Consider the following 144179-nt stretch of genomic DNA (forward strand, 5'->3'; position numbering starts at 1 on the left):
CTTCCTCTTTCCTCCTGTCCTTCCTTTCATTTTTTTCCCTTCATCTGACTTCTCTCCTTTCTCTTTCCTTGTTTTTCTCTCTTTTTCTTGCTCCCCTCTCAAATTTTAGCTTTCTTAACATTCACAATCAAAATCATCACCAAATTTCGAATTGATCATGGTAGATAAGCTTTTTGATGTGTTGCTGCATTCGGTTTGCCAGTATTTTATTGAGGATTTTTGCATCGATGTTCACCAGGGATATTGGCCTAAATTTTTCTTTTTTTGTTGTGTCTCTTCCCGATCTTGGTCTCAGGATGATGTTGGCTTCATAAAATGAGTTAGGGAGGAGTCCCTCCTTTTCAATCGTTTGGAATAGTTTCAGAAAGAATGTTACTAGCTCCTCTTTGTACTTCTGGTAAAATTCAGCTGTGAATCCATTAATCCATCTAGTCCTGGGCTTTTTTTGTTTGGTAGGCTATTAATTACTGCCTCAATTTCAGAACTTGTTATTGGTCTATTTAGAGATTTGACTTCTTCCTGGTTTAGTCCTTGGGAGGAATTTTTCCATTTCTTCTAGATTTTCTAGTTGACTTGCATAGAGGTGTTTATATATTCTCTGATGGTAGGTTTTATTTTTGTGGGCTCAGGGGTGATATCCCCTTTACCATTTTTTATTTTGTCTATTTGATTATTCTCTCTTTTCTTCTTTAATAGTTTAGCTAGCATTCTACCTATTTTGTTACTTTTTTCAAAACACCAGCTCCTGAATTTCTTGATTTTTTGAAGGATTTTTAGTGTCTCTATGTCCTTCATTTCTGTCCTTATTTTAGTTATTTCTTGTCTTCTGCTAGCTTTTGGATTTGTTTGCTCTTGCTTCTCTAGTCATTTTAATTGTGATGTCAGGGTGTCGATTTGAGATCATTCCAGTTTTCTGATGTGGGCATTTAGTGCTACAAATTTGCCTCTTAACACTGCTTTTGATGTATCCCAGAGATTCTGGTACGTTGTCTCTTTGTTCTCATTTGTTCCAAAGGACTTCTTTATTTCTGCCTTAATTTAATTATTTACCCAGGAGTCATTCAGGAGCCAGTTGTTCAATTTCCATATAGTTGTGTGGTTTTGAGTGAGTTTCTTAATCTTGAGTTCTAATTTGATTGCACTGCAGTCTGAGAGACTGTTTGTTATGATTTCAGTTCTTTTGCATTTGCTGAGGAGTGTTTTACTTCCCATTAAGAATGGATCATGTCCTTTGCAGGGGCATGAATGAAGCTGGAAAGTCATCATCTTCAGCAAACTGACACAGGAGCAGAAAACCAAACACTGCATGTTCTCACTCATAAATGGGAGTTGAACAATGAGAACACATGGACACGGGGAGTGGAACAATACACAAGGGCCTGCCGGGGGATGTGGGGCAAAAAGAGGGAGGGCATTAGGACAAATACGGAATGCATGGGGGGTTTAAAACCTAAATGACGGTCGATACATGCAGCAAACCACCATGGTATATGTATACCTATATAACAAGCCTGCATGTTCTGCACATGTATCCTGAAACTTAAAGTGAAACAAAACAAAGAAATCAGCACCAACTTTATTCTCACCATTATCATGTTAATTTAAAGTTCCTTTAATGTAATTTTCCCTTTTGAAGGATTATGCTTTTTATTATTAATAACTTCACAATATATAGTTTTATATATATGATGTACAGATAGATTTGTAATTAATGTCATAAACACCATGGTAGATTGGGGAAACATCTTAAACTATTACATAATGTGGCTTCTTTCATGTGTAAATCTAGGAATGCCTATTGGTAGATTACTAATCTCTACTTGTGGTTAATCGTGGTATCCTTAAATGTCACATTTTCTCACCTTGCCATTTCCCAGACTTTTTCCCCTCTTCTCTTACAATCTGAAAGTATATTAAAATGACTTTAATAGCAGTAATAAGATGGGCATGGTAGTTCACGTCTGTAATCCCCACACTTTGGGAGGCTGAGGCAGATGGATCATTTGAGATCAGGAGTTCAAAACGACCATGCTGGCCAACATGGTGAGACCCCATCTCTACTAAAGTTACAAAAATTAGCTGGGTGTGGTGTCACACAACTGTAATCCCAGCTAATTGGGAGGCTGAAGTAGGAGAATTGCTTGAACCTGGGAGGCGGAGGTTGCAGTGAGTTGAGATCCTGCCACTGCACTCCAGCTTGGGAGGCAAAGTGAGACTCCATCTCAAATAATAATAATAATAATAATAATAATAATAATAGCAAAAACAGTTTTAAGTGCTTTATTGTGTACCATAGCAATGTGATAAGTACTTTGCATATTTAGTCTCTTTTACTTTTCAGATATTCACATAGTGTAAGTACTACATATGACCCTATATTATGCAGGAAAATTATTAAGGTGTATTTATCACATACTTTTCTAATTAGTTGTTTTATTGATTAAATAAGCTGAGAAGCATAGAGTACTTAGAGCAACATTTGAAATACAGCAAACTTTCAATATTGGTAGAACAACATTTTAAGTGAAAGCTCCATATTTGGAGACATGCAATAATCAGAAAAACTGTACAAGTACATTTTTAATACATGAAATCCAATTTTCAGATCATTGAATGCCACCAAAAAAACCCCATATGGTCCAGGTCATAATCCTACATTGTGGTGGTGACATATATCTATAGTCATATCTTTATTATCTGTCTATTTACCTATCTTCCTACACATCAATTAAATAATTAAAATAAAAGACAAACAGATGTCTATATCTGTTTATATACATCTATAACACATGTATGTTTTATAGTATAAATGTATATAACATTTAATATACATTAATGATAATGGTATATGCCATTTCATATAATTTATTATAGCATTTATATTATCATACATATGTAATATTGTTAATATGTAGCATATGACATTTAATGATATAGTTAATATAATTGTATGTTTATATATACACAGATACCAGGTGTGTGTATATATAAACAGATTAATATGTAGATAGATCTAATTTTTGAGTCAAAAATACTATAACAAGCTTCATTATTAATGTTCTTTATGTTATTTAAAGAAATTTCAACAGATTTAAGATTATTTTCTAGTAAAATAATATGTACATTGGAGAGATAATGTTAACAGAAAAATGAGACTAGAATGAACTAAATATTAAAATATTTTTTTAAAGTCTCCAACTGAAGTAACTTGTAAGTACTGGTAAATGAGACTCAAAGCAGAAAATTGGAAAAAAGACACTTTGGAAACAAATCTCAGTTCTGTCCCTAATAAGATCACATCAGACAAATAACTTTAAAAAGGGGACATTAGATTAGATTAACTTTAACATCAATCCTCTTTCATAACGTTTTCCAAAAGATTTTATAACATAGGCAGGAAAGGATGGATGGTTCAGTCCAAGGAGAGAGAGAAAGAAGTTGCCCTTCCTCCATTTTTCTGTTCTATCTCAACAGATTTAATGAGGGCTCACATACTGATACCCATATTGATAAGAGGGCATCTTCAGATGTTTACATTTTCCAGAGATATCCTCACAGACACTGTCAAAATAATGTTTTGCCATCTTTTATCCTTGTCAAAGTGACATATAAAATTAACTATCACACATTTTATTAATATCATCTTCCAATCTAGGAACGTAAAATATTGTTCCATTTATTTAGAACTGACAATTTCTTTCAGCAATGATAGTAGTTTTCATCGTGTCTTTCACTTCCTTGGTTAAATTTATTAGTAAGTATTTTGTTCTTTTGTATGCTATTATAAATGGGATGCTTTGTTAATTTCTCTTTTGGCTTGTATATTGTTGCTATTTAGAAGCATGGCTGATTTTCGTGTGTTAATCTTGAACCATGCCAATTTTCTCAATTTGACTATTAGCTCTAGTATTTTTTTGTGTATTCTATTAGTTATGTCATCTTTAATTAGAGATAATTTTTCCAACTTGTTTCCAGTCTGGGTGACTTTTATTTCTTTCTTTTGTCTAATTTCTCTGCTAGTACTTCGATTACAATGCTGAATAGCAGTAAGTAAAATGTGCCTAATTTTAAAGGAAACGTTTCAAATTATTATGGTTAACTACAACGTTAACTGTGAATTTTTTGTAATTTTAAAATTTTTTTATCATGTTAAGGAGGTTTCCATCCATTCCTAGTTTGCAGACTATTTTATTAAGTGGAGTTGAATTTTGTCAAATGCTTTTTCTATATTGACTGGGATTATCATTTGTTTAAGTTTTCTTCTTTTCTATTAATATAAAAGTGTATTAGTCTGTTTTCATGCTGCTGATAAAGACATACCCAAGACTAGGCAGTTTATTAAACAAGAGATTTATTGGACTTACAGTTCCACATGACTGGGGAGGCCTCACAATCATGGCGGAAGCTGAAAGGCACATCTCACATGGCAGCAGACACAAGAAGATATCTTGTGCAGGGAAACTCCCCTTTTTAAAACCATCAGATCTTATGAGACTTATTCACTATCACAAGAAACGTACGGGAGAAACTGGCCCCATGATTTTCCTACTGAGTCCTTTCCACAACTCATGGAAATTATGGGAATACAATTCAAGATGAGATTTGGGAGGGGACACAGAGCCAAACCAGACCATTTCACCCCTGGACCCCCCCAAATCTCATGTCCTCACATTTCTAAACCAATCACAACTTCCCAACAGTCTCTCAAAGTCTTAATTCATTTCAATATTAACTCAGAAGTCCACAGTCCAAAGTTTCATTTGAGACAAGGCAAGTCTCTTCTGCCTATGAGTTTGCAAAATCAAAAACAACTTAGCTACTTCCTAGATACAATGGGGGTACAGGCACTGGGTAAATACAGCCATTCCAAATAAGAGAAATTGGCCTAAACAGAAAGTCTTCAGGCCCCATGCAAGTCTGAAATCCAGCAGGACAGTCAGATCTTTTTTTTTTTTTTTTTTAATTTTAATGTTTATCTTTTTAAATTATTATTATTATACTTTAAGTTCTAGGGTACATGTGCACAACCTGCAGGTTTGTTACATATGTATATATGTGCCATGTTGGTGTGCTGCACCCATTAACTCATCATTTACATTAGGTATATCTCCTAATGCTATCCCTTCCCCCTACCCCCTTCCCACAATAGGCCATGGTGTGTGATGATCCCCTCACTGTGTCCAGGTGATCTCATTGTTCAGTTCCAACCTATGAGTGAGAACATGCGGTGTTTGGTTTTCTGTTCTTGCAATAGTTTGCTGAGAATGATGGTTTCCAGCTACATCCATGTCCCTACAAAGGACATGAACTCATCCTTTTTTATGGCTGCATAGTATTCCATGATGTATGTGTGCCACATTTTCTTAATCCAGTCTGTCACTGATGGACATTTGGGTTGATTCCAAGTCTTTGCTATTGTGAATAGTGCCGCAATAAACATATGTGTGCATGTGTATTTATAGCAGCATGATTTATAATCCTTTGGGTATATACCCAGTAATAGGATGGCTGGGTCAAATGGTATTTTTAGTTCTAGATGCTTGAGGAATCGCCACACTGTTTTCCACAATGGTTGAACTAGTTTATGGTCCCACCAACAGTGTAAAAGTGTTCCCATTTCTCCACATCCTCTCCAGCACCTGTTGTTTCCTGACATTTTAATGATTGCCATTCTAACTCGTGTGAGATGGTATCTCATTGTGGTTTTGATTTACATTTCTCTGATGGTGAGTGATGATGAGCATTTTTTCACGTGTCTGTTGGCTGTATAAATGTCTTCTTTTGAGAAGTGTCTGTTCATATCCTTTGCCCACTTTTTTGATGGGGTTGTTTGTTTTTTTCTTGTAAATTTGTTTGAGTTCTTTGTAGATTCTGGATATTAGCCATTTGTCAGATGAGTAGACTGCAAAAATTTTCACCCATTCTTTAGGTTGCCTGTTCACTCTGATGGTAGCTTCTTTTGCTGTGCAGAAGCTCTTTAGTTTAATTAGACTCCATTTGTCAATTTTGGCTTTTGTTGCTGTTGCTCTCAGGACTAAGAAACACAATGAAAACCGTTCAACTACATGGAAACTGAACAACCTGCTCCTGAATGACTACTGGGTACATAACGAAATGAAGGCAGAAATAAAGATGTTCCTTGAGACCAATGAGAACAAAGATACAACATACCAGAATCTCTGGGACACATTTAAAGCAGTGTATAGAGGGAAGTTGATAGCACTAAATGCCCACAAGAGAAAGCAGGAAAGATCTAAAATTGACATCCTAACATCACAATTAGAAGAACTAGAGAAGCAAGAGCAAACACATTCAAAAGCTAGCAGAAGGCAAGAAATAACTAAGATCAGAGCAGAACTGAAGGAGATAGAGACACAAAAAAAATCCTTCAAAAAAATCAATGATTCCAGGAGCTGGTTTTTTTAAAAAATCAACAAAATTTATAGACTGCTAGCAAGACTAATAAAGAAAAGAAAGAAGAATCAAATAGACGCAATAAAAAATGATAAAGGGGATATCACCACCGACACCACAGAAATTCAAACTAACATCAGCGAATACTATAAACACTTCTATGCAAATAAACTAGAAAACCTAGAAGAAATAGATAAATTCCTGGACACATACACTCTCCCAAGACTAAACCAGGAAGAAGTTGAACCCCTGAATATACCAATAGCAGGCTCTCAAATTGAGGAAATAATTAATAGCCTACCAACCCAAAAAAGTCCAGGACCAGATGGATTCACAGGTGAATTCTACCAGAGGTACAAGGAGGAGTTGGTACCATTCCTGCTGAAACTATTCCAATCAATAGAAAAAGAGGGAATCCTCCCTAACTCATTTTATGAGGCCAACATCATCCTGATACCAAAGTCTGGCAGAGACACAACAACAAAAAAAAGAGAATTTTAGACCAATATCCCTGATGAACATCGATTCAAAAACCTTCAATAAAATAAGGGCAGTCAGATCTTAAAGCTCCAAAATGATCTCCTTTGACTCTATGTTTCACCTCCAGGTCACAGTGATGCAAGGGGTGGTCTCCTAAGGCCTTGGATAACTCTACACCTGTAGAGCTGGATTTGCTGGTTGCTCTCACTGGCTGGTATTGAGTGGCTGTGGCTCTTTCAGTTGCACAGTGCCACCTGACAGTGGATCTACCATTCTGGGGTCTGGAGGATGGAGGCCCTCTTCTCATAGCTCCACTAGGCAGTGCCCCAGTAGAGACTCTGTGTGGGGGCTCCGACCCCACATCTCCCTTCTGAACTGCCCTTGCAGAGGTTCTCCATGAGGGCCCTGTTCCTGTAGCTAAATTCTGTCTGGGCATCCAGGCTTTTCCATAAATCCTCTGAAATCTAGATGGATATTCCCAAACTTTAGTTATTGACTTCTGTGCCCCCACAGACTCAATACCATGTGGAAGCTGCCAAGCCTTTGGGCTTCCATCCTCTAAAGCAACAGCTCTAAATCTGAGCTGTACCTTGGCCGCTTTTAATCATGGCTAGAGTGGCTGGGATGCAGAGTACCCAGTCTCTAGGCTGTACACAGCAGAGAGAACCGGGGGCTGGCCTATGAAACCATTTGGAGACATTTTCCCCATTGTCTTGAAGATTAACATTTGAATCGTCATTACTTATGCAAATTTCTACAGCTGGCTTGAATTTCTCCTCAGAAAATGGGATTTTCTTTCCATCACATTGTGAGTCTGCAAATTTTCTGAACTTTTATGCTTTCCTTCCCTTGTAAAACTGAATGTCTTTAACAACATCCACGTCACCTCTTGGATGCTTTGCTGCTTAGAAATTTCTTCTGCCAGATACCCTAAATCATCTCTCTCAAGTTTGAAGTTCCATAGATCTCTAGGTCAGGGGCAAAATGCTGCCAGTCTCTTTGCTAAAACATAACAAGAGTCACCTTTGCTCCAGTTCCCAACAAGTTCCTCATCTCCATCTGAGATGACCTCAGCCTGGATTTCATTGTCCGTATGATTATCAACATTTTGACCAAAGCCATTCAACAAGTCTCTAAGGAGTTCCAAACTTTTCCACATTTTTGTGTTTTCTTCTGAGCCTTCCAAACTGTTTCAACCTCTGCTTGTTACCCAGTTCCAAAGTTGCTTCCACACTTTGGGGTATCTTTTCAGCAGTGTCCCACTCCTGGTACCAATTTGCTGTATTAGTCCATTTTCATGCTGCTGATAAAGATACACCCAAGACTGGGAAGTTTACAAAAGAAGAGACTTATTGGACATACAGTTCCACATGACTGGGAAGCCTCACAATTATGGCAGAAGGCGAAAAGCACCTCTCATATGGCAGCAGACAAGAGAAGATAGCTTATGCAGGGAAATTCCCCTTTTTAAAACCATCAGATCTTGTGAACCTTATTCACTATCACGAGAACAGTATGAGAAGAACTGCTCCCATGATTCAATTATCTCCCACCAGGTCCCTTCCAAAACACATGGGAATTATGGGCGTACAATTCACGATGAGATTTGGGAGGGGACACAGAGCCAAATCATATCAAAAGGATTTTATTTTTGTTTTTTGAAATAGCATTACATTTTTTGATAAATCCCCTTTGGTCATAGTGTGTAATCAATGTAATATTTTGTTTGTTTCAGTTTGCTTATATTTTGTTGTTTTTTTTTTGGTCTATATTTATAAGGGATTTGGATCTTATGGAGCTTTCTTATAATGTTTTTGTCTTTATTTATAAGGGATATTGACCTTCTGTAGTTTTCTTAAGATGCTTTTTTCTGGCGCTGCTATCTGGATAATTCTGGCCTTAGAGAATGTAGTAGAAAGTGTTTCTTCCTCTTTAATTATTGAGAGAGTTTGAGTAGAACTGTTGTTAATACTTTTAAAAATGGTTGGGAAAATTCACCTACAAAGTTATTTGGTCCTGGATTTTTCATTGTTGGGAGGTTTGATAACTGATCCAATCTCCTTGCAGATGGGCCTAGTGTACATTTGATCACATTGGTTTATGGGGTTGTTTAAATCTTTTATTTCCTTATTGATCTTCTGTCCAGATTCTCTGTAAATAATTAACAGTGAGGGTATTGAAGGCCCCAACCATTACTAAAGAGCTTTCTATTTCTTCCCTCAATTCTGTCTGAATCTTTATTGGGCTCCCATTCTAAATGTTTCCTTCATATTTCTGTAGTTTGGTATGTAGATATATGCAATTGTCATATCTTATTGATGAATTGAACTTTTTATAAATAAAAATGTCATTTTTAGTTAAAAACATTACAATTTTTTATTTAAAAACTTTTTTTTGATATTGATATAGCCCTCTCTTTTAGTTATCATTTGCATAAATATATCTTTCCATTCATTCACCTTCAGCCTATTTGTGTTTCTGGATCTAAAGTGAATCTCTTGTAAGCTACACATTGTTGAATTGTATTCTTTGCCCTTTCTGTTAATTTCTGTCTTTTAACTCATGAGTTTAATACAATTAGATTTAAAGTGAATAATAATAATGAGGAACTTACTTCTGTCATATTAGTATTTGTCTTTTATATTTATTATATATTTTCTGGTTCCTCAATTTTCTCTAATATTATCTTTTTTATTTGATTGATGTTTTCTACTGTACCATTTTGAGTCCGTCTTTATTTCCTTTCTATATAATTTTAGTTATTTTTATAGAGGTTACCATGGGAGTTACTGTTAATATTCCATATACATAACAATCTAGTTTGAATTATACTAATTTAACTTTAATAATATACATTAACTTCCCTTCTATCCAACATCATTCCTCCCTTTAGCACTGTTATTGTCACAAATTACATCTTTATACATTTTGTGCCCATTAATATAGATTGGCCATTGTCATTTCATCAGTATGTCTATTGAAACATATAGCAAAAAAAATAAAGTTGTTACAAAAATACAATAAAGCTAGTTTTATATTTACATGTGCAGTTATCTATACCCATAATATTAATTTCTTCATATTGGTTTGAGTACTCTCTTTTCAGCCTGAAGCATGCTCTGTAGGGCATTTCTAATTTTCTTATCTTCTACTTGGAGTATATTAATTTCTCTTTTACTTCTCAAGGACCATTTTATCAGATATATAGTTCTTGTTTGACAGTTTTTTTTTTTTTTTAATTATGACTTTAAGTGTATTGTCCCACTGCCCTCTGTCTTCCATTGTTTCTGAGGATATATTAGCTGTTAATCTAATTGAGAGTCCCTTGCCTATGAAGCATTTCTTCTGTCTCATTGCTTTCAAAATTCTCTTTGTGTTTAAATTTTGACAGTGTGTCTTGGTGTGGATCTCTTTGAGTTTATCCTAGGAATTTTTTGAACTTCTTGCATGTGCAGATTGGCATCTATCATACAATTTGTGAATTTCCCATCCATTATTTCTTCAAATATTCTTTCCTACACTTTCTATTCCTAATCTCATTCTGGAAATTCCATAATACATATATTGGTACGCTTGGTAGTGTCCCATAAGTTCCTTAGGCTAAGCTTTTTTTTTTTTTTTTTTTTTAATTCTTTTTTTCTTTTATTCTTCTTTTTTGAATTCTTCTTATACTGGTCATTTCATTTGTCTTACATGTAAATCCTCTGCTTCTGTCTTCTGCCTGCTTACAACTGTTTTTGAACAAATCCAGTGAAAATTTATCTAGATATTGTACTCTTCAGTTCTAGAACTATTACTTTGCTCCTTTTTATAATATCATCTATCTATTAATATTCCCTAGATGTCTATTTATTTTTCTCTTCATTTCCTTTGCTTCTGTCTGTGGTTTCTTTCATACCTTTCAGCATACTTAAGACAGATAATTTAAAGTTTTTGTCTAGTAGATTCAATGTCTGAGCTTCTCATTGGTGATTTATTTGTTTTTCTACTAGAAGGAGTCATAATTTCATAATTTCACGATTTCTGTATGCATTATAATTTTTTTATTGAGAACTGAACATTTTGAATATTGTATTGTAGTAACACTGGACATCAGAATTTTTCCACTCTCCTAGGATCACTGTTGTTAACTGATGAATGCTCAGATTGTCTATTTGTTTAGTGACTTTTCCAAACCACTTTTGGAAAGGCTACGCTTCTTGTTGTGTGTGGTCCACTGAAGCCTCAGTTGTGCTGTGTCCTCAGTCAGCAAATAACCTGATTTCTTTAAATACTTGTCAAGTAAGAAAAACAACAAATTAAATAAGAGTGTCTGTCTCTTTAAATTCCCTCCTGCCAATGACTCCTTCAACCCATATGATAAATGAGTGATCTGCATCTGTATCAGTATCTCCACAATCAATAGCAGCAATCAAAATTCAAAACCTTGACTCTTGGAGGAGAAATTCCTTTTGCTCACCCTGACACTAGTGTGTCACACTGTAGTGTGGCCTGACATCCCCATAGGGCCGGAGATGGCGTATGGTAGCCAGAAAAGGAAGCTCAAAATTCACTGATATTTCTGAGTGTTCCTCATCAAGCAATCCCCGACATCCTGCAAGTATTCAATTACAATCTAGAATTCCAGAATGCTTACTTTACAGTTCTTGCCAGCTCAATAGTCGTCTCAGTAGAGGGAACAACTTCTTGAGCTTCCAAACTGCCATTTTCTGTGGTGTTCAGGTGTTATGTGATGTTGATATTGTACTCTTCCCATTTAATAACAATTTACAAAATATTTTTTAAGGGCAGCCTTCATTTTCATTTTCTTTTAAAATGGAAATTAAAGGTCTTAAGTATTGGAATGAAAACTCTCAGAGGAAATGCTGTCTTAGTTACATAAAACTGATAGACAACAGGCCTATAAGAAAATGATTTTTTTCTCTACATATTTAGTTGTAGCCAATTTAGTGGGGGTAAATATAATTGTATTTAAGGCAAGATTGTTGAATCATAGAGTGGTAAGCTGGGGCAGCATGAAGCAGAATGGAGCAATGTCAACTTCTTAATTTACTGTAACAGAAAATGATATTAATCATAAGACACTTGAGATTTCAAAGTATCTGGGTGGTATTTAAAGTAAGATTTAGCAATCTGGGCAGCCAGGGATTTGTATCCTTTTTATCATTAATAATATAAAACTTAAAAGAAAATCCCTGCAGAATAGGATAAGAGACTTGGCTAATGCAGAACTCCTCTTACATCATTGTTAGACATGCATTCATTTCTCCTGACAAGAGATCTATCATTAATGTCTTCACTTCTACAATAGAATTCTCATATGTTTCTGCCAAAAAAGTTACAAAAGCCTAATAAATTTTCTTTTATGTTTATTTGATTTTGGGTACTGTGATTTTTGTTATTTGTTATTGAAAGAATTGACTCAAATATTTTGTAAATGTTTGATGTTCTGACATATTCTGTAAGAAGAAATAGTTTATTAGGAGACAAACTATGTTAGTTTATGTTGATATTCTCCCGTAATCGTACGTGTGTTTGGGTACACACACAGACACAAACAAACACACATACAAACACACACACACTCTGGATTATCTTATAATTATCAAGTACGTAAAAAAGGAAGGCTTTTAGCAGGGCTGTGCTACAGTCAGGTGAGTGAGGTAGATGAAAAACTTACCTCTGGGGCAAAATTTAAAGGAGTACCTCAAAAACTCAGCCTTCAAGATAAATTATATTTAATGCAATATTTTAAACATTAAAATTAATTTGCAATAAGTCATAATGAACACAATATTAAAAATTTAGATCCTGATTAGATCAACAACAGAAACTTGATTAACTATGTTTGAGCCTCTGGCAAATGCAACATTCAGTGTTATTAAATTAAAATATTATTTACATCAATTACTGAGTATATTTTTCCTTTTTCAAATCTCATGACTGAGGCAAGTGCCTCACTCACCTCACGTTCCTCTTGCTGTATCTGAATTTCTATTCTCCTGACAAACTTTGAGTGTCTAGGCCATGAAGCAACAAAACTAATCTTTTATTTGCTCAGCCAGCATTTTACATTCAAAACTTTGTCTTTGCTAGCAACTGCACTTATTGAATGTTGCCATTTATATTCAGGAAGAAAAAATGTATTTTATTATGTCAGTAGGAAGTTTAATATGGAGAACTAAGCCAGGAACCTAGCAACAGTCAACTCTGTCTCAGAGCTTGACCCTTTCCAAAAGGACAAATGAATTGGTATGCCATGTGAAAAATACTTTAATGTTCTCAAGAAACAGGCAATAAAAAACAGCCTAGGTGAAATTGGCCAGAGGATACAATATAAAAGTAAAACACCAGAATCTGAAGTATTCTACTCTCTCCATCTCCTGCATTCTCCTCTCTCTCACTCCCCTCTCACCCATCTCCGTCTCTCACACAAACACAAGCGTGCGTGCGCACACACACACACACTACTGAGAGATCATTTATGCACAAAAAACTTTATACTTTAAGTTCTAGGGTACATGTGCACAACGTGCAGGTTTGTTACATATGTACACTTGTGCCATGTTGGTGTGCTGCACCCATCAACTCGTCAGCACCCATCAACTCGTCATTTACATCAGGTATAACTCCCAACGCCATCCCTCTCCCCTCCCCGCTCCCCATAATAGGCCCCGGTGTGTGATGTTCCCCTTCCTGAGTCCAAGTGATCTCATTGTTCAATTCCCACCTATGAGTGAGAACATGCGGTGTTTGGTTTTCTGTTCTTGCGATAGTTGGCTGAGAATGATGGTTTCCAACTGCATCCATGTCCCTACAAAGGACATGAACTCATCCTTTTTCATGGCTGCATAGTATTCCATGGTGTATATGTGTCACATTTTCTTAATCCAGTCTGTCACTGATGGACATTTGGGTTGATTCCAAGTCTTTGCTATTGTGAATAGTATGCACGATAATCTTTAAAGTCTGTGTTAAAACATATCTGTTAATCACCAAAATAAACATATGATCCAAGAGACATGATAGAGAAGCTTTTTTGAAAATATTTTTACATCCATCCTTCCTTCCTTTCTTCCTTCCTTCCTTCCTTCCTTCCTTCCTTCCTTCCTTCCTTCCTTCCTTCCTTCCTTCCTTCCTTCCATCCATTGGCTCTACAAACATAAATTGGCATTTGTATGAACTGCACTATCTCAGGATGAAAACCCAAGCAGTGTTTGAGAGGAAGCTAAAATGTCACATATGAAAGCACCTGGGCTACATATGAATAATGTAACCCTATTGAAGAGTGTGGGGAAGTATAGAATTAACCAAATTACTTTGAGGAAGGGCTTTCAACTTTTTCTCATTCAATATGATACTAACTGTCAGTTTGTCATATATGGCCTTTATGGTATATGTTGTTTATATGCCTAGTTTGTTGAGTTTTTATTATGAAGGGTTACTTATCAAATACTTTTCCTGCCTCGATTGAAATGATTATATAGTTTTTGTTTTTAATTATCTTTATGTGATTTATCATATTTATTGTTTTGCATATGTTAAATTATCCTTGTATCCCTACTAAAAGTGTTGTTTGATCTTGCTGTACTGTCTTTTGAGGTGCTATTGAATTCAGTTTGCTAGCACTTTGTTGAAGATTTTTGCTTCCATGTCTCTCAAGGATATAGGCTGCTAGTTTTCTTTGAGGTGCATGATTAGATTATTTATTTGAAACTTTCCACTTTTTTGGTGTAGGCATTTATTGCTATGCACTTCTTTCTTACTGCTGCTTCTCCTGTATCCCACAGGTTTTGATATGTTTTGTTTCCATTTCATTTAAGAATTTTTTAAATTTAATTTCTTAATTACTTTTTTTTGAAGGTGGCATCACCCCCTACCCAGCGTTAGAATGGCAGCAAGGTTACTGCCGTTCCCATTAACTCTATGACATTAACTCTAAAATGTCATTAACTCTAGACATCTTTATTACAATGTGCCATGGGAAGACCTTTTTGCATTTTATTTATTTGCTGTTGACTGGGCCTCCTTTACCTGGATATTTAAATTTCTTCTAGATTTAGATAAATTTTTATCCATTATTTTGTTAAATTGGTTTTCAAAGCCTTTCATTGTCTTTTTGCTTTCTTGTATACTGATAATTTATATATTGTTCACTTTATGGTGTTCCATATATGACACAGACTTTGTTCATTCATTTTTATGTGACTGGCTTATTTCAAAAGACCTATCTTCAGGTTCTGAGATTCTTTCTTTTGCTTGATTTGGACTGTTGTTCATGTTTTTTAATGTATTTTTGCAGTTTATTTAATAAATTCTTCAGTTCCAGATTTTGTGTTGATTCTTTATTTTAATAATATCTATATCTCTGGTAAATTTGTCATTCATATCCTGAAGTTTTTCCGATTTAATTGTATTGTTTTTAAAAATTCTCTCGTATCACACTGACCTTTTTAAGAATCATAATTTATATTCTTTTTCTGGGTTTTTACTAATTTTTAATATTGGGATCAGTTTCTGGAGAATTATTGTGTTCCTATTTGTAATAATTTTTTTCATGTTTATTGTATCCTTAGATTGATATCTGCACATCTGATGTATCAGTATCAAAACTTTTGAATTTGCAGGGAAGGGATTTTTCCTGAGAATGAATGTATGATGTTGGTTGAGTAGAACACTTTGGTCTTGATTCTAGGAGCATTCCATAGTGTAGTGTCTGATCATTTATTTGTGTGTAAACAGCCTCATTGATTCCTGAGATTTTCTCAGTGGTTTAAGGTGCAGTTATTAGTAAAGGCTGTGGTGCAGTTTTATTGGGGACTGGGACACCAGGTAGGCAAACTCCAGTGTTGACAGCTGTAGGCTGTGTGCCTGTCCTTAGGCCCCAGGTGTCATACACTGTCACCAGTGTTAGTAGTTTCAGGAAAGCTGATTCTTGGAGCTCTGGATGGCTCAGATAGTGGTATCTATGGGGAGAGTAGGTGGGCAGGTCCTTTGTCTCCTGAGCAATCAATGTAGCATAGACAATCACAGTGGCAGTGGCAGGATGACCTTTTCAGTCCTGAGTGGTGCATGCTTGTGTTGGCAGTGGCTGTAATGGGCTAGGCAGGTCAGTCTCCAGGCATGCAGGTAGTGCATGCAGGCAGACACCAGCTATGGAAGTAACAGCAAAACCTCAGGTCCCCAGGAGAAGTGTTCAGGTACCAATGGTGGTGATGTGGGCTGGGCAATCCCTGGGTGCCTGGATTATGTGCCCTGGCATGTTGGGGAAGGGTGAAGCCAGGCTTGTCCTCATCCACGCCAATGGTACGTACAGCTACTAGCCATCTTAGTCAGTGGCAAGGTGATCTTCAGGCCACCAGCAGAATGCTCAGGCTGGGGATGGCAGTGGTCTTGCTGCCATTCTAACACTGGGTAGGGGGTGATGCCACCTTCAGGGACAGCAGCCTAAACTGATGGGTAGGCAACACACACACTACTCATGCCTCAGACCCAGTGGTGCTTGTGCCTCAGTCCTGGGTGTAGTAGCCTGATTTTACTTATGCGTAAGCCCTGGAGTAAGCAGCCAGCTCTTCTCTTGTGCCTCAGACCCAGTGAGGCAGGGCTGCAGGATAGTACACTATCTGTTGGGGCAGAGCTCTAGAATGGTACCTTACTCATTCCTCAGTCCTAAAGGTGGTGCAAAGGCCTATGGTGTACTTCCATCCCTGGTGTGGTAGCTTGTGGCTGTTTATATCTAAACCTTGGTGGCAGCAGCTCATGCTTCTTTTGTACCTCAGTCCTGGTACCACTGGAATCTATAATAATGCACAGGATTTTTGTTGCAGAGTTTAAAAATGGTCTTTTTCTATAGCTGCTACGGTCTCAGAGAATGTGAGGGTCTCAGCCTGAGTTTTCTCCCTGGGAGAGTGCCATCATAGAATCTTCCAGTAGCTTCCTATGTCAGTTGCAAGGCCCAGGCTTTTCAGTGGCTAAGATTCCAGGAGTGAGAATGAAGCTCATTGAAGGTCTCTCACCCTTTCCCGGGATTGAGGTTTCTCTTGGCTCCCAGACAATCTTGATCAAGTGGTGATTTTTGAATCCGGATTGTAATTTTCCCATGGGTCCCAATGTTTTATTTGTACTTTTAAAAGTTAGAATCATTTCTGCTCAGCAAAATGGACCATGTATACTTCCCATTTGGGAAGTTTTTCAGAACAAAGAAGAAACATGTAAGCTCTCCTGGAGATTGTAACTTGACTTTGATATTTTATTCACTCTTCACAAATTTTTCAGTTGGAAGAAATATTAATAATTAAATGATATTTATTAGACTGCCTTCTTCTATCAATCTATCAAGAATTAGCAATTCACCCACCTATGATTAACTGCTACCTTGATGAACTACTTAGGTTATTGAAGATTTGGCTAATAAACTCAAAAACAAATTTAAATTTCTGTAACTAATTGTTGATGAACTAACTAGTGGCTATCTTAGTACAGTAAAATTCCTTGTTGGCTACAAAGCTATTAACACAAAATATAATAAATTTCATAACTACGAAAATATTACTATTGTGAAATATTGAGTGAATCCTTAAGTCATCAATCCTTTATCTGGAAGTCTTACAGCAATGTCTCTGGAATGCCAAAATGGTGAATAGGTGTTTTATAATTAGTAGCAATAACAAAAATCTTTAACTTATGAAATGCTTACTAGTGTCAAGACATATGTCAAACACTTAATATATGCTGTCTTTAATCTCTACAATATGAAATGAACTAGATATTATTTGCATTCCATTTCAGAAAATAAGACAGATTAAGCAGTTGATACTAACCACATGATGAGCATGCAACGGAATCCAATTTCATCTCTAATATGTCTAATCCCAAATCCTATGCTTGTGGCATTTATGCTGAAGTGCTGAAATAATGAAGGGAAATATCATATTTATGCAAACAATCAAATGTTTTATATCGATTACTTTAATAATTTATAGAAATAAAGTGTATTATTGTATAGCATTTTTGAATTTTGTTTATTTAAGAATTAATGGAATATCTTCTATATGTAGATGATTGTGCCATAATAAAGAAATAAAATTACAGTTGACCATTGAACAATGCAGAAGCTAGGGGCACTGACCTCTTGCACAGTGAAAAATCTGTATATAAGTTTAGATTCCTCAAAAACTCAAATAGCCTACTGTTGATCAGAAGCCTTACTGATAACATAAGATGTGTTAAAACATTTTTTGTGCTATATATATTATATAACGTATTCTTACAATAAAGTAAGCTAAAGAAAAATATTAAAATAATAAGGAAGAGAAGGTATATTTTCTCTTAATTATGTGTTAATGGATCATCATAAAGGTTTTCATCCTCATTGCCTTGAGTAGGCTAAAGAGAAGGAAGAAGAGGAGGAGCTGGTCTTGCTATCTCGGGGGAAGCAGAGGTATAAAGTGGAGGGGGAGGCAGGAAAGGCAGTCACAATTGATGTAACTTTATGGAAATACATCATAATTTCTATTTGGAATTTTGGCTTTTTATTTCTCTAAAAGTGTTTCCATATGATACCAATTCTTCCTCCACTATTTGCTTTAGATTCAGTGCTTGTATCATAGAAGAGTCCATGTCGTAAAACAAGTCTAAGACAGGCTTGGCTAACCAGAACCCTTCTGGCATGTTGTCTAATATCAATTCTTTTTCTAACTCTGCTTCTTGTATGTCTTCTTCTTCATTGTTTGGCACTGGTTAGGAAACACTCATTTCCCTCAAGTCATCTTTTACTAATTCCACTAGTGTGGTATGTAATTGATTTTGAATTTCTCCAGGATTAATATCTCTAAAGATTAATATCTACCCTTAACCTTTTTGTCATATCCACAGTCTCTTTCCTAATTTCTTTGATTGGCTCTATTTTAAACTAGTGAATACATGCAGAACATTTGGACCCAGTTTTCTCTAGCAGGAATTTACTGTTTCAGGCCTGATGGCTTTCACATCTTTTTGTATCACTTATTGCATCTTCAATGGTGTAATTCTTCCAGACTTTTATGATGAACTATCAGAGTTCTCTTCCTTATGGTCGGCAATTCTTTCCATGGAATACTGTATATAATGATCCATAAAACCTTTATGAGCTCCTCTTCTATAAGCTGAGTTTGAGATGTTGTATTTGGGGGCAAGTAGACCACCTTGACATTTTGGTGTTGAAGTCATGGAGTTCTGAGTTGCCAGGGGCATTGTTCAATACCAAAAGAGCTTTAAAAGGCAAGTCCCTTACTGGCAAGATACTTCCTGACTTCAAGGACAAAGCATTCATGTAACCAATCCAGAAAAACCTTTCTCATTGTCCAGGCCTTCTTGTTGTACCACCAAAAGACTATTAGCTCAAGGGTAAGCAGCTTTATTGATAAGAGAAATCCTGATCATAAACTGGACTGTATTTGCACAAAACAGTAATGTTAGCCTATGGCTTCCTGCCTTAAATCCTGGTTCTTGTTTCTCTTCCTTACTAGTAAATGTTCTTTGTGGTATTTTTTCAAAAAATAGGGTATTTCCATCTGCTTTAAAAAAAAATAGATTCAGGTAGCTATCCTTTCTCTTCGATGAATTCTTAACATCATCTGAACCATCATCTGCTGCCTCTTGGTTGCCAGAAACAGCTTCTCCTGTTATCTTGATATTTTTAAAACCTCTTTCTAAAATTATCAAACCATCCTTTGCTGGCATTGGAGTTATCCAGCTTCAGAGCCTTCACTTTACTCTTTGCTTTAAGTTGTCATATAATAGTTCTATTTTTCTTGAAACATATTAAAATCTATAGGTATTTGTTTCTTATAGCAATCTTTCACTCATATAAAAACTGCTTTTCAATACACGATAAAAAGGTATATCACATAAAGTACAAGATTTTTACACCTGCTGATATAGCTGCAATGATGGCTTCACAAATATTTTTGTACTTTTTTATAATGATTCTTATGCTGGATTCATTTATCTTGCAATGGCAGGCAATTGCAACTGCAGATTTCAATCTATGGTATGTAACAAGCAATTCAACTTTTTCTTGTGAAGTTAAGACCTTTCTCTGCTTCTTGCCACAACTTCCACCATCAGTAGTGGTGCTTCATATGGGTCTCATTGTATTATTCAAGGTTTATGTTATTGCACTAAATATGATTTTAAAATATGTGAGAATTGTGAGAGATCACTTTTTACTGCAATATGCAATTTACTGGAGAGACGAACTGCTCATATGAAGATGATTAGCGAATACTTGAAATACTGGGGCTCACAGCAATAGCAACAGGAGGTGACTATGAAATTATGACAGTAGCATAATATGTACTGTAGTTATTTTTAAGCAGTTATTATTTAATACTCTATCTTTATATTTGTTTACATTTCTCTCTACTAGTAAATGGCACCATGTAGAGTCTGCATTTATGTGTCTAAGTTTTGATCAATGTTAACTTTTTATAATGAATTTGTGTATGGTAATAAATAATAAAATATGCTACTATGCATACATATTTCATGCCTTCATAGCATACCCTTTTCTTAATTTTCAAAAATATTTCTAGGCTATGTGGTTTGCCTTCACATATTTTCAAATTATTACCAATCTCCAAAAAGTTTCTAACATGTTTATTAGAAAGCTGCATTTAAGTGTTCTATACATTTTAAACCCATATTACTCAAGAATTAACTGTATATTAATTTTACAGGAATGTAGATTGAGGTTTAGAGACGTTAAATGATTTGCCTGAGATCTTATAGCCAGTAAGTTCTGGAAATATGACTCAGTCATGCCTGTATTTCAAAATGTGCTGATACTTGCTGCTAAAAGTACTTTTTTAGTTGGCTGGAAAAATAAAGGCAATGAGTGGATGTGGTAAATGGATTTCTTTTCTATCTATGCGAGCAGTTCACTTGAAAAGCTATTAACAAATACTTCCTTAGGCAAGAAATCTATTTATTAAAATTGACAGAGTAGGGATTAATGACAACAATACTCACAAACAATCCTTTCTGACTAGCACTTTTTACCTATCATCCCATCTACCTTGGGCCTCAGACAAGAGGCCCAAATCCAAAGTTGTTTGAACTTTCTCTTTAAAATAAATGAGTTCAACTTTTTATTCATTTATTTTTCTTTTTTTTTTAGTAACTTAGTTTAATAGTTTCTTTCGGAGGAATGGCTGGGCCTTTGACTAATTTCTGTCTATTCATCTATCTTGATTCCGAGAAACTTAAGAATCAAGTTGCCTCTGAAAGCATATTCATTTGAACAACATTGAGATTAGATATAATTTTGTAATTTTTTGTTCATCAGAAATCAATCTTCCTTTACAGTAGTTCATTATACCCCAAATTGGCACATCAGAAGTGAATAAGCTGTTCTCATACTGATGCAGCAAAACTAGAAAAAACTGAGATATTTGTTGTAGTTAGCAATTGTAGCTTGGAGTAATGCTACATTTAGTTATGTTATATAAAAATGCTTAAACCTTAATTTGTTTCCTTATTTTCTAAGACCATGGAAACCTGAATGCTATGTTAGCAAAATTTCGTCTTGTTACCTCCTCTAATAATTTAGGGGAAATAATAAAGTTACTCTAATTGGTAACTTTCCAAATGGAAAACATAGTTCCATTGTTGGGGACGCACAAGAAGGATTTTCTTCTTGTCTCTAGATACTATGCACATTTCAATTTCTCTTAAGTTGAACATTACATTAACTACATATTACATTAACATTTTAAAAACTTTATTTTCAACAAAAATAATACTCTCCCAAAGTGACTACACATGACTCAAATTTATTTGACTGAGCAAAGTAGAATCAGGCAGATATTTGAGTCCTGTGATAGTTCAAATAAACACAAAGGGTTATAGTTTTTTTTTTTTTTTTTTTTTTTTCCCAAACTACTTAGTGTTATTAAATTGGACAGAGTGGGGATTAATGACAAGAATATTAACACAGAATACTTTTTTTTTTTTTTTTTTTTTGAGATGGAATCTTGCTCTGTCGCCCAGGCTGGAGTGCAGTGGCGCGATCTCGGCTCACTGCAAGCTCCACCTCCCGGGTTCACGCCATTCTCCTGCCTCAGCCTCATGAGTTGCTGGGACTACAGGCGCCCGCCACCTCGCCCGGCTAATTTTTTGTATTTTTTAGTAGAGACAGGATTTCACCGTGTTAGTCAGGATGGTCTCGATTTCCTGACCTCGTGATCTGCCCGTTTCGGCCTCCCAAAGTGCTAGGAGTGCTAGGATTACAGGCTTGAGCCACCGTGCCCGGCCCAGAATACTTCTAAATCAGCAATTTTTTTTTTCTTTTCTTTTTTTTTTTTTTTGAGATGAAGTCTCGCTCTGTCGCCCAGGGTGGAGTGCAGTGGCGCGATCTCCGCTCACTGCAAGCTCCACCGCCTCCCGGGTCCCCGCCATTCTCCTGCCTCAGCCTCCTGAGAAGCTGGGACTACAGGCGCCCGCCACCTCGCCCGGCCAATTTTGTTTTGTATGTTTAGTAGAGACGAGGTTTCACCGTGTCAGCCAGGATGGTCCCGATCTCCCGAACTCGTGATCAGCCCCCCTCGGCCTCCCAAAGTGCTGGGATTACAGGCATGAGCCACCGCGCCCGGCCTAAACCAGCATTTTTTAAATCAAGTGTTCCACACACCCTGGGCTTTGAGATGTGTAATTTTTCAGTTGACTAGGTACATTTTATACCTACATTACTCTGTTAAGTTTATTATTTGCCTCATAGGAGAATAAGATTCCTTCTTTATTAATCATAATGATCATACAGGAGATCTTATTTATTCATTTAATTTTAGCTACAAACCCGCAGGTCTGTTCTGTATGGTTGTGCGGTTTGTGTACCACACAAAAGAGCTCAGATAAAGGAGTCTCCGGAAGCTCAGATAAATGAGTCAACTGCTAGAATTTTCAGTTCTGGTGTGAGGACTAAATATTTATAGAAGATGTCCGGTGTTGCTGTTTGTAATTCACACAAAGGAGCCTATGAAATCAGTGTTTGAAAGATGATAACTTATCCTTCTGTTTCCTTAATTTTGATTCATTTTTTCAAAATGTGTTATTCTTCTAGTCTTCACCATTATAATGAGGTTACATTATATCTAGCTGTTCAGACCACAACCTGGAATCACATTAAACTACAAAATTTGTTCATGCTCCTCATCCAATCTACCAATAAATATTATTGTTTCTGCATTTAAAAAATCTTGACTTTGACCTTGTTTACCCACCTCAGTGCTACTTCTCTAGTTCATGTCACTGTCCTTTCTTGCCTAGAGTATTTCAGTAACTGTCTGAGTAGAGCTCTCCCTTTCAAACTACTCTTTCTCTAAAAAAAAAAAAAAAAAATGACCCATTTTACATACTCATAGGGGACATATGATAATTAGTTACATGCATAGAATGCGTGATGATCACGGATATTTGAGGTGTTCATCACTTTGAGTATTTATCGTTTCTACGTGTTAGGAACAATTCAAGTTCTCTCTTCTAGCTACCTTGAAATATACATTTGTGTTAACCATGGTCACTCTACTCTTCAGTAGAAGGTAGAAAGTACTCCATTTTTTTATCTCTTGGTCTCACTCAAATCGTCTACCACAAATGAGCCAGCGTAGCATACTGAATATCTAGGTTTCATCAAGCCAACACTAATACCAATAGTTTCACAAAGCATGTAGACTGAAGTTCAAAGTCCTCCCTTTACCCTGGAAGACCTTGTAATAAGAGAGGTAAACAGAAGCAAAATTTGTAGAAAAAGAGAGCTATTGAAAGACATCTGTTTTAAATATAAATGAATTGGAGACCTAACTATTACTTAAGGTTGCTGTGGGGCTGGTGGGGACAGTGTGTAGGACGATATTAAAGGAAAAATATTCAAACACTTGTTAAAATGGTAAAGAAGGCTTTAGTAAAAATGATCACAATAAGGGTCAACTCTACTGCTATAAACAGGAGATTGGATTCAACTCTGAAAAAAGCAAGGACAAATAGGGACGTATGTAGCCAAAGACTGAGAGAATGGTCAGTGGATAAAAAATTATAGAGAAGAGACCTTAAGGGTAGGGTAATTTTTGCTAAACTTGTCTAACAAGATTCTTGCTAAAATCAGGCCAAAGACTTAGACATCAAAGGTAGGGGTCGAAGAACATGATTAGATATCAAGGGTGATTCAGGGTATGAATAATTGGGATTCTTTGTTAAAACTGAGCTGGTCAAGCCAAAGACAGGATGAGGGTCAAGGTTGAGGGCTAGTGAAAGAGGGTTCAGAGAGCTAATATTTAATCAAGGAGAGAGTCTATGTCCATAGTTAGGTTAATTAGGCAATCTGATAACAGTCCTATTTGTGACTAGTTACTCTGAGTACAGCTCAGGATAATACAAGCTGAACATTGACACTCCATTTTCAACCTGTGAAATGTATGTAGGTAGATGTGTGTCAGGCAAAGCTCAGAGTCTCATATATCTCTATGGGGTAAGAAGGAGTAAATGAAAAGTTGCTGTGAGCTGGTGGGTCCAGAAGGTATCATCTGAGACAAGGATTCAGAGTGTATGGCTGACTTTGAAGCTGATGGCCACTGATGGATCCATGGACACAAACCACAGTTGTCATACTGCCTAATAAATCAGAGCTGATAAAACAAAAATGCAGTATGAGAGAGGTCAGTGGATAAGACTCAGTTGTGGTACAACTGTGCCACTCTTTAATGCCAAAATAATACATATGTACCACCCTTGGCCACAGACTTAGAAAATCCCAAGGAAGCCAGGAGAAATTAAAAATGAACAAACTTGAGTTGAATCAATTTGATATCTGAATTGATCATACTTAAAATTGGAATTGCTTGCATGACCTTGAATTGGCAAGATAAAGTTTTAGAGATTTTTCTGTATAGGAAGAAATGAAGGCTTATATGTTCGGTTCATTTGAATAAAGTTCTAGAAAAAATAGTTTTATTTGCAACACCTGAGTACTGTATCGTAATTGTAAAATACGAGAAATGCATTTGTAAATGCAAGAAGAAATGTTATTGGAAATAAGAAATTAAGATTTTATTTTAGCAATATTAAAGCCAAGCATCTTAAAACGTACAATATAAAATGTGGCAAGGTTTACCCAGATTTTTCCTTAAAGCAATGTAAACACACCCATGACTAAAATTTGCCCAAGAATAATATTTAGGACTCAAATTTGTTTTTATTTAAAGTAGATGTCTTTCAATAACTGTCTTTTCCCTCAACATTTAGCATCATATCTGAAAGAAGTCTCTGACTAGTTTTTAAAACCACTGGCAAATTTTATTAATATAAGTAAGCTAATCTGTAGCAATCATCCATTATTTCTGATTTTCAGTATTTTTTTTTAGTACTTATCAAAGATCATTATGTCAGTGGCACTTTGTGAAATCATAAAATGTATGTGTAAAGAAAGAATGTATTTTATTTTAAAATATGTTGTTTCTCTTGGCAATATTACCACTCATTTCCTAAACAGGGATGAAGCTATACCAATCCAAAGACAGTATAAATGCTCTTATAAAATTAATAATATCTGAGAATCTGTTTTTGTTAATGGTTTGCCTGTAAATATGAATGTTGCTAGGACTTAACTTTGGTTACTAAGGAAGACTCTTTTATTTAAGTAATTTGTGAGCACTGTAGTTAACAGCTAAATTTCTCTTGGGAGTGGTGAAAAGCCTGTATCCTTTGGGATAATAAAATATCTTCTTTATGCTTGAAAACTTAATGTATTCAGGCTGTGTCTTCAGGGACACTACACAATTATAATCTTAACCATCATTCTACCTTGGGAGAATAAGCCTGTAAAACTAAGGGCAGCTTTGATGGATGGTTGCTTAGGATGAAATGCTATGTCGTTTCTGCTTACTTCTCCTTCTAAGAGGCCTCTCTTTCAAGTGAGTAAGGAAAATACTGAGACAACAATCATAGTTTCTATGTAGAAGGAAGCTTTCAAAATCACTTTTGAACTTAAAAAGGAAAAGCAAGAAAACTACCCAATAATATGAGAAATATCTCAATCCAGTTATGACTTAATAATTTTAAATTTGAAAGACAAGAGTCAATGATCTTCTTGGGGATTTACAGGAGCCTAATGAATAACAGAGCTCTATTTTCCTGTTCCAGTTTTAAATCAAGAAGACAGAATGAACGTGGACAGAACTCAAAATACCACCTTTCTTTTGATAACTTTACTTGTAGTGTGAAGCTACAAATGGAATTCTGCTGTTACTCTTGAGTCTGAGAATCTGTATTTAAAGGACCATGCTTTACCCAGAGCTCCTTTTAACCAGAAAAAAAAAACAAAAAAAAAAAACCAAAAAAAAACATATCCTTGTCCTCGACAGCATGTATTGGTTAAAGTGTTCCAGAATCACTTGCAGGTGTGATTGAAATTAGTTAGCAACTATTCTTTTTAGATGTCAAAAGTATATCTCAGGGTCCTTTTAGTCCCAATTTATTCCCTTCTGTTAAAATGCCAATATTTGATGCACTGGTATGCCATGTTAATTCCATGAAAGTTCTTACGACTAGTCTTTATTGGACAACAAGATATAGTTGAGAAACATTTTACGTTTGTGTCAGGACAGAATCACCACACTTCTTCATGTGATTTTCCTAAGGTTGCTGGTCAAATTTTCTTTGGCTAGGGTATTAAATGTGACACAGGTCTGAAAAATGATGGTATCTTTGAGCCCTGGGAACCCTGATGAATCTGCAGATTGACCTGTGATCTAAGCCAGGAATTACAGAGAAAGACAAAGGAGGAGGAGAAAGAAAAAGGGGTTGGGGGGCAGCAGTGGGGAGGGGCATAAGCCTGGAAATAATATTGATTTGAAATTGTCATAATTGCTGCCAGGTAAGAAGCATTTGTCAGAAATAATAAAGAATGAGGCCAACATATGGAGACAAACAGGGAAAGGAGGAAGTGCTAGTAAACAAGTATGATGAGTGAGGAAGAGATTGCATAACCAATTGCTTATTGTTTGAATTTCTGGTTCCAGCAATACCAGAAGTCACTTCTACTTCCTGATTACATAAAATCAGTCAATCTCCTATTTACCTACTATTTGGACACAGGGACTACCTTTGTTTAAATTGACACTTTGATCATTTGTGAGTGAATTATGAAAGATTTCTTATGGTTTAGTGGAAGGAAAGAGCAATAAATTAATAATAAAAACATCTGGGTACTAGTCTTGGCTCTGATATTTATTATTTATATGATTATTAGCAAGCCACATATTCATTCTGAATATGAGTTTCCTTATCTCATGTGAGAAAGACACTTTACCTTTACACTTTATAACATTTGTTTAGAGTCAAATAAAATAAAATTGGTTACAATGTGAGAACTGGCTCTGTCAGACTCAAAGCCTATGGTTTTTTTCCCCACTTCTCTGCAGTGTGTATGTGTCTATCTGAGTACAAGCCCATTACTAATGAGACTATCTAGTGTCATATCCATAATCCTTGTATATAAAAACCTTTTTGGCTTGGAAACTGTCTTTCTGCCCTCCCATATTCAAAAGTACTATTTCATGTCAACAGTCTTTGCCCAAAGAGAATTAGTAACCTGAATCATTAACACCATAAGCTATTTGCCTGCTTCCAATGGAGAAAGGTAAAAACAAACAAACAAAAAAAAAAGATGAAAGAAAGAAAGGAAAGAAAGAAAGAAAGAGAAAGAAAGAAAAAAAGAAAGAAGAAATAAAATAAATTAAATAAATAAATAAAAGAAAAGAAAAGAAGAAAGGAAGGAAGAGAGAAAGAAAGAGAAAGAAAAAGAAAGAAAGAAAGAGAGAGAGAGAAAGAAAGAAAACCAACTCGGATTCTCTGTAAGTACTTATTTGCTTTGACAATGCATTTATGCATTAAGAGTCTTCTATAATCCTGATGCCTCCAGCTTATTTCATTGTCGGGTGTACTATCTCTCAGAGCAGAGAAGGTCAGAGAGCTCCCAGGGCATAAACAAAATAATGGAACTAATGAATTACATGACAGTTAAACTGCACATATTTCACATTAAATGGATAGCTTCGTTGGTTAGTTTAGTCACACAGCTGGTCAATTCACTGCATTAATCAGCTATATTTGATGTTCGAACTGACCAGTATGATAAGGCAAATGGCCAAACTGATTGTCTAATGTAAACACTGTTAAAAGAACTATTTTTTCTCAAATTCTGGAGACTTAGAAATACATTTTAATTTATTAGAACTTTTCTGATAATTGAAAAATGTGTGTATAACCCAACCCATGGAAAATGCTGCACATAACCCATTGGTGATGCATTTTACCATTCACTGTACCATGCGCTTGAGAGAACCAATTTATAATATTAAACGGATTTTGGTAATTGAACTAATTTGTAAATTTTATTTTTTAATTTTAATTTTATTTTATATTTGGAAACAGAGTCTTGCTCTATCCCCCAGACGGGAGTGCAGTGGCATGATCACAGCTCACTGCAACTTCCATCTCGTGGGTTCAAGGGATTCTCTTGCCTCAGCCTCTGGAGTAGCTGGGATTATAGGCACGTGCCACCACACTCGACTAATTTTTGTATTTTTAGTAGAGATGAGGTTTTGCTATGTTGGCTAGGCTGCTCTCGAACCCCTGACCACAGGTGACCCGCCCACCTTGGCCTCCCAAAGTGCTGAGATTACAGCCATGAGCCACTGTGCCTGCCATAATTTGTAAATTTTATATTAAATTCTGCACTCTAAAGCTTTTTTCAGAGGCCTTTATCTTTTTTATGTAGGCAATAAACTCTAGAAAAGTACTTTAGATAGACTCATGATAAATTCCAAAATGTTGCTGCCACTGCTATCTCCTCCTAATATCTAAACAATTTCAGCCCTAAAGATATTAAGAAACTGAAGCCACAGGTCTTAATAAAAGTAAATGTCCTGGGTAAATTACTGTCACATCATACGTTTTGAACAGCCATAATTTCCTCACTATTGTGCTTCTCTAATAATCACCTTCAAAATAATGACTTCAAGATATTTTCATCTTTTTTCTTTTAAGACAGAAAAACAAGTGCACATAACTTTGCAGACAAGTATATTTTAAATGTTTATAGAGATAGACACCAGCATTTCTCCTACAGGATTGTTGCAAGAAATGTCCAAGTTTAAAAAGCACTATGAAGAGAGTTTCAAAATATTTATTGATAACTTGTGATATTATTTTAATAAAAATCTGCATTAGTATATGGATTTTCTTTTGGAAAATGTCTTATTTCCTCCCTTATTTCTGTGCATGTTTAATTAATGAGTTCTAATTTAGCATTTTCTTTCCATAAGCTAATAGGTATTTCAAATACTCTCTTTAAATATTCCTTCCTAGTACAGTGTAGCCAGAAGACAAGCCTGGGATTTTAGAACTAGAAGCACTTGAAGAGATCATTTAGGTCATCTCTGATTTTTAATTGTAGTGGAACTTAAGTCCCAGAAGAATTTAATGAAGTGCCCTTTTCTAGTTAATGGCTGCACAAACATAGGCATTCATGCTTTTACCTATCCTTGTAAAATATCTTTTCAATTAAAATAATTTTAAAAAATTCTGTTTAAAGGCTTCCTTCAGGTTTAACAAATAAATATTCTTAGGGCAATGAAAGAACAGTTTTGTACCTCAATGCAGTTTTAGTCTCTGAACTAGGAGGGAAAGTGATTGAATTGAAGAAGAGACTGAAAAAATAATGTAACTTTTTTTTCCTTTCATAAACGTTTTCTGTTGTCACTGGTGCTGGGAAGATTAGGTTTAATACCTTTTGTGTATGTGTATACATATGTTGTGTTGCAAATTTGTGACTAAATGACAGTGAAACCAGGGATATCTCTTTGTTGATCTGATCATCAATTAAGTAAATATATGTCACATATGAGGGGTAGAATAAGAACTTATCTGTAGATTAAGGGAAAAAAAACTCTATGTGTGAAATTAGAGTCATATTCATGTCTGCTGAAGAGTTATATTTACTCATGTATATATTTGGAGATATAATGGGTTATACTTGTTTGCATTTTATATTAAATAAAAGCCAGAATATATATAATACATTGTTTTTCCACAAGCCAATTTAATTCATTTTATACAGAAAATTGAAATTTACTTCTTGGTTTCTCTTAAACTCAGACATTACACTAAATACTATGAGCAGTAGGAGATTCAAAACAAAGAATTATTGGAAAAAATAGGCTTTGAACTACACTTTAGAATACTATATGTCAAATTGACCAGCCAAAAGAGCTGTAGCCTCTGACCCAATAAAGAAAGTGGAAAATCATCTGGGGGCTACCACTGGACCTCTGAGTTTGGCATACTGATCTTAATGGAATCAGAAGGTGGCTGACACCCCAGAACTATACACAAATACCAGTGAAGCTGGAAACTGAACTCTCCAACATATCTACACGCACAATAATTGTATTTTCATAACTTGCTTGCCATCAAATAGCCAAAAATCAGTAAAATTTAAAAAGGGCTGACTCCCAAATTTTCCCTTCAAAACTCTCGTATGAACCTATCTAATTGAAAGAAACTCCGTCACATCCAGTACTGCAAGAGACTCTATGAAATGAAGTCTTTAATTTTCTGCCCTCACCATACAGAAAAGTGCTTTGAGGAGGTGGTAGAAATGAATCAGATCAATGGACTATATCCAACACAGCTTCTTGAAATTCCTCCAGTGCATGTGTAGTTCTAAAATCCTGTTCTGATTTGTTTGTCTAAACTACTAATAGCCTGCTTAGCTGCTTACATTTTCAAAGACCAGATATATTCTTTATATACAATCAGCCATTTTCCTAATAGGAGTGGATATATATCAAACTACCCATGATTTTAAGTTTTCTTGCATTCTACTTTCAAACCCTGACAGTGTATAGAAATCCATGGTTGCCCAAGATTTCCTATATCTTATTGTGCTTTATTTTTAAACAAGAAACTAAAACATCTGGCTTTCCTGTCTTAGGCAGTCATTTGTCTGAGATTGAAACTTAATACCTTTTTGGTTTCAGGTATATATGTGTTTTGAATTTTTAAGCAAAAGTAACAAATCATAGATTTCTATATGTAGCATTTTCCTTGTCCTAAAAAAAAAATGTTACCAACTTAGGTTTAGGATTTTGTATTAGTTTGCTAAGGATGCCATAAGAAAATACCGAAGATTGAGTGGCTTAAACAACATAAATGTATTTTCTCACAATTCTGGCGACTGTAAGTTTAAGATCAAGATGTTGGCAGATTTGATTTATTGTGAGACCTTTCTCTTCAGCTTGCATATAGCTTCCTTCTCACTGTATCCTCTTGTGGCCTTTCCTCTGTATATGCCCATGCCAGTATTTATCTCTTCCTCTTCTTATAAGTACACCATTCATACTGGAATAGGGCCCAACCCTTCTGACCTATTTAACATGTATAAAGACCCTTAATCAGTCACATTGGGGTTTAGGGTTTCAGTATATACATTTGGGGAGAATACAGTTCAGTCTGTAAAAAACTTACGCAGGGTATTGCAAATAAAGTAAAAACACAAATAATTATTAATATCAAATTTCAAATGTAAAACTTTTAATTATAAATAAAACCTACTAAATCCATGATTTACTATGAAACAGGATTGCACTGGATAGATGTGGCAATATAAACTATAATTATAATATTATTTAAACTTCTGCCACTATGTCTAATTATTTTTACGATTACAGTCTTTCAAATAAAGTATTCAACCCAACTGACAAATTTTATTTGGAATGTGATAAATAGAGCATATTTAACATCTTAGTTAAAAATAAATGGAAAGTTCATATTTTAACTTTTATCACTACATCTAGTCCAATCAAAGTCTAATTCAAAATGACTTCTAGTTTGTTTATATTTCTGGTGTGTTCAGAAAAACCTTAGATGAAATCTACCTTTTGTAACTATTGATCTAAGAAAATATATCCTATTGGATTATTTAATAAATATAATTTTAAATCAAATATTTATTTAGATTCCTTTATACAAACTAATTTTAATTATTTTCTCGGATGTTTCCCTCTCATCCACATAATAGTAATAGTAATTTTTAGTAAACGATTAAGATGTAATCATATTGAAAATACAGATTTCTTTGTTCTCACTTTTCTTAGATAAATGTAAGTTGTAGAAATATTAGAGAAGAGATTGAAGGTATTTAAAATAAAGCATTTGTATGATATTTTGCTCTCTTGCTAACAGTTCTGTTTTCAATTATATTTTCTAATTAGAAGAGTGTTATATATACCTTCGCCTCATCACAACCTTTGTTTAGGCGTGGGAATTAGCAGTTATATAGAGCGTGGTAATTAAAGCAAGTAATGTAAAGTAAGACAATTATTCAGGTTATCGCCTCTCTTCCACAGGAGTAAACGTATGTCACATTTCCACAAGACAACTAGAGATGTGTTAATTGCTCTTTGTGACTGAATCCATCTAGTTCTTACCCTTACTCTTCTATTCCTCTTACCATATCTACAACACATCCTTTTAACATTTTTTTTTTCAGTTATTGTATTTCAGGGTAATCTTCAACAAACTTGTACACATTTACGTTCAGTAAACTAGATAGACACTTGATATTCACTAAAGATATTTCAAGATCATAATTCCATGTAAAAACATATATTTTTTAATTTTAGCATTACCATTCTTCAAATAGAATGACATTTTCAGACAATTTAGATGTGCAATGACAGAACTACATTATGAGAAGAAAACTCAACAACACCTAGAAATATTGATGCTGGGAAATTAGCTAAATGAATTCAGTAGTGAACGTACTTTCTCCCGAATGTTTTCTTTGTAGTCCACGTATTTAAAAAGATAAAATGATTTGTTAAAAAATAAAGTAAGTCAAATACCTTCAGCATTTGAGATAGATAAAAGTTGAGATAGATAAAAGCAAGAGAAAAGTAACTTCGTTAGATTAATTTGGAGAGTTTAATAATAACGAAGGATCTCTCTAAAGATTTTTACAAGATTATGCTTGTAAAAATCTTTCTGGCGGTTGGTTAGAAAATATTTTAATTAAGACTTTTCTATAACAGTTGATATTTGTGCACAATCATATCAAAGTATGTGTATGGCTTGTCATCTTGGTATTTATGATGGTGTAGTTAACCTAGTTTAATATGGTCTGGGTTCCATTTCAGAAAATAATCAGTTGAAGTGAAAGAGGCATTTTACAACTCAAGGTTTCTTTTACATGATTTAAATCACTGTTTCAAGAGAAGTACATTAGTAGTGATAAGAATGGGCAACTATAAGAAAAAGACAGTAAAAAATGGCTGGCAGAAAAATGTCACTTAAGAGCTTTATCCAGTGAAGGGATGTTGTCAGGTACATTTGCTAATTAATAACTGATTCTGAGAGGTAAAAGTCAGCTTCCCGAGTTTTGGTTCCTGATGGTCTTTGTAGTCTTGAATCTTATTCATGGACTTTTGACAGCTCTGCTCCATGAAAAATTTTCCATTACAAGCAGTATTTCATCAGAGAGAGTACTAGTGGAGTGTTTTGACTAGGAGACTGTGAGACTTCTAATATGGAGATTCTTTTTTATATTTCTGATGAAACTTGTTAATTCTACTATTTGCTTTCACATGTGACATCAATTTTTTCTTCTATAAGCTCCGTACAAAATAATTTTAAGCCTTTTGCACATAATTATGTGTTTTATTGCTCCCCTTTTATATTATGATATATTGGTAAATTAAAAAAATTGAAAATTTCAGTTATCAGAATTAATATTTTAAAGAATATCAATGGTTCTACAATTTAAATAGGAATAGAAATTGTTTAAAATTTTTTTGAAAATCTCAATATTTTCAGAATTAATGTTTTAAAAAATATCAATGATTCTAAAATTTAAATAAGAATAGGAATTGTTTAATAATATTTTTTGAAAATTCCAATATTATCAGAATTAATATTTTAAAGAATATCAATGGTTCTACAATTTAAATAGGAATAGGAATTGAAACATGTTTCTTTTAAATTAGTGAAAAAAATATTTACACACTTTCAAAGAATTTACACATTTGTAAGAACAAATAAATCAACAAAATTATATGACAGAAACTTAAACTCACTTTTATGCCTTTCTATATTTTTTCCTAAAAATTCACCACTTTAGATAACACACTCATAAGAAATATGAGAAGATTGAGGACAAATTACATAAAGCAGTAAGCAACATAAATGATTAAGAATTTCAAATAACAGCTTAATTAGGGAAAATTAAAATTTAATGCATATATGAAAATATTAGTGAAAAACAAGGTAGAAATCAGAGAAGCTTCTGTGAATTTGAATAATATACTCTAAGAAAAAGTAACTATAATTTATCATTGAAATATTTTTAAACTAATAAAACGAACGAAAGAATAGTATTTATCTTGAATATCATACCTCAAACACTATACTATTTCATTCTTTTTTTATATAAGAAAAAGGGTAAACACGAATTCATAATCACATAAAACAAGAATCAAAATTTTAAACAATATAATGTAGGAGCATGTATTATCCTTCCAAAGTATAAATAAGATATTCAAATATATCTTCTCCTAAGTTGTAATGTACTTCAATATTTGTTTTATTAAATTTTAATTGCCCCAAAATGAGAGCTATGATATTTAAATGTATGAAACACTTTACTGTTAATAAATAAGATATATGATAGCTGGTAGGGAAATAAATAGCAAAACCCATTTTAAGAGCCTAACCTTGCCCCAAAACAATGAATATGTAAACCATGCCAAGAGAGAGATAAAAAAAGTAAATGTGTTCAATAAACACCAAAAGATAAAGTGGTATGTACAGAATATAGGCAAAGTAAATACTAGGTACAAATATTTGTAGTTTTTGGAGAGGTAAAGCAAAAAGTCATGGAAGATAACATATCATAATTCAATACAACTCAAGAAATAAAAGAAGGTTTGAACTTATAATTCTAAAGACACTGCAATAGGCCTGTGAAGCTATTCTTGAAGGGACAACACAAATGTCTAATCTAGGAAAAGTTTTGAGAGCATTGCTCATCCACTTTGCCATTCATCTTTCTTTTCCTTATGTTAGCATAGTCAGGTTATATCTATGTACCCAACATACTTTGGCTGATTGACATTTATACCTGAATATTGTGTGGGTAAGCTTACTTATCCTGGAGGCAGACTGGCTGGATTCAAATGCTAATTTCATCAACTACCACATACGTTGGGGCAAATATATAAAGCTTCATGCCTCAATTTCTACTTCCTCAAAATGTGAAAAATAATAATACGTATCTCATCAGTTGGCATCAATAGTATCTGTTTGTTAAATAAATAAATAATAAATATAACTAAAATGTGTGCTTGTGAATATTGAAAACATGAGATGATATATCTGGAAGAGTTTGAATATTGTTAAGCTAGACAAACCTAAACTGGAAATACATTTCCTATTAAGAATATTAACTAAAAGTACTTAGTAAAAAAGAATCCCGCCTTCTTTAGCTAAATACTTTTGTGGAAATAAATGGGGAAAAGAATACTAGCTTTGACTTAAAGGACTTTTACTTATTACCAGATGAATATGACATAAGCAGCTCAAATGTTCTGAGTCTTTACTCTTATCTGTAAAAATATTAAAATTAAAAGCTAGATTAAATTGCAATTTTCCTTTAGCATATGTCTTAAGAATGACAAACATGTTTCACTTAATTTTAGCACAGTATGTAGAATTTTAAATATTATATTAATTTGGAAGAGTATACATCACAATCAGAAATCTTTCAAGTTAATCATCACAAAATTATGTAAGAATAAAAATATGAATATTAAAATATCTAAGGCTAATTCATATTTTATTCCCCAAATTAAGTTGGAGTAAGATAATTTGACGTTATTGTTTTGAACATGTACATGAAAAATTATTGATTAATCCATTAACATCTTTTAAAGGAACCATGAAGAAAAACCACCGTAAACATTTTGGAAAGTTTCGAATAGATAACTCTGTTAATGTTCTCTGCAACTTACTTTTCTCTTATCTTTGTCTATCACTGACCTACAAACCTTAAACTGAGCTCTTATATTAAGTTAAATAAACATATCTTAAAGCATGCACATTTGCAATAATTATTGGGATTGAAATAGCGTATTATTTTATAAATCATCATTGCTTATTTTTTAAAAATGAGTTAGTGAATAATTACCTCCTACTTTCATCTATGTTAAATAAAAATAGGTTATTTCTGTAGGCTAGGTATTCAATAAAATAATTAAAGGCATATCTTTATAGATCCATGCATTTTTAACAAGATTATAGAATCACCTGTAGTCCCAGCTACACAGGAGACTGGGGTAGGAGAATTGCTTGGGCTCGGAGGTTGAGGCTGGAGTGAACTGAGATTGTGTCACTGCATTCCAGGCTGGGAGGCAGAGTAAGACCCTGTCTTTAAAAAAAAAAAAAAAAAATTATAGCGAACATATTGTCATAATTATGCAGGACTCCCACGTGAAAAGTCTTCTTCAATGGCACTGTAAAAGCTGCAGAAACATTGAGCATTTAAAGAAAGGACTCACAAATGTATTACCTATTGTTATGGATAGAATCGTCTCCTTCCCAAAATTTGTATGTTGATTGAAGTCCTAACCACCACAGTTTGTGACTATATTTGGAGATAAGGTTTTTCAAGAAGTAAATGAGTTAAAAAGAGGTCATAACTCTGGGTCCTAATACAATACGACTGATGTCCTTAAAAAAGAAATGATTAGGACACAAATATATACAGAGGGAAGACCATGTGAAGACACAGGGAGAAGATGGCCGCCTGCAATCCGAGACTAGAGAGTTCAAAAGAAATCAACCCGGCCGGGCGCGGCGGCTCATGCCTGTAATCCCAGCACTTTGGGAGGCCGAAGGGGCCAGATCATGAGGCCAGAAGATAGAGACCATCCTGGCCAACATGGTGAAACCCCATCTTTACTAAAATTACAAAATTAGCCAGGCATGGTGATGCGCGCCTCTAATCCCAGCTACTCAGGAGACTGAGACAGGAGATCACTAGAACCCGGGAGGAGGAGGTTGCAGTGAGCCAAGATCGCACCACTGCACTCCAGCCTGGTGACAGAGTGAGACTCAGTCTCAAAAAGAAAAAAAAAGAAAAAAGAAAAGGAAACCAACCCTACTGAAACCTTCATTTCAGACTTGTTGGTCCAAAATAGTAAGAAAATAAATTTATCTTGTTCAAACTATCCAGTATTTTGTTATGCCAGCCTTAGCAAACTAATGTACAGTCACGAATTACTTAATGATGGGGACACATTCTGAGAAGCATTCATTGTTAGGCAATTTCATCCTTGTGCAAAGGTCATGAGTGTAGTTACCCAAACCTAGACAGTATAGACTACTACACACCTAAACATGTGGTATAGCCTCTCATGCTCCTGGGCTGCAAACCTGTACAGTATTCTACTGTAGTGAATACTATAAGTAATTGGAACGTAATTATGTTTTTGTATCTAAACTTAGAAAAAGTACCGTAGAAATGTGGCATAAAAGATTAAAAAAATGATTTGCCTGTATAGGTCACTTACTATGAATGGAGTTTGCAGGACTGGAAGTTGCTCTGGATGAGTCAGTGAGTGAGTGGGCAGTGAGCGTGAAGGCTTAGGACATTACACTACCGTAGACTTTATAAACGCTGTATACTCAGACCACACTAAAATTTATTTTTAAAAATTTCTTTCTTCAATAATAAATTAACATTCGCTTACTGTAATTCTTATAAGCTTTTAAATTTTTTTTAACTTTTTGATTCTGTTGTAATAACCTTAAAATACACATTTTACAGCTGTACAAACATATATATGTATATATTTATGTTATGAGATTTTTTTTCTATTCTTTTAATGTTTTATTTACTTTTTAAGCTTTTTGTTTGTTTGTTAAAAAAGAAGACACAAACACAAACATTAGCCTAGGCTTACACAGGGTCAGGAATATAAATATCACTTGTTTTCCGCCTCCGCATCTTGTCCCACTGGAAGTTCTAACATGTTACTAGGTGAGAGGAATTTCTGACCTCCATTATAATCCTATGAAACACTGTCATATATATAGTTACTCATTGTCCAAAACAATATATGTGGTACATGACTTTACCTGCTTGAAGTACCCGCTTTATGTGCCATTGACAGTCACTTCCTTTTCCTCTTATGCACTCTCATCTTTTTTTCTGCTCCTATTTCTCCTTTTCCTGTAGTTCCTCTTTTTTATCTGATTTAAGTAAACAAGAGAATATTCTCTTACTTATGTCTTGTTATTATGGTAATTCTTCCACTTTATGAATTTATACATACTGCAATGAAATATATGTTCAAAGTGATTTTCAGAATAATTGCATTATTTATTTTTTTTGATGGCATGGATCACATTGTCCTTTATGTTGGTTGTTGCTCTTGTTATTAAGTGCAATTGGAATATCACTTTTTCTATCAATTTCTTCACTATTTTTACAAACATAGCTATCTCGCCTATCCCTTCCTGTAACAGTATTGCTGGTTTGCATGGCTCCATTTGAAAGGTTTAGTTATGTGAATATCCTTTATACTAATAACTTAGTAATAATACCATACTGTGTGGTGACCCATATTATAATTCCCACCAAAATTATAGCAACAAAGTTTTCCTTCCAAACTGTCCAACCAATGCAGTTATTTGAGGCTTTATATTTAAATAAAACGTTTACTTTACTTTTAGTCATAAAATCTAAGTTTCTGCCTCCTGTCATGACTAGATAACTGCTACCAGCAATTCTTTCCATTGTCAACAACTAGTAGACTGGAGAAAAGAATAAAACAACTTTTTTCATATTTGGACAACTGGCTACGAAGAAGTGATTCCTGAAAGAGGGAAACAAATGAGATGAGCCCCCGCAATTGTACAGGGTTTTTACTTGGAGGTATTAACCATGTCATAGCATCAGGAGGGGAGTAAAAACCCAAAATTACTTTCCGGAACGAAGCAAAGATATATAAGATTGAGAGGGTGACATGAGCCAGAATTTGTGGAGTAGCACTCTAGAGAACATAAATCTATTCAGAAAAAAAATCAGGAATCTGTTTAAGTCTTGCTTTGTGTCCTTGACTGAATGCCAAGATGTGCTGTAGAGAATCAGATTCTACAGGCTCAGAAAAAATATGACTACCAGGGAAATAACATCTACTGAGGAGCTGGTACAAGATTTAGAGACATTTTGTTTCTGATTAACGAGAATTGAAGTCTTTAAGTATCAGCTAATGTATTCAGTAGATATACCAATAAAACTAAGAGAAGGACTGAAGTTTAACTAGACCTAACCTGTATATTAGAAGCTATTTTAGATCTACAAAAACATGTCTTCAAAAGATCAATCTGATCTGCCAAGAAATAAGCTACCTGGTTTTTTTAAATAGCCTAACATTCTTTAAACAAAAATTTAAACATTCAAGGCATAATTTGCAATGTTTAGCATATGATCTAATATTACTAAACATGACAAAAAGAAGAAATACATCCCCTGTAACCAAGAGAAAAATCAGTCAATAGAAATATTTAGGACTGATAAAGATGAAGACAAAAATCAACAAAAAAATTTTAAAATGGCCGGGCACGGTGGCTCACGCCTGTAATCCCAGCACTTTGGGAGGCCGAGACAGTCAGATCACGAGGTCAAGAGATCAAGACCATCCTGGCTAACATGGTGAAACCCCGTCTCTACTAAAAATACAAAAAAAATTAGCCAGGTGCAGTGGCGGGCGCCTGTAGCCCCAGCTACTCGGGAGGCTGAGGCAGGAGAATAGCATGAACCCAGGAGGCAGAGCTTGCACTGCACTGCACTCCGGCCTGGGCGACTGAGCAAGACTCCGTCTCAAAAAAAAAAAAAAAAAAAAAAAAAAAAAAAAAAAAAATTCAAATATCAATTGTAGATAACTTTTAGGTCATTAAATAGATATTATCAACAGAATGAATAGAAAAATGGAAGCTCTATAAAAACTAAAATGCAACTTTCAGAGGGAAAATAGCTCTCCTATTGAGCTTAAGAGAATATCAGACACTTGGTTGAATTTGACAACAGTGAAATCGAGAACATAGCAATACAAACTGTCCAAACTTTTGAGGAATGGAGAGAAAAATATGAGTCGGAAAAATTATGAGACATGTAAGAATATATCAATCTTTCCAATATATGAATAAATCAAGTTTAAGTATTTCAAAAGAATTGGAGAGAAAAAAATATTTAAAGAAATGATACCCAAGATTTTTCTAAATTTCATGGAACCTGCATAAATAACATTATAACTAAATCCCCAAAAAACAATAATGAAAGCAGTCATACAAGTAGTATTGGGAAAGTGAAGGATTAAATAAAGGGAAACAAAAATAAAGATAATTGTGGACTCCTCATCCTCTAAAGTGTATTTTGGAAGACAATGGGATGACGTATTTAGATTGATGGGAAACACTGTCAATGATAATTCAATATCTTCTCAAAATATCCTTAAAAAATGAGTGGAAAGTAGAATACAATAAAAGATGAGAAAGTTTGAAGCACTCACTGGAAGGGCTGTTTAAATATGTATTTCAGGCAGAGGGCAAATTATTTCAGGTGGAAATTCATCTATAAAAAGAAATAGCACCAACACATAAATGTATAGGTTCATTTAATATTTTCCCAGTCATTTTTAAAATTCGTTTACAGAATACCTGACTACTCAATAAGAAGTGGCAACTCTTACTGTGGATCTCAATGTCAATTCATAGACGCATAATGATTGCAATAATAAAATGATTTGCAAGTAAATTTCCCAGTAAATGGCTGGGGATGAGAACATGTTTGTGAGGTTCTTATACATGAAATGGTATAACATTAAAACATTATTTCAAGCATTTTGACTCACCCTTGAAATTCCATAAAATTCAATATTTTCTGCATTTCTGATTCTTTTTTTTTTTTTTTTCCTTTGGAAGATCTTCCTGCCTAAGATTCCTTTTAGCTGATTTTTTGAATTTTCAAAATGTTTCCTTCATTCAATTCTGAGATTAATGGGAAGAAAATAAAGAATTCTTAACAATTTGTGAAAGGATAATCCCAGCACTTTGGGAGGCAGATGCAGGTGCATCACGAGGTCAGGAGATTGAGGCTACCCTGGCTAACATGTTGAAATCCCGTCTCTACTAAAAAAAATTACAAAAAAATTAGCCAGGCACGGTGGCAGGAGCCTGTAGTCCCAGCTACTCGGGAGGCTGAGGCAGGAGAATGGCGTGAACCCAGGAGGCAGAGCTGGCAGTGATCTGAGATTGCGCCACTGCACTCCAACCAAGGCGACAGAGCTGTTTTTTTTTTTTTTTTTCAAAAAAAAAAAAAAAATGGAAAAGAATTATGTTTTAGTAGTTATACTTTGTTAAGATTAATTTTATTGTAATGTTTATTATGAATTTATTTAGGGATTGCCTTCAGTTTCCATGTCCCACTACAGAAAAAAAAAAAAAAAAATGAAAGAAAGAAAGAAAATGAAAAGTCTACTTTGATCCACCAGAGACCATTTCATTCTACCTGCCTTGATTATAGATATTTGTGTTTCTTCAGATCATCATTCAATAATATTTAATGTCTTGGCCATCAGGCCTTCAATTTATCCATATTTGGTATTCTTGCAAAAACAGATATAAATGTGTTTGAGAGATAGTCATGGGTTTCATTTTGCTTCTTATTCCATGTAGGAAAGAAGAAAATATGCTTCCTTTCTTATTAAAGCAGTCTTGGTAGATTAAATAAACAAAATAGCATTTGAGTAGGAAATGTATTTAGATCTGAATTGCTTTAATTGGACATTTATGTTGATCAAGTCGAATGTCTAATGGCTCTATTTTATAGATTGAGAAAATAAATTTAATGACTCAGTCCCAAGAGAGGATTTTGCTTAATACAATTAACAAGAAAAAGAGCCATGTTCATTTTATTAGAGGGAGCTTTTATCATTCATTTTAATCTACTTAATGATATTCAAGCATAGTTGGGTGCATTGATATGTTAATTATTTCATGACACAGATGCATATGAACACAGATTTTTACAAGGAAGAAAAAGAAAGGAAAAGTCTGCACATAAGTACCCAGTGTCAAAAAGTCTGCTTAATATCTGCAATAAGTGAGAATAAATTGTATGTTCATAAAGAAAGAGTTTTTCCTCCCTCCAGTAGTAACATTTTCCAAATATTTATTTTCTTTTAATGCTATTTCACATTTATGCATTTCCATACTTTACTAAGTGCTTTGTATTGTCAGAAATATGTATTGGATCCTTATGCATTAATGAAATCTCATATATTTGTTGTGTGCCTCTCTCCAAGTGAATTTGTTGACTAAATCACAATTGCTCCTTGAAATGCAAGACCTGTGAAATTAAAGCAGACACACATTTTTAAAAAATGTAATGGATGCAGTAAACAAAGTCTCTTTTACAAGTCATTCCAGATCAAGTATGAACTATATTCAGTCATTAATTTGTTATATTTACTCTTACTCTCATCTTTAAATTCTAAATATGTGTCTTACATGAGTTACTTTTTGATCTTTCAGTGGTCATCTGTTTCTCCAAAGTCTCCTTATGCCTATGCAGTGCTTTCGTAGCAATATTTTCAGACATTTGTTATAGAACTTTCATATTACATTATAGTTTGTAGTGCAAGTGCATGTTTATTCTTGGTTATCACTTTGATTTGTTCTTTTACTCTAGTGGCATTTCTTGTATGAATTATTTGTTAGGTACTCTGCTGGAAAGTTCTTAAGAAAAGAAAAAGAGAAACATGTTTGTCTTTCTAATACTTGTAAAGTTGTAATAATATTTTTTAATGAATGACTGGAAAGATGGATGGATGAATCAATAAATGCCCACCCCCGCAGTATCTTTCTGCATCAATAAGGAGTTATTAAAAATTAAAAAAAAAAGAATTATGTTTTCTTTAACAAAATACCATGTGTGAAGAGTCATAAATGAGTAATGACAGGAAAGCTCAAATTAAACATGAAACAATTACCTCATAACTCATTATTTAGTCCTCACAAAATTTAGTGTCAGAGATTTTTGAAATCTTCTTGGAGTTATAGATACATTCATAATTGTACTATCTGATTTGCAATGATCACTATCTTTTCATTTATATTTATCTTTCTAATTTTATGTATTTTACAGACAAATTAGTGAAAATAAAATTATCTAACTCCTGAATTTATTACATTTTTCAGCTGAGAAAAAAAAAAAAGAATACTGAAATCAGAAATAAAAAGCCAGAAAATATTTTCCACAATTAAAACTATTTATATTAAGAAATGTGATTGGTAAAATCAGTAACATGTGCAAAATAAAAGAAACAGAAAGAAGAGAAGTGATCCCCAAGTTTGGGAGGAATGGAAGTAGGAATTACTGTTAAAAGTGTATGTAGTTTCAGTGTTGCAAAATGAAAAAGTTGTACGATAATCTGAATATAATTAACACTACTTAAAATGGCTATGGTGGTAATTTTAAATTATGTGTTTCTTACTATAACAAAACTATAATAAAAATTGTTGACTCATAAATTTTTCCAAAACATATTCCTAGCATTCATTAAAGAATACATTTCTCAAACTATCAGTTTTGTACACTTGTCAAGTAATGAATGAAACAAAAAAACACCAAAACATAGTTAAAAATCCCCAATTAGTTTTTTTTTTTTTTTTTTTTTTTTTAAGATGGGGTCTCGCTCTGTCGCCCAGGCTGGAGTGCAGTGGCTGGATCTCAGCTCACTGCAAGCTCCGCCTCCCGGGTTCACGCCATTCTCCTGCCTCAGCCTCCCAAGTAGCTGGGACTACAGGCGCCCGCCACCTCGCCCGGCTAGTTTTTTTTGTTTTTTTTTTTTTTTTTTTTTTTTTGTATTTTTTTAGTAGAGACGGGGTTTCACCGTATTCGCCAGGATGGTCTCGATCTCCTGAACTTGTGATCTGCCCGTCTCGGCCTCCCAAAGTGCTGGGATTACAGGCTTGAGCCACCGCGCCCGGCAATTAGTTTTTTATGTGAACTACTTCTGATAGTAAAAATTTATATATAGTCTGCAAAGTCTTCATTAACTATACCCATTCCTCCATGTTGGTGTTATTTGAAATTCTAAATTTGATCTCTCTGGAATAATAACTTATCTTTGCCCAATGTCTTCAAATATTACATGTTTTTATAAATAACTTCCAACTATTCTCTTCTGGTTTTTCAAGATGACTGTTTCGAGACCTCAGAAGCCTGTTATCAAAAAGAAACAAAGTTACAGCTGGCTCTCACTTGTAAGCACCAGCTAGTGGCCTAGAGGTTGAACTGCACAATCCAATGCAAAACCCGCTAACAAGTGCAGCGTTAGGGAATGAAACAACCTTCCTGATATCTGCCATCCCAGTTCTGCAGAAGGCAGTGAGCCTGATCACACATCCCATACATCGCTATTACAGTCAGCATTTAAGAAAGCCTCTGCCCAAAGACCATTTATAACCAAGGAACAAATGTGGAGTCATTGCCACTGAAAGCACCCGGGACTGAAACCAAACAACGATACACAACATACATTATAGTCACATCTTCAAAGGAAAAAAAAAAAAAAAAAAACGAAAACAAAAACTCATCCACATGAAAGTAAATTCAAAAATAATAAGAAGAGATAGTTTAGCCAGATGAGAAGGAACTAGAGAAACAGTTCTGGTAGCACAAAAAACAAACAAAATAAGTGTTATTACACCCCCAAAGGATGGTATTAACTTCAGCAATAAATCCTAACTGAAATGAAATATTTGAAATATCTGATAGAGTTTAAAATATTGATGTTAAAGATGTTTAATGAGATCCAAGAGAAAGTTGAAAACAAACACAAAAAATCAGAAAAACAGTCTAGAATATGAATGAATATTCACTAAAGAGATAAGTATTAAACAAAACTTTAGGAATTAAAAAAAATCATTGAAGAAATTACAGAATATAGACAAAAACTTTAGCAACTAGACTAAGAAGAAGGAAGAATATTAGCGCTCGAAGACAGGTCTTTCAAATTAACCACGTCAGACAAAAATAACAAAATAAATAAATAAATAAAACAGTAAACTAAGCTTTGAGAAATATGGGATTGGGTCAGGCGCGGTGGCTCACGCCTGTAATCTCAGCATTTTGGGAGGCCGAGGCAGGTTGATCACGAGGTCAGGAGATTGAGACCATCCTGGCTAACAAGGTGAAACCCCATCTCTATTGAAAATACAAAAAATTAGCTGGGCGTTGTGGGAGGCGCCTGTAGTCCCAGCTACTCGGGAGGTTGAGGCAGGAGAATGGCTGAACCTGGGAGATGGAGCTTGCAGTGAGCTGAGATCGCACCACTGCACTCCACCCTGGGTGACAGAGTGAGACTCCATCTAAAAAAAATTATATATATATATATACACACACACACACACACACACACACACACATATTTATTTATGATTATATAAAACCTCCAAAACTATGAGTCCTAGGTATTCCCATAGAAATGCCCTAACTGAAAACCTGTGATTTACTGAATCCTTTCTGCAAAACTTTAATTAATCTATAAAGAAACTGACTTCAAACAAAATACAGTAATATCACAGACAGGAATCACAAAACGAGTCACAAACAAAAATCTTTTATTTCAATATCCACCCCAATTCTATTTTCACTAAGCAGTTATGCTGATACAAATTATATTTGTCCTCTTCTATCTTTCAAAATTGTTCATAAAGAGTTTGGGAACATGATAAACATAATATATTATTTCACTTCTAAACCCTCTCACCTTCATCCTTAGTAGAGAATCTGACTTGCTTTTTAGGTTCCAAATAGTCCTGTGCTTTAATGGAATCTGTGTCTCTCCTTTGCCTCATGTAGTGTCAAGCTAATTATTGACAGCCAAATGGTTCCATTCTTCATCTTAGTAGTTTGGAAATGAGAATAGAATACAATTTTGATTACTGGTTGATTTTTAACAGGAGATTTGAAGAAGAAATTATTGCACTTAAAAAGGATCACAAATATATCATATTCTGGTTTGTGGCTTCTAACATTATTAGGGTGAAGTAGATGATGTTTGGAGATCATGCTCAATCTTATAATAATGAGGGGAAGCATGATGACCAAGGCCAAATTGTCATGAGTCAGATCTATACGTGGGAATTTCCTTGATTTCTGACCATTTCAAGTTGCCGAATGACCAGACTTAAACTGACAAACTTTCAGATTGTGAGAAGGTTTGAGCTTAGGAATCCATTTACTGTTTAAGCCACTTTCAGTTACATTTTCTAACATTTTGAGACAGGCGACTGAAACATGACATAATACGGTGAGCTTTTGGGGGAGAAGAAAAATATACCTTTTGTTTATTCTGGTGTGCCTCATTGCTTTGGTTTAATGTTTAAATTCAACACAGATACCTCACACAAATTGTTTCTGTTTTGTTTTGCTGGTGATTTGTGTGGTATCTACACACATTTCTTACAAGAAAAAGTAAAGTAAGTTTATAAAGGGACACTAATTATCACAAAAGAAATAAAGCTAAATATGCTCTATTTGACAGTAACAAAAGCGATACACATTCTGCAGATATCTCTGAACCTTATCCAGAGCCTAAACCCAGTGCCAGTTATCCATTAATCCCGATTGTCATTTCCTAGTTTTTGTGCACCTGAATTTGGTGGGTGGACAGAATAAAAGGCAGAAAATCCAATCCCCCAGGAGAAAAAGCTCCGACTACCATCTCAGAACAATAAGAGAAAATAAATAGTCCTCACTTTTTCATGCCAAGTATTCCACCAAGTGCACAAAACAGTTATTTTTCAATTGTTATCTTTTCTTATGACCCATAATTATTAAAGCGCCTCCACTGTATAATGAACTACACATTATTAAAAGAAAAAAATAAAACCAAATTCTCTATTAATGATTCACACAAAGCAACTAAAAGATGAAATTACAGGAGTCTTCAGAACTGATTATAGTTGCTATTGCAGCTAAAATGAGGAAAAGAGGAATGGTCTGAATAGTTGTAGAAGACTGTAAGAAAGAAAAGAATTATATTGGATCTTGAGGTTAAAAATAGGTTTAATTAGGGAAGTAGAGGAAAAACTTATGAAGAAGAAGCTTTTGTAGTGTGCTAACCTATTTGAAGCAAAACACATAAAGGTGGGATAGCAGAGATGAAAAACTAAAATATTAAGTCGCAGAGAATGAGGAAATAATCAACTAGATAGTTAAAAGTATCAGCATCAAAAAAGTTTACGGAAAGGAGGGAAAACAGCCATATCCTGGTACTATCTCCATCCATTCAAGTTGATGCAATAAGATCTAGTGCTTTAAGTGACACTAACAATGTGATGAAATAATGATAGAAATGAAACTTGGAACCAAATCTCCAGACGACTATGCCATGGTTCTTTATATTTAGCAAAGAGCACGGTGACACATACTGAATAAGATGAGGGAGAAAAGAAGAAAAAGTAGATTGGGAAGCTCTATCAGAAAGCCATTTAATACAGTTTCGGGCCATGTAATTTAGAATGTTGATTACAATAGTGGGGGTGGGGATAGAATACAAAGGGTAAATTTCTAACACTTGCTAATGATGAAAAGACAAGCATTGTTAAGAGAGTGAATATATGGTTTAATTGGAAGAGTCCAAGATGAGAATATAAGGCAATATTACTGAGAAAAATGGCTTACAAACAAGGATAATAGTATTTAATACTTTTTGGCATACATGTAATATCCACTTATCCAAAAATAGACACGTATAAAGAAAATTTTGAAAAAAATCTCTATTTTAGTCCCATTTACTCATTGTCAATCAGAGATACTCAGAGGAGTGCCTGGAAAATACTGTATCTCAAATATCTAAACAAATATTTATTTGTTGAATAAAAACATTGTATTATTGGTAGTAATATTGTAACTATGACTAAATGGTAGCAAGGATTCTTTGACCAAACTCTAGCCAAGTTCCCCTAAAATCTTTTGCAGGTTGGTCCTGACTTTTAGACTTTTGTGTTCATTTCTGCATTATCCACTATTAGTAAGAATCCTGCTAAATCAGTTTAGCCATCCTTGATATCACAATACCCTCATTATCTGATAAGGCTCCTCATACTCCACCATTCCCCTGGTGATACCTGATCATCCTTGCCTGCCTTCAGCAAGAATCATGGTTGGTTGGTTTAGCCAGAATTCCCTTTTACCCTTAATGTTTGTTGTTAGTAGTTTTTCACCCACTGATCTCCACCCTGTTTCTTGGCTGTAAATCCCCACTTTTACTTGCTATATTTGAAGCTGAACCCAATTTCTCTTCTGCACTGCAACAGTCCAGGGCAGTAGTACCTAAACCTAATTTAATTTTTCTCCCATAGAATAAAATCTTCTCTACCGACCACAACGAGTGCCATGAATGAATAATTGTTTTTAAACAGTGTCATAGCAGGTATGAAAGGTTTGTGTACTCTGTGAGGACATTTTTTAGGTAAATATGATCTATGATGGTGAAACAAAAATCTATGGAAAAATAAGTAGTAATGTTCTAGGGCCTAATGTATTTTGTATAAGAAGAATTTTACATGTGGATAGCTTGTACATGTGGAAGCTTAATCTCACTTTTCTAACTTGCTTTTTAAACCTTTTTTGGTTATTCTAAAATAATGTGTAATTGTAATTATAATCAAATTTATAGAAAAAACTTAATAGTTTTAATCTCTTAATCATTTTTCAAAAGTTAATTTTCCAAAAGTAACTTTTTCCTATGACTATTAATTTTCATATGGGGTGACCTGAACTATTACTCTGGAATCTGAGAATGACAACATGAGCGGCTGAACACCTGGTAAGAAAAATAGTTGGGGGATGTCTATTTCTCTTGGAATCTCTTCCTACTGGCCAGGCACAGTGGCTCACACCTGTAATCCCAGCGCTTTAGGAGGCCAAGGCGGGCGGATCACCAGAGGTCGGGAGTTCAAGACTAGCCTGACCAACATGGAGAACCCCCATCTCTATTTAAAATACAAAAGTAGCTGGGTGTGGTGGCACATCCCTGTAATCCCAGGTACTTGCAGGCTGAGGCAGGAGAATCACTTGAACCTGGGAGGCTGAGGTTGCAGTGAGCCGAGATCGCGCCATTGCACTCCAGCCTGGGCAACAAGAGGGAAACGCCAAAAAAAAAAAAAAAAAGAAAAAAAAAAAAAAGAAGAAGAAGAAAAGAAAAGATAGGAAACTAGTGACCTTACATCATGGGAATATATTTTTCCTTATACCTCTGAGATGGTCTGGCTCTTCTGGTTGCTCTCCTCAGGTGCTTCACTTTCAGAAAATGTTCTCAGAAACCACTTTCCTCAGAGCTCAATCTAAAGTAAATTGAGAAAATGTGAATAGAAATTTATCAGAGAATGAATGCAAATGCTCTGAGCTTTGATGCAAGAAGGCATTAAATTGAGCGTTTCTTAAAGCTTTTTACAAACATTAGTTTGTATAATTAATTCTCCCAATTTCCCCATAAATCATATTTCATTATCCTTGATTTACGAGCATAAAACTAAAATATAGAGGAAATGCATAGCATGCATCGGCAATTTTTTTTTTCTAGGCACTACTTTGATTATGCTATTTCTGTTCACTGGAGCCTTCATGTTTTCTCCTCTACTACTTCTAAATCTTTCTACTTCTGTCTCCGTAATCTAACCTCTAACTATCTAACCAAAAGGTTCAAATGCTATCCAACATGTGGTTTTCAGTCTAGGAAGTCAAGCCTCTTGATTGTTCCCGAGACTTAACAATATCCTTCCCTTTATAACTGACTATTTTTATGAAGCATGTTGCTTTGTCATACATTCAGATTCTGGTATTATCCCCCCTCCAGTCCATTTTTCTAGGCTGTTGTATAGTGAATGCACTAATGAGAAATTCTAATGATAATATTTGCCTCTTTTTTCATTTATTGGGTAAGAAGGACACCGCTTATATTTGATTAAGATCTGCTCTAATGACCACATTTTAACTCAATTACCTCTTTAAAGTATCTGTCTCCAGATTCTAAGACACTGGAGGTTCGGACTTTAATATATGAATTTCGGGAAGACCCAATTCAACCCACAACAACAGACAATTAAGTAGTTAAATATAGATGTAACTTTCTTCCAAAGAATAATTTATATACTGAGGGAACTTGTTTAAATGTTTTTTCTGAGCAAGTTGCTAATATATTAATTCTATGAAATGGGGATATGCCAGAGAAGATAAAATTCAGCGAGAAAATTGACATAGGAAGAGTTAAATTTGTGCCAGAATTTTTTTTTCGGTTTTCTACAGAATTATAGTTTCATTTGGCAGAAGACCCAGCAGGAAGAAGAAGAAGAAAACTTAGGATGTTATTTTGCTTTTGTTCATTTATCCATCTGTCTGCATGAAGCCTATGACATTGTTTTCCAAATGGAGGACTCCTAATGCCAGAAACATGGTACTTGGCCTGAAATATTCCGTGCTTAGCCAGTTTCAGTTTAAGAGAAGATGATATTACCGACAAATTCCTTCCTTAAATATGGTTAAACTTGCCAAACACAAAAAAATTCAGTAACATTGCTCAGGATATAGTTTTTAGCCTTTGAGTCTATTGTGTTTTATAAAAGGACAGATATTCTATTTCCTTTGGTTCATGCATATTTTCAATGTTACTGAGGCTATTAATGGCAAAGCAAAATATTAGTTTTCAAGATAGTTTAGTAGAGAAAAAAATTAAGGATTTCTTAAAGATATCCTGCTTTCTCTCATATATGTTTAAACAACTACATTGAAAAGGAAATATATATAACTTGCTTAATAAAAATAATTTGCAATTTAATTTTTACTTTTAATTTTTTCCAGCTTTACAGATGCATCGACAAAAATTGCTTACAGTTAAGGTACACAACATTATGTTTTATTATATGTATACATTGTGACATGATTAGCATAATCAAGCTAAGTGACATATCCATCACCTCACATAGTTACCATTTTTTAATGTGTTTGTGGAGAGAATATTTAAAATCTATTGTCATAGCAAATTTCAAGTATATAATACAGTATTATCAACTACAGTCACCATGCTGTATGTTAGATCTCCAGAACTTATTCATCCTGTATAACTGGAACTTTATACACTTTGATCAGCATTTTTCCATTTCTTCCCCTCACAACTACCAGTCTACCATCTGCTTCTTTGAATTTCACTTTGTTAGATTCCTTAAATAAGTGAGATCCTTCAATATTTTTATCTGACTAATTTCACTTAGCATAATGTCCTCAAGATTCATCCACGTTGTCACAAATGATTGGATTTTTAAATTTATTTAATGCTGAATAATATTCCATTTTGTGTGTGCATCTATCTACTCATCTATCTATCTATCTATCTATCTATCTATCTATCTATCTATCTATCTATCTAGCATCTATCAATCTGTCTAATTTATCTGGTTATCCATCCATCTATGTATGTATATCACAGTTTCATTATCCATTCCTCCAACAACAGACACTTAGATTGATTTCATATCTTATCTATTTTGAATAATGCTACAATAAACATAGGGATAAAGATCTCTCTTTGAGATACTAATTTCATTTCCTTTGGATATATACCTACTAGTGGGATTGCTAGATCATGTGGTAGTTCTATTTTCAACTCTATGTGGAATCTTCACAGTGTTTGTCATAATGGCTGTGCAAATTTACATTCCTATCATTGGTGAACAAGGGCTCCCTTTTCTCCACATCATTGCCAACAATGATTATCTTTTGGCTTTAAGATAACACTGGTTTTGTAAAATGAGTTTGGAAGAGTTTCCTTGCTTTTATTTATTTATTTTTTTCTTTTGGAAGATTTTGAAAAGGATTTGTACGACTTCTTTAAATGTTTGGTAGAATTCACCAGTGAAGCCATTTGATCCTGGGATTGGTATTTGCTGGAAGGTTTTTGATTACTGTTATTGGTCTGTTCAGATTTTCTATTTCTTCATAATTCAGTCTTGGTGAGGGTTTTTATTTTAGAAATTTATCAATTTTTTCTGGATTATCCAATCAGTTGGTATATAGTTATTCATAAAAATCTCTTATAATCCTTTGTATTTCTGTGGTATCAGTTTTAATGTCTCTTCTTTGATTTACAATTTTATTTGTGTCTTCTCCCTTTTTTTCAGGTAGTTTTTCTAAGTGTTTGCTAATTTTATTTATCTTTTTAGAAAATAAACTCTTAGTTTCATGTATCCTCTCTATTTTTTAAAAAAGCTCTGCTTCACTTATTTCTATTTTGATCTTTATTATTTCTTTCCTTCTGCTAACTTTGGGCTTACTTTGTTGCTCTTTTGCTAGTTCCTTGAGATGTAAAGTTAGGATTTTTCTTTGTTCTAGATACAGGTAGTTATCACTATACAATTCTCTGTTAGAACTACTTTTGCTGCACTCCAGACCATCAAAAAACACAGACTATTTGAATGGATTTTCAAAAACAAGACCCAACTCTATGCTGCCTATAGGATATTCACTTTAGCTTTAAGGATACACATTGGCTGTGAAAGTGAAGGGATAGTTAAAGATATTCCATGCCAATAGTAAACAATGGAGAGCAGGGATGGCTATACTTATAGGAGATAAAATAAATTCAAAGTCAAAAACTGTCACAGAGACCAAAAAAAATCATTATATAATGATAAAGGGTTAATTCATCAAGAAGATATACTAATTATAAACATATATGCACCAACATTGGAGCAGCTAAATCTACAAATATTAAAAGAACTGAAGGAAGAAATAGATAGCAAAACAATAATAGTAGAAAACTTCAATAGCCCAGTTTCAATAATCTATAAACCACGCAGACAGAAAATCAATAAGAAAACAGCAAACCTGAACAGCAATATAGATCAAATAGATGGGCCTAACAGTCCTATACAGAACATTCCATCTGATAGTGACAGAATACACATTCTTCTCAAGTACACATGAGTCTTTCTCCAGGATAAATCACATATGTTAGGCCAAAACACAAGACTTAATAAATCTAAAAAGATTAAAATCATATCAAACATATTTTCTAACTACGATGATATAAAACTAGAAGTCTATCACAGGAGGAAAACTGGGCAATTTACAAATATGTGGAAATGAATCAACCCTCTCCTGAATAACCAATGGGTCAAAGAAGAAAGTAGAAAGAAAATTTAAAACAATCTTAAGCCAAATATGAAAACACAAAAAAATAAAAAACTAAGCATTTGGCTTGATATTTCTGAGAAATATATTCATTTGAAATGTCAGGCTCTTATTCTATTTATTATTGTATTATCATATGGGCAATGGATATTTTTATTTGATTCTCTTTGTAGCAGTCAAATGTCTTCCCAGTAGTATGATTGAATGATTTGTTCAAGCAAAAACGCCTGTTAATAAATTATTATATTTTAATGTCTACATATGTATCATTTATCCACACATACATTTTTTTCCTAAAATAAATGTATTATGTGTTTCCTATTATTTTTATTTTTTAATTATTAAAGGAGTAAATATATATGTGATAACATTCATTTCTATCATAGTATTTAATATATATATTTGATGTATTGAAATAATCCTATTTACCTTCCTAGTTTAAATAGAGTTTTTAAAAATCTACACATTTATTTGTTTATGTATTTATTTATATTTTGAGACAGAGTAGTTTTGTCTCCCAGGCCCAAGTACAGTGGCATGATCTCAGTTCACTGCAACCTCTGCTTCCCGAGTTCAGGCGATTCTCATGCCTCAGTCTCCTGAGTAACTGAGATTATAGGTGTACGTCACCACGCCCAGCTAATTTTTGTATTTTTAGTAGAGATGGGGTTTCACCATGTTGGCTAGGCTTGCCTCAAACTCCTGACCTCAAGTGATCTGCCTGCCTCGGCCTTCCCAAATGCTGTGATTACAGGTGTGACACACCCCTCTACCCAAAGATCTACAATATTTAACAACTTTATGAAGTAAAAAAGCTCACTACTCAGAAATTAGACGCCAATTTTTGTGTGCTACTTATTTCTATCCATATACTTATAGTCGTATTCAGCTGGAATTGAGACGGGAGAATTCCCGCGACCCCTTCGCAGGACTTGTAACAGGGGTCTGACTCGCTTACTGGGCCGCCACCAAGCTCAAATCCTTTGCGGGAGAGGGAGCAGACAGGTGGGCGGGTGCCCTGGCTGGCCCGAGTGCTTCTGGGCTCCGGTCCCGTGGCAAGGTCTACAAGTGTGTTACAAGCAATGCTCTTTTAGCAATTGCCTTTCGTGTATCGCTAAATGTTAAACAGATCAGTGGGGAGTCAGGATGACAACCTTTTACACCTTGCCCTCTTGGTATCCGGGTTTTTGTTTGGCATCCAGGAAGAATCAGGTCAAATGACCAGTATGAAAGGTGATGAATACAGAAGATTTTATTAAGCGGTGGAAGTGGCTCTCAGCGGAAGGAGAGCTGGAAAAGGGATGGTGCCGGGAGAAGATGATCTTTGCCTGAATTTTGGCCATGTGTGGCCGGGCTCCTCCCAGAAGTGGTGCCATCTGAAGTTAAGGCACGCCCATCCATAGTCTCTTGACGCTCAATTGCTTCTTCTCTTCTGGACGTTCAGCTGCTTTTCTCTCTGCCAGCTGAGGTCTGGGGTCTACACGGGCACAGGATAAGGGAGCAGGGTGGGCCAAAAAAGTAACATTTGGGAGGGAAAACAGGCATAACTGTTCTCATTTAGGGCCATAGTTTCCAAGCTTGAGGGTGGGACCTTGGCCAGAGAACCGCCCTCTTCTGCCCAGTATTTCCCTGCTTCTGTTCCTATCAGAATCATTCTGAATGTATCTTTTTTCGCAATTGGTATTGTTCTCATTTCCCAGTTAAACTGTTGGATCGATGCCTGTTGGTATAATATAACCAGAATTTAACAGTGCATCATTTTCCTCTCTTTCATCTTTATTATTTATACATTGATTAAAGCCTCCAAACTCTCTAAAATCAAATAAGGATGGGTACATAACTTCTGGAACAGTTGATAATTCAATACATATTTGAAATAAATGACACTTTCTTTGCTTTTCTTTAAGTGTATAAAAAATACTTCAAGTCTGGGCACTGTAGCCTCATGACTGTAATCCCAGAACTTGGGAGGCCCCAAGCAACTAGTTAGCCGGATTTCAAGAGTTTGAGACCAGCCTGGGCAACATGGCAAAACCCTGTCTCTATTAAAAAACAAAAACAAAAACAAAACAATTTCTTCATGATTTTTTCAATTGATACTAATATTAGAAGATATTTTCTGCTTTGGAGATGAGCTGTCTGAGGCATCTCTTTCTTTATGTGTCTTTATGTGTTATGGCTAATTTTTAACAAGATAATAATTTTTAACCTCTAAAATTTATTTTTGTTTATAATGCCAAATGGCCATGTAATTTCATTGTTTTCAATTAGAAAATCAATTTTTCCAGCATTGCTAATTGACTTCCTTGTTAATCTAAAATGTCATAACAGTGTATATTAATGTCTTCATTATAGAAATATTCCATAATGGACTGCCAGTTCTCTATAATTAATTTACTTATTGATTTTTCCACAACGTTTTGGTAATAACGAATGTGTTGTTTTAATAAGGCTGTTATATATCACTTATAATGACTACCATGATTTTGTATTGTAATCTGAAGTTAAATTTTCTTTTAAGTTTTTCCATCTAGAGAAATTTAGAATCAACTTAAAAATTTTGACAAATATTTGTATATTTTTGTTGGGGTAATACCAAAAACATGTACTATTGTTGAAATAAATGATATCTTTGCAATAGATTTTTCATTTAAAAACATCAAAAACATGATTAATTTCTAATTTTACTTAATTTTCTTAATCCTAAAGTTTATACTTTTCAGATACCTCTAATTCAAACATCTAATCAATATTACTTGAGTGAAATTATGTTTTTTGTTACTGTTTCTCTAAGTGTTTTTAAATTATGCTTTTATTTTATTTTAATAGTTGTAGCGACACTCTGTCACCCAGGCTGGAATGCAGGGGCACAATCATAGCTCACTGCATCCTCAAACTCCCGGGCTCAAGGGATCCTCTTGCCTCAGCCTGCCTAGTAGCTGGACCTACAAGAGCAAGCCACTGTGCCTGGCTCAAGTTATACTTTCTTATGAATTATTTCTGATACAGCGCTAAACCACAGGTATTTATGTATCATTTATATTTCATTGTGTCTTTTTATTAGACACTTGCATTGGATCTTTTAAGTGCCTTACTAAATAAGCACCTAATTTTACTTATTAACAACCCTGAAACTTTATTTCATATATTGATCATCCATCCACTAATGGCACATTCACATAATCTATGTGACCCTGACTACAACTCCAAAGATGTCCCCTTATTGGTGTCATCAGTTTACAAATTCCACTTTGCATGAAACTGGTATTAGTTTATGAATGTGCACAGCACCAGTGATGAGTTCTATCCCAGATTCTACCAACTGCAAATTGAAAATATATTTTTTAAAATACAGTAATAAAAATTAATAAATATAAAACTGTAGCAGAATCACTAAATAACATTTACATTGTATTAGGTATTACAGTAATCTAGAGATGATTTAAAGTATACATGAGGATGTAAGTTATATGCAAATGCTAAACCATTTAATACAAAGAATGTAAGTATCCCCAGATTCCGTTATCCATGGGAGAGTCCAGGAACTAACACCCTGCAATACTGAGGAAAAATCATGTATAGATATGGATGTGTGTATGTGTGTACTGGCATACATATGCATGCTAATAATATTGATTTCCCTCTTTTCCAATAGTTATGTCTGAAATATTTTGAATAAAAAATTATGTCCTAAAATGGTAATAATAGATATTAGTTCCTCTTTTTTTTTTCTAACTTTTTATAATACATCTTTAGAACTCTATTATTAAGTATAATAATTATCGTTAGTCTAAAGTAAGTGTCTTTCATGATAGGAAACCATAATAGAAAAGTTTTCTTGGAGTAGTTTTAAGGTTATATTATTGTTATTGTTTTATAAGTAATGAAGTGATTTTGTTGAACTCATTTGAGCCCAGTTGAGGCCACAGATAGAGAGATACACTAGTTTCCAAAACATTCATTTTCCTCATGGTAATAAAATAAATAAATATATATATATATATAAAAGTATGGTTAAAAAAAAAACTTTCTTAAAACTAACATGCTGCTGTTTTACTTAGGGATTTTGCGTGTATATTCTTAAGTATGACAGAACAAAAGTATACATTTCTAGCTATTACTGTAATCTTTAGGTGTGTTATTTTAACTTTGCTTTAAAATTCATTTATTTTGTAATGTTTTACATAAACCAAAGAATATATGTAATATAAATGATTGATATGGATGCAGTAGCATGAGATGCAAAAAAAAAAAAAATCTATTTAAAAATAGAAAATTACTAATTATGAATCGAAGCAAGTGTACATCTCTTGAAATATCTCATTATCCACCCAGCTTGCAAAGAAAATGACTAGTCTGAATATTGTGCTTATCATTTTTAAAAAAATTATTTAATTTTATCTTGTTTTAGTCTGTGATAGGCATTACTATTTTATAGGTATTATTTACTTTTGCTTGGGACAGAACTTTACAAAAGTGATATTGCACAGAACCTTCTTCAGTGTAACTTTTTCACTGAAAAAAAATATTTCTGAGCTTCATATCAGTGCATATAGTGGCAATTCATCCCCTTTCATCATATGATTTATCCCAAAAGTGTTATATTTTCCCTTTTATATTTATTAACCTAGATAGAATATTTCTGTGTAATATGTGGTAGAAAGGATTCAATTAGTTTTTATTTGTTTGATGTGGATAATCAATTGCTCCAGCATTATGTATTAAATAATGTCTTATTTCTCAGTTACTTACGACACAACTCCACTATGTATGGAATTTACTGTTTTGTTTCTTTTTACACATAAGCCTGTTTCTAGCCTCCATGTTCTATTTCATTGGCCAGTTTGATTATCTCTGTACCATTTTTTTCTTGGCTTAAAGTAAGATTTTAGGCATGACATGAATTATACTAGGGAGTTGTAGATATGTAATGATTAGTAACTAAGCTATTGATGGGAATGATTGCGAATGTTCTGGAATAGAGTGGGGATAGGAAAGAAAAGAGGACTAAGGAAAAAGCTCTTGGATTATTTAAGATCTGCTGATGAATGAGAAATCAGCAAAAGACAATGAATAGAAGTGATTATTTAATTCAATATAAAATTCATATGAGTGTGATGTTACAAAAGGCCAGATAGTAGATCTGTGAGCTTGCAGTGCAAGGACCAGACAAAACAATAAATAGCTGTGAGATTTTAATAGATAAGAAAGGCTTGTGAGGAACAACAGAATGATCAAATACTCCTGCTGACATGAGAATTGACCCTGAGAATGTTGCACCTTGACAATTCTAAATCTGACTTCGGGAGAATTTTGAAACTGTGAATCTGTGAGACTGTAATAACATAGACCTGTTAGATAGACATTGATATTTTGATATTTTGAAATCGTGAGACTGAGATTGTAAGAGCTCTTTCTCTTGTCTTGCCCTACTCAGCTCCTAATTACTTTACGAAAAGAAGTATTTAATCATCCCGTAATCTTCTTGCTTCAAATATGAAAGTGTTGGTCTTGCTGCAAATTTGAAAGTGTGTTCCAAAATGTTGTCTGATGTTTTCCTGGTACCTGCTTACGGGAGCAAAGACAATCCTTTTCTGTCCATCTTTCATGTCCACCATCCCTGCCCAAACTTCAGCAACTGACAGGAGAGTGTCCTCTGCTCCCCACTCACCACTGTACAGTTTCATCTTTTAAACTTCTTTCTAACTCTGATGGCTTAAAAAAATGTACTTTTGGTATATCTTGTGATTTCTTGTTATTTTGATGAAGCTTATTATTCTGTATATTATTCCATATCTTATCTAGAAACAAAATACTTCCACACAAACTTTTAAAATTATTCCATAGATTGTGTTAAGTTAGATAGAAAAGTTTTTATTTTAAGACTTCATTAAAGTTTTCATTGTAGGCTGGTATACTTAACCTATTTTTAATTGTTCCATGATTACTCTTCAGGTTTGTGGGACATAAAATTAAATGTTTAAATCAGTAAGTTTGAATATATCTAAGTATTAGAGTTTTTATAACTCTAATTAGATTTTTAGTGGATTTGTTATAGACTGATAGTGGTATATAAAAATTCTCTTCAAAATTTATTGTTTTGTCTGGTCCTTGCACTGCAAACATTTTTTTTTTTTTTAAGTTGCCTGGTGCTATGTGTTTTGACACAGAAATCCAAACCTTTAGCACATATTACATTTTAATGTGAATAAAAAAGCTATATAATTTTTTTGCCTTGTATTTTTTGACTTTAATTTTTCTGATAGTAATAGAGCCATAAGAACCTCTCTCTCCTTTTTTTTTTTTTTTTTTAATTTGGTGGGAGCAGTTGCCTTTTTTTCTGCTTTAAGTTTAAATTCTCTTTCTCAATTTGCTAGAATTATCATTTGTCACTAGAATATACTTAGAATTTTCCTACTTAATATCATGACATTTTCCTTTTAATAGTGTTATTTCTATAATATTAATATCTATTTTCATTAGAAATATATATTGAGATTTATCTTCTGTACTTCTTTATTCTTGTCTGGATTCTGGTACAGTTCTTGAGAATACATTTAACTACGACTTTTATACTTGATTTTATTGGACATATAACAGGCCATTTTTTACGTGAAGTTAGATAATTTTGAGATGAACAGTTTATTCTACTTTTTCTTGATTATTCCTTTGACTTGGAATGTGTATATTTTGCATCATATTTATTAAATTGTGGGTTATTATTATAGTATCTTCTTCCTTTGCCTTGACTTCTGTTTCCAACTTCACAATGTTGCCTTTTATATATACATGTATTCAATTTTCTGCAATGTCCATTTTGTTCTTCAATTCCTCTACCTCAATAGTTCTCAAGTAGAGGAAATTTTGTCCCTTCAAACAGCATTTGGTAGTTCCTGGAGATTTCCTTACTTTTCACAATTGAGGAATGCTACTCACATCTAGCAAGGAGAAGATACTGCAAATCATTCTACAACTTACTGTGCAAATCCCCAAAATGATTATCAGGATTGAACTGTCAATACTGCTGAGGTTACAAACTCATGTTTTAATCAGATATTGAGTTCTGTTGAATTATTTGTTCACTTCAACCAATTTTGTTTTAATCTTAGACTTTATTTCAGCCTATTCTGATTTAGAGAAGATATATTTCGCATATTACTGAAAGCACAAAGAACGTTTCTTGATTGTTTATGTCACTATAATTAAAATCTTTTCCCTTAAAAAATATTTAGGTTATATTTTACTAGTTTAATCTTATTTAAAATTAAAATCAGCATATCCTTTGAATGAGGATATCTTGTTTAAAACTTATAAAGAATAGAAAACGGGTCAATGTGTTTGAGACAGAAACCACAGGTCTTATTGTTTGTAAAAGAAATTTCTATTATTTATTTGGCCTATTAAATTTTGGGGAAGTACTATCCCTAACTATCAACCCAAAGATAAAACAGAAACCTATGATGTTTCAAAATTTTTCTCTTAGCTAAATACTATTTGAGTACATGAGATAGAATATGATTAGTGTATGATTTTGTTATTCTGCCCAAATACTCTACCAAAATTAAAAAATACTTAATTTTCTTCACTGCCATCTGAAGTTTGGCTATGATTTCTAAATTTCCTGTTGGATTAGGTTGGGAGTCTGGGAGATGTCACATCGTGCTCTCTTATATGATTCCACGTTAACTTTATAAATCTATATTAAGGGAAACTACCAATGTGTCTACTTTTTGAAAAGTACTACTAAATATCAGGCTTTTGATCAGAACTATGCATATGTGATTTCTAGATATTTTTCATCAATTCCTGGGAAAGAGTGTGCTTATACTCAATTTACAAATTTAATTCCTATCTCTTAGTTAACTTTTCAAAAATCACACAGTTAGTATGAGGCTTAGTTGGAATTAGAATCCAACTAATTGGACCTGTCTAATTGACTTCAGGTCATGGGCTATGTCACAATATTACATAATGTTAGCATTTATACAGAAGCGTGTTTGACAGGACATATAAACTCCCAGTAGCAAATGCAAATTGTATGCCTGCCTCCATCTAACCCTCTTTGCATTCTGAATCTCCTTTCTTGTCAAAACATGATATTTGTAAAATATGGCCATAAATATAGAATGTTACCATACAAAACCAGATTGAACTCTTGAAAGTGGTAGATATATATAGTTCTCATTTTGTGTGCTTATTTCATATTTTAATATAACACTAATATTGCAAAATGTCAAGCTGAGTTTGTGGTTTTATTTGAATTTCTTTTTTTAGGTAAATATGGAAAACATCTCCAGCAGTCAGAGGGACAAGCCATCCTTCATTCATGTTCTTTCTATTCCAGGTTAAAAGTGATGCTTCTTTCAAAGCACTGAAATGGAAATGTTTTCGTGGGAGCAATAATACCTATTTTCTTGGGAGGAAACGGTTCTGGAAATTTTTTTTCAAAGATAATAAAATGAAGTTTTCCTATCAGGAATGTATTCCAGAGATATTATTGTCAGGATAACACCTATGACATGAGCCTCTTAGGATTATTGCAACTATTTTGTCAGAATGTTTTATCGATGGTTTGCATTTTCTTTTGAGGATAGATAATGTAGTAAGGATTTTCTTGTCAAGTAGATTTTTGTTTGAATGGGTCCTTGTTCTGCTCACTGGGAGTGGTTCCCCAGTTCATTGTTTACACAGCTGTTGGTTCCACGTGGTGGTACCAACTTCTTTTTCTACAATTTACCCTCATCATTCCAGAAAAGGGCATTGCGATACGTATCATTTTTGGCAGACTATCAAAACTCATTGTTTATTTTCTGCCTTGGGAAAGTTGGTGACCTAGAAGTCTTTTTATGGATAGTCTGAGTTTCCTGTAATTTAATACAACGTTCTCATTGTGTGGACTTTCTATGCATTTGATTCCCATCTACAGCAACTCTCTCTGCTAAAAGCCACACACACCCCCAATCATATTTAAGACATTCTCCAATTTCTATGTTTAATTACTGACTATTAGGTAATATTATGTTACTAATGTGTATTTTACCTTTAGCTTTCTATCATACTTTTCTAACTTAGAGGTTTTATTAGATCACATGACCATATTTCTTTCTGAGGTCTTAACAAAGAGTGCTATAGCCTTATCACATATTTGATCTTTCTTCTGAGGCCATGTCATATCTAGATTTTGGTTTAGCCTTGAGTTGTATCCTAAATCAAGAATCTATTATTGTCTGGAGAAAATGGAGATTAAAAAATAGCTTTATATTCTGTCAAAATAAAGCTCACCTAGAAAGTTCCAACCCTCTAATTCTGAATACAAACTCCCCACTTCAGAGACATCAGTCAAGATGGCTGATTAAACACAACCAGGAGGAATAAACCCCACCAAAAGACTGGGACATTAGGAAGACAGGCACACTCTGAGCAAATCTTTGAAGGGAAGACATAGCAAATGGATAGAAGGAGGATACAGTCGCTGCACTGAAGGGAGGGGAAGCTGGGAATGCTGCACGGGGCTGTGGAGCACCAAGACTCATTCTTGGCCTCCAGCAACTTCTGGGGAAAGAGTGAGTTTAACAGGTGAGGAGTGGCCCACTCTCAACAGGAACTTCAAGAATCTTAGAAGTAGGAGACTCCCATGGACACTTGAGCTGGTAAGTAGAGCTGCTTTAAGAGGTAGCAGAGGAAGGACTCTAGCTTGTGTGAAGCCCAGAGGATTCGATGCAGGAACGGCTACAGTGAGCACAGCCAGGCATGCCCATCCTCCAAGACTGACCATCCTCCTCTCGGAAGCTTTACCCTATAGGTGACTGTCACACCTGGACAGAGCAGGGCAGTCTTGCCCATGGGATGGGGACAGTCTGATCTGAAAGATCCCTGTCTGCCGTACTCTCCTAATACCCTAACCTGGCTGTGTCCACTTGCATCACAGACTCAGATCTCAAACACGGTGCTTACTGGGTGTCTTCAAAATAGCTCCTTTGCCAGTGGACATGCGTGATCATCAGAGAACTCCTATATTCCGGCGCACACTGACATGCTCCAGCTCACTTGCAGCTTCCCCCACCACAGCCTCCTACTGCTGCTTTCCCAGGATGCCATCAACCACAGCACCCCCCACCACTGCTTTGCCAGCACATGCATGTGGCAGACCTTGACTCCCCTCCCAAACAGCATATGTGTGCATGTGCAGCCCACTGTCCCACCACTGCCAGTGGTGCAACCCCTCCTGAAGAACAGGTTCCTAACCTCAAAGGGCCAGAGAATAAACCTGAGAGCTCAGTACCAAAACCCCAGAGACTGAGCATGTAGCCCAGGAGTGCTAAGCTGAACCGTGGTCCCCTAAAACCTTCCAAAATGAACCAGTTGACTGAGACCACATTATACCACAATTAAACCCCTAAGTTTATCAATGAAAAATTTTTTAAAAACTCAAAAAACAAACAAACAAAAAAACACCTAAAGGACAGCAACTTCAAAGATTAAAGGAATGTCAGCTGACACAGATGAGAAAGAGACAGTACAAGAACTCTGGCAACTCAAAAAGCCAGAGTATCTTCTTACCTACAAATGACTGCACTAGATCCCAGCAATGGTTCTTAACCAGGCCAAAATGGCTGAAATGACAGACATGGAATTCAGAATATGGATAGGAATAAAGATCACCAAAGTAGAATCCCAGTCTAAGGAATCTAGGAGTACAATAAAATTATACAGTAGCTGAAAGATGAAATGACCATTGTAGGAAAGAACCAAAGTGATCTGATAGAGCTTAAAAGCTCACTACAAAAATATCTGAATGCAATCAAAATTATTAACAGCAGAATTGACCAAGCTGAGGAAATGATCTCAGAGCCTGAAGACTTGTTCTCCAAATAAACTTAGTCAGAAAGAAATAAAGCAAAACAAAAACAAAAACAAAAAAAGAAAAGAATAATAAAATCTCTGAGAAATATGAGATTACATAAAGACACCAAATCTACAACTCATTGGCATCCATGAAAGAGAGAGAGAGAAGGCAAGAAACTTGGAAAACATATTTGAGAATATCATTAATGAAAATCATCCCGACCTTGCTAGAAAGACCAACATTCAAATTCGGGAAATACATAGAACCCCTGTGAGATACTATATGAGATAACCACCCCTAAAGATACACAGTTAGCAAATTCTCCAAGGTTGACCTGAAAGTAAAAATATTAAAGGCAGCTAGACAGAAGGATCAGGTCACCTACAAAGGGAACCCTATCAGGCTAACAGTGTACCTTTCAGCAGAAACTCTGCAAGCCAGAAGAGATTACAGGCCTATATTCAGCATCCTTAAATAAATAAATAAATAAATAAATAAATAATTTACGAGAATTTCATATTCAGCCCAATTAAGCTTTCTCTTATTCAGCCAAATTAAGCTTCAAAAGCGAAGGAGAAATAAGATCTTTTTCAGTCAAAATAATGTTAAGGGAGTTTGCTACCACTATACCAGGAGGACTTTAAGGTTGCAGTAAATACAAAAATGAGTAACTATTACCAGCCACCACAAAAACACAACCAACTACAAAGACCACTGACACTATAAAGAACTACACCATCAAGTCTGCATAATAACCAGTTAACAACATGATGACAGGTTCAAAACCACATATGTCAATATCAACCTTGGAAGTAAATGAGATAAATTCCCCCAATTAAAAGGCACAGAGTGGTAAGTTGAATAAAGACCCAAATTCTTCACTGTCTTCCAGAAATCCATCTCACATGCAAGGACAATCATATGCTCAAAGTAAAGCAATGGAGAAAAATTCACCAAGCAAATGGAAAATAGAAAAAATAAGGGTTGTTATTCTAATTTCACACAAAACAGACTTTAAAGAAACAATGATCAAAAAAGGCAAAGAAGGGCATTATATAATGATAAATGGTTGAATTCAACAAAAAGACCTAATTTTCATAAATATATAGGCAACCAACACAGAAGCATCCAGATTTGCAAAACAAGTCCTTAGAGACCTACAGAGATACTTAAATAACCACAGCGTAACAGTAGGAGAGTTCAACATTCCATTAACAGTATTAGACAGCTCATCAATAAGAATACTAACAAAGATATTTGGGACCTGAACTCAGCAGTTGACCAAATGGACCTAACAGACATCTACAGAGCCCTCCACCCTAAACCAACAGAATATACGTTCTTTTATCTGCATGTGTCACATACTCTAAAATTGACAACACAACTGGTCATAAAACAATTCTCAACAACTTCAAGAAAATCAAAATCATACCAACTATCCTGTCAGACCACAGTGCAATAAAAAATAGAAATCAATACCAGGAATATTTCTCAAAACCTTACAATTAAATAAAAATTAAACAATTTTCTCTGGATTGACTTTTGAGTAAACAATGAAATTAAGGCAGAAAGCAAGAAATTATTTGAAACTAATGAAAAACAAAGATACAACTTACCAGAATCTCTGGGACACAGCTGAAGCAGTATTAAGAGGAAATTTGTAGTTTGAAACACTCACATCAAAAAGTTAGAAAGATCTCAAATTAACACCCTAACATCACACCTAAATGAACTTGAAAAACAAGAGTAAACCAATGACAATGCTAGCAGAAGACAAGAAATAACCAAAATCAGCAATGAACTGAATGAAATACAGATGCAAAAAAAAAAAAAAAACCACACACACACACACACACAGAAAATCAATGAATCAAGGAAAAGTTTCCTCGAAAGAATAAATAAGATTGATAGATTGTTAGCTGTACTAATAAAAAAAAGAGAAGATCCAGGTAAATACAGTCAGAAATGACAAAGAGAACACTACCATTGACTCTACAAGAAAACAGAAAAACCCTCAGAGACTATTATGAACACCTCTATGCACACAAACAAGAAAACAAAATGTAGAACAAATTCCTAGAAACATGCAACGACTTAAGATTGAACCAAACTGAAAGAAATTGAAACCCTGAACAAACCAATAAGGAGTTCTAAAATTGAATCAGTAATAAAAAGTCTACCAACTAGAAAAAGCCCCAAATCAGAAAGATTCACAGCTGAATTCTACCAGTTGCATAAAGAAGACCTAGTACTATGCCTATTGAAACTATTCCAAAAAATTGAGGAGGAGGGAGTCCTCTTTAACTCAGCCTATGAGGCCTGCATCATTCTGATGCCAAAATCTGGCAGGGACACAACAGCAACAACGAAAACTTCAGGCCAGTATTCCTGATGAATCCTACAATACAACATAGAAATACCATCCTGGATATAGGACCCAACAAATATTTCATGACAAAGATGCCAATAGCAATTACAAAAAAAAAAAAAAATGACTAATGGGACCTAATTAAAGAGCTTCTAAACAGCAACGAAACTATCAACAGAGTAAACAGACAACCTACATAATAGGAGAAAATATTTGCAAACCATTCATCCAACAAAGGTCTAATGTCCAGAATCTGTAAGGAAATTAAACAAATTAACAAGAAAAAATAACCCCATTAGAAAGTGAGCAAAAGACATGAACAGATAATTTTCAAAAGAAGACGTACATGCAGCCAAGCATATGAAAACATCGCTAATCATTAGAAAAGTACAAGTCAAAATCACAATGAGATACGATCTCGCCCTAGTAAGAATGGCGATTATTAAAAAGTAAAAATGCAGGTGCTGGCATGGTTGCAGAGAAAACAGAATGCTTATACACTGCTGGTGGTAATGAAAATTAGTTCAGCCATTGTAGAAAGCAGTTGGTGGTTTCTCAAAAACTCTTTGTCAGATATTATGTTTGTTACCTGGGTGTCAAAATAATCTGTACGCTAAACCCCCATGACATGAAATTTACCTATATAAGAAACCTTCACACGTTCCCCTGGGCCTAAAATAAAAATTAAAAAAAAGTAAACCTCCCTACTTCTTTTCTAAACTCATCTCTCATTCTTCTTCTTCTTTTTTTTTTTTTTTTTGGAGTACTTAAATATATGTAATAAAGAGCAAGTAGCTCTTAAAGAGCAAAAATTTTCAATATTTTGCACAGAGATAACCTTGTCTAAATCCAAAGATTTGTTAGATAATATAAGACAATTTTACTTACACATATCCGTCACTTTATAATACGTGTTGCTACTTTTTCAGCCTAAGTCTACTCCTTCTTCCAAATGCTTTGGATTTCTAAATTTTATTTACAACAATTGTGGATTCTTGCCTTTTAATATATATTAAAATGTTACTAGGCAGTGGTTAAACAGGATTAAAGAAAACAATTTATCTTTATTATAATAGCATACGGTGAGGAAGATAACCATTGGAAAAAGAGTCTAATGAACATTAGTCAATAAGAAGAAATGTTTTATTTTATACCACCCTCTAAAATATGATGCTTTCCTCAGAGGGATTGAGGGATTTTTTTTTTTTTTTTTAGTTTTCTCATATTTATTTTAAAGAATAGTGTAAGTTGCCATTTTTTATTTCTGTGTTTTTATTCTTTTCTCTGCAGGAAAAGGTAGAAAGTCTCCAGCCAGCAAAACTGTATAATCAAATGTAAATATGAAGACACAACCTTACAAGAATTTACTTACTTTACAAAAGAAAAATTATTAACCCTTTATAGTTTTTAAATAGTTTTCTTACTATAAAAATATATCAGATAAAAATAGCTAAGCGTATTAATAGATAAACAAGAATTACTTAAAATAAGTCCTGGAAATGTTTTTAACATCCGGTCATATATACGCAATTCTGTGGATTTTACAAATTGCATCTGATTTGTCTTAAAATAATAACACAATTTAATTTACATGAATGGGTAAAACATGAGATATAAACATGTCATTTTTAGCTTACAATTAGGGAAGAAGTTTTTAAATTAATGTAATATAAAGTAATAGCCATGGACTATATCTACAAATTAGATACTTAGATTGTGCCTATAAAGTTAGAAATGATAATTAATTAATTTTAAAGTATTTATTAATAATCTGAACACATTCACTACCTCAGAGTAAAGAGATTTGTTTCATAACCAAAATAGAATCATGAAACTCTGGAGAGGTTTCAAATACATTTGAACAATTTTGGCAATTCTTTGAAATGAACCTCAAAACCGAATACTAAATTTTGAGATTGCAAAATAACAGGTTATTTAATGCAAATTAATGTAAGTCTACTTACATTAATTAATTTTCAGAAAAACTCAAATCTGAATAAAAAGTTACTATGTCACAGATGTGCTTGTCTGTTCTTTAAATTTTTTATTTAAATTATTATTTTAATATCCTGTGTTGAAGAGTAAGTGGCATAGGAATTGGAAAGGTTAGAACTTCTATGTTAAGTAAAATTCATAAACATTGTGACTAGTAAAAAACAAAGGGTACTTCACTGTTCTTTGTTCCTTTTTACGCCATCATATTCTATATGTTCATGTCTGATTTCAGCATTTAACAGAAAAATAATTTTTTATTTAAAATGTCACCATTCAAAACCTAACATGTCTTACTTTTGAACTGAGCAGTTTAAAATTTCCAGGTTTCCTCTGGTTAAATGGTTTTTCTTTTCCTTTATCAGGAAGAAAAGAAACAATTATTTACATTTTGAAACCTTGCCTAACAATCTCATCTGACATTTGATTTTAGTGTTGCATTAGTAGTTTTTAAAGATGGTAGTACTGCCATGTTCTGCAATAGAGGTTTGTATAAAGTTACATGCTGTAGTAAAAAGATGCTTGGGAATGGAACATAGAAAAGAAAATACAGAAAACCATGTTCTGGAGGCTATATTCTTGGCTGTGTAATGTTGAACACTTCAATGAAGGGTTAAATGGTCTCTTCTACTCCCATGACATAATCCTCCCTGTTTTCTTCATTTTGATACAGATAGAAAAGAAAAAGAAGCACTGAAAGATGAAAAACTAAAAATTTAGCACTTTCTTTAAGAAATTGCATATGGGATATCAATAATTATGTGGGGTTGGCTGTTCTGTTGCCAAAGCAACAATATAAACCTTAAAATAATGTTATTATTGTTTCTATTTTCAACAATTTGAATGCTATCTATTCAAGTCAGTCCCCAGGACAATTTAACTTCTAATTTCGGGTAAAAAGACAGTAAGTTACAGAGGTAAGATTCTGTCCTTGTCCATTTTATTGAGTCTACCTGGCAGTATAAAAAAAAAAAAATCAATGATATTTCTGGTCACAAAAGAATTTACTTAGTAAGAAATTGATTACTTTAAATAGAGTATGCAAGGTATTTCTAAGTTGAAGTTGAAACTATGCCATAAAAACAAAGATCTATACCTACTTGCTACTTTACAAAACATTGTGTGCCAACAATGATATTTGGTCATTTAGGGGAACTTTTGTATATACTTTTATTATGCAGGCATATCACCAAGTGTAGTTGAGAAGCACTGTGAAGGAAATGAATTTTTTTAAAAAAGACAAACATTTTAATATCTTCTTTTGCAGGGGGAGAGAAAGTCTTGTTTGTGAATATAAAATTCTATCACTTAAAATTCAAACTATAGGACAAGAATTCTAGCTCTCCAACTTACTAGCTATATGACCTTAGTCAAGTCACTTGACTATCTGAACTTTCTCGTGCAATTAAAATTTGTTAACACGATTGCATGCTTAACAGCCACATTTACAGAGTTATTTGATATAATACATGTACATGCCTGGCACAAATAGAAACTCAATAGCTATTGGCTACTAGTATTAATGTTGTTTTTGCTATTGTTATCGTAATTCATAATAGTAATCATACTAGTGTGTGCAGAGCAAATATCTTACTTTCATTGAATAGTTTGTGCCACAGATTTTGCCTCTAGGATTTTTTCTTTACTTATACTACATGGTTATGGTCAGAAAAACACTTAATCAGCACTTTATTGTACTTTGCTAAAAATGAGAAATGATCATGAAGACAGAATGAGAAATCAGTATGATGATAGTAAGGGGTGCTCTTTTTAAATGTAGGTAAGTTTCACCAAAGTTCAAGTATTCTAATAACTGCATTTTTATCAAATTTATCTAAGATGATATCCATACTGTTCATATCAGTGAAACTCTTAAAGAATAAACCTTCCATTTCCTTTAAGTCTCTACACACATACTATGAAATTGGAAGCCATGAATTAAAAATCCAGGTTTGTTTCCTCAGAAAAGCAAATGTGAAACTGCTAAATAAAATGTGATACAATTGAGGATAAGTGGTATTCACAATTAGTATTTATTATACTAATAAGTTAAATCTCTTAACAGTCAGTACATTTGTGCAGTAGTTTGAATGAGAATATGTTACGTCTCTGGAAAGCTGTTTGATTGATGGTTTCATAATTACAAAGGTAAGTTATCCAATCCAAAATTTAGCTATAAATGTTGACAATGGGGAAAGAGGCGATATTTGGACAAACTACCACACCCATCTCGTCTCTCTTTCACTCCTTCCCTTTATTATTACTAATGGAATTTTAACTACATTTCTCCAACTTCATGAGATTCAGTGGAAATATTGATGTACATCTCAACTACCTTGAGAGTTGTTCATGTCTAGTATTACTATCTATGGTGCATTTTTGGAACAAATATAACTTATTATTTATGGTCAAGGATCAGCTTTGAAGACATAAACTCATAGTTAGACAAAAGGGGAATAACCTCTATAACATCTCTGGAACTCTAATTTATTTTATTTATTTATTATTATTATTATTTTTTGAGATGGAGTTTTCTCTTATTGCCCAGGCTGGAGTGCAGTGGCTCGATCTCAGCTCACTGCAACCTCTGCCTCCCGGGTTCAAGAGATTCTCCTGTGTCAGCCTCCTGAGTAGCTGGGATTGCAGGTGCCTGACACCACGCCCAGCTAATTTTGTTGGCTAGGCTGGTCTCGAACTCCTGACTTCAGGTGATCCACCTGCCTCGGCCTCCCAAAGTGCGGGGATTATAGGTGTGAACCACTGCGCCCGGCCTGAAAGTCTGAATTTTTTAAAGATAGAAGTTGCCTCTACTTTTCTGACAATGCCTGCCTTTCAACAAAACTCTTTTTATATGAATTTTCAATTTATTCAAAATAAATAGAAGATATAGTTTTTTAAAACATTCTAATGAATCGGCCGGACACGATGGCTAACGCCTGTAATCCCAGCACTTTGGGAGACCGAAAGAGGTGTATCATGAGGTCAGGAGATCGAGACCATCTTGGCTAACATGGTAAAACCTCGTCTCTACTAAAAATACAAAAAATTAGCCAGGCGTGCTGGCAGGTGCCTGTAGTCCCAGCTACTTGGGGGGCTGAGGCAGGAGAATGGTGTGAACCTGGGAGGTGGAGGTTGCAGTGAGCCGAGATCGTGGCACTGCACTCCAGCCTGGGTGACAGAGTGAGACTCTGCCTCAAACAAAAGCAAAAACAAAAAATAAACAAAAATTCTAATGAATCATACCAATGACATTGCCTTAGAAGTCATGATTGTATACATGCTCTGTCAAAATATTATGCTCTGTTGTGTTACTTCTCTGTACATATGTAGAGTAAGGAGAGGATCAAAAAGAATCCTTAAACCAAACATTTGGTAGGTCATATGGTTTGTTTTTGGATATCCCAGTCTACCAGTTAATTCTTGTGTTGCCAGTAAAAAGGAAAGGAGACTAATAGAAACAAAACAAAGAAACAGTGTTAGTCTGCTTTGCGTTGCTGTAAAGGAATAACTGAGAATGTTTATAACGAAAGGATGTTGATTTGGCTCAGGGCTGTGCAGGCTAGGCAAGAAGCATGGTGCCAGCTTGGCACCATGGTGAAGCCTCAGGAAGCTTTTCGTCATAGCAGAAGGCAAGGGGAGCTGGTGTGTCACATGGCAAGAGGGAGAGCAAGAGAGAGAAGAGGGAGAGGCCACGCTCTTTTTAACTACCAGCTTCAGCATAGACTAATAGAGCAAGAACTCATAACAGCAGGAACAGCACCCTACTGTTCATGAGCGATCCACCGTCATGACTTGAACACCTCACACAAGGTTCTACCTCCAACACTGGAGATCACATTTCAACATGAGATTTAGGGGCATCAAATCTTCAGAGTATATCAATGTCCTTCCTTTATTTTTAATTGCTCTTTCTAGGAGACTTTAGGAGACAATTTCCTAATAGCTTGAAGCAGCAAAATCTAAATTTTAGCAAGGGCCCATCATATATTTCACCCTGAAATCAACTACTTTGAAAGTATATTCTTATCTGTAAAATATTTATGGGGAAATAGTTGCTGCCTTCTTAACAGTGTTTTGAAAGTTATTATGTATGAAAATCTAGTAATTTAAAAATTAATCTCTTTGTTTACTATGTATTGCTATTTACATGATTATTTACTAAATGCAGATATGGCTTAAGATAATTTTATCACCTCTCGGGAGGTAGAAGGAAATGGCTATTAATTAAATAAATAAGACTTTTAAGGCGTGTTATAGATAAATATTGTGCTTTCAGTAACTTAATAAATATTCTGAAAGTAAAAACTGCCAATGGCAGGTAATACATCTAGTGAATTATCTAGCAGTCTTGTTGCTTCCTATGCCTAAGATGACTCTTCTTTTGTTTCTCTGGAAACTCATTCTTCAATACCCACCTCTTGAATTTCCTCCTCTGCACGAATGCCAGTGACTCCTCCAGCCATTGTCTCATTTGTGCAATGGTAGAGCCTAATATTCTATAGCCTGTCATTATTTATGAATGTGAACTTTTTGGTATGGTGAATTATCTAGAGGAGAGACATCAATGTTACTCATCTTTAAGATCTCAGCAATTTTGAGTTTCTGTAACATACCAGATATTACGTGTTTTAAAATGAGATGGTCTCAGAAGATCTCCAGTTACACAGTCGACTAAGGATTATTCTACTCAGCCCAGGCCATAGGTGTTTGAAATATTCTCTCCTTCAGTGAGGCTTATGATGTGAGGGTAGAAACATGTGAGGGGTTCTTTCCCATGTTGTAGAAACAGATGCTGAAAAAAAGAAACACCCACCAAAAAGTTACGATTAGTATTTAAGGCAGCAAGACTCTGAAAATAGGTTATTCTGAATGACAAAGCTTCCTAGTATTTTGGGTATTTTTTTCCTTTTAAAGTGAATGTTGGCACCTGCTTTTTTTTTTTTTTTTTTTTTAACATTTCTGAAGAAAACTCAGCTTAAATATCATTTTTAGGTAAGGTCTTTGAATTCTGAACAAAAAACATACTTTGCATTAAGTCTTAGTAGTTCTGTTAGGATACTAGTGTGCTTCATTTCACCAGCATCTGAGCTAATCAGTAATCAGCTAGGTTGACTTTATTTTCATTTAAAACTGTACAGAGTTCTTTTTATTTTCTTCCTTGTGTATATTGCACCTAAAATTTTAAAAGGCATAAAAGTTATGCTCAAGTGATTTCAGATTAAAACAAAGTAGTTTGGGCAGTCAAGCTTTAACCAAAGGTTCTCTCTCCACATATTTATGTGCAAAATTCAAAAGTAATATTTATCAAATAAGGAAATCTTAAAGCCTTTATTAACAGCTATATGACCTACACTTTTGTATGTTATATAGTATTTGATTCTTTTCGAGCTGAGAATTTTACTTTAGACAGAAATTTTTTCAATAAATATGGTCTTTCCAAAAGACTCCAGAAGCACTGGGCTACTCCACATACATACACACAAGTAAGTATTAGAAGTCCCACCACAGAGAAGGTAATAGGTGGATTATGTGGACATACAAGAAAAAAAAGTGGTCATGTTCCTTGCCTTCAAGGAGGTTAAAAGCTGGTTGAATTGAAATGCAGTGCTTGTAACCAATAGGGTAACTAAGGATGTAGAAATACGCAGAAGATAATGAGCAATAACTTTCATCAGTATTTCTAATGGAAATTGGAAAATTTTCCATTTCCATTAGAAAATTTTCCACTAATAGAATTGTCTCAATCATACAACTGAGAATGTAATAGAGGTACACATTTCAGGCAGAAAAACAGAAAATGTTCAGTGCACAGATTATCACCTACTTTATCTCATCACAGTGTTGGGTTGCAGGGATTATGTTATCTAAGAGACATATGAGTAAAAGTTTGAAGAGTATGAGCTTATGGGGCAGTACATTCCAGCAGAGAAAGGCAAGTTTGAAGACTTTAAGGTCCAGCATACTTGGTATGTTCCAGAAGCAAAATGATGCCAACATGGCCAGAGCAAGAAGAGGGACAGAGGAATGGGAGATAAGGTCAGACAGAAGGCAGAGGGGAGGGAATCCTGCAGGTAATTCCTGGTAGACTGTTTAGAACTTCAAATAAGCTGGGAAGCCATGGCAGGGGTGTGAGCTTATGTGTCCTGGCACATGATATCCTTGCTATGTTAACTCTTACATTCGTGAAGTCAAATACTTAACAAGCTCAATGAAATTGTCTCAGATGACCTGGATGTAAGAGTAGAACTTTAAAAGTTATTTATAAAACGATTATTATTGGATTTTTACATCTCACATATCTTTTTCCTGAGCTTTGTAGATTTCTCCAGAAAATTCCCTACCTCCTTCTCCTGAGTGACTCCCATCCACTAAGTGACTTTATGATGCTATATATTTCTCAAAGTTTTATACAAGGAGAAAAAACTGGCAAAAACTGGCATGAATAGGGTATATTATCTTCACAGATATATCTTCATTTTTCCTCCCAAGCATTGATTTAAAATTGCTAAATTTCACATAACTCTTTTTATTGCTTCTCTTGCAAAAACACATAATCCTCTGAATAATGAAATATTAAGGAAGACACTGGACTTCTGAAAGTAACGTAACATTAGACTGTCGATGAAAAGAGACAAACTCTAAAAAATATTTAAAGAGAGACCAGGCACAGGGGCTCATGCCTGTAATCCCAGCACTTTGGGAGGCGGAGGTTGCAGTGAGCCGAGATTGCACCACTGCACTCCAGCCTGGGCAACAGAGTAACACTCTGTCTCAAAAAGAAGAAGAAGAAGAAGAAAAAAAAACACATTTAAAGAGGTCTAAGGTGAGGCAACTATAGCCGGCCAATGCCCATCATGCAGTTCCAGGAGGTCCTGATGACGTATGCCCAAGATAGTTGGGTTACAACTTGATTTCATACAATTTAAGGGGATAGAAGTTATAGGTAGACATCAGTCAATACACATTAGGTGTACATTGGTTTGATATGGGATGGTGGGACAACTTGAAGCTGGAGGCTTCTAGGTCACAGGTGGATTCAAAGATTTTGTGATTGGCAATTGGTTGAAAGAGTTATTATCTAAAGACCCGGAATCATGACAAAGGAATATCTGTGTTAAGATAAGGGGTTGTGGAGATCAAAATTCTTAATATGAAAATGAAGCCTCCAGGTAGCAGACTTCAAAGAGAACAGATGGTAAAGGGGCGAAACTCATAGTTTAATCTCTCCTGGATCAGGAAAAGACGTGGAAAGGTGTTAAAAGAGAAAACTTCAGCTGAATTAGATTTAAAAGAGTTTAACTGAGCAAAGGACAATTCATGAATCAGGCAGCCTTCCGAGCCAGAGTAGGCTGAGACTCCAGTGCAGCACCGTGGTAGAAGAAAATTTACAGATAGAGAAAGGAAAGTGGCACACAGAAAACGGATGTGAGATACAGAAACAGCTGGATTGTTTATAGCTTGGTATTTATCTTATCTGAACAAGGTTAGAACAGTTGGCCACATTTGGTTTGCCAAAACTATGATTTGCACAAGAGTAGGCTATGGTCTGTTTGAACCTACACTTGCTATAGTTGACTACAGAGAAACCTTTAGGCAGAACTTAAAATATGTAAGGAGGGAGCTTTAGGCTAAACTTGATTTAACAATTGAAAGGAGATTCTCTGTAGAATGTAGATATTCCCCACAAGAGACAGCTTTTCAGGGACATTTCAAAATATGTCAAAGAAATATATTTTGTTGCAAAATACTTCAATTTCTTTCAGTGCCTGCTATCTGTCATGTGATGCGATGCTAGAGTCAGACTGGAATTTGGTATTTTATTGCTACAAAGAGTCTATTTTGTCAGTCTTAAGATCTCTGTTTTAATGTTAATGTTGGTCAATTGTGCCTGAATTTCAAAGGGAAGATGGTATAATGTGACATGTTCAATTTCTACTTCCAGTCATGGCCTACACTAGTTTTTCTGGTTTACTTTGGTCAAAAATCAGGTCCCTTCAGCCAGTCAAGGAGCTTAGAATTTTATTTTTGGTTTAGAACACTTATAACAGCAAAATGTAAAATCAGGACAGTATGTGATAAATGTTCTATTATCAAGAATTAATTATAATAATTATGATTATACTTTTAATTTAAACATAAGTATTTACATTTACTTATATAATGTTATAATACATAAATTTTTTTATTTTTTTAAATTGTTATTAAACCTTCTACGATATTCTCTCTTCCAATATACATTTCTCTCTCTCTCTCTCTGTTTCTCTCTCTCAGGTTTTGTTTTTTGTTGTTTTTTTTTTTTTTTTTTTTTTTTGAGATGCAGTCTGACTCTGGAGCGAAGTGGTATGAGCTTGGCTGACTGCAAGCTCCACCTCCTGGGTTCAAGCAATTCTCCTGCCTCAGCCTCCTGAGTAGTTGGAATTACATGTGCCCACCATCATGCCTGGCTAATTTTTGTATTTTTAGTAGAAACGGGGTTTCACCATATTGTTCAGGCTGGTCTCGAACTCCTGACCTCACGTGATCCGCCCACCTCAGTCCCAAAGTGGTAGGATTAGAGGGGTGAGTCACCCAGCCTGACCATATTATACATTTTTGTTAAATTAATATTTAACGATTTGAATCACTATGAAAATTGTTAACTACTGTCTAAGTAATGAATATATATTCCCATTTCATTCCTTGTGACTTAAAAAGAAAACCTCATTTCTTGTGGAATTAATCATTAGTTTATAATTTTGCCACTTTCTCCCTTCTTCTTGAAAATTCTTCTCAAATATATTCCTAATGCTACTTATCCCTATGTAGTCAAATATATCCAATAATCTATTGTTATTCCTCCAATAAATATTTCTTTCATGGAGGAACTGCTTTTCTTGTTTGTTTTAAAAGTTGAATTGTAACGTACACATTTCAAATAACATATCTCATATATACACAACAAAATGGTTATCACTAAGTAAGCACACTCATTTTATATATGGATGGTAATTGCCATCCATATATAAATGACTATAATGTCATTTATAATGCCTTGATGGAATAAAAGTTTATTGGAATCTATTAAACAACAAATTAATATATAGTAATTACCATCCAAATAAATAAATAAAATTCATTAGCAACCCTGAAGCCCTAATCTAGCTCTATCCCCTAAAATAGCTAACATTCTGATTTCTATCACTATATAATGAGTTTTGCCTTATTTGAAATTGGTAAATTTCAGGTAGAAAAACAGAAAGCTTGAATTGGAAAGCTTTCAATGCACACATGATTATCTACTTTATCTCGGGTGCATCACAGCATTGGGCTGTATGTATTATGTCAGCTAAGTGACATATAGGTAAAAATACCTAAAACATTTTTTGAAACACATAAAAACATAATTATACAGAATTAATTCTCTTGATTTGGGCTTCTTATACTCAACTACCTTTTTTGGATTCATCCTCATTGTTCTTGGTAGTAATTCTTTAGGAAGTTTTAGTTCTGTGTAGCTGTGAGGTCCGATAGAGTAGCAATTTAGACATGATTGGCTACTGAGCGGTATACTGCAAGTGGTTGCAGTCCAGTCCAGCCTAGTCTTCGACCTTACTTGGAGTGCTTTGTAGGAATCAGTTCTTGTAGGTCATGTCTGCTCTGGCCTCAGAGCCTACAGGGCACACTGTTAAATTCCATCATTAGTGCATTTCATTTGTGTTTATTTTATTATGTATGCAAATATTTCTAATTTCACTTGGACTTTTTAATTCTTCCTTTTTATGATTTGTAACATGTTCAAAGAATAAACTTATGTCCTGTTGCCTGGAAATCACAAAATCTTTTCTATGAGACATACAATGAAACACACAAATCTAGTGAGGAAACCTACCAATATGGCTTCATGTGCCCTAGAACTCTTTACAAAGTGTATACATCTCTATAATTCTATTTTTTTGAAAAAGGTCAAGATGTCATAGGATATATAAAATCATACAAATTGATAGTCAAAATACAAATTAAATAATAATACCCTAGGCCGAATGAAGTATGGATAGTATAGAAAATATTAAGAAATTAAGCATTTATTATATTCTTTGAGATATACAAAGTGCCTCACATGGATGACATAAAAATTTTTGATGACAAAAGTATTGTAGCTATCTTTTAAAAATGAAATAGCCTGTTTTTCTCCCCCTTTTAGTTTGAGGATTCACAGAGGAGTTTTCTGAAGAAAACCTTGGAGTTAGCCAAGACAATCTTTTCAACCTTCTGTCTTGACAGAGGTGGCTTGCTATTTACCTACACAGCTTTGTGTTACTGGGGCTCTTTCCTCTTCTGGAAACATACAATCTTAAATGGAGTATTGCAGGAGACATGATAATTCTACCAAACATTACATTTGAAAATTAAAGGTGAAGTTGGAGAATCCCGTCAGTTTCTCCTCCCCTATCAGAAGATATATATATATAATTTATATATATATAATTTTTTTTTTTTTTGAGACAGTCTGGCTTTGTCGCCCAGGCTGAAGTGCAGTGGCACAATCTCGGCTCACTGCGGGCTCCACCTCCCGCATTCATGCCATTCTCCTGCCTCAGCCTCCCTAGTAGCTGAGACTACAGGCGCCCGCCACCACGCCTGGCTATTTTTTTTTGTATTTTTAGTAGAGACAGGGTTTCACCATGTTAGTCAGGATGGTCTCGATCTCCTGACCTCGTGATCCGTCCCGCCTCAGTCTCCCAAAGTGCTGGAATTACAGGTGTGAGCCACTGTGCCTGGCCATCAGAAGATATTTTAACTTGTTCTGTAATGGATTCCAATAAACTTTTATTTCATCAATACATTATGAATGAATATATATATAGAGAGAGTATATGTGTGTTTATGTATTACACATGTGCATACATATATATTTTCTTTATGTGCAAATATTTAGTATATATATTGCAATAGATTGTAAAATCTAGTTCTGAATTCTTTGTACATATTTTTTATACAACATATTTTTAATATATAAAAATTAAGTAAAGTTTATCTTAAAATTATCACTCCTAGAATTGATTAAACTTAGACAGTTTATCAATGAGATGAATTTTTAGCTACTGCTTAGTCTTAGAAGGGATTCCTGAGAAGGTAATTGATTAAGAGTATGTCTAGATGTGAGCAGAGGGTCAGAAGGACATGACTCTAAAAGAAGACAAGGAAAATGAACATAAGTTGTTGAAATAGGGAGAAACCATCAAAATCTAGCATTGCTTGCCGAAAATTTTTCTCTTGAAATTAATAAATGCATTTATCCACACAATCTTTACTAAAAATTATTTCACCAGCTATATTTGGTAGGCTTGCCATATGCTACCAACTGATGATCTAGACTCTGGGAAAATTTTTGTGTATATGACTCTTTTCAATGTTGGAAATGCTTTTTCACACATTTTCCATGAAGTGAAATTCATAATGTTCTAAATACCTTCTAGGCAATAATTCTGCATCTGTTTTCATGTCCCAGTATGTCCTTTACTTATCATAACTCTGTTAAACCTTCTTAACAGAATGATTTGAAAATGAAAACAGTTATCATGTAAACACGCTTTGGCTTAGAAACTATGAACTGTATGAAAAAGTAAATCAAATTACGCTGTCATGAACTGATTACATAAAAGTGCCAAGTTTGTGCCTGGTACATTATAGTTACCAATCAAAATATTATTTTTCAGTCAGATATCATTATTACTAACATTAAAATGATTTATATAAACATTCCAGATTACATGACAAATTGACAAAAGCAATTGATCAGATCTAAACTTCTTAACACAAGGTTTAAACAATGAAAGGAGTATTATAGTTTGAATTCAGATTCATGTTTTTTCACTCATATTCTTTCAATCAACAGATATTGATTAATTTCCTAGTAAATATCTGGCAGTGTACAAGGCATTTTATGGGTGCAAAGTTGAGTAAGACACATTGAGCTTACTAATGGTGAGTTTAGAGTCTTAATTGAATATGAGATATGTCCATAAAAAGCTATAGAAAGTGGCATATGGACTATCTATACTGCCCTGTATTCAATCATTGTTTTATCTACTTGCCGCTCTATAATCTATTATGGTTTGGCTGTGTCCCCAACCAAAGATCACCTCAAATAATTATAATCTCCATGTGTAAAGGGCGGGGCCAGTTGGAGACAACTGAATCATGGGGGCAGTTTTCCCCCTACTGTTCTTGTGGTAGTGAATAAGTCTCATGAGATCTGATGGTTTTATAAATGGGAGTTCTTCTGCACAAGCCATCTCTTACCTACTGACATGTGAGACATGACTTTGCTCCTCATTCACTTTCCACCATGATTGTGAGGCCTCCTCAGCCATGTGAAACTGCGAGTCCATTAAGCCTCTTTTTCTTTATAAATTACCCAGTATTGGGTATGTCTTTATTAGAGGCGTGAGATCAGACAAATACAATCTATCTGACATCTCTTGGTAATAAGATTATCTCATAAATTGACTCTAGCATATTAAATTATATTTTCTTATGATAATCAAGTTCTTGATTTTTTCTGGACTTTGGAATTTATTTTGGGGACAACCATAAATTAACTATTGATCATACTGAACTTTAATTGTCGATACCATGGATAGTATTGGTTCTGATTAACACTGTAAAATGCTCAATCCCAATGTACTACTTCCATAACATTTATGATTTTTATGCACCAAAATGAGTACTAGAATTTTGGTGCCACAACTCTTTTCAATTTTTTTTATAAGATTATTTTTCCTGGTGTGAAATAATTAAATGTACATTGTTTGGTCATCGTAACAAGATTGGAGCAAAGGTTTTGTTCTAGATCGACTTTCTGTATGTTGCCACTAATTACACTGTCTTGTAAAAAGGAATCACTTTTATGTAATTTTTATTATTTAATTAATTTTTCTCATACTTTACTTTGACTTTTTAAAATAAAACACTAAATGCTATATTAAATGTGATTTTAAAGACTAAAAGTGCCAGATAGTATGGCATTATGAAGAATAAAAAGGGTCCATTAAGGTTTCAATTATTAATATAAGTGTGTATTACATTAGCTCAAATAGATTTCATTTAGGAAAATATAATAAATTAAATCTTGTCCATGTGTGAAACTCAGTTATTCTAACTTTTAAAAATGGAAGTTAAATATAAATTAAAGTGTTAGAAAATGCATTATGGTATATTTCAATGAATGTGGCATACCACAGCATGAATTTGTGAGCTTCCAGGGTTATAGTTTGTAATGGTTCATGGCACGGCCAATAATAAGTCTGTAGGAAGCTTTGTTATAAATGTCCCCGTTCTTTCATTTGCCCTCTCCCACTGCATGCTGGGATGCCTATCTGCGTAAAATCAAGCCACGGATTATCCATTTACTGCCACTTTATCCTAGGGGACATAAACTTGAAAACACGCAGGCTATGCTCTGGTAATAAATTCAGAGTCAAATGTGTTTGTATTCTAGTAATAAAAATGACAAGCCGCATTTATTTTAAATTTAAAAACTTCACTTTTTGCTAAAGCACTGTAACAGTGTTTTTGGGTTGAGTTTTGCAATATACTAAATATATGTATATGTATGTATACTATATTTTATAACAAAATTTGTATTTATTTGATATATTTATTAGAATTATCTATTGGTATTATTATTTGTATTATTTTTAGTGTACACTCATCTTTCTGAATGAGAAGGATCAATCTTCTTGGAAATCTTTTATATTCAACAGCTATTCTGACATATAGTGAGTTGATTCACTTATAAAAAAGCCTAAGTCCACGTGAACTTAACACAATAAGAAATATTGAGAAATCAGCTCCTTAGCAATTTTACAATCTAAAGTGCCAGTGCTTTGGGAGTTTAATGAGATGTTTAGTTTGTTATGATGAATACTGTTACTATAGTTGGTATATGACTGGAGTGGACAATATCAATATGCAATTTTAAAATGACAATTAGTAAAATAAAATAATGTCCAGAAAACATTAGTCAATTTAAGTATCATATTAAAATATTCTGTATGCTGTATTTTTTTCTAGTTTAGTAGTGTAGAGATTAATAGACTAAATTGGCCCAGAAAGAACAAATTGTTAAATAACAGTTTTCAGAGATTTTGTGTAGAGATTATTTATAATGAATGCTGAATTTAATTTTTCTCATTAAAAAAAGGACCACACCATTCAACATTTTGAATTTCAGTAACAGTTGATGGCTCAGCCCCCCAAATAAAGTCTTCTACAAATGTGATTTGATTTATTTAAAAGCTGCCTTTAAAGCAACTTCCCAAGGCAGTTTCTTAGGAAAATGTATCTGAAGACTCTTGAATACAAATGAAATTTTCCTGTGACACGAAGCACAGTGTTTGGATTGCAGAGTAAACTGAGCAGCAATAGTTCTGTGTCAATTCTTTAAAAAGTCTCATAGTTCCTGGGAGGCTGAAAAATACTTCCTGTCAGAAAATCTTCAATTATTTAAAAAGTATACTATGATGTTTACCTCATATAGAAAAATAACTATAGAAATGAATGAGGGAATAAGGAGTTACTTGTTAAGTTTTGGAAATTTAATTGAAATTTAATACTCTTTCTAGTTTCCACTGAAATATTAATGCACTGTGAGATGATAGCATATATTTGTTTTATGTCAGGGAAATTATCAGTTAACGTTTTTTGCATGCAAGGTAGAGCAGTGCTGTTGCCTTGGAATGGAGACTAATGCTCTAAAGCTGGAAAAACAAAACAAAACAAAACAAAACAAAACAAAACAAAACAAAACAAAACAAAACCTTCTTTGTTCCTGCTACTCCCTAAAGGGCATTACTACAGGCCTTACAAGGAGAGTGCTGAACAGGTTTACCTTACGATTTTTTTCCTTACTGCCCTCTGGCTTACTCCAAGTCTATTCAAGGAAGTAGAGAAATTCAAGGAGAAATGGCATAGAATAGAGTCTTCAGACTGGAGGAAGAAAGCAATGTCTTTTTGATCATTCCCAGCAATGCTAAAAGACCGTTTACAAAAGTCACTTGCAGAAAGTGTGCCATGCCTATATGAATGACTGTCAGTATAACATGACCTAGCGGGACATTTGTGTAAGCAGGACACTTGTTGATCTGCCCTCGAATTTTATTGAAAGAAAACTTGATTAAGTGGGTAGGCTGGAAAGCGAGTGAAGAGATTAGTCTCCCGACATTCAACAAAATTTTATATTATATATTCTAATTATTAAGCAATTCAACTCACAATAAATACCCTCGTGTTTTATTGCTTTAACCACCATCTTGACACTTCTCATACCCTCTGTTATTTTCTCCTCTCATTACTCTGACCAATGACTTTCTTTTCCAGATATTTTTAATTGGTTTGACTTTTGGGTTTTTTATTTTTTCTTACTTGAAAACACAGTCCTCTCTGTCATATGGATACCAAAGCAATTATATAAAAAAGATAAATGAAGTTAGGTCTTGGGTGACGTGAATGTTTTAAAGTGAGTCTGCAAAAATCAATGTGTGAAAAACTTAGCTGTGGTAGAATGTGGCTTCTGAACAGTGATCAATATCCTCACTTCTTGCTGCATGAAGATCTTTATTAAAAGACAATAGCCTTTTTCTGAATGTTGAAACTGTGTTAATGTATAGAGCTAAATGTTTGTTGTCAGTAATGAGAGTCTACAGCTTAATTTCTAGGTTAGTATTACAGGCACCTGGATACTGTACCGCCAAACCAAACCATTCTATAGACTTCAACCTGACCTGAGATCAAGTATAAGAGAATCCAGTAATATATTTAGTATATATAAGATATATGTTTAATAGTTGACCACTAACTCAAGAATCTCACTCAGATAAAATTTAAAATAATAATAGCAATGAAGGCTCTTACATGTAATTTTTCTCTAAATAAAATTAAAAATAGTATTACCAATGAATACTCATACATATATAGTAGTAAACTAATTCTCACATTTTTATATAATGTATACATGTATAAATATTTGAAAAATGGTTAACTTTGGAATTTATTTTGGGGACAACCATAAATTAACTATTGATCATACTGAACTTTAATTGTCGATACCATGGATAGTATTGGTTCTGATTAACACTGTAAAATGCTCAATCTCAATGTACTACTTCCATAACATTTATGATTTTTATGCACCAGAATGAGTACTAGAATTTTGGTGCCACAACTCTTTTCAATTTTTTTATAAGATTATTTTTCCTGGTGTGAAATAATTAAATGTACATTGCAATAACCTATATTCACATTTTTTATATTTTAATAAAGGAAATAAAAATGTTTATGAAAGCAATTACAACAGAAACTTTCCTAAAAACATTTTTGTGTGTGTGTATGAATAAACACCTCCTAACTTCCTCAGATATTTAATTTGACTATTCCACAAAACAATCTAGAATAAAACACTTGTACAAGGTCACTTGAAAAACTCTCATATTCTTATGCAAAATTTTTCCAAGGTGTATTCAGCAGTCCACGTGCCAGAGAACAGACACACTCACACATACACACTCACACACACAAACTCACACTCCCCTGGCTTTTGTGTGTAAATGAGTCATAAAATAAATATACTATTTCTATCTTGGAGCTTTATAACCAGCTTTATTGCCATACTAAGAGTCAAAAAAATTATTCACTAAATAATTTTTTTTTTAGTTTTTGAGATAGAGTCTTGCTCTGTCGCCCAGGCTGGAGTGCAGTGGTATCATCTCGGCTCACTACAACTTCCACCTCCAAGGTTCAAGTGATTCTCCTGCCTCAGTCTCCCAAGTAGCTGGGAGTATAGGCGCCTGCCACCATACCCGGCTAATTTTATTTTATTTATTAATTTATTTATTTTGTATTTTTACTGGAGGCAGGGTTTCACCATGTTGGCCAGGCTATTCTCAAATTCATGATGTCAAGGGATCCACCCACCTCAGCCTACCAAAGTGCTGGCATTACAGGCGTGAGCTACAGTGCCTGGCCCAGAAATAAGTTTGATTTAAGTTGAAATTTTAAAAAGATATATAGATATATATAGAGAGGACTGTTTTACATTGTACATATTAAAATGCGTGGAGTTTTGAAACATACTTGACTTCAGATTTAGGGTATCATGGCAGTCTATAACAGATTTGTTCATAGATATTACTTCTGTAAATATGAATTCTTGCAAGATTTTGTGAGAGTGACAGAATTCAGTTATATGTTTTTAACTTAAATTATTTGGAAATATTATTTTGAATATGGTTTCTGCTAAAATTTTATTTACTGAAAATAACATACATTTGTAAGTTAATTTATGATACCTTCTAAAAAGGTTGCTGTTGTAGACCACCACCACCTGTGATTCACTTATGAAGTCTGTCGTAGTCTAGGATTTAGAAGTTTTCTATAGGTTTGTAGCTCAAAAGTAAAATTTTTATAATGGAAAAATCTTGACTTATTATTCCCGTGCCTGAGGGCAAATCATTTTTATACATTTTTGTGAAAAGAATATTATACTTTGAAATTTAAAAAGGAGTCACTCTTTTAAAGCAAATAAATTATTCTTTCCTCTATTCATCTCTACAAGATGTCATACAAGAAACAACCCAAAGAAATATGTTGAAGAACATGTTAAGTATGAGTTAGAGTAGAAAAATGCACTGTATTCCCTAGAATAATATTTGACAATATTTTCCAATGGCTTGTTAACGTTTTTAGTCTAGGTTTCTGTGCTTTCTCAGAAATAGTTACAAATAAATTGACATTCTTCATATAAATGAGCATTCAATATCCCTGAAAATAATGTAAACCTTTTCCACTTATTTTAAACATGTATCAGGGAAAAGGAAGCCTAGCATGACTAACTTCATTTTGCTCCTAATCTCCCCGCCCCTGAAATGATCTCTTTTAGGTTTACTGTATTTACTTATCTCTGCAGGTAGGCCAAGCTAACTATGGGAGGAATTTGGTTTATAGTTTAACTTTATTTCTTTTTAAATTTTACTTTAAGTTCTGCGATACATGTGCAGAATGTGCAGGTTTGTTACATAGATATACATGTGCCATGGTGATTTGCTGCACCCATCAACCTGTTGTCTAGGTTTTAAGCCCCACATGCATTAGATATTTGTCCTAATGCTCTCCTTCCCCTTTCCCAAACCCTCCCACAGGCCCCCGTGTGCGATGTTCCCCTCCCTGTGTCCATGTGTTCTCATTGTTCAACTCCCACTTATGAGTGACAACATGCAGTGTTTGGTTTTCTGTTCCTGTGTTAGTTTGCTGAGAATTATGGTTTCCAGTTTCATCCATGTCCCTGGAAAGGACATAAGCTCATTATTTTTATGGCTGCATAATATTCCATGGTGTATATGTGCCACATTTTCTTTATCCAGGCTATCATTGATGGGCATTTGGGTTGGTTCCAAGTCTTTGCTATTGTAAATAGTGCTGCAATAAACGTACGTGTGCGTGTGTCTTTATAGTAGAATGATTTATAATTTTTTTTTGGTATGTACCCAGTAATGGGATTGCTGGGTCAAATGGTACTTCTGGTTCTAGATCCTTGAGGAATCACCACACTGTCTTCCACAATCGATGAACTAATTTACACTCCCACCAACAGTGTAAAAGCACTCCTAATTCTCCACGTCCTCTCCAGCATCTGTTGTTTTCAGAGTTTTTAAATGATCACCATTCTCATTGGCATGAGATGGTATCTCACTCACTGTGGCTTTGATTTGCATTTCTCTAATGACCAGTGATGATTAACTTTTTGCAAGGATGTTAATAGTCCTTTCCTAAAACTAACCCCCAGGAGATAAGGAGGGTATACACTAGTAACAGTGTTATGTTAAACATTTTTAAGAGCACTGTGATCTGATCAAGGACAAAGAAGTTTACCCTTACTGCTCTCGAGATGTCTGTGGCCATCTGTCACTATTGGCCTCAACCCTCTTGTTCTCTCTCCTTCCCCTAACATCCAAGGAGCTCAAAATTTCTAGTAGCTTAAGATGAGTCTTTGGGACACCAGTCCTCCATCTTCGTTGTTTTTGGGCTCTCCAAAAAAAGTCACCTTCCTTGTCCCAACATCATGTCTCTCAACCTCTTGGCTATCATACAGTGAGGGGTATGAGCTTTCGTATTGGTTACAAAAGCCTTTAGTTGAATTCAAAGAACTAATTTTGAAAAAAGAATTGGTAAAAATTAGTCAGATGGAAAAGATGTGGCTACCTTCAAATGTGTAATTATTGAATGCACATTTATTTTGTTTTCTGAATGCAATGGAGCATTGAAATATGAGCCATTAAAAACTACAACATGCACGTTATCAGAGACGTTAATAGTTTTGTTTTCATGCATTGAAACAAATGCATGTTGTCATCTAAAGGAAACATGGTGGCAAAATTAATAGATGTAGAGAGTTTATTTGGGCCAAATTTGAAGACTGCAGCCAGGAGGATAGATTCAAATTGCCCTGCATCTATCTAGGTTAACTTAGCAGAGTGAGTTAAAAGGAATAAAAAGAGATAGTTCCTAAGTTGTTTACAAGAATATACACTAAAACAACATAAGGCTATATTGATTGACTACACATTGTTCTTTGTATCACAAATTCTAGGAACATGAAGAAAATGGGCGAGGCAGCTAGTCAGCAAACTACAAGGGAGATAAGAAAGAATAACGTGCCTTTAAACAACGGCTCCAAAGGATGGTGGCCAGGGGCATCACTGAGGCCCCGTATTCATGTGTTCTGGGCCTGATAAATTTTACTTACTTCACATAACTCACACTGCTCTGAGCTATTTTTCTTTTCTGAATATTTTAATCTAAATTAGATATTTCTAAGTAATAGTTTGTTATTTTAATGTATATTCTTTTATATCCCTCTTTGATACTGTGAAATATACATGTGGTCTCCCTCATTATTTTCTGACCTATAACTTGTAAACTCCTTGAGATTTCTAGAATGATAAGAATGCCTTTTTTAATGCTACAAATGTCTTTTTATGCTAATAAAATGACTTGTGGCTGGGTTTCCTCTATAATCTCAAAAGAGGAGTTGGTTGTCAGGCAAACCAACTATGTGATTAGAGGTTTTGGACTTTTGGTTCCACCTCTCACCTCCTGGGAGAAGAGAGAGGATAAAAGTTGAATTATTAAGCCAATGGCTAATCATTTAACCAATCATGCTTAGGTAATGAAGCTTCCATAGAACCCAAAAGGGTTAAGTTCTGAGGGATTATGGGGGGGTTCCTAGAGAGTGACATGCCCAGAGAGAACATGGAAGCTCCTTCTCCCATATCTCACACTAGGCATCTCCTATCTGGCTGTTCATCTGTATTCTTTGTAACATCATTTATAATAAACTGGCAAACATAAGTGTTTTCCTGAGTTCCATGAGCTAGTCTAGCAAATTAAACCCAAGGAAGGGGTAGTGGGAACCCCAATTTATAGCAAATGGGTCAGAGTTATAGATGACAACCTGCTGCTTGTGATATGTACCCAAAGTAGGGGTAGTTTTGTAGGTCTGAGTCCTCAACCTGTGGCTCTGATGCTATCTTCAGGTAGGTAATGTAGGAATTGAATTTAATTAGAGGACACAGAGCTAGTATTTGCTGAAGAACTGATTGATTGCTTGGTGTTTGGGGAAACAGCCATACATATCTGAGGTCACAGAGGTATTCAGTGTTGTGCAAATGTGGTAGGAAGGACAGGTATTTTTCCTACTCACCCTTTCTTTCCTCTTTTTTTTTTTTTTTTTAAATACATCGTCTCGCTCTTGTCACCCAGGCTGGAGTGCAATGGTGTGATCTTGGCTCACTGCAAACTTCACCTCCTGGCTTCAAGTGATTCTCCTGCCTCAGCCTCCCAAGTAGCTGGGATTACGGGTGCTCACCACCACATCCAGCTAATTTTTGTATTTTTAGTAGAGATGGTGTTTCACCATGTTGGCCAGGCTGGTCTTCAACTCCTGACCTCAGATGATCCACAAGTGTCGGCCTCCCAAATACTTACCTTTTCTGTTAGTTTTATGTTTACATAATTTTGACATTTTTATACTATATTCCTCTTTCAGTTTTCTAGTTGAGTTGGGAAATAATCTATTAAATCAGATAAATCTTCTCATCTACCAACTGTGAATACCATTACAGATAAATACATTTTGCAAAGTATATTTTCTCTAAATAAAAAGTAGCATTTTCTACAATAAAATTTACTTTTACAAGTATTGATTCATGAAAATATTGTGACGAGAGCGTCACGGCAACCTCACCTTATATTTCTCTTAGGAGAAACGGCTCAGTATTTGGTAAATTACTATCCAAAGCAACTTTATGGAATATAACTACTGTAAAAAAAAGATAATCCACTGCATATCATCATTAAACTCTTTTTATGTATGGAACATTGTAGTTCTGAATAAAACTTTGATGTCATATCAGGCATTTTTCTATTACATGACTTCTGATTCTTTCATATTTGATTATTGATTATTGGGAGTTAGCAAAGAAATTAGAGTGCTCTATCCATACAAAAGAGTTTAACTACATTTTATATACAGTAGATTATCTTTTTTTTTTTTACTGTAGTTATATTCTATAAGGTCACTTTAGATACTAATTTAGCAAATACTGAGCCACTAGTCCTAAGGTAAATACAGGGTGAGACGGCTGTGAAGCTCTCATCATGTTTTCATCAACCAATCCAACATAATTTTGTTTTAAATCAGCTTCTGTTAAAGACACCTCATTATATATATGGATTGGTTAATGCAATATATATATAATGACATGTTTTATATATAAATATACATATATAGTACAGATAACTCATTATGTGCAATATTTATAAGGAAACAGTATATAATGTTTATATACTTATAACATTAGTATATAATGTTTATATACTTATTTCCTTATAAATATGTGCAATATTTATAAGGAAGCATTAGTCAAACAGGGTCTCACATTTTACTGACTCTGGGTAATAGGAGGACCAAGACATTCTTTGGCTTTTGGCCTAAATAAACAGTGCTATCCACTATGTTGATTTCATCAATCATCAACTTATGAATCCCATAAATGTAGTGAAGTTTCCATCTTTTTCAGTTTCATCATGCACTGTAGATGCTATTGTAGCACTTTTCAGAGCATTCTCAGGTAAAGATGAGTGAATTTCCCTTTCTTATCTCTGGGTGTATGCTATTGTTGATTTACAGACATTGAACTCACATCAACAACATTGCATTGCATGCCTACCAAAGTCTATCTAATGCTCATTTTCTCTGTAAGGCACATCATAGTCTTCTTGCACTTTGGAACACTAGGCGGCACTTCAGCCCTACTCTTTGGGCTGAAAGAGAAACAGAAAATTTAGGCCGGGCGCGGTGGCTCACGCCTGTAATCCCAGCACTTTGGGAGGCCGAGGCGGGCGGATCACAAGGTCAGGAGATCGAGACCACGGTGAAACCCCGTCTCTACTAAAAATATAAAAAATTAGCCGGGCGCGGTTGTGGGCGCCTGTAGTCCCAGCTACTCGGGAGTCTGAGGCAGGAGAATGGCGTGAACCCGGGAGGCGGAGCTTGCAGTGAGCCGAGATCGCGCCACTGCACTCCAGCCTGGGCTGGGCGACAGAGCGAGACTCCGTCTCAAAAAAAAAAAAAAAAAAAAAAAAAGAGAAACAGAAAATTCACTGACAAAAGACACAAGAATAATGTTTCTAAATAGATGACAAAATGACACTCATTTACCACATGAAAGTTGAAATCAGAAGGTTAGGCCAGGCGTGGTGTCTTACGCCTGCCTGTAATCTTTCAGAAGCCAAGGCTGGTGGATCATCTGCGGTCAGGAGTTCGAGACCAGCCTGGCCAACATGGTGGAATTCTGTCTCTACTAAAAATACAAAAATTATCCGGGCATGGTGGCAGGTGCTTGTAACCCCACCTACTTGGAGGCTGAGGCAGGAGAATCACTTGAACCTGCGAGGCAGAGTCTGCAGTAAGCCTAGATTGCACCATTGCACTTTAGCCTGGGTGACAAGAGCAAGACTCTGTCTCACAAAATAATTAAAAAATTAAAAGGTGAGGACTGCCTGTTCCACCTTATCTATGAACATGCATGCCCTATTACTTAAAATTTTTGCCACCCTTAAAAGCCCAAGAGTAATGATTTTGGGGTTACACATTTCTCTAGAAGGACAGGGTTCTCTAGAAAGACAGAACTAATAGGATATATATATAGTATATTATTATATACATTATATATATAAATATATACAATATAATATATACAATTATATATAAATAATAGTATATATACTATTATTTTAATATTTATTTTATTTCTGTATGTTTTAAGTGAGTTTATATATATGCGTGTGTGTGTGTGTGTGTGTATATATATATATATATACACATGAGTTTATTAAGCATTAGCTTACACAATCACAAGGCCCCACAATAAGGTGTCTGCAAGCTTGAGGAGCAAGGAAAGCCAGTCCAAAATTGAAGAATTTGGAGTCCAATGTTCAAGGGCAGGAAGCATCCAGCATGGGAAAAAGATGCAGGATGGGAGGCTAGGTCAGTCTCTTTTTCACATTTTTCTGCCTGCTTTATATTTTTCTGCTGATTAGATGGTGCCCACCCAATTAAGGGTGGGTCTGCCTTTCCCAGCCCACTGACTCAAATGTTAATCTCCTTTGGCAACACCATCATAGACACACTCAGGATCAATCCTTTGTATCCTTCATTCCAAATTTGTTGAGACTCACTACCATCACACACATGTAGGCACATCCACAAATATGGATTCTGTTAATAATGAGGACCAACTATTTTAAGATCTTTTTAAAAATAGATACAAAGAACATAAATCAGATACCAACACTGCCTCTTAGAAGGAGAATCCAGTTACTTGAGTCATGCTTACTCAGTAGAGGAAGGAGAAATGGACAAGGACAGAAACACACAGAAATCACATGAGATACCAGTTATTTCTGGCTTTTGTAAAGACAGTAGTAAATCAAAGCACATACACAAAAAGGGCAAGAAAGCTGCATGTTTAAGTCTAGATGTCCTTAGCAGAGATGAACGTATATAAAAATTAAAACAAAAAGTAATTGTTAATCACATATTAAATAGAAAAAAAGAATATGTGGTTAAAGACTTATTGGCCATTATGGGTATTACAGACTATAATTCTTATTTTATTATGCATATATATAACTCTAAAGGCTTCAGGTTTTAAGAACAACAAAAATAGTTGTGAATTAAGTTTGGTGCAGGCTAGACATCAAAGTCCAACTTCTAATAAGCCTATCGTTTGTAATGCAAATATTAAAAAAGAGCATTCCATTGCTTAAATAAGATGAATAATTTTCACAATATGTTTTTATTTATCTATAAAGCTAAGAAGTCAGTAAATATGAATGTTATTTTTTAATTCTAATTTCCTGTTTTATTGTTAGTTTGTTAGTTATAACCAGAAGAACATTAGTCACTTAATATATAGTGATTTAAAAATCATAATAAAAAGAATTTTTAAGAATAACACTCTAAGACAATTTTAAAGACCAAAAAAAGGGGTCTTATAAAAGGAAACTACAGAAAATGGATTAACTTCACATTTTTCATGAAGGTAAAGTAATTTAATATTAAGAAAAACTATTATAAATTTTACATCACAAATAAACCAAGAGGAAATTATTTCTATAAATATTGAAGAAGAATCTTTTAGTGTACCCAAGAAGGATTCTGATAGAAGCAGGAGACAGATAAATTCCTAGGCAGACAGGGGCGGGTCCTCAGTGAAACTCAGCCCTCAAACCAAAGACAAATTAAAGCCTTAAAACCAAGCTGTCATTTCCAGGTAAAGTCCCTGAACAGAGTGTGAACTTCCTTGATGCCTTTTAACCAATCAAGTGGTACTTTTTCCAGGCCATCCATGGAGCAATCAGCATGCACTCCCCCATTCAGAGCACATAAATTCCCTGGACTCAGTCACACCTTGGGACTACCCTCCTTCAGGTAGGGGCTACACACTTCAGGTCCCTTCTCTCCTGAGAGCCATTCTGTCGCTCAATAAAACTCTTCTATGCCTTGCTCATTCTTCAGTTGTCCATGTAATCTCATTCTTCTTGGACATGGCACAAGAACCTGTAACCCACAGAATGGCCTGTGCAATAGGAGCTGTAATGCTTGTAGCCCTCCCACCCTTGCTGGAACTGGATGGCTGCCCCACATGACTGAAGCAGTGGCAGGGCTGGGCCAGCCTGGTAGCCGTGGGCTGCGGCATGCTGGTGGGACTGAATGAACTGGTACACGCCCATTCACTGAAGCATGTGAACAATGGGAATGAATGAACTATGACACAAATAAGCTGTGACCCTTCTGGGGCCCAGTCCTGAGGACTTCCTGAGGCAGAGCTGTATCACTTTCTTAGGGGCTCCATGGTTGCTGGCATCTCCAAGATTTTTAAGCACCATTGCATTCCCTCGTCCAGTCGCTGGTGTCCAAGGCAGAAGCCACTTGCATTATGCCTGGTCCAGCTGTAGCCTCACATGGAGCTGATGCCTGGAGCTGCCTGCTCTGCTGCAGCAGCAGGCATACCTGGCTATGTGCCATGGCCGGATCCCATCCACCCTCATTGCACCATGTCTGGCTCACCTGCAGCAGGTGTGAAATCCAGGCTGGTAGCGTAAGCTGAGCACAGCCTGCTTGGCCAAGTGGGTGGGGCCAGCCCAGTGGTCACTAGAAAAACTCCACCAGAGACCCTACTGACCACAGAAGTCTACAGCTGATGAAGCAGTACCAAAACGATCCTCTGTCATTTCTAAGTATGAAGCCTGTACTCTAATCATTGTTGGCCATCTCTGCTCTTTCTCTGTTCAGAATGCTGTTACTCTCACCCATACATAGATAAATATTTCTGTATATTTTAAGTGATATTATTTAGAGATATCATTCCCAGTATTTTAATCTAAAACAAAAAAATAAATAAAACCTTTGTCACCATCTATAGTTTTCCTATAAAATAATCAGCTGTTTTTCTGGTGGCTAATCTCTGAAGATTTACAGGCTGTTCTATCTACCTCTCTCCTTCCACGAACAATTGAACATATTTGTTCATTTAAATTCTTGTTTCACTTTGGGAAAGCTTAGCTTACCTTCATAGTTATAATTTTTTTACCTCTACTCTATTTATAGGTACCAGATTTCACCTTTTTATTCTAGAGCATGCCGTTCTGTTCTGCATTTACTTGATTACAAGTTTCCTTCTCTAAAATATGTATTGTGGGGCATGAATTATGTCTCATTTCTTTTTTCTTCTATTTGAAATGTCTAGAGTGACAATACATAGTTATTATATTATAAAGACAAACCATCCATAAGAAATTAATAACTGGTCTCAAATTTTTAATAATATCGAAATCAAAGTCTAGGTTTTTAAATCATGCAATGGTTTTTAAATATAGTATTCTATTATTTTTTGATTTTTTTTCTAACATTCTCCTGATAATGATATTTATTTTGTCCATTGCTTCATAGGCACCTCTACCCTGAAAAGCAGGCCATAATGAAAATAGCTAGGTTGCTTATTCTTGATTGTTTAGTGACTATAAGGACTCAATCAAGTGGAGGATAAGATAATTATGCAATCAATCTGGGTAGGAAAATAGCAACCACACAATGACTCTTTCTTTAAGTCATGCAAAATAGCTTTGAAACAAATCTAGAATTTGCTAATTATGGTTAAACTTTTTTCTTAAGTTGTATGACTTAGCAGCCAGAGTTCATTTTCAACCCTAGAGCTAAAAATTCTCATTGTTATGTATTTTAAAGGGAACTTTACAGGCTTAAAGTTAAAATCATGACTGATGGAGTGTTGGCAAGATTTCACTTCTAATTCTTCCAGGACTTAAATTCATTATAATAATTCTAATTAGAATAGTTATGAAAATTGAAGTACATTCTCTGCAGTTCAGAAGGTGGTGCATTTGCAATCCCTGTCAAAATATTATTTTTCAATATTATTGTGAATAATAATTTTAAATTTAACAAGTACCGTTCATAAAATACACATTTATAAATAGCAGGCCTGTTTCTATTACTTCCAACACAGCAATTCATAATGTAATGGAGGGAAGGTAAAATGATATCTAATCTCATTTTCTTTCCAAAGTCCAAAATCCTTTGTCTATTCAATTCCATATTCAGAACATTAAGTAAAATAAGAAGAAAAGTTTCTTCCTGCCACTGACTAGAAAAATCGATGAAAGAAGAGAAGAAACAACTTTAAAGAGTTATATTTACAAAAATGAGAGTTTTTACAGAATAAGGAGAATTTTAGTATTGCAGTTCACCTAGTCCTTCATATCTGTAACATTAGATATAAAGGAGGGTGACGATATCTAGACGTTTAAATCCTAACTCATCCTCCATAGCACCTCACTGTAGTTTGTGTCTCAATTCATTTTCTTGATAGACTTCTCATGCACTAATTATTATTCTCACACACTTATCATGATTGACATGCATAGTTTCAGAACCCAATGTCAATGTCACTACTAAAAACCTATATTAGTGAGCTGCTGCCTAAGTCATGAACTCTGCTTGTTTCTGGGTCTTGTCAATTGAACTTGATTGGGTTTGTTTTTCAAAGTGTCGAGAGTCTGTCTAGGAACTCACAAATAAATAGATTACCTATTTTAAAAACTAGGAAGTTGTATAAAAAACACAACAGAACCGTGGAGGAACATATTGTACCCGAGTCCCTAAGGGACTGAATTATGTAAGAAGAGATATTTGAATAATGAGAATAAACTTGCCAAAGAATGAAGGTAGAAAGATTATCATCACTTTTGAAAGAAATAAAGAAAAAGGATATGAACACTACCAAGAGAATATGGGACCAGTAATTGGTTTGGGGCCTGAACATTTAAAAAGCATTTGACTAACATCAAGTACAGAGTAAGGGTAATCCTCATACTCTCTGCTTCAATGACTAGGTCAGAATAGTATCTTTGTACTCAAATATGCATTAATACAGTGGAGCTGACATAAGGCATATTTTAACAAAATATTCTGTAGAACAAAGAAAAAAGCAAAGCAATTCTAAGCACCAAAAATGTCTACAAAAGAAAATTATTTATAAATAATTACACTGTTTGGTGCCTTAAGAAGTTGTAGCTTGTTCCTGTGACAGAGCTTCCAGAGGTAATAGGCACGCCTACCATTTTTAAGCTCTGCACTGCCTGCCCTGCTGCCCTGAAGCTCAGTAGGGAGCAAAGCACTTAAGGCCTATCATTAACCTCCAGCATCATGCAACTGCCTTATGGAAAAGCACAGAGGGGTTTCCATAGCTATCCCTGCTCCAGCTACTCCTCATTGGATGGGACTGCTTCATCTCAGACCCCAGCGAGCCCACACCTACCTGGGCTCTTAGACCAGTAGCAGCTCTGCACTTCCCTGGGGCAGGGTTCCCAGAGGGAACAGATAGGACTGCCATTCTGCCACTCCACAGCCCCTGCCTCGGCTGCTGTAAGGCTTAAGAGGGAGTGAAGAGCTTAAGGACCATTGTGGATTTCCAGAACAGTGCATCTGCATTATGAAAAAGCAGCCAGACTATTTTCCACCTGGTTCCTTGCCTCTGTTACTCCTCACTGTACAGGGCCTCTCAACCTGGGCCTCCAGCACAACCACCCTGCCTCTATCTGAACACTTCAGTTAGTGGTGGCTTCCAGAGACAATACACAATCAGTCTGCCATTGCAGCTGCAATAGAACTTCCCTTGTTGCCCTCAGACTGGGGAAGGAACAAAGAGCGTGACTGCCTTACTTGCTCCTCCAGCATGCCAGAGTCACTGTATGAAGTGGAGCCCAGCCTCTCTTCCCTGGGAGACACCGACCCACTGCTCTTTACCAGGCAGGACTCCAGCTTGGCCCTGCAGTGTAGCCACCCCATCTCTGCCTGAACATTTCTACTGGCAGTGGTTCTGTGCTTCTCTGGGGTGGAGCTCCCGGAGGCAATTGAAATTCCATCTGCCACTGCCACTGCCATAGTACGACCCTTGCTGCTCTTAGATTGGGGAAGAACAAAGATTATGATGGCTTTACATGCACCTCCAGCATGCTGCAGCTGCCCTACAGAGAAGAGCCAGTCTGTCTTCCATGTGATCTCCCCGCATCTGCTCACCACTATGTAGAGTTCCCTAGATTGGGCCTGCAACACAGCTGCCCCAACTCAGGCTGATCATTCCCACTGTGTTTCTTTGGGGTGGAGCACCAAAAGACAAGTGAAAGGCCCTCTGCCATGGCCTCTTCCAAGATCTCTGCCCTTGCTGCCTGCAAGCCAAGGAAGAAACATAAATCCTGAGCTTGTCCCAGGGCTATGGTGTGCAGCCCATGGTTTGAGCGGGAGAGGAGCTCACGCTCTCAGAGTACTGAGAGGGAGCACAGCTGCAAATGCAAGAAAATACAGGCGAACCAAGTGGCTGAGCAAGAGCCTACCTTCTAGTCATTAAGTTTAAGCACCATCTATGGGATCATAGCCCAAAAATTAACACCAGAAATATTTTGCTAATGTACTCCCCTACCATCAAACCAAGGACAAAAATTCAGTGACAAACACAGATCCTGTGCAAAGCTTCAGCCCTCTGAAAACATCCAGAAATGAAGACAACTGACTATCCTCAAATTATACTATAGTTAAAGGAACATCAGCCCACATGAATGAGAAAGAACTGGTGAAAAAGTCTGGCAACTCAAAAAGCCAGAGTTTCTCCTTTGCTTCAAACACTGCACTGGCTCCCCAGCAACAGTTCTTAACCTGAAGGAAATGGCTGAAATAACAGACATAGAATTCAGGATCTCGATGGCAACAAAGATCATCGAGACTCAGGAGAAAGTTGAAACACATTCCTAGCAATCTAAGTTATCCAGGAAAATGATTCAAGAGATAAAAGCTGAATTGTCCATTTTAAGAACAAACCAAGCCAAGAGATAAAAATGAAAAACTAACTACAACAATTCTTAACACAATTGGAGGTATTAACAGCAATTCAGACCAAAGTGAAGAAAAAATCTCTCAGCTTGAAGGCAGGTTCTTCTAATTAACTCAGTCAGCCAGAAATAAAGAAAAAAAAGAATTTTTAAAAAAGGAACAAAGCCTTTGTGAAATATGGGAATATGTAGAGACAAAATCTACTACTCATTGGCAACCCTGAAAGAGAGGGATAGAGAGCGAGCAACTTAGAAAACATATTTGATAATATTGTGGCCGACAATTTCCCCAATGTTGCTGGAGAGGTAGGCATATAAATTCAGAAAATTCAGAGAGCCCTTTTGAGACATTATATAAGATGACCATAATCAAGACACACAGTCATCAGATTATCCAAGAATGACATGAAAGAAAAAATATTAAAGGCAGCTAAAGAGAAGGGGCAGGTCACCTAAAAGGGAACCCCATCAGGCTAACAGCAGACATTTCAGCAGAAACTACAAAGCTGGAGAGATTAGTGGTCTATATTCAGCATCCTTAGGTACAGAAAAATTCCAGCAAATAATTTCATATTCATCCAAATTAAGCTTCACAAATGAAGGAAAAATAAAATCCTTTTCAGACAAGTAAATATAAGTGAATTCATTCTCATCAGGCCTGCTTTACAAAAGGTCCTTAAAGGAGTGCTAAACATGAGAATGAAAGACCATTACCTATCACCACAAAAATACACTCAAGTGCATATGCCATCTATGCCATAAGGCAAATACAAAATTAAGTACAAATAGCAAACAGCTAACAATGTGATGTCAGAATCAAATCTACACATATCAATATTAACCTTGAAAGTAAATGAATTAAAAGTACCAACTTAAAAGTCATGGAGTGGCAAGTTGGATAAAGAAGCAAGAGTAATTTTTATGCTGTCTTCAAGAGACCCATCTCACATGCAAGGACACCCATGGGCTCAAAGTAAAGGGATAGAGAAAGATCAATCAAACAAATGGAAAATAAAAAGAGCAGAAGGTGGATATTCTTATTTTAGACAAAACCAACTTTAAACAAAAAAAATCATTGAAAAAGACAAAGAAGGACATTACGTAAAGGTAAAGGAAGACTTAACTATTCTAAATGTATATGCATCTAACACTGGAACAACAGATAATATAAAATTCTTAGAGACTTATGAAAACTTGAATAACCACACAATAATCCTAGGAGATGTCAACCCCCATTGACAGTGTTGAACAGATCATCAAGGCATAATGCTAACAAAGATATTCAGTACCTAAACTTGACTCTTGACTAAATGAACCTAACAGGCAATTACAGAACAGAACAGTCCTCCCAACAAAAAGAGAATATACATCCTTTTTTTTTGAGACAGAGTCTTGCTTTGTCACCCACGCTGGAGTGCAGTGGCATGATCTCTGCTCACTGCAAGCTCTGTCTCCCGGGTTCATGCCACTCTCCTGCCTCAGCCTCCCTAGTGGCTGGGACTACAGGTGCCTGCCACCATGCCCAGCTAATTTTTTGTATTTTTAGTAGAGACGGGGTTTCACCATGTCAGTCAGGATGGTCTCGATCTCCTGACCTTGTGATCTGCCCGCCTCGGCCTCCCAAAGTGCTGGGATTACAGGACACCGCGGTGAGCCACCGCGCCCGGCCAGAATATACATTCTTATCTGCACGTGGCACATGCTCTAAAATTTGCCACACATTCAATCATAAAGCAATTCTCAGCAAATTAAAAACACATACACACTCGTAACTACAGTACAAAAAATAAAAAATAAAAATAAATATTGAGATGATCTCTCAAAACCATACAATTAAATTGAAATTAAACAATCTGTTCCTGAATGACTATTGGGTAAATAATAAAATTAGGGCAGAAAGCAAGAAATTCTTTGAAACCGTTGAAGACAAAGATGAAGCATACCAGAATCCCTGGGACACAGCTAACACAGTAGTAAGAGGAAAGTTTGTAACACTAAACACCCAGATTAACAACTTAAAAAGATCTCAAATTAACATCCTAATGTCACAACTAGAGGAACCAGGAAAACAAGAGCAAAGCAACCCAAAAGCTAGCAGCAGAAAAAACATGACCCGAATCACAGCTGAATTGAATGAAATTGAAATGTAAAAAGCCATACAAAAGATAAACAAATTTAGACTTTCGTTTTTGAAAGGATAAATAAGATCAATAGATCCCTAGCTATACTAATAAAGAAAGAAAGAGAAGATTCAAACAAACACAGATGAAAATGACAAAGGAGACATTGCCACTGACCCCACAGAAATACAAGAAACCCTCAGAGACCATTATGACACTTCCATGCACACAGACGAGAAAGCCTAGAAGAAATGGACAAACTCCTGGAAGCATACCACCGTCTAAGACTGAACCAGGAAGAAATGGAAACCCTGAACAGACCAATAACAAGTTACAGAATTGAATTGGTAATAAAGAGCCTACCAACTAGAAGCAGCTCAGGATCCAACAGATTCACAAATTCTATCAGATATATGAAGAAGAGCTGGTACCACTCCTATAGAATCTATTCCAAAAAATTGAGGAGGAGAGATTCCTCCCTAATTCTATGAGGTTGGAAGCCTTCTGATATTAAAACCCAATAGAGACACAACAAAAAGGAAAACTTCAAGCTAATATCTCTGATTACCATAGAACCAAAAATCTCAATACAATACTAGCAAACTGAACCCCATAGCACATTAAAAAGCTAATCCACCACTATTAAGTGGGCTTTAGACCTGGGATGCAAAGTTGCTTCAACATATAGAAATCAATAAATGTGATTCATAACATAAAAAGAACTAAAAACAAAAACCATATTATCTCAATAGGCACAAAAGAACTTTCAATAAAATTCAACATCTCTTCACATTAAAAACTCTCAATAAACTAGGTATCGAATGAACATACCTAAAAATAATAAGAGCCACCTATGTCAAACTTACAGCTGAAGAGGCAAAAGCTGGAATCATTCTCTTTTAGAAGTACAACAAGACAAGGATACCCACTCTCAGTACTCCTATTGAATATAGTGCATTTGTTGTGCAGAAACTCATTAATTTAATTGGCTCATGCTTGTCAACTTGGGCTTGGCCTGGGGCTCATGCGGCTTGGCCAAAAAATTATTTGCCAAGGCCTGTGTCGCATAGGGTATTTTCTAAGTTTTTATCTAGAATTTTTATAATTTGAGGTATTAAATTTAAATCTTTAATCCATCTTGAGTTAATTTTTATATATAGTGAAAAGTAGAAGTCAAGTTTCATTCTTCTGCATATGGATATCCAGCTATCTCATTACCACTTATTGATAGGGAGCCCTCTCCCCATTTCATATTTTTGTTGACCTGGCCAAAAATCAGATGACTGCGGATGTACAGCTTTGTTTCTGGTTTATCCATTCCTTTCCATTGGTCTGTTTTTGTAACAGTATCATGCTGTTTTGGTTACGATAACTTTATAATACAGTTTGAAATTGTGTAGTGCGATGTCTCTGACTTTGTTCTTTTCATTTAAGATTGCCTTGATTATTCAGGCTCTTTTTTTGGTTCCACATGAAAGAATCTTTTTATTAACTCTGTGAAGAATGACATTGGTAGTTTGATAGGAATTACAGTGAAACTCAAATTTGCTTTGGGCAGTATAGCCATTTTAATAATATTGATTCTTCCAATCCATGAGCATGGAATGATTGTCCATTTGTTTATTATGTCTCTGATTTCTTTCATCAGTGTTTTGTAGGTATTCTTGCAGAGATCTTTCACCTACTTGCTTAGCTGAATTACTAAGTATCTCATTTTATTTGTGACTATTGTAAATGGGATTGTGTTCTTGATTTGATTCTCATTCTGGACATAGTTGATATACAGACATTTTATTAATTTTTCTACATTGATCTTGTATCCTGAAACCTTATAAAACTTCTTCATAAGTTGAAGTAACATTTTGGTGGAGTCGTTAGGGTTTTCTAGCTATAGAATTGTATCACAACAGAGAGAGATAATTTGACTTCTTTACCTATTTTAATGCCTTTTATTCTTTTCTTTTGCCTGATTGCTCCAACAAAATTAAAAGGAAAGTCATATGGTTATCCAAATAGATGCAGAGAAGTGTTGTAATAAAATCCAACACCCCTACATGATAAAAAATAAAAATCCTTGACAGACTAGACACCAAAGGAACATCCTCAAAATAATAAGAGCCATTGATGACAGACATGCAGCCAACATCATACTGAACAGGCAATAGCTATAACCATTCCTGCTTTAGAACTGAAACAAGACAAGGATACCCACTCTCACCACTTCTTTTCAACATAGTACTGGAAGTTATAGCCATTACATGAGTTTTTGGAACTAGAAAACTAATTATTGCTGGAAAAAAACTATAAAAGTAGTTGCCTTTGCTAGCGCTCAGAAAAGACTTGATTAAAAAAAACCATGAGAAAATTTTCTGGACATTATTAATGTTGTGTACCTTGGCAAGGGTTAGATTACATAAGTAGATGCATATGTCAAAAGGCAGCCAATATAAACAATTTATTGTATGTAAATTTTATTTCAAAAGAAACAAACTGTAAATAAAGACTTAGCACTAGCTAGTAGTATACATGCTAGACTATCAAGGGTGAACTGTAGTTATGTCTGAAAATTAACTTGAAATTCTTTTTAAAAATTTAAATGGATTGATACAGGGATAGAAAAATAACTAAGTTGATAGATATGTGATAAAACAAATGCAGTCAAATATTAACAGTAGAATCTAGGTGATGGATATGGATGGTCATTTCAAAGTTCTTTTATATTTGCTGTTTGAATATTTTCATAAAAAACATATTGAAAACATTAAACATATCTCGACACTGACAAAGTTATTCTATTCCTAAGAAGTTACCTAAGAAAGATGAAAACATTTATGCACAGAGCATGCTGTACAAGAACATTTAAAGCAGCCAATAAGTGGAAAAAGCCCTGGTACTCATATGCAGGTAAATGGATAAACAAATTATGTTAATATTTATACAATGGAATAACATTGAGCAATAGAAATGAACAATCTACTCATATATGCAACATTTGCATAAATCTCAAAAACATTATATTGGATGAACAAAATATAGCACAAATTAGTACATACTGAATGATTTTCAAATACATGAAGTAGTACAACAGTCAAAATTAAGTTTCAATAATACAATTCAGTGTAGCAGTCACCTAAAGGATTGGGGATCTTTGCTTGGTGATGGAAGCATTCTATACTTTGCATGGAAACTTGGGTTACATACGTATACAGATTTATCAAAACTGATTTCACTGTATACTTATGATCTGTGTATTTAAGCATATTTAAATCATACCTAAATTTAAAAAAAAAAACAAAAAGAAATGTGTGTATGTGTGTCTATAACTGGAATTTCAAAGGTTCAAGGCGCTCTAACATATATATTCAGAGCACATTAGGACCATATTTATCAAACTATAATGTGCACATAAATAATCTGGTGATTTTGTTATGCAGATTCTGATTCATCCATTGGGGATGTGGTTGTTTTGCATTTTTAATAAACTTCCAGGTCCTACTAACAATACTACTGATGTACAGATTGCACTTTGATTATAGCAAGGATTGGAGATGGAGATGTTAAAGCCAAAGAAAAATAATAATAGAGCAAATTGCTGCCTGCAAATATTAAAAGCACTCTCATGTGAAAGAGGGTTCTAGTTCTTCTCTCTTACTTTAACACATAGAAGAGAATAAACGATAAACTATTTATCAAGAAGTAAATATTTGATCAATGTAAATATATAACTTTAAACAATTGGATATTCTTAATAATGCAAATTGTTGTTTTGTAATAATTGTGGCTCGAATTGATCCAGAAGGGACTTAATAACTCTTAAGAATATAGCAGAAGTCTGGCACACTGGCCCATGTCTGTAGTTGCAGCTACTCAGGAGGCTGAGGGACAGAGGATCACTTTAGCCCAGGTGTTCAAGAGCAGCCTGGACAACATAGTGAGACACCTGTCTCTTAAGAAAAAACAAACAGAAAAACTAAAAAAGTTTAAACATATCTCTACATTGTGTGTGTGTGTGTGTGTGTGTGTGTGTAATTCTGGATCAACAGTCAATTAAATGGTCTCTAAATCCCTATCATGTTTATTATTTTATCATCAGGGTGAGGAAGATGCAGCTATTACAAAATAGATGTTATAACAAATCTACAACTTGCATGTATTTTGAATCCAAGAATATGAAAATGATTTGCACTTTTTAGTCAAGTATATAGACCCTTCAGAAAGTTTCATGTTTTTTTTAATATTTAGTTTAACCAAAAATGTTAATATAGTTAACGGAAATAATAAGGTTTCCTGGCTTCATTTAAGTATTTTGATAGCACATCACAATAAAATGATCTTTAATCAAAATCTAATTGTATCATTAGAATTTAGTCTCTCTCATTGGTCACTGTGTCTCTTCTTTGAATTTATACATAATGTTAAATTGTATTACTCTAATGAGACATTCACATACTCTGCTCATGATGCTATCAGGAGAACTTACTTTTCCCTTTTCTGGCAAAAGACATGTTGTGCTACAACCAAAATAGCCTAATCTTGTTTCCCTTGTCACATTGAAACTAGGGCAATGTCATTCAGAAGAGTTAAGTATTCAGAAGATGTCCAAAATCACACAATTGTAACATTAAGTTACATCATTAAACTACCCAAGGGACCTGGCTGGCATCAATTGGTTTTATTCACAGTTTTCCACATTTAAACTTTATGTAAGTGCCTACAATATTCACTCATTCTAAATCTTACCAATCACAAGTGGAAGCAATATTATATTTTTCAGATATCATTTTTAAAATTTTCAAATATATAATCATAAAACATTTTGAAGTATATAAACTTAAGATGCCATAAGTTGGGGAATACAGAAATCTGTAATATCTGTTTAACACATTTAACTTAAATATATACTTTCTTAAAATAGATGTCATAGATTATTAGGTTACCTAGGGAAGCTAAATAATGTTCTAATTTAAAATGAAGTTTTAAAAGTAAATTGTTCTTTTCAATTCATTAATATTGAAAAGGCACTATAATAATCGATCAAAATTCCAAGGAAAGAGTATAGGATGACTCTATTTGTTAAAATCCTTGAGTATTTTTTTTTGCTATAATAATATTTTGTCTTTAATTTTCTACTGTTTTTATTTACACTTTGTATTTGTTGCCTACTTTTCTAAAGAAATTAAAAAATGTCCTATTATAGACCACAAATGAAACACGTCACTTAGATTAAATGCATGAGAAAAAGAGAGACTTTTAATATTATACTAAGAAATATTTTTATTTAACCTGATTTTAATACTGTTTCCATCTTGACACAGAAACATAAAATTTACATTTAGGTATCAATTTATGAAAATACAAACAAAAAGAATGCAAGCAATAGACAGCAAGGAACATTTTTTTTTCTTTTTTTTCCCCTTAACAAAGTAAAAAAAAATTATGATTTCTTTGGATTTCTTTTCATGGTCAAAATCTGAAGAGTTATATTCAAATTTGTTAAATATCTTCTCATGCTTCTTTCTATTTTAATTATAAAAATCAACCCCCCAAATGACAACAATTATTATAATATCCTTAGCTACTGTGGTCTACATTTTATATCATGTTTCAGACAGATACTATTGGAGAAAATTAGGCTAATCTATCAATGCTTTCCTACGTTAAAGAAAAATGTTCAAAGGTTGTTAAATTCAGTTGTGCTAACTTAGAAGGAACATTTTGAAATTACTAGGTTATTGATTTGAAATATAATACTAGACAATAAGAAAGATGCAATAAAATTAATCCATTATATAGTATTTCGAATATATGTATTAATATGTGTAATATTTTTTAAAAGTAAAATGAAAATATTTTCCTAATTGTGTGATTAATTTGGGTTATTTAGTAATGGTAATTCTGTTGAAAATAGTTTCATTTAAGAAGAAAGTGGGCATAACTGAAAATTATTTGATATGACTTATCAGGTGTATGGTTTTATTAACAGATTGAGAGCAAATTAAAATATAGTTTAAATTGCCCAGAAGAAAATCATTTTAATTTGGAGGGTATTACAAATATTTCTTCGTGAAAAATTATATACAGCCTCAAATCAAAATCATCAACATGTCAAAATGCCTTTCTTTTAAAATAGTTTTTAACTTGTTGTGTTATTTGTTCACCAATAATTTTCCAAAGATTTTTTTTAAAAAGGCATTTAAAGCATGTGTAATCATCTATAAGGACATACAAATGTCCTTAAGAAATTCTTAAAAAACGAAGCGTTCAAAAGTGAAGAAAATGCCAGATTATATGTCACATTGCAATGTATGTTCTTATTTAGGCATCATCGTTACTGGGAAAGTTTGCCAAAACTGACAAAAATCTAACTTAAACAAGTTGAAGAAATATAAAAGAGATTGGTTGGAAGGATGCTGGGACATGTCAAAGAACTGAAGCACACACCAAACAATTAAACCCGTAAAAATCTGAAACCAGGGCAATCTTTGGAACTTCAGGGAAAAGAGCTGAATAGTTAGCCATGATTACCCTCTTTTTCTACATATTGTGACTCTTTCTTTGTCAGCATTTAAAAATTCCCCCAAATGTATTTCTCCATAATGCTATAATCACAACTAGAGTTTATGTAAATTTAGCAAACTCAGTTCAAAGTATTAGATGAGATTTCTGCTTGGCACGGATTGAATTACATGCTGAAAATTGTGTCTGTCAAGGAAGTAAGATCAAAGATTAGGTAAAATATTCAACTTTCATTATACTCTTATGCCCTGAGAAAAATATGGAAAAAATGTTTTGTTCCCATTCAGATCACACGTGGTTGTAAGTTACAGGAAAGTAGGGAGACAGGCAAAAGGAAACATGGATGTTATTTTTGGGAAACAAGAAGGGATTTTGGAAGTCAAAGTTGCAATTTCATCAACCAATAATGAGAAAAACAAAATGAGTCCTAAGCCAAATTTCTACACTCAAGATAAAAACTTTAAATGTATTTGAAGATATTGACAAGAATAACAAGAGAAACAAAAACAAGAAAGGGCAGATAAGTAGCTCATTTTAACAGAGATTATAGCTATGACAGGGGTTTAAAGAAGTAGAGAACAAGTTTAAGTTTGTCCTCAGCTAATGCGTTATACATCATTCAGACAGTGGTATTTGAAATGACTCTTAAAAATTAATGGCAACTGTCTACTTTAAGAAGGCGACCTCTGGTGGAGTGGACCTCATAGCAAGCCAGCATCTTGAATATAATATTTATTTATTGGGCTATTTAATTATAATTTATGCACTCCTTTACTCTTTTCTTCACCGAGACTCAGGGAAGCTATGTAACATTTACTTTTTTTCTCTTTTTAAATTAAGGAATTTGTGCTTTTATATGTGAGAACTAATTGATAAGAGGTAGAAATATTTGTACACAAACAAGAAAGAGGAAAGCAATATAATGAGCTTTTGATGAAAAGTAATAATTCAAATATGACATATAAATTAAAACAGGTATGATACATGTATTCATTCAGTCTTAATTGATGCTATTCATACCCTTTTATAGCATTTTAAATATTTTTAACTTTTAACAAAGTTTTAAGAAGAAAACATTTTATGCATGTAGCAGAAAAAATACATTTTAAAAGTCAAAAACAAAAATTAAATGTTAGGGAGTATGTAGGAACTTCATACTTTCTGCAAAAATTGCCATGAACCTAAAACTCCTCTAAAAATTAAAGTCTATATATAAAAAAAAACTCTCACTTCTTGTGTCACTAAACCTCTTACTAATCCAGAGATGATAATCTTATTCCTAAAATTCCAAAAGTGTTTATGTAGTTAAATGTGTATAATTTCTATAGACATACATGTTACAGTTTTAAATGAGATTGTATTATACAACATGTTCTACAGTTTGTAGTTTTACTTAAATCCAGTGATTCATTTGAAATTGGTCCATCACCTTGTTTTCTTCTTTCTTTCTCTTTTCTTTTTTTTCTTTTTTTTTTTTCTTTCCTCTCTCTCTCTCTCTCCTCTCTCTCTCTCCTCTTTCTCTCCTTCTGTCATTCCATCGGTCCTTCCTTCCTTCCCTTCCTTTTTTTTTTTTTTTTTTTTTTTTTGAGAAAGGGTCTTGCTCTTTTATCCAGCCTTAAGTGCAGTGGCATGATCAGAGCTCACTGTAGCCTTAACCTCTCAGGCTCAAGCAATCCTCTTACCTCAGCCTCCCAAGTAGCAAAGACTAGAGGCATGCCCAGCTAATTTACCACACCCGGCTAATTTTTTTTTTAACTTAGTGTGATTGGGTCTCCGTATGTTGTGTAGGCTGGTCCCAAGCTCCTGGGCTCAAGCTATCCTCACGTTTCAGCTTCCCAAAGTACTGAGACTACAGTTGTGGGTTACTGCACCCAGCCAGCTTCTTTGTTTTGAATAAGTGTATAGTATTCCATTTATCAAATGTACCATAAGTTATTTCATAAATACCCTATAGATTAACTTCTTCTATTTTTTCCTGCCTATTTATGCAATAAACACCCACATTTAGAGTTGTGGAATATATTTCTTTTAAATTTACTCTAGATGATCATGCTGTAAACCAAAGTGGCTGCAATAAGTCATGCTTTCACACGTGGTAAATCATCCTCTACTTTTGAATTAGAAAGACTCTTTAATATAGTAAACTCTCCCAAATTTACCTCTTTGGAGTAAGTTTGATGGAAATTACAGAATAACCAAAAGAACAACCTTGTAAACAATATATTAGGGGATCTCTACTGCTTGCATTGAATAACAGTTCTATGTTTTTTTTTTTTGACGGAATTTCCCTCTCGTTGCCCAGGCTCGAGTGCAGTGGCATGATCTTGGCTCACTGCAAACTCCACATCTCAGGCTCAAATGATTCTCCTTCCTCAGCCTCCTAGGTAGCTGGGATTACAGGCACATGCCACCATGCCCAGATAATTTTTGTATTTGTATTAGAGATGGGTTTCACCATGTTGGCCAGGCTGGTCTCGAACTCCTGACCTCAGGTGATCCACCCGCTTCAGCCTCCCTAAGTGCTGGGATTATAGGCAAGCCTGAACCACTGCGCCTGGCTATGATTTGTTTTTGTGTAGACAATAGGAAACACCAGAGACATAAAATGAGAACCTTCCAAAGGTAAACAAATGGGCCATATAGGAAAAAAAAAAGATTGTTTGAGTCTGGCTTCCAGTCATAGTTTCATTGCTAGTTTACCTAGTGATTAAGTGACTCACTTGAAATTTCTGGGCCTTGGTTTTTTCATGTGTGTAAAAAAGATCACTCTGGGCCAGGCGCAGTGGCTCACGCCTGTAATCCCAGCACTTTGGGAGGCCGAGGCAGGCGAATCACGAGGTCAGGAGATCGAGACCATCCTGTCTAACACGGTGAAACCCCGTCTCTACTAAAAATATGAAAATCAGCTGGGCGTGGTGGCGGGCGCCTGTAGTCCCAGCTACTCAGGAGGCTGAGGCAGGAGAATGGCGTGAACCCGGGAAGCGGTGCTTTCAGTGGGCAGAGTTCGTGCCACTGCACTCCAGCCTGGGCAACAGAGCGAGACTCCGTCTCAAAAAAAATAAAATAAAATAAAATAAAATTCAGTCTGTATACTGGGGAACATCCCTTCCAAACTGATACTATGTTGAAATTTAATGGAACTAATAACCCAACTACTTTGTTCATAAAATTACATTGTCTAGTGGGGAAACATAAATTTTGTCATAACATAATGAAATACTACAATTTGTCTCATTAAGATTTCCAAGATGGAAATAAAAGCTGAGAGGGTCAAAATATTTTATTAGTTGAAGTATATTTTCTCTAGAATAGCAAAAACTCTACCAGAGAAAAGCTTCCAGTAAGAGCAACTGATTGTGGGATGGCATGAAGTTCTATGAATATTAGGATTAAAGACTAGGAGACAAAGACATAAGATTTTTGAATTAAAAAAAAGATGTTTAAAGTTAGTAATATCAGCTTTTATTTCTAGTATTTGATGATGTCCTTCAGTACTTGGGTTTAGACATTAAAGACATTAATAATTCTAAATATGAATAAGTGGTAACCTCTGAGTTAAGTAAACAATGTCTGAGACATCAATCTACTGTTCCTGCCACATGTTTGTTATTCAATCTTGTTGAATTTTTAAAACCTCTTGAAATTTAAATTGGCAAACTCTGACATAGTTTTAATAAAGCACTAGCAAAGGAGTTTCCTTGGAGAGTAAGAAATGTTTACATAGGAGTTACATTGTAATTAATATTAAAACATTCAGAGATACTGTGATTATTTGAATACACATTCTTTATAACTATAGCCACCATATCAATTTCCTTAAAAATACAACCCAGAAAAGGATTTTTGAAACATCTACATAAAAGGGACAATGAAAATCTTTATTCCAGTAGAAATAGAGATGCAGATTCTATATTAAAGCCATCATAATCATTGAGGTTTTAATTTACCTGACTTTAGGATTCTCATTTGAGGATATTAGTTCAACTTATGTACGTTTTATCTTTCTGGTTGAATATATCACAAATATATAAAATATATCATAAATCTGTGTTTAGATGAAAAAACACCTACTATATAAACAGTTATTTGCTTTATATCTAATAGTACAGTACATTTTTGCTATATAGTCTTATTGTCACTTTTGTTTTTTGTTTTGTTCTGTTTTGTTTGCTATTACCATAGTTGTATCACTGAAACAATACACTGCATTTTCTCAATTTTGAAATATCTATTCAGGAAATGACAACTTAAACTGGGCAAACCTGACCATAAAAATAAATGTAAGCACAATAAACACTTTTTAGAAAGCAGAAAATGTCTCATACACGAATCAAATAAATTTGCTTAATTGTGTTAGTGTTGTTAACTAATTACTAGACTTTTACCATTTTGAGTGGATTAATAACTTGCATCTTTGTAATTGAATTCACTAAAGTCACAAATCTTTAACTTCAGGGCCTGAAATCACACTGAAATTATATTAAAACATAACATTAACTTGATTTGTCATGGAATACAGGTCAGTGATGGGCAGAAATCAAACTGAATTGTTGTGCTGTTATTCACACTTTTTTCACATATTTACTTCATTAGCAGTTGTGTGTTTATATGTGTATGTGTATAATATGCATATTTCAAGGCAATTATCCTTAGCGGCTGAAATTATCAAAACTTTGGAGCCATTGACTATTATTCACATCAAATATATGAAGCATTTATTATATACAAAATACTACAATGAAAGTTTGTGGTAAACAATATTAAGGGCAGTTATAGGATGAGTTCTCACAGAGCTTAAAATTTAGTAATTCTAGCACTTTGGGAGACCGAGGCAGGCAGATCACCTGAGGTCAGGAGTTAAAGACCAGTTTGGCCAAGATGGTGAAACGCCATCTCTACCAAAAATACAAAAATTAGCCAGGTGTGGTGGCTGGCACCTGTAATCCCAGCTACTTGGGAGGCTGAGGCAGAGAACTGCTTGAACTCGGGAGGCGGAGGTTGCAGTGAGCTCAGATGGTGCCACTGCACTCCAGCCTTGGCGACAGAGGGAGATTCCACCTAAAAAAAAAAAAAAAAAGTGTGAGCAATATTCATTAAATATGCAACTAAAATACAGTGCGATAAGAGCTCTGAGAGAAGGAAAACTCAGAGTACTATCAGAAAATTTAAGAAAAATAGCTAGCTATAGGTAGTCTGCTAAGGCTTTTTGAAGGAGAAGGAATAGCGTCAGGAGACGGTTGAAGTACAGCAGCACACTCCTTGTACTGACAAATTTTAACAGAAATAATTCTTGTTCGTTTAATCTTTTGTACTGTGTTTTACAAACACAGCTCCAAACTCCTAACTCCACCCTGAATTATAATGCTGACCCCAACATTATACAGACCTTTTGGAACTGCCACTAGCCATCGTGTCACTTAATGTTTAAATTCAATGATGAGCAGGATTGCTTCAGGAAACGTCCTGGGACAGGTATCAGGGGAAACGGATTGAACGTGGCTTGGGTCCACAAATCAAAAGCGAGACTAACCCCTTCAGAAAAGGAAAATAACTGAGCATAGAGGTAGAAAATGGAGAGGATACCATGTAACAATCAAATTAAGGACAGTCCAGTTGGTTTTTAACATTTTAATACAAGAAAGAAAACGATGATTTTTGCATCACACCTGATGGAGACTAATGGATAAACTTAGAGAATTTTACATATAACTTTGAGAAAAAGTCTAAAACTATGTTTAATTTTAAAATCACTAAATTAAAAATAAAATCACGAAATTAAAAATAAAATCCACACAGCTTAAGATTTTCATGCTTTCTCTCCCTCTTGGATTATTAACTCTGCAGGAAGCAAGCTGACATATTGTGAGTAACCTTACGATGAGAGCCTTGTGGCGATGAACTGGAGGCTGTAGCTAACAGCCAGAAAGGAAGTGAATCCTGTCCCAACAAGCACGTGAGGGAGCTTGAATACGGACCCCTCAGCTTCAGTCAAATCTTGAGATGACTGAATTATTGAGGAACTCCAAGCCACAACAACTCAGCTAAACCACTCCTAGATTCTTACCCCATAGAAACTGTGAGATAGTAAAGGTTTCAGCTGCTATATATTGGGATAATATATTGCATACTAATTGATTACTCATATACAACCCAAATGCCAACAGGAGAATGGATATATAAAGTCTATACATCTTCAAACAATGAAATGTTCCTCGGTAATGAAAAATGAATGAGCTACTGCTCTACAAAACAATATGGGTGAAAAAAACTAGCCGGGCGAGGCGGCGGGCGCCTGTAGTCCCAGCTACTCGGGAGGCTGAGGCTGGAGAATGGCGTGAACCCGGGAGGCGGAGCTTGCAGTGAGCTGAGATCCGGCCACTGCACTCCAGCCTGGGTGACAGAGCGAGACTCCGTCTCAAAACAAACAAACAAACAAAAAAACAATATGGGTATGTCTCACAGATATAGCGACGAACAAAAAAGTCAGACTAAAAATTATACATATCTTAAGAGTCTTTTCACTTCATGTTTGAAAGTCTCTAGCAAAACTAATTTGTTTAGACAGAAGACAAAAATAGTGGTTACCTCGGGGAGTACTGACTTGGAAGAGGCAGGGAGTATGTGTTCAAGAGTCTGGAGTTGTGTTACATCTTAATGTGCCCAGAATTGGTTCCTTCCAGAGGGTTCTTGGTCTTGCTGACTTCCAAGAATGAAGACGCGGACCCAGACAGTGAGTGTTACAGTTCTTAAAGATGGTGTGTCCAGAGTTTGTTCCTTCAGATGTTCAGATGTGTCCAGAGTTTCTTCCTTCCACTGGGTTCCTGGTCTCACTGACTTCAGGAGTGAAGTCACAGACCTTAGCAGTGAGTGTTACAGCTCTTAAAGGCGGCGCATCCTGAATTGTTTGTTCCTCCAGGTGGGTTCATAGTCTCGCTGACTTCAGGAGTGAAACTATAGACCCTCACAGTGAGTGTTACAGTTTAAGACCTAAAGAGTGAGCAGCTGCAAAATTTATTGTGAAGAGCAAAACAACCAACTTTCCACACCGTGCAAGCACCCAGAGCCGGTTACCTTTGCTGGTTCAGGTGGTCAGCTTTTATTCCCTTATTTGGCCCTGCCCACGTCCTGCTGATTGGTCCATTTTACAGAGTACTGATTGGTCCATTTTACAGAGTGCTGATTGGTCCGTTTTTACAGAGTGTTGACCGATGTGTTTACAAACCTTTAGCTAGACATAGAGCACTAATTGGTGTGTTTACAATCCTTTAGCTAGACAGAAAAGTTCTCCAAGTCCCCATCCTACCCAGAAGCCTAGCTGCCTTCACCTCTCATTCAGGTTGAAGTATTCACATCAGGTACATATTAAGTAGAAATTAAGTAAGCTTTATACATGTGATTTATATACCTTATTGTATGCATGTTTTATTTCAATAAGATGTTTTTAAAAAGAACATAGGATTAAAGGCATATTTTTAAAACGTTATGTTAATATTATAAGTACATATTGTATTGTATTTCATTGCTCATGGAGAACATACGAAGTGATGATGGAGTAGAGCATAGACCACAGATCTCCGAGAAAAACCAATGTCAAAGGGCCAGGAAACGAAAAATAAGTTTCACTGAAGGTCAGAAGCATCAAAGGAGAATCAAGGGAGGGCCGTTTCATAGAAATCCGAGTTTGTGGGTTTGTTTACATTAGAATGAAGGGATCAACTGCATCACATATGGTAGGATAATCAGTAATATTCATTTAGGTCACTGACAAAGAGATCATTTCTGACCTTGAAGAAAGTCGTTTCCTGAATAAAAGGTAATCTATGGTCATTTCTATAAACATCTTATGCAGAAGTGACTTTCAATTCATGATATAAAATAGAAACAAATTTAAGTAAGTTTCTGGTTGCCATAAAATCTTTTCTCTAATTATGTATTTCAGGCCATCTGAACACACAAGAACCTGTCATACTTAGATCAGTAAAATAAAGTTGAATTCAGGCAAACAACCTGTTATTGTCAAAATGATGCCAAATACCTCTTTAGATTGAATGCAATACTTTTCAACTAGTTATACTGTTGTCATAAGGCTATAGTTACAAAGTTTCTACCTCAGGAGCTTAGAAGCTTTTCAAACTTTAAATAATTCTGCAGATAAGACAATAAATACATATTGTCAACCCTTTCACACCCCATGAGAACGAATCTTCTGCATTTCCAGGTGGAGTATGGGAAAATTTTATTTGCTATTACTCACAAATTTCCCATCTCTATTATAAAGTGATAAGTTGCTCTCACTGGAAAGAAAGTGGTTAACCTATTTTGGAAAAACATCCCTTATTTCATTATTTTAGAATATCGCTTCTATAGCTGTGAAATTAGATTGATCTTTTCTCAGGAAACATTGATCCTTTTACATATTCTCACAATTCAGGATATTTCTACCCTCAAACACAAAATCAAACTATCTCACCCAATAGGCAACAAATAGGAAACATACAGTGGTGTGACCTCAGGATGCTAGACAGAGGACATATGATATTAGGGTTTACAACCAGATGGTAGAAGGTCTGTAAGTTAAAGTACTTCTCCTAAGAAAAGCTATAACTTAAAAGCCAACAACAGAACTATTTGCTATTTAGTTAAGTGTAGCTGTGAATAAGTTAACTTGTAATCAGCTTTGAGAAACTAGCTAATGCCCCAAATCTCCTTCACATACAATTCACAATTAAATTCAAGACGAAAATATCAATTCTGTTACTAAAATCTAATAAACCAATTGAATCTGGTTACAGTGTCAAATAGACTATGCCCTCCCATATACGCACATACACAAACATGCACCAAAATGATTAGCTTACTTATATTGTTGGTAGTTGCATATTATATTTAGTTAAATTTCCCATTTTCTTTATTTATGCGTTTAGTTATCAGGTTTATTTATAACTCTCTAGCATTTACAGGCAAAAAAACACCCAAAATAATTAAAACTTTTAAAATGTTGAAGTTGTTATCATGCACATTATGGGTAGATTATTTTTGCTTCTCAGCGATGCTTTTATACATTTGCTCATACAGTTCAGTTTCAGTGATTTTCAGTATTGAAATTTATGAATATATTTGATGGTTTAGGATTAAATTTAGTATCATAAACCTAAGCAGTTGGTCGTATGTTGAAAAATAAATGTTAGGCACATAAGGCGAATACTGACAACTTTTCTGAGCATATGGAATTTTTTTGGGTATGGTGGGAGAGTTAATTATTAATCAACTAATGCTAAGGGCCACTTTAAAACTGCATATATAAAGAGCATTTTGAAGACTCATTAGAGTTTTCATCTGGTTTGGGATATCAGGGATAGCTTCCATGAGGAAGTCATGTTTGTACCAAGGCATTACAAATTGAATGGCATTATGTAGGTGATGAGGAGAGGAATGTGGATAGTTCCTAAGGATATTTATGTGTCAAATTCCACAAAATGGAGTGATAAATGAACTTGAGGATAGAGAGTTGAGGATAGAGAGTGTGAGAGAAGGACTTGATCTGGATGTCTTGGGTTTTATTGCTTATGCTATCGGAAAGGTGATGAAGCCATTTATTGGAACAGGATATCCTGAAAGGAATATCCTATTGACGTTGGAGAGTTGGAAGTTGATATAATTTGCATTTGTGTCCCCACTCCAATCTATGTCAAACTGTAGTCCCCAGTGTTGAAGAAGAGGCCCGGTGGGAAGTGTGTGGAACATGGGGATGGATTTCTCCCTTGCTGTTCTTGTGATAGTGAGTAAGTTCTCATGGGATCTGGTTGCTTAAAAGTGTGTAGCACCTCTCCCTGCTCTTTCTTCCTCCTTCTCTGGCTGTGTAAGAAGTGCCTGCCTGCCTTTGCCTTCTGCCATGATTGTAAGTTTCCTGAGACCTTCCCAGTCATCTTTCCTGTACAGCCTGTGGAACTGTGAGTCCATTAAACCTGTTTTCTTTATAAATTACCCAGTCTCAGGTAGTTCTTCATAGCAGTGCAATAACAGACTAATGTAGAAGTCCATGAATTTAGGATTGATTTGTTGGCATTGAAGTGTGTTTCAACAATGATAGAATGTCAAGGAGTGGTTGGATATACGAAACTAAAGTTCAGAGGAGGTATCTGAGCTAGATATATAAACTCGAAAGTCACATGCATATAAGTAGAAACTGAAGGCTTAGATATAGATATTATCAACCTACAAAAAAATCTACACAGTGTGATGAATAAAGAACTTACACCTGTTTGAGAAAGTGAAATATTTAGTAGCTGACTAGAAGAGGATGAGCAAATGAGAGACATATGAAGCAGCCAGAAAGGAAAGTGATCATTTAAAAAATGCTGGTGTCAGTAAAGTAAAGGAAAGAGAGTTTATCAATGAACTAACTGATGGGAGTATTGTCCAATGCTTGGTGCATGGCCAAATAGTAAAATACCGTTGGATATAGCAAGATGGAGGTTATAAGTGACCTAGTCAAAAAGTTGCTTTTATGGAATGATTGGACCACATTGGAATTAGAGTAGTGTGCACTGCAAAGATTGTTAACATGAGGGGCTGCCCCTCTGGATCCACTAAAGGGTTTATATTGAGACCATGTTTACCAAAGGGTGCTCCCAGCAACTAACTGATACTTAAGGTAATAAAGTCAGGGCAGTAAGATGACAGATGGGACTTCATTGGGCAAGTTTTGTTCAAGTACTGCCCATTGGCCTGGTCTCACCTTTATTGGAACTATCTATTACCCTTCTTGTCTAATCCTCCTTTCTTACTCTTCTTTTCCTACATGTGAGAGATCTGCATCACTGGGATGGTGTGAGAAAACAGATGGTAATATGAGGTTAGTTAACTCACATTTGGTAGTTGAACTGAGCATAATCCTGAGTGCTAAGTGGGGCAAAATGGAACCTGGCCCCAGATGGTGCCCATTGGTAAAGATTTCATGGGTTGTGATACAAGAAAACATCCCTGTGGAAGGGAAGGCCCTTGTTGGTGTGATGATTCAGAACTGTTGTCTAGTTACTGCTAAGTTGTATTTATTACCTGCCAGCCTCAAGAAAATATCTTGGTGCTAATCTGAGTTGATGTGTTTGTGTATGTAGGGAATGAGTTATAATCGCAATGCACTCTGAGAGGCAGAGATGGTATCAGTACAACTGGAAGATGGTGTTTACTAACTTTTTCTTTTCCTTCTTTTTTACACTTCTGAAAATGTATAAGTTGTGTTTTTAGAGGTAAAAATTTGTCTTCAGAAAAAAGATAAACCTAGACCACTAGTTGATTTTCAATTAAATTGTCAATCTAATTTAGAGTGTTGAATTTAGTCAAAAATATCTTTGCTATTTGATGAATATAGGACTTATTTTGAGGGAAGGTTGTGTTTGAGAGCTCTAGTGTGAGGAAGATGGTATGAAGAGTCTAGGGGTGGTGCTTTGTGCCTGCAGGGCTTGAAATTAAAAGTATGTCATCTTTAGTCAAGTTGGTACTTCTTTATCTAAGAAAAGAGAAATAGATGAAACCATCACTGTTTCCAAGATAGAAGAAACAGATCTGAGATAAATATTTTCTACAAGATGAAATTTGGTTTTAAAATAGCAACTCTGAATTAGGATGGAATCATATGAGTTTAGCCTTTACAAAAACAAGTGGAACGGAACTTTCAGAGAACTAAGGAGTATTTATATGGGTTGAGAGAAGTAGAGTTCACAAAATGTATTTTTTTTAACAAAGTTAATGGTACAGATAAAATGTCTCTTTTCAAATTTGTAAGAATTTATTAATATTTATATAAACAAAAATTATTTGGTATATATGGTATGATAATATACGTTGTATTAGAGTCCATAACCAGAGAAATTTGTCTAGACTACTGGGAGAGAGTGGCGAGCAGGAAATGCTTTCTTGAAGACATATTGTTTCCCGAAAAACAGGTGTGAGTTAGTTAGAAAACAAGGACGATCACTATGAAAGTTATGAAGGTGGAAGAGTAGTCAGTGTTTGCAAAGAAAATAGCTTCTGCAAAATCTCTAATGCAGTACAAATTTTAATAAATTTGGAGAATAGTCATAAAAAGCATTATTGCTAGACTATTGAGAGAGGTTAGTAGTAGATAAGTGTGAAGAAATATGCCATACCATACAGGCTGACATGGACCATGGCCAAGCTTACATAGACTTTTAGAGAAAGGCTCATTAATACTGCAAGAAATTGAACTTGATTTTATAGCTGGGGGGAGTTAGCAAATTCCTATATTGTAATACGTGGTCCTTTGTGTACTGATACATATACACCCATCCCACTTCCCAACCCAGTCTAATACATGGTAAAACATGAGTGATGCCTTTACTCTTTTTTACTTGGTGAATTCCATAAACCATTAGCCTGCTAGGGTCTTGGAGCTTCAGGTGTGCCTCTATAAAATATAAGACGTACCCTGAGAAGTCAGATACACACATTCTAGTATTATTCCTGACCTTGTGTGTATAATTTTGTTTCTTTGCTGGTTGTGTCAGTTAAAGTCAGGCAGGAAACAGATTCACACATTATTTCAGCAGGTTGAATGCAATGTAGAGAATTGATTGAACACATATTGCACAGAGCTATCCACGTCGCTGCTGATGAAATCAAAGGTGATACCTGATGTGGGGCCCATAGGCATTTGTTACACAAAGCTCCTGAGGCCAGGACTTTCATAGGTGGTACAGCCTTATTTTGTGTTTACATGCACAGGATCATAGTTATTTTAAGCAAACAGAATGATCATGCTTAAATGGTATCTCACTTGTTAGATATAATTACTGCTAAGTGGTACCAGACTAGAAGATATTAAAACGTATTTTCTTGGTGTTGAAGCCTTGTGAATTGGGATTTTTAGCAAGTTTGGTAGATGTTAGCAAGTTTGGAAGATTTTTGCTTTGACTGCTTTTCTTGGCCCTTACTGACACCAATGGGATCAAGTATACCTAAGGGGTTCATTTTAGACCGAAGAGGCATAGTTACCAACACATTTTTCTGAGATGAAGCAAACAGATATATGTTTTCTGGGGGGTATAATAAGCTTAGTTTTCAACACATTTCAAAAACTAACAAGTGTTCTAAAGAATTTCTATATGGAGATGCCTAGAAGGCAAGTTGTGTCTACTAATAAGAATGGAACTCAAGTGAAAGTCTCTTCTGAATATACAGATAAAGCTATTAGAGCAAATGAGGAACCATAGAACAAAATGAAGAATTTTTCCACATACAGAACAGCCTCTGTAGAACACCAAAATGTAAAAGCCAAGACAGAAAAATAGCTCATTTAGGAATGGAGGAGAAACTAGAAAGATTTAAAAAATCCCCAGAGAGAGTTATGCCATGAAAATAAAGAAGACTTTTTTAATAATGCAAAATATAAAGAAAATTGCCCTAAACATCAAATACTGCACTGGTAAGCTATGTTCTGAGGAGGATCTACTAGATTCAACAATTAAACTACTGATAATATTGAGCAGTATAGGATAAATACAGATTGTACTGGTTTGAGCCTGAATGCTAAATGAAGAAGAAAAGTCAATGAGAACATTCTTTCTTACAACTACTGTTTAACTGTTACAATATGATATGATTTGGGTCTGTGTCCCAGCCCAGATCTCATGTCGAATTGTAATCCCGAATGTTGGAGGAGGGGGCCTGGTGGGAAGTGATAGGGATCATGAGGGCAGACTTCCCCTTTGCTGTTCTCGTGATAGTGATGAGTTCTCATGACATCTGGTTGTTGAAAAGAGTGTAGCACCTCCCGCACCTCTCTCTTTCTCCTTCTCCAACCATGTAAGACGTGATTCCTTACTCTTTGCTTTCTGACATGATTGTAAGTTTCCTGAGGCCTCCCCAGTCATGCTTCCTATACAGCCTGTGGAACTATCAATTAAACTTCTTTTCTTTCTTTTTTTTAAAATGTATTTTAAGTTCCAAGGTACATGTGCAGGATGTGCAGGTTTGTTACATGGGTAAATATGTGCCATGGTGGTTTGCTGCACAGATCAACCCATCACCCAGGTATTAAGCCCAGCATCATTTTACTGTTCCTCGTAATGCTCGCCCTCTCCCCCACCCTAACAGGCCCTATTGTCCCCATCCATATGTCCATAGGTTCTCATTGTTCAGCTCCCACTTATAAGTAAGGACAGGCAGTGTTTGCTTTTCTGTTCCTGCATTAGTTTTCTGAGGATAATGGCTTCCAGCTCCATCCATGTTCTTGCAAAGGACATGATTTCATTCCTTTTTATGGCTGCATAGTATTCCATAGTGTCTAGGCACCACATTTTCGTTATTCAATCTATTACTGATGGGCACTTGGGTTGATTCCATGTCTGTGCTATTGTGTATAGTGCTGCAATGAACGTACACATGCATGTATGTTTATAACAGAACGATGTATATTCCTTTGCATATATATCCAGTAATGGGATTGCTAGGTCAAATGGTATTTCTGTCTCTAAGTCTTTGAGGAATTTCCACACTGTGCTCCACAATAGTTGAACTAATTAAATTACCCAGTCTCAGGTAGTTCTTTATATCAATGTAACAATGGACTAATACACAATTGTTTGAATATTAATGGAGGAGAGAAAGAGTTTGTTTGGCAGTGGGAGGAAAGCATGAGCAAAAATGAAGAGCTTTAGCAATCTGAACAACTTTACTAAGAATCCCAAAGCTTAACTTAGAGTATTTTGAAAAATTCACCTTTTTGTTTTTTCCTGCCGGAAACCATTCTAGGAATAAAAGTAAACTAGATTGTTATGATTTAGTGGAATTCTTGATGAAGCTTGGCAGATTTCTTTACTAATTTTGTGAACCTTTGTTAGTTAGTTGGTTTGTTTTAGAAGATGAAAAATTAGAACTGCAAAATATAAACATTTAAAAAAAAAGTTTCCCAAAATAGTCCCTTTCATATTTTACTGAAAAATATGAAGTCAAATTTAGGTATTACATCCACTGTGTTGTAAAGTTTCTTTAAGAGTTTCTTCAAAAGTCTGAAGATTGAAGAGTTCTGTTCCCCAAACTCCCATCCCACACTCTGTCTCAGAAAGTGCAGATCAGAATGGATTAATTTGTAATCAGTTTCTGTGGGAACATCTGGCCCTCATATCGCCTGGGGTGAAATTATGTTTCTCCTTCTTTTGCTAAGATCTTTTAAAGTAATGATCTCCTACTGCAATCTCTTCTATCTCATTGGAAGCATTGAGTAGGGGGCTCAACTGTTTTGCTCTTGAAGTATATAAAAAATAAGGCCTGCTAATATTCTCCTGCATTTCTTCCATCATTATTTTGTAAAATATAATTTCTCTCTTTGTCCAATCCCACCAATAGCACACTTACAGTTTATCAATAGGGAAATGCTCCCCAATGCAGCAAGAATTAACATCCAGTAAGTGACTGAGCTCTGCCAATCAGAAATTAGCACTGGTTTTCTGGTGCAGTACCCTAACAAAAAGGTGATGAGGTGCAACAAAGGTAGCGAATGGGCTCCAAAAAGGACACAGCAAAATGTGAAGACAAAGGAAAAATTTTTTGCCCACAAGAAATCCTGACGGGGTTATGTAAGGATATAGGGATTAATGGGATGCCAAATGTGACAACCTCCGTGGTAAGTAACAAGATATATTACATTAAAATATCCAAATTATGTAAATTGCTTTGACTTTATATCTTTTAGAAACCATAGATCAAAGCTTAATTGACTATAAATGAAAAACATTAAACGATGTCATATTGCCAAAGTAACATTTTCAGAGTCTGACTGTAACAATTGCTTTTGTTTTTCAATTTCAGATAATTTAAAAAACAGTCAATGTAATATATGTGCTGTATTCCATCCAAATCAGAATTCTTCCAGTCTGTATGATAAATGTGTTGCTCTACATGAAAGCATTATGATGAAAATAAATTAAGCCATTATACATAAGAATTTTAGGTGATGGTTAAAAATTGCTATACCGCATCAGTCATATTTGGAAATACAGAAGGTCTTTAACCTAATTCTTAAGTCTCTCAATGGACTATACATTTTTTGATCTACAGACTCTAAAGAAACAATAAGAGGAAATTTTTTTTTTAATATGTGCAATTTCCCCCCTAATTTTCACTTGACTATTTAATACACAATTAAACAAAGAAATAATTTTTAAAAAGTTCATGCATTAGCATTCAATGCAAAATTACATTTATTAACTTGTTTGTCTCAAATTGTTTTGAAAATAGCTTTTCACATTCTATTTGTCTTCAATAATTTTCAGCAAAATCATTTTCTAATAAATGTATAATTATTCTAAACAATACAAATTGGCAAATGTTCATATTACTTATCTCATTGATAGTGCTTGGATTCAACAACCATTCTTTTCCCTTGTTATGAGGCATGGACTGTGTTGATCTTTCTTTTTTGTGGCCATCTCCTATGTAAAGATCATTTTGCTGCCCGTTTTAAAGAAAAGCAAGCAAATATAAGATACAGTGCCACCACGACATTTTGATTTTTTGTAAATGGACTAATTGCTAAACTAAACAGCACTCATTATATTCATAAAAAGTAAATTGAATATTAGCCAATTTTGCGACTTCAAGGCCTACTATGCCGTATCACTGTGCTTTTTAATATTTAAATACTAAATATCAAATTCCTATGCTACATACAGTGGGAAACCAAAACCTCCATGGATGGCCAGGAAGCTTACATTCGTCTTTTATTCCCAATGTTTGATTCCATTGAATCTGCATTTTTCCGCACAAGATAAATATGTCTTGTCTCCTTCACTCCCGAAAAGAATACAATTTACGGAAGCTCTGGCATTCTCGCAGCATACAACTCATCATGAGAGTCACCCTGCAATAGATTATGCAATAGTCACCCTGCAAACCGATGAATACGGCTTATTCCTTTTTAAAAATTATTATTATACTTTAAGTTCTAGGGCACATGTGCACAACATGCAGGTTTGTTACATATGTATACATATGCCATGTTGGTGTGCTGCACCCATTAACTCGTTATTTACATTATGTATATCTCCTAATGCTATCCCTCCCCACCCTTCCCCACAATAGGACCAAGTGTGTGACGATCTCCTTCCTGTGTCCAAGTGATCTCCCTGTTCAATTTCCACCTATGAGTGAGAACATGCGGTATTTGGTTTTCTGCTCTTGCGATAGTTTGCTGAGAATGATGGTTTCCAACTGCATCCATGTCCCTACAAAGGACATGAACTCATCGTTTTTTATGGCTGCATAGTATTCCATGGTATATATGTGCCACATTTTCTTAATCCAGTCTGTCACTGATGGACATTTGGGTTGATTCGAAGTCTTTGCTATTGTGAATAGTGCCGCAATAAACATACGTGTGCATGTGTCTTTATAGCAGCGTGACTTATAATCCTTTGGGTATATCCCCAGTAATGGGATGGCTGGGTCAAATGGTATTTCTAGTTCTAGATCCTTGAGGAATCGCCACACTGTTTTCCACAATGGTTGAACTAGTTTACAGTCCCACCAACAGTGTAAAAGTGTTCCTATTTCTCCACATCCTCTCCAGCACCTGTTGTTTATTCTACACAGGAAGTCAGACTCTGTGTAACCCTGACTTTGCTAGAACCAACATCTGTGAACATGGGAGATTGACTTATAAAAAGATCATGAAGACTCTATGAGTTAATAAAAATGCAGTGTGTCACTGTATTATTTTTTGTTCTGTTTGCTGGCACTTTGATCCAGCCCCCAACACCAGCTGTTTCATGCATGTCTCAGAATCTTCTGCCATTCTGTTATGAAGAGAAAGTCTTTTACTTTGATATTTCTCCATAGCCCAGATGGTCATGACTTCAAGATTGTACAGTAAACCAGTAGTCAGCAAACTTTTTCAATAACGGGCCAGATAATATTTTAGGCCTTGCAGACTATAAAGCCTCTGTTGGAACTAAACAATTCTACTGTTGTAACAGAAAAGCAACCATAGAAAATACAAAAATGCATGGGTTGGCTGTGTTGCAATACGACTTTACCAAAATAGGCTGATGTGTCATAGTTTGACTGTCCCTACACTAAATGAAACATGAGCATGTTTAGTTGTGCAGACACCCATGGGCCATAGTTGACTGATTCTAGCATTAAAAAGGCAGGCATCTTTTTAAAAAATGTATTGTTATGGAATACCTTATACACATGATTTTTGTTATATAAATGTAATATGCCATATATAGTAAAACAATGACAAAAATGAGTAATGGAGGATCCAATATCTGCGTTATCCAGTAGATCATTGCAATACTGTTAAATTCCTCTTGCCACTTACCAATTGCATGACTCTTTTTTCCCACTCTTACTTATTCCAGAAAGAATTACTATTCATATTCAGTATTTTATCAGTAGTAGTTGCTTCTCATTATTCCTGGTATTTATGTTCCATGAAGTCAGGTTGAACACTGATTACAGAATACTGACCAATGCTTCTGCAGGAAATACGTATGTGGGTACACACGCGTGCGCGCGCACACACACACACACACAATCTCACATGCATTATGATCTTAAACAGTAAAAACTACTCATCATTTTCCCTATTTTACAAAAAAGCTAGCAATGTCCAGAAGTATTAAGGGACTTGCCTGAAGCTGCCCCACTAACGGGCACCAAAGTTGGGATTCAAACCCTTCCGACAGGCCCCAGAGCTGGAGCTTTTTACTCTACACTTGCATTGCACTACTGTTTCCATCCTCTGGTCATCTTTGTATGAGAGCTGAGACAGGAAGATCCTGCCCTTCCCAAACCTCAGTTAGGAACATGTGTCTCAGTTTCTCTCACATTTTTTTTGTTCTGATCATGTCTGCAAATGACTGAAAACAAATTTTAACAAGTAGTCAAACTTGCAAATACAGACTTTTAAAAATAATGAGGATAAATGGTAGTCTTGTTAAATAAATACATATTTTCTTAATTTTATATAATCTTGATCTTCATACAATTGATACCGTACTGGATACATTTTTTCTTTTTTGCAGTGTTGTTGGTAAGCTACGTATATTTCTGAGATTGGTCCATTTTGAATTATATGATTGTGGCTCATCATTTACACTCCTGCAATTAATTCTAATGTAATAGATATATAATTTCTCTATGCATACTTCCATTTTGGGGCATTTAGGATGTTTTAAGTTTCTTGATATTACGAATAATCTTGCTATACATTTTGTTCATGACATTTGGTATATAAAAATTTCTATGAGGTATATTAATTTTATTTTTCCTTATTCACTTGATCATATTTTATCTTTTTAATCACTTTATGAAAGGATAACACTAATAGTTTTTAAAATATTAATCCAAACTTTCATACAAGGGATAAAATTAATTTAGCTATGATCTTTTAGATTTTAAAACATAGCATGGTTCAGTCTTCCAATTCATTGCTTAAATGCATTGTATCCATGTTCATGAGTGTGAGTCATCATATAGTTTCATTTTATTTCTAGGTGTTTTATTCTTTCCTTTTTAAATTTAATTTTATTTTTAACATTTTATTTTATTTTATTTTATTTTAAGTTACCAGATACATGTGCAGGACGTACAGGTTAGTTACACAGGCACACGTGCGCCATTGTGGGTTGCTCCACCTGTCATATAGTATTCTTATTACATCTTTTTCTGGTCTAGTGTTAGTAAAATGCCTGCTAAAACTAGATGGTAAGTGTTCTCCATTTTACTCTGCTTTGTAAGGTTTGCATTTATTCCTCAAAAATTTGGTAAAATTTCTCTTTTTTTGGTAAAAATGTCCTGTTAAAAATATGCTTTAATATATGATTTCTTCTCTCTTTTAATATTCTTTCTAACTGATTAATTTATTCTTCTTTTATTTTCTATAATAATTTGTGAATGTATATGATCTGTTCCAATTTTTTTGGCATTGTCTTTGAAATTTTACCATAATTTCTTTAACTTCAGAAAACAATCAAATTTTATATCTGACAGTAAAAATATGTTGGAATGCCTTGATACTCATCCTCATTACAGGCCTGTATGTTATCATGATCCAACAATTTGATATTACTCCTATTTTTTGACAGAAAACATTTGTTTAGGTTATATAGCTATCTAAGTTTATATTTGCCTGCCATTTTTTTATTGCTTCTCAGTTTTTAGATATGCTTTCCTGTTTTCAAATGCATCCCGACTGTCTATGTGTGTGTATGTGCATGTGTGTGTATTTGTGTATATATAGGTGCGTACATACATCATGTATAGATATTCTTTTTGGGGAGATTTGTTGATGGTAGATTTTTTCAGTCTTTGTTTATCTTGCCTTGTTCTTTAAAATCAGTTTGCTGGGTACAAAACAACATGTTGTAAACAATAAGTATGTACAATTGTTTTCAGTTTAACATTTTTAAAATAGAAAAAAAGAATGATATGATTCTTCAAAAAAGTTTACTAGGTACATAATTAAAAAATGATGATTCCATTTTCCTAACACTTTGCACATATTTTTTCACTGGTTTTTACTCTTATTCTTGCTGTTGCAAAGTCTAGGTGTAATTTTAAGTTTTTTGCTTTATTTTGTAGATGATTTTTTAAAACTTACTGCCTGCTGTGTGGATATATATTTCATTAATCCCACTTTATATGCAATGTTTCTGAATTTTTAATTTTTTTCTAAATTACATTTAGTTGAGCTTAATCTGTGGTAAACCTGAGGAGTTTGAATGGAAAGTAGGTGCATCCAGAGAGGATAAATATATGCGTCTGATCTTCCTGAACATACAGTTAACATACATCCAAACACCACACCCAACTGAGGGAAAAATATATAGATTATAAATGCCAACAGAAATGATAAGTTTTTATCTTTCTTTTTCTACCCAATTTCAGGAAGATATCACAGGTAATTTTATCATCTTACTATAACTCAGATAATGAATTTTGTGTTTCAGTTCATCCTTTAAGAGTGTATGACTCTTCTCAGTTTTGTGATGGGTTTTGATTTCATTCTCATTCACCCTTTCTCACCCTTGGCTTTGAGGTGAGGCCAGTATCTTTAAGTTTTTTGTTCCCCAAATCTCCTGGTCTTTGAAACAAACATTTGTCCTTCAGCTTCCACTTCCCACTATGGTTTAAATTGTGTGTGCAAGAAGGTTATGTGTTTGTGTGTGTGTGCTTTTGGGAAGTCACCTGATTTCTCATAACCTTGGCAACGTAATTTAATATATAGTTACGGCAATGTCTTAGTCTACTGGTGACTGACAACAGAAATTGTTTCTCACAGTTCCGGAGGCTGGGAAGTCCAAGATCTAGGCATCAGAAGGTTCAATGCCTGGTAAGGACCCATTTCCTGGTTCATAGATGGCATCTTTTCTTCGTCCCCTCACATGGTAATGAGGCAAAGCAGACTCACCTACATTGGATAAAGAGATAGTGTTTAGATTTCAGTCGCATTTATATCCTCTGAATGGGGGAAAGCACCAAGGCAATTGCAGAAGCTGGCAAGGACCCCGTCTAAACAGCCCCAAGAGTTGCAGGAATTTTGTTTGCCATGCATGGCAGTGCAGCTGGAGCCAGAGGGAGCCAGGGGCATGTCCTGTGTGGTGCCACCCAATGGACTAATGCAGAAAGGTAAACGTTATTGAAAGAAGAGGAAAAGGCAATTGTGATTGAATAGCTTATGACTTTGTTCATGCATTGGATTCAAATCGACTCATGCATTTCCCTTTCCCCTTCTCATTTTGAAATTCAGGAAAGTTTGGTTTCCTGTTTGTCTTTGGTTACCTCACAGTGTGTCTGCTATGAATTTTGTTCAAAGTCTCTTTCTTCTATGGATCTTTAATCTGAGTTCATGTTCTTAAAACACAGAGAAGTTATAAATAACCTCTTTTCTCTTGGAACTCTTTACAGTACACAATTCTTTTCATTTTAAATGTTTTGCTACCTAATGTCTGGTAAATTACCAGTCTTAGCTCTAGCATTTGCTAACTGTGCATTTGGGCAAGTTATTTAACATTTCAGAATTCTACCTGTAAAATAGAGAGAATATAACCTACTTCATAAGGACATTTTGGAGTTAATTTTGGGAAACAATCTCAGGTATACAGAGGACCACAAAAACTTTAATCTGTAACAAACGTTTGTTGACTACCTGTTATGCTCTAGATATTCTAGAATATTGAAATATATGATTAAAGAACAGATATTAGTGCAGCACAAAGTTTGGTGAGGATGAAACATGAGAAAGACAGTAATAAATAAATATAATGTATTTTAAAATATTAAATATGTTACAGGGTGTTGTTTTCATAAAAAGCATAAAAGATTTAAGAGGGCTTTGGCGTGACTGGTAGAAGAATGATTTTGTATTATAGCATAAGATATTCTGGTCAGATAATACCTTGTTGAGAAGGAGGTCTTTGATCAGAGAATGGAAGGATATACTGGAGTAGCTATGAAGATATGAAGAAGCATTGAATTCTAATCAGGAGAAACAATGGGTCCAAAGCCTTTCCTATTTGCAGTGTTTCAAAATAGCAAGAAAGCTTGGCTAGAGCAAAAGAAGAGACATGAAAGTAGCACAGACAAGGTGAGTAAAGGAAAGTATCAGATTCTAGGGCCTTGATGACAGTTGTGAAAGTTGTGACTTTTACTCTGAATAAAATTAGGACTTGATATCAGTCAGGGATTCCCTGAGAAACAGAACCAATAGGATGTATGTATATGTATGTGTACATGAGTGTGTGCATATGTGTGTGTTTGTATGTATGTGTGTATAAAGGACTCACACAGTTATGGAGGCTGACAAGTTTCAAGATCCGTGGTTGGCATGCTGGAGGCCCAGGAGAGCTGATAGTGTAAGTTGCAGTCCAGGCTAACAAGTTTCAAGATCTGTGTTTGGCTTGCTGTTGGCCCAGGAGAGCTGGTGGTGTAAGTTGCAGTCCAGGCTGACAAGTTTCAAGATCTGTGGTTCACTTCCTGGAGACCCAGGAGAGCTGATGGTGTAAGTTGCAGTCCAAAGGCTGGCAGGCTCAAGTCCCAAGTAAAGCCATTGTTTCAGTTCTGGTCCGAAGTTAGGAGAAGACCCACATTTCAGCTCAAGCAGTCAGGCAGGAAAAGTTCTCCCTTAGTTGACTCATTTCTTCTATTCTGATTGCCAGTTCATTGGATGAGGCCCACCCCACATGAGGGAAGACAGTCTAATTTTCTCAGTCTATAAATTCAAATGTTAATTTCACCCAGAAACACCTTCACAATCATGTCACAATAACATTTGATCAAATGACTGGGCACTTCATGCCCCATCAAGTTAAAACATAAATTTAAACATCACAGATTTTTAGGAATTTGAGCCAAAAGTTAGCACAATTTGTCTTTGTTAAAAAAAATAAAGTGCTCTAGTGATGTGTTATAAATCAACTGAAAAGGAGCAAGTGTTGAAGCAGGGAGGTGTTTTAGGAGGGTATTAGTAAAAATGTCAAGGAACAGTGCAGGAATGCCTGCTCTGGAGCTGGCAAGGGGTGACAAGAATCTTAATAGATTTTGAAGACAGAGCCAATGGAATTTCGATATGGGTTGTGAAAGTACTAAAAGAGTCAAGGATAATGCTAAAGTTTTTATTTAGAAAACGCAAAGATGAAGTTGACCATTTGGCATGATCTAGCTTGCTGTAGCAAGGAGGTAAGCAGATTTGAGTGGGAAGAGAACCAGTTTCATATTTGCCACCTTAACATGAGATGTCTGAGAGACACTGAAGCTATTTTTCATTTATTTGAGACATTTGTTAACAACAAATTAAATTTTGACTCTTCCAAGAAGTTTATCAATTTTCGTAGAAACTCAAAAGAAGATGCAAAAGTAAAAAGAAGTTTATTCTTAGGTATCGGGAACATATTTTCAGGGGTGCTGTATCTGAGCATTTGCAAATAACATCACATATTCAGCAACCTAGTTTGACTTCACAAAGCCTTAACTTACAGTCTTCCCTGAGCACAGAGCTATATGCTGGGAAGCACGAAGGAAAGCACACAGACCAGATACCGTTCAGTGGCACATGAATCTCTCTGACTTTGCCCCAAACTGCCTTTCCAGCCTCATTAATCATTTCCTCTGGCATTTTTCTCCAACATTTCAGTTACTTTTTAGTAGAGTCTTTTTCCTACCCCATGTCTTTGCAAGGCTTACCTTTCAGTCTGAGAAGAGCTGGTCTCCCAGTTTTCAACTCTCAAAATCTTTCATTTGAAAAACTTAAAACAATTACCCTTCCCTCTATGAAGATTTTTCTGATGTCAGAAAAAGTAGACTATCTCACTGTGTCTTCATCACACTTTTTGGAGGTAGTAGATACTTAAAAACGTCTACCATGTATTATAATTTGCTACTATAAGTGTTTTTTTTTTTCCATACTGTGGTGTTACTGTGAACATATGCATAATGAACAGTCTTATTGAGAATATATTTTAAAATATCCCAACACCTTGTGCATAACAGGTGCTTAATATTGTAGGACTATTTTCATTAATTTGAACAAATAGAGTATTTCAATAGCAATGGATCATCCAATAAAGACTGTACCCTTTTCACAATAAGTCTGTTCTTTTAGGCAACTCTTTACTTTAAAAGTCATTTTAACTTGTCTCCCATCAATACTTAGTACCAAAAAAAAATAGAGAAATCCATGTTAAATATCAGTTGTCATCCTCAAACTCAGTTTCAGTATTATGTGTGTATTTTAATTTCTTGCTATCAGATATTGACACATTATAATTATGTAGTCAGAAAAAAAATCACATATATAACACTGACCACTTGAGTATCACAATTAAATTATGCATTTATTCATGGGTATAGACATTATTTAAAACCAATAAGTTCATATTATGAAGCAGGAGCATGCAATTTGTATGATTAAGCTGTGGAAGGACAGGAAATTGGTTTTTAACAATTTCTAATTTTCTCCATCTTTCCCATGTGAATAATCAATATCATATTTAGAATTGTTTATAGCTTCGCCAATTTATAGTCTAACCAATACAGAGAGTAATTGAATGCTTACCTCATTCTCTCCATTTGCATTGTTTCTAGTTATGGAACTATTGGCCATCACTATTAGGAAATAAATGAATTATTCAAAGCATCATTATAATTAAATGTGTTTAAACAGGAAGAAAATATTTAATAATTGAATGATTTTTCAAAATATTGGAACAGTATAATTTTTATGATTCCTTAGACACCAGAAAGAAAACATAATATTATATCACTTACTGAGATCATTCATTTGACAACCTAGACTATGCAGTTTTTAGCCAACTATAAGAAAAGTGAAAAAACATGTTGTCTAACCAGACAAAATTAATGTCATGAAGTCTATGTATTAAAGCTAATACACTTTTTTTTTTTTTTTTTTAAGAATTTCTCAGTCCTCGGGCAGAACTAACTCACTCTTACTTAGCTACTTTTCTGACTTGGTTATTTCCCAATCCATTATAGAATTAAAGTAACTCGAGAGTAGAGAGAGACCAAAGAAGAGAAAGGGTTGACAGTTATGAGAATAGAGTCCAGACGAAATCACAAAACACAGAGACTTCTGAAATGTTTTCTGCATCAGACTCTCAGATATACTCTTATCATCCATATTATTTTTAAAGATGTAAATTATTATTGAGCACCTATGTATGGTATTATAATTAATCTTCACAATAATTATATTGTAAGTAAGAGAACCGAAGCTTACAAAGTTAAAATAATTTTCTACATTGGTTTGGATTATCCACTTATGTGACTAAGCTGGGCTAAGGATCTTCTCTGAAAAGCATCGGTGTTGTCACCTTGAAAATCCCTGGAGAGTCAGTTTGAGATGGCAAAATATTGGGATAGATTCCTGATGACCATGATCTGTTCAACCATATTTCCAGATAGAGCAAAGATTCTGAAGCAGGATTCTTAACTTTTTAACAGGATACCTATAATGCCTGGTTTGTGATAATCCAGATATTCAAAGCTGTGAAAAATATTTATTCATGAAGGAAAATGGGACTGGATTTTCACTGAATAAACTGTGAAGGAAGCCTGCGTTCATCAACAGGTAAACAAAGACTGAGCATTATTCACTGAAATGGAGAAATGTACATTATAAATTGGATCTTTAAGTAATAAAGAGGTAATAAAGAGTCCAGAGAGCTGCTGACAATATTACTGTTTGTTTTAAAGGACATAATAATTTGTGGCAATTTAGACATTATGAAACATGAAAGAATAACTATAATTATAAAGTCATTCATAAAGGGGAGAAAAATGGTAACATTCTGTCACAGTTGTTATTTTCTAGAAAATTTTGCAAAGGAGCTGATAACACAAATTTTGTGAAATGAAGAGATATTTAAAAATCAATATAATAGCTAATGTAACTAAACCTGAATCAAAGAAAATAAGAAAAAAACTCCTATTTGAAACTTACATACTTTTTATTTCCCACCACGCCCCCTCCTGACACTTATATACTTGATTTCAATAACCTTAGCTAGATTTTTCTGGTTTGTTCACTCATAATCTCTCTCTCTCTTTCTCTCTCTCTCATCTATTAATTCATCCATCTATCCATCTTTCCATCTGAATTTTCCAAAAAATATTGCTTAATTGTGGTTTTTGACTGATCCACATTTACTGTATTTCTTCAGCACTTGTTTGCCCTTGAATGCTTACATCTACCTCGGCTAATTTTTATTACTTTGCTATGTAATATGGGATTACTGGGGCTGTGTTCCTTTGCAATTATAGTTATCTGACTTCCTGTTGAGTATGACTTGTAGAAGTTATCCATGGGAGATTGCCAGTCAGTGTTAGAATATGGGATTGGATTATGCATTATGTGTGAGTGGTACTGTCTACTTTGTGGATGCAAACTCTCCTGGATAAACCCACCATGTTTTCTACTAACTTTTGTCCATCCTGGGTCCTGGATCCTGATAAAACTACCTCCTCCTTTTATGCCTCCAGTCTAGGGGTTATAGCGGCCACTGATATTGCTAATGTTTGGGCTATTCTGTTCCCTAAATTTAGATCTTAAGCTTTTCTTTCAGTTGAGTAACCAATTATCTGCATAACTCTGTTTAAACATTCAGTTGTTCTCTGTTATCTGATTTGACTTTGGTTAACACAACAACCTCAATATTTTACCTCTTTGCTCTAAAATGTTGCCTTGGATGCAGTGTGAATAAAAAGAGTCATGGCAGAGTCTATTTTCTCTTTGGTATAAAAAGGCTCTGGTTCTGTCCGTTGAGTTTTCTCTACTCTCCTACCTCTAAAGAATTTATTTCCAGATAAATTTTTATCATGATAAAAACAGGAATAGAGTTATTCCATTAGATGGGGAAGAATGTTGTAAGATCATTTTAGAAAATTAAGTGTATGTGTACCTCTTGCACAGGCAGGAAACAGATGATAGAGAAAAAATCATTAATTTTGAGAAATATTACTATGCTTTACATTTATAGTGTTCAAAAATGCAAAATAAGCACAGAAAAGTTGTATTAAAATGAATGTTTCTGGCACTATGTGTCTTTGAACATAGGTATCACATGAAGTGTTCAAAGAAAATAGGAGCTGTTGCTTAAAATGGAAATAGTGATGGTTTATTGCACAAACCTTTCCTCATTTTCTTCTGTGTTGTCTTTCTTCCCTGGGTTGGTTCCTGCACACTTTTTCTCAATTTTGTGGTCCTAAAACTAGAGTGAGTTTTACTTTGAAATTCTGAAACTGAAATTATGGTTGATTCTAAAAATGCATTTAGCCATCATATTAAAAGGTGACATTATGTTATGCTAATTATATGACAGATGGTGGTACACATTACTCATAAATATTATCTCATTAAATCCTTGCAAATGTGAGCTCAGCAACATTATTTATCCCTATTTCATAGTAGAAGAACAGATTTAGAGGCCAACTTGGAACTCTTTATTCTGATTTCAGATCCTAATCTTTAAACAATTAGGCTATATGTAAAATATGGGACTTATTTAATGTTATGAATAGACATGTATATAATTAATTTAGTAATTATCACATTTCAGATAAAAGTAGTACAACTTGAGAGTGATGACTTGTAAGTACATCACTAATAGCAAATGGCAACCAATAGCTCCTTAGCTCCTATGTTTAATAGAAACAAATTTTATGGATGAAGTATATTTAGAGTTTTCCAAAGATAAACATTTAAAAAAAGAAATAAAAAGAGACAGAATTCACAAGAATAGAATTAGCTGAATGATTATAATTGATTATTTTATGGGAGATTTCCCTACAGAAAAAAATACTTATTTGACTTAAGTATAAATAAGTTCGCAAAGTAATTTTATTGTGTATCACTTCCTTTAGAGTCTAAACACAGATCAAGGTTTATGCATAAAATCTTAAATAGTCACTTCTTATTTTTCTGAATTTGTTTACCCCAGTGATTTTTTTTCACGTATCATTTATTGGTAAAAATAAAACTCACTAGAAAATTATTATTGACTCAAGATGAGAAATGTACATAAATCCTTGACATTTTTCTGGGATTATGTTTCATGCTGAGTTAATGATCCAATAATTTAGAGTGATATTTTCACAACCCTGTAGTTAAAATACCTGATATCTGAGATGCAGTGTGCGCTCTGCAAAAAAATCTATGCCTTCATTGTTGGAGTTAGAGTAGGATTTTACTTAGAGTTGGTTTAAGGCTCCCTTATCATGTCTGCTTCTGGTCCTGTCTTTCTGCTTAGTGATTGTTTTTTGCGTAAGATACATACTGTCTTCCTTCTACTCATCTCTGTCTGTTCTTACCTTTTTGCGTAAATAAAACCCAGCTTAAAGTCCTTAGGGGAAATTTGAGAGTCTCTTTTATAGTTTAGTTTTATGCTTATTTATCCTTCTTTCTGATTGGCATAGTTAATTTACATGTAATACCCACTTATTGAGACATTATTTAACCAACAATCAAAAACTGGGTCAGCATCAAACATTTCTAAAGAAAGATCTGCCACGGTTTTCATTTCCAAATCTATAATATCAGAGACCCAGGAGTCAGGAGGAGCAACATGGTATCCAAACACCATTTAAAGGGTTTATTTTGGAAATATCCTTCCAACCCTGCTCAAGTATTGGCCTTCTGTGTTCTAATTCACCTTCTGAATATTTCTTCTCAGTTTGTCCTTCAACTTGTTCGTGAACTAGTTATGGGTTTAATTGTGTCCCGTAAAAAGAAGTTATGTAATCTCCTTGTATATATAATCTCTTCTAATCAAGTTAAGGTGAGGTCATTAAGTCATCAAGTCAATATGGCAGGTGTCCTTATAAGAAGAGAAAATTTTGTGCACAAATATACACAGAGCAGAGACGTCATGTGAGGACGGAAGTTGACCATATGAAGGCAGAGACTGGAGTTATACTAGGCAAGGAAAGATTCTCCTACAGGATTCTGGAAAGCACAATTCAGCCAACATCTTGATTTTTGGACTTCTAGCTTCCAAAATGGTAAGATGGCAAATTTCTGTTGTTTTAAGTCACCTAGTGTATGGCACACTGTTCCAGCAGCATTAAGGAACTATATAACCCTTGATTTGATCATGAAACATACACAATTTTATTAATATACTCTATCTCAAGTTTGACAACCCTTTAGTTTTTTCAATGGGTTTGTCTCTGCTGTACAAGTATACTAACAACCGTGCACACAGCTCCAGCAATTGGCATAGTCCTTGTGTCATGAATATGGATACAAAATACTCATTCACTGAATCTCATGAATTTCATTCTTAGATTGACCTTCATGTCCTCATTATTGCTCTACTCTATTTTCGTATCCAACTGTAAGAAAATTAGTTCTTCTGATTCCCCTGTTCCATAGGTGATTAGAAGCAGCAAATTGAGTGGGAAGGAAGGGATTCAAGAAGTGCAGCCGGAATAGGAATTATTACGTAGCCACAAAGTAAGAAGTTTAAAACCTGTCTTAGAATGTAAATTCTGTTACTAATAACCTTCTAGAGATTGGGAATTTGACTTACTTTCTCCTTTCCTCATTTATTAAATAGAAAACCACAGCACCATGGTTATGACAATTAATGATGTAACATTTGACAAATAACCAGCTCAGCTAGGCATATGGTAGGAATTTACTGTCAATTCGGTTATTACTCCTTTTGTTTCAGAGGTTACACCAGTCTAGCATCACTAAATATAAGAAGAAAGCTTGTTCCTACCTTTTTCTTCAGTGCTATAATTGCTAAGCATGAATTTGACCTTGAATCTTTAATAAATAATTAAATTATCATTAGCAATTAGCAGGAATTTATACAACTGATTTTGGAACTTGATATTCATTCATATTCATAGGAGTACATTGGAACCATCACATACCCAATATTTCTGTTATGAAGTCTTCTTAAACACTCTATTAGTGAAATAAATGCTATCTGCCTCAATTACTTAGACTATTTTCTAGTTGGTGTATCCATGCTCTGTAATGTTTTTCAGAGTTAGTAAATTTAATTTTTGTGTTCCTTGCATTAATTCTAAATCTTATATTCCAAATGGAAATGTGTCTAATGTAGTATTAAAAAGGCCAAAGCCTCAGATGCAAAGTAAAAATGAGAAATAAAAACAAAGTTTCTCAAATTAACATTTTTTTCAATTTATCCTAACTTTGAAAATGGGAATAGCATTCTTTATTCTCCTACTTCCTAAGAGTTCTAAATGGGTGCACCAAAAAATACATCCACTAGGCATTTACACAATGCTTCTAACTTGTATGTGTTTGAGTTACAAGTGCTTTGTAAACATATGCAGTAGCATTAGTATATAGATATGACCAGTGTAGTCTTTTTTAATCAAATAATTAGTGTTAAAATTTAAACATAAAGTAACCAAGATCTAGATTTATTTGATTTTTTTTTTTTTTTTTTTTTTTTTTTTTACCGTAGTCACAATACTAATTTTAATTTCTCTTTGGATTTACTAACAAACTTCAGGGAAGACTTTTATACAGAGACTGGCCTGAAATCATAGTGTAAATATTAGTTCATTTATTCAATAATATTTATTCAGTGCCAGACGTTGTACTAGCTGCTACGAATAGAGTGGTGAGTAAAAAAAGATCTTATTTTCTGTTGCCCTTCAGAGCTTATAATTGACCTGAGGCAAATTTGTCATAGGCATTTGTTTTATTTTCCCCTTCAGAACCCTTCTATCAGTTCCAGTTTCACCGATGACCCCATCATTCCCTTACTAGACGCAACTTTGCGCTCCTTAAATGACAATAATTTGACTAGGGAGTTGACGCCAGTTTTTATTAATAAATTTATTCTTGATATAATTCCAATGTAATAAGAAACTCTGGAAAACAAAATAAAAAGTTTAATGAGAGATTCAAAAATGTTTTTTAACAACATGGGAGAAAGTTGGCATAAAAAAGGGTTTAATAAGTATATATTTCAAAAATACCCATTCTAAGTACACTTAATATTAATTAAATGTAGAACTTGAGAATGTGCTTATTAAATTAGGTAATAAATTTACTATTATCAAATGAGGACTATGAGTAAACAAAATAAGCCTCTAATATTTATCCTGATTTCAGCTTTTTAAATTCATATGAGTTCTCTTCTAGAATTTATGTTTTATTGAAAAGAAGGAAGAGAAGGAAATATGTTATCAGTGCTGCCTTCACGAAATGGGAAGAACTTCTCCACCATCACTACCACTGCCAACAAAGAAATAACTCTCAATAGTTCATTCTGTTAAAGAGTTGAGAATCACATATTTTATTTCTATTCACAACTGTTCCCTACTGATTCATTTTGTGAATTAAAAACAAATCACTCACGAATAATTTGTATTTACATGCTGCCTTTCTTCTGAGAAGCTAAAAAGATTTTAATTTCTTTCTAGTTCAGTATTTTGTAAAGGTTAAAAAAAATTGTAATGCCAACCATTGCCCCATAATGTTAAAAATGAAAGCCTTTAAACCACTTCAATCAGTTCTGATAAATAATGCTAGATAAAAAATACTATTATTAACTACACATTGGTCACAAGTTGCCTATCATTAAAAAATAACTTTAAAACTTAGAAATGTTTACTGCTGCTTTGAACAGTAGAAGTATTTAATTAGAAAGAAGGCATGGATTTTGAAACTTCAAAACTGAAATGTCAGATAGTTACAGTAAATTTATGTAGGAATAAATGCAAGAAGGAAAAATGTGCATTCTACTTACCACTACCCAATACTTCTTCCTCACTGCCTATTCTATTTTTTTTAATGCATTGCATTATTCTCTGGGTAAAGTGTCCATTTAACTGATTGCTATGTTTTAAACAATTTTGAAAATGGGATGGCCATTCCTCATGCTGTCCAGGTGTTCCCGGCTGATTCTGATGGCTTAAGTGAACACAGCGGCAGGGAGAGACACTGTAGGGAGTAACACTAATCATAGGAGACCACAAAGCCCAAAGTAACTGCTATGTTTTTTCCCTTCATTTTTTTCTATAAATTAGTTGTTGGTATATTCATAATTCTCAAGGAAAGAGGGCTTTTATTCACCAAGTATTTATTGAGATATCCCGTGAAACTTTCCTTTTTGGTCTACCTACAAATCATCAGTTGGTTGTGGCACATCTTAAAATGTAACATTGCAACCTCAAATTGCACTTGATTTTCTTCTTAATTTTTTGAATCTTTTAGGTCTTCTGTGGCATAACACAATGAAACCATTGTTTTTATCCATCATAATTAAAATGTCTACTCTTTTTTAAAGGGATAGTTTAGGCCAGATCCTTAACCAATGTGTCAGTTTTTGGTTTTAATTTTGAAATTCAGGTTGAAAGACAAAAAAATAAAATCTCTGTAAAAGATGCAATTAGATGTTTTATTACTGAGAGAGATGCTGTCTAAACAAAACCTAAATCTCACTGTAGCTATAACATTGAGCCATCCCAATTTATTGATTTACAAACATCGAGGGTTTCTTTCTTCCAGTAGCTATCATTACAACTCTCTTGGGTAAAATAACATTTGGTGGCTCTTTAGTGACATCCGGGTTGGATGCATAGCTTTTGCGTCACTCATATCTCATTATGATAATTAAGATACATTCTCCTCATTTTATTTTGCTTCGTTTTTAATTTAATGTCAATCTGTATTTAAAGCTTGATTTTTCCTCTCACTGATTACATACTGAAGTAGAGGTCATGGCTTTTTGAAATGGATGAAAGAAGGAAGCCTTGGACTATAAAACGAACACCACATCCTCTTCTAATCACTGGCTCCTCCATTCGATGTGATGAGGGGTAGGGAAGAGGATGGAAATAGCAAGTATTTCTTTACTAAACAAGGTTAGAAGCATGCTTCCTTTCCAGTTGATAATCCTATGTCTCTGGCTAACACTGCATGGCACTCAGTATCTTCTCTGAGGTAAGCATTTGAACGCTAACTCTCTTGTGGTGCTTGTGTGGGTAGTTCAGAGAAGCTCAACAAGTACTTTCTCAGTTCAATATTCCCTGATTTTTGAGATTTAATCTTGCTACACCTAACTCCTACATCTGCCTACGTTTTCCCAGCCAGTGCTAGTGACCAGTCATCTTCCTGTTTGAAATGCTTGTTCCCCAGTGCCATAAAGAAATAGTACTTGAGCATAAATGTAATTTTCTCAGCAAGTCCATTTTTATATATTCTGCAGAAAGAGCACACTCTTCAGCAATTTTGCCATGAGAGTACACCGAACAAAGGAGACAGGGTCATTTATAATCTGGTGCATCCACCCTACTGCTGTGTCTGGTTTCCATTGGCTGCAATGGGACCTCTCATTCTGCATTTGTCCAGATTGGCTAGCAACTTAGAACCTTTTAAAAGAGGCATAGGCAGAGGAGAACAAAGGAAGGAGGGAGTAACTTGTGGAATGCTGAGAAAGGTAAAAACACCTTCAGATAATGAAGAGGGACAGGCTATGACCTAATGCTTGTTTGGACCAGTATAAGCAAACCAGGGCAAATATTTAGGCTAAGTTGTGGGACCCAAGAATATAAAGTATATTGATTTCTTTATTATGGCTAGTAGATACTTAAGAATGTTAGCATAGGTCTTTGAATAAATTTTGCTTCTCAGAAAAGTTACTATTTATTCCTAATCAGACCGGGAGGAAAGTCTTTGAAGAGGAACCTCTACTTTACTTTTTACATTTCCTATGGTCTTTTGATGCTGAGTCTCCCTGACTGATATTTTTAATGGAAGGCATGGGCTAAATGGCTCAATTCCAGATCACCATTTCAGAGTCCAGTCACTCACTAACATATCAGTAGCTCTGTTGACTGAACAGATACAGAACCTAACAGCCAAATATCAGTCTTCCTCCAAGCTCGACTAATCTTTACAAGGGATTCTCTCAAAACAGCCCCCAGATCTCTCTCTCTCTCTGTCTGTCTTCTTCTTCTTCTCTCTCTCTCTCTCCAGGAACACTGTATTCCCTTAACAGCTTCCACATCATTCTTTTCAATCTCTTTTTGAATGAAAAGAGGCCACTGCGATTAACCGTGTTGATTTTACTAAATGATTTATATGATTCTGATCTACTGGGATAGTAGGCCTCAAGAGCACACTATTCTTAGAACTCAAGACTGATTCTGCAAATGTTTATTGAGCACTAATAATGTGGAAACAATTGCTCATTAAAAAAAGCATACAACATTTTACTCTTAGGAATAAAAAGTCCTGTGGAAAAAACTACAGCAAATAAGTAAAAGGATTTTGTAGGAAGTGGATTTTAGAGGCTTCGATGGTGATGATGGTATTTTTTAAACCAAGAAAGTCAGTGGGACCCTTTCTGGGAAGAGATTATTTGAACAGAGACATGATGAAGATGAAGGGTTAAGCTATAGAGGTATTGGAGTGGAAGTAGGGGAGAGGGTCTCAGACTGATAGAAAAAACAAATGCAAAGGTCCTGAGGCAGGAACACAGTGACTTGTTCAAGAAGCTAAATATAATATGGAGGTATTTTCTGCTACTCATTTTCAACTTTTTGTCCCTAGTTAAATGCAGGTGTTTGACACTTAACAGGTGACACCCTGTTCTACAATACTAAGGTTAATTCAGTGTTAAACTGTTGTAGGCATGTCTTGGCTTGGGTTAATATAACAAAAATATCTAGACTGAGAGGCTGAAACAACAAAAGTTTATTTCTCACAGTTTTGGAGGCTGGCAAGTCTCCAGATCAAGGTCCAGCAGATTCAACATCTGGTGAGGTCCCACTTCCCAGCTTGTTGACAGCTGTCATCTCGCTGGACCCTTACATGCTAAGAGGGAGATTATCTCTTTTGTATTTATTGTTACAAGGGCAATAACCCCATTTATGAAGGCTCCACCCTCATGATATAATTACCTCTCAAATGCCTCACTTTTCAATACTGTCATATCAGGGATTATGTCTTCAACATATACATTTCAGGGGAACAGAAACATTCAGTTCATACCAGGACATGACAAAACTACTTGAGCAGGATTCTGTAGTCTAACATTAATACCAAACTGTGTTCTCTGTGACTTTTTAAATATAGGAACTTACTAATAAAAAAAACCCCTACTGCTTAGCATACAATAGATGTTAATAATTGCTAAATGAAAGAATCAAAACCATTTATTAGAGATTATTTGTTTTATGAAAATAAGTAATTTGGATATTTTTCTCATCAAGTTTCTACAACTGAATTTACTTTTGGGTTCCTGTTTACTGCCATGTTTCTAGTAACCTTCCCCAGTAAGTACTTGGTAATATTTTCCTTTGGTAGGTGCTTACTAATTTTCTGGCAGTATGAAAATCACTATACTTATAATTTTAATCTTAATGTTAGTTTGTTTTAAACTCTTCTAAATAAAGAAAAATGAAGTTTTGAGTAACAGTTTTCTTGCCAAAGGTCATAGCAGTTAGTATTGAGAAGAATTATAGTGTTTACAGAGTCTTGGATGACGTTGTAAATAAACTAAGCACTTGCTCAAAGAATTGAAAAAGACAGAAAAGGGAAATAATTCGATGTTTGGAAAAATTGGGTGAAATCATCATTTTGGATTATGCCAGGGATTACAGAGCTTGCATGATAATATTTTCAGTGCTTGTTTTCTTCCAGTTGTTTGTACCTACCCTTGGTTAAGTCTTGGAAAGGGGAAGGTAACAGAGCTTGACTGTAACCCGGCTTTGACATTAACAAGCTTGGCCACTTCGGGCAATCTCTCTGAGGCTCACTCAGATCTGTTATCTGTAAAATAGCAGTAATTACACCAATGTTGCAGGTTAGTATGAGGGATAAATGAGAAAATGCAAAGACCTTAGCAAAAACATATTAAGGACTCAGCAAAAGTAAACACCGCCATTCTTAGCAGAAACAAATCTGGAGTTCCAAATCATATCTGCCTCACTCTAAACCCTACACATTGAGTCACTGTTCACAATGACAGCTCCATTTTTTTTTTTCCTCAGAAAGTTCACAGTGATAGCCTGGTATCAAACACAGATGTCTATTTGTGTACAGCTTCCATTCTTTATTTTTCTGTGTCTTTTACAGAAAAGGAAGGAATAGCACCTGCAAATAGGTGTTCCATTAAAAGACCAAGACTGTTTACTGCAGTGTCTGGAAAGAGCTCTCTCTTTTCATTTTTAATATTTTGTGAAAAAACATTCAATAATCTGTTCCCTCAGGCAGTTTCAATTTATCCAAATTGCAAGGAAACATTTTAAGGTGAAAACTTCACTACTGTGGGTTTCACTTGAAAGAAAGCGGTGAAAAGCAAGGAGCAGATTTTCCCATCTTATTTGTGAGACACCTGCAGAGAAATAATTCTCACTATCCTTGCCTATAGCCTGTGGCTTTTACAAATATAACATCTGACAATGGTCTATTTTGGCCTCTATTCACAATTGGGAGTTAAATTCTGAGGACACAGTAAGTATTTACAGGTTGTGGGAAAAGAGGGTAAAAGTGGGGCAGATGACAGCTGAAGTCTCTTATCAATCATACACAAGGATCTACTACCCAGAATTGGA

General features: G+C 34.8%; 1 long non-coding RNA gene across 2 annotated transcripts; it reads right to left on the minus strand.

Moving 5' to 3' along the window:
* Nucleotides 1-17635: 17635 nt before the first annotated feature.
* Nucleotides 17636-113890, minus strand: LOC105487790 (uncharacterized). 2 transcript variants are annotated; one of them, XR_011620624.1, is made up of 7 exons: nucleotides 113676-113890; nucleotides 73065-73243; nucleotides 49315-49404; nucleotides 45822-45955; nucleotides 38122-38235; nucleotides 36289-36409; nucleotides 17636-17800 (listed from the first exon to the last, which is right to left on the minus strand). It is a non-coding gene; the product is annotated as an uncharacterized lncRNA (long non-coding RNA). The 2 variants fall into 2 exon arrangements; XR_011620625.1 differs by lacking the exon at nucleotides 45822-45955.
* Nucleotides 113891-144179: the final 30289 nt, after the last annotated feature.

Source organism: Macaca nemestrina, chromosome 3 (genome assembly GCF_043159975.1).
Source record: "Macaca nemestrina isolate mMacNem1 chromosome 3, mMacNem.hap1, whole genome shotgun sequence".
In the NCBI taxonomy this organism is placed as follows: domain Eukaryota; kingdom Metazoa; phylum Chordata; class Mammalia; order Primates; family Cercopithecidae; genus Macaca; species Macaca nemestrina.